Source organism: Eubalaena glacialis, chromosome 7 (genome assembly GCF_028564815.1).
Source record: "Eubalaena glacialis isolate mEubGla1 chromosome 7, mEubGla1.1.hap2.+ XY, whole genome shotgun sequence".
NCBI lineage: Eukaryota > Metazoa > Chordata > Mammalia > Artiodactyla > Balaenidae > Eubalaena > Eubalaena glacialis.
Window position 1 is genome coordinate 29,254,684 of NC_083722.1, and position 144,179 is coordinate 29,398,862.

At 42.3% G+C, this 144,179-nt stretch overlaps 1 protein-coding gene, 1 long non-coding RNA gene and 1 pseudogene across 2 annotated transcripts; 2 read left to right on the forward strand and 1 right to left on the reverse strand.

Moving 5' to 3' along the window:
* Nucleotides 1-5,756: 5,756 nt before the first annotated feature.
* On the reverse strand, nt 5,757-7,053 carry LOC133095162 (CCA tRNA nucleotidyltransferase 1, mitochondrial-like; annotated as a pseudogene).
* Nucleotides 7,054-9,579: 2,526 nt separating this feature from the next.
* TNFRSF21 (TNF receptor superfamily member 21) lies at nt 9,580-74,025 on the forward strand. Its single transcript, XM_061196115.1, has 6 exons — nt 9,580-10,142; nt 28,218-28,869; nt 30,411-30,905; nt 48,795-49,060; nt 71,032-71,260; nt 72,603-74,025. Exons 1-6 carry the CDS (start codon nt 10,056-10,058, stop codon nt 72,830-72,832), a joined length of 1,959 nt encoding a protein of 652 aa, XP_061052098.1. The 5' UTR covers nt 9,580-10,055; the 3' UTR covers nt 72,833-74,025.
* A 15,418-nt stretch (nt 74,026-89,443) lies between these two features.
* LOC133094443 (uncharacterized) lies at nt 89,444-96,143 on the forward strand. Its single transcript, XR_009701465.1, has 3 exons — nt 89,444-89,487; nt 90,558-90,693; nt 96,006-96,143. It is a non-coding gene; the product is annotated as an uncharacterized LOC133094443 (long non-coding RNA).
* Nucleotides 96,144-144,179: the final 48,036 nt, after the last annotated feature.

Consider the following 144,179-nt stretch of genomic DNA (forward strand, 5'->3'; position numbering starts at 1 on the left):
TCTTTCTCTTTCCTTTCTAGCTTTCCCTCCCTCGGTCCCTCCCTTCACCCCTTCTTTCTGATTTTTTAGAGTGGTATGATAGTCTAAAGATATTTAGAAAGTACAGATATACCAAAAAGATTTTAATAAACATGTTGACATGTTTCTAAGAAAAAGTTTCAGTGTGTAACAGGTGTCATACCAAACCAAAAACAATAAGGAGAACGAGATGGAGAAAAAGAAGAGAGGAAAGTAAGAAGGAAGGAAAAAAGGAAGGAAGGAAAAGACTACATAATTCTCTTTCTCCCCTTCCTTTCTCTCTTGGAATATAAATTCCTGGGGGGTAAGTTTCCCAAACATATTCTTGTTCTTATATCAGCTCAAGTCAATGTATCCCAGAAAAAAGTTTGGATTTACTGCTAATCTTGAATTAAGCAGGCAAATGTTTCTCAAGCCCCTGTTTGAAGAGTATTGTTCCAAGTGCTGTGAGATAATACAAACACGAATAAGAAATAAGAACTACCAGCAATCCCACTTCTGGGTATTTATCCAAAGAAAATGATAACACTAATCCAAAAAGATATCTGCACCCCCATGTTCACTGCAGTACTATTTACAATAGCCAAAGTATGGAAACAGCCTAAGTGTCCATCAATGGATGAATGGATAAAGAAATTCTAGTATGTGTGTAAAAACGAAGTAAAGCTTGCCATTTGCAGCAACATGGATGGACCATAAAAAAGAAGGAAATCTTGCCATTTGCAATATAATAACATGGATGGAACTCGAGGGCATTATACTAAGTGAAATAAGTCAGACAGAAAAAGACAAATACCGTATGACTCTCTTATACGTGGAATCTAAATAAACAAAACAGGGACTTCCCTGGTGGTGCAGTGGTTAAGAATCCGTCTGCCAACGCAAGGGACACGGGTTCAAGCCCTGGTCTGGGAAGATCCCACATGCCGCAGAGCAACTAAGCTCCGTGGGCCACAACTACTGAGCCCGCATGCCACAACTACTGAAGCCCACGTGCCTAGAGCCCGTGCTCCGCAATAAGAGAAGCCACTGCAATGAGAAGCCCGCTCACTGCAACAAAGAGTAGCTCCCGCTCACTGCAACTAGAGAAAGCCTGCGCACAGCAAGAAAGACCCAACGCAGCCAAAAATAAATTAAAAAACAAAACAAAACAAAACTCCCAAAAGACAAGCACATAGATACAGAGGACAGATTGGTGATTGCCAGAGGTGGAGGGTAGGGGTGGGAGAAATGGGTGAACGGGGTCAAAAGGTAGAAAAAAGCCAAACAAACAAATTTGAAAAACTTTCAATAGTGTGGATATATAATGGCTGGGGGCAGTGTACATAGTGAATTTAGAGATCTGTCTTCAGCGAGGGTCAGAGGTAAAGGGAGCATGGATCTCAGGTTCTTTCCTGATCTGAGCTGAATAAAGTTGCATTTCTCAAACTGGGTCTTAGTTTCTGCCACCAGCAGGAGTCATCGCCAAGCAGCTGGGTAGGATTCTAGCTTTACTGCTTGGCTGTGTGAGCTTGGACCAGTCGCTTGCCTCTCTGAAAATTTGTCTCTTCATCTGTAAAATATGATTAAGGATTCTTGCCTCATAAGATTAATGTAGGATGATATTTGTGAAAATGTCTGGCATATAGTAATCACTCAAACTAAGAGTTTATGACCTGTGAAATTTCAAGTTATACTTTTCTCTGAGTTCCACAGAGATAACACTCAACCTTCTACCCCTGGCTTCCCCATCCTTAAATTTTGCTCTCTGCCTTGCAAATCCCTCTGTCTTCAGCCCACCTGACAGGAGAATTTGGAAAAAGAAGCAATAGGGAATTCCCTAGTGGTCCAGTGGTTAGGACTTGGTGCTTTCACTGCCAAGGGCTCGGGTTCAATTTCTGGTTGGGGAACTAAGATCCCACAAGCCGTGTGGCACGGCCGAAAAAAAAAGCAATAGGAATTAGGGTGCAGTTATTTTTTAAAATTGCTTGTAAACAGATATACTTATTTTATTAGGGAAACAGGAATTTAATGCCTTAAAATGAAACTCATTTTTACAATTACTTCTAAGAGAAAAATTGCATAAAATACCATTTTAGCAGCCAATCAACTCATTTACAATTCTTAATTTTAAAAGCAGTAAATGTTTCTATATTAAAAACAGGGTCTAACTGATTTGGGAAAAGACATTAAGAGGAGGATGGGTTTTCAAACAACCCTGTTCATAAATCAGTTCTAGAAAAGACTACATTAAGATACAAATATCCATTGTGTTCATCATTATGAATCTTTTATTTAATATTAGTTTTAGTGCTGTGAAGACAGATGGCTGAAAATCTCACAAAGTGACAACCACATTGTTGATTACTCTAAGGCTTTTGAATATTTCAGATATTTCCATAAAATGATTATTTTCCAAGCAAAGTTCATACTGCTTTAAAAGTGACTTCAGATACAAGCAAGTTACTTCAATTGAGCCTAAGGCATAGTGTGTGCAGAATGTCCCCAAAATCTTAAAGTGGTTTCAAGCTTTCATTACTCCAACAGTATATATGTTAAAAACAACAAAAAAATCATTTGAAAGTGTTAGTATTTCAATTTCTTTACCTTTATGCATCTTGGTGTATTTTGAATGACTTTGCTTTTTGTTTGTTTTTTGTTCTTTTGGCTGTACCACGTGGCTTGCAGGTGGCTTGTGGGATCTTAGTTCCCGGACCAGGGGTTGAACCTGGGCCACGGGAGTGAAAGCGCCAAGTCCTAACCACTGGACCGCCAGGGAATTCCCTTGAATGACTAATGTTTTCATTTTTGTTTGTTTGTTTGTTTTGGTCAATGTTTGTTAACTTCAATTAGAGGGACAAAAATTAAAATTAAATATGAATTATTCTAAAACATTAAAAAATGTAGTAATTGCACGAAGAAGTAAAAAAACTGAACTTTCAAATGGTTTTTAAAGTTTGTAACGTATATACTTCTGACAGTATGATCATTTAAAATTGCACTAAGACCTTTGGGACATCTTTTGTCAAATGCTATACATAGTAAGTGCTGTGGAGAATAAAAGTGAAAAAGATCGAATCAGAAGGGAAAATTCCCTCTAAAGAAAAAAAATCCCTTTTTCCTTAGATCAGTTGATGTAGGCAGGGAACCAAAGACCAATCATCCAAAAAAACCCTAAAGGCCCTTGAAGGGGTGAGGCAGGGTGTGTGTGGGATGGTGAGTTGGGGGGTATGTGATTATACTGCCTAAATTTCCATTGCTTTAATGATTCTGGGTCCAATTTTCTCTTGCTAATGAAGTTGTTTCTCTGTCCATTCCCCTGCATGGAAGAGCTTATGGCATAATGAGAACATTACAGGTATGAACTCCTAAGGCACATGGATGATGGGCAATTCAAGGTCAGGGCCACTTTTCACAGCGCTGCAGGTGAAAAAGAAAAAGGAACTAATTTAATCACCTCACTGTTCCTGGGAGCGAGACAAAGATGTCATACCTTCAAATGATCGGCTATTTTATTTTTTCAAATCATCCCTCTTTTACCATCCTAGAAAGAAGGAAGCTTCCAGAACCGTGACTGCCTTGCAATCCTATTCCCATTTGATCTTATCCAAGAATGCCTTCTTTGTAGAATGTCATCATGGAGACTTGATCAAACCATGCCCATGCACTTAATCTTGCAATCTGTTGCAGAATGGCTGATACTCCTCCTTAGGCCAGAGAACGGCAAGTTCTTAAATGAACTAGTTTAAGGAAACAAAGCTGTGGAGAAAACACTTAACCCAAGTCCAGGACACAGCACTTTAGCAAAACACAAGATTAAACCCGTTATTATTTGTATAACACAACTCAGGATGTTTGATTTAAGGCTTGGAAAAGGAAAAGGTACATCAGGTGTGTTAACTGTTCCATGGTTTGTTAAACTTTCCAAGTTTGTTTCGCTCAACAAATATTTATTGAGCCAGGTCAATATCTTGAATCTTGACTATGGAGATAGAAGATTATTAAGACATAAACTTTGGACTCAAAGAGCTCAAGATCTGGCCAGCGACACAGAGAGGTAATGTCATACATGCTATAACAGAGACATGTAGGATAAAACTAGAGGAACAACTGTCTTTCCATATGAGGGTAGAGAAGGTGAGGAGAGGACATTAGGAAAGGCTTCTGAGATGAGGTACCACTTGAGGTTGGTCTTAAAGGGTAGATTCATAGGGATTCAATAAGCAGAGGAGGGGAATTGAAAAGAAAACAACACCTAACAAAGGCTCAGAAGTATGACAAGGACAAGGTAGTTAAGAAACACAATGATCTAATGGGATTAGTGTGTAGAACCTGGGGTTTGTAGGGATTGGCATGTAGTGGGGATGAAACAAAGCCGGATGTAGGAAGTAAAGGCTCTATGTGCCGTATTTGTACACGTTTACTCAACCTTGTAGCAGTGGGGAGGGTTGAACCATAAACAGAGATCAGAATGAACTGTTTTGTTAGGATTTTGAACTTCAAATTGAGAATAATGAGGAAACTTTGTTGGGGTTTTGGCGAGGAAAGAACATGACCAGATTTAGGTTCTAAAATGTTCATTATCCTTAGGGTGTGAAGAAGAGATTTATTGCAGGACTGAGAGGTCCAGGCAAAACTAGAGGCAGGGATGCCAATCATGAAGTCTGTGTAATCGTCTAGACAAGAGGCCTTGACCAGAGCAGAAGGGATCTAGAGGAGGAGCAAGGGGGAAAAAATGACAGAGATAGAATTAGATTAGAATTAATTGAGATAGAATTAGCAGGTCTTCATGACCTTGGATGAGAGGGATGATGAACAACTAAGGTCTAGCCAATGGGAATGCTTCCCAGAAGACACACTTGGCAATTCTACTTGGCCAGAATTTTAGTCACATGGCCATACCTAGGAGCACTGGAGGCTGGGAAAAGTAGTCTTTTATTCTGGGCAGCCACATGATTGGTTGAAATAAGTATACACCTATAATGGGGCACAATAGCCATCTCTAACACCCAGACCTGTTGTACTATTTTAGTCATCTTTTAACCTTTCTCCTCCCTGAGACTGTGAATTCCTCAAAGACAGGATCAGTTCTTAATACTGTTTCTGCTGTACCCAACAGTGTCGGACACATAGGAGTTACTCAGTAAGTGTCGAAATGAAACAATCTTGTTGTTGCTTAGATGAATTTCATGCTCTTTTTCCCTTTGAGCGTGGCTTTAAGCTGATTCTTGTACCTTTTGTATGCTCACACCTCTTCCCATCAAATTCCTATCATTCATTCCTTCATGGATCAGCTCAGGATGTTGACCATAAAGCAGGCACTACTAAGAATGTGAACTGTTATTTTCATTGTAAAAAGTGGGCACTTACATTCTTTTTTTTTTTTCTATTTTAAAGTCTTTTTATACATGACAAAACCAGACCTCAAATAGCTATATCTGCATACTTCCTATGTAGCATAGTAGGAATTCTACAGTGTTGGGTCCAAATATATATCTTAATAGTACTTAAATATTTCAGTGGATTATTTTATAATACACTTAATTACTGACCTGTGTGCAGTTGTTTCTGAGGCTCCCTTTCTTGCAACATAGCCTCTGTTAATATACTGAGGGTTTGTTTGCCACACTTCCTCTTAGCAGGGCTTTAATAGAAATATGCTTTTCAAAATTGTTTTATCAAGGTCCAAAATTGCTATTTGCCCGTAGCACACAAAGATGCTATGACTGGCAAAAATTTTCTGCTTTTTAGTAGCCAGCTCTCATCAATTTTAGGTCTTCTTTATGTAACTTAGCAGTTCATCTTTTTCCATTTGGTAACCACTTTTCTTCCACTGTTCTCGCAACTGCTGTAAGAGAGCTCCAATTTCTTTTCCGGAAGAAATGCCCACTTTTCTGATGTCATGGCCACTTATAGGAAATGGAGGAATGACCACTGCTGCACCTCCTTCAGAAGACCGTGCTCTCCTTGGTACTTGAGGAGTTCACACACACGAGCAGTTGCATCAGATTCTCTAGAATCTATAATGAAGTCTTGATAGGGTTTCAATGGTTCTGAACTATCTGTTGCTTTAATTAAATCTTTCCTGTTTTTAACTATAAATAAACCAAGATTCTTCTCTTTTTTTGAAATCTTCAACCTCCGATCCAATTTTGTGACGTCATCTTGTACTTTGAACAATGGGGTCAAGAGAGTCATTGGCTTTGGTGAAAAACCTTCAACACTTTTACTGACTTTGTTAAATTCTTGTAAACTTGCATTAGCAGATAAGCCTATGTAAGGAGCCACACCAAGATCACAGATGAGGTGAATCAAATGATTTACATGGTTACCAGTAAGAATTTTTTTCAGGTCCACCCAAATCCTCTCTCCTGATATTCCAGCCAAGCCTTTTGCATTTTCTGCAATTGCTTCCAAAGTCTCAGGATCGTGGTCACCAGGTGTGTCTACAATTTTCCCATAAAACCTGAAATATCTTAAATCGAAGATAATCTTTTTTTTATCCTCTAGTTTGTCCAACAAATCTAACTTTCTTATTTTTTAAATCTTCATAACCATTAAAGTAGTCAAATAAAGTACCATCAAAACCTAAAAACACAGAATTTATCGTGAGATCTCTGCGTTCGGCATCTTTCTGCCAGTTGTGAATTCGACCTCAGCACGTCTTCCCTCAGCGGCAACGTCAATCCGTAGTAACTTAAAATTTTCTTCATGAAGCCTGACGGTGATCGTCCCGTGCTCTTTTCCTTTGTTGTTGATCATACGAATGCTGAATGTCAACCGACTGAAACAGCTCCTTCCTTTGAGCAAGGGTTACAAAACCCACATCCTGCGGCTTTACTCCATTTAATAAATCCCTCACTGCTCTTCCTGCTATTCTTAGTTCATGATTTTCTTTGACGAATAATTCTGTCAGACTCTTCAAGCCTTCTGTGACAAGTGACTGGAATTCTGGAGACTGCAACTTCATCGGAAACAGAGAGTGCTTCAGAAGGCACAGTGTAGTCCAGCGCAGCTCAGTAACTGCCTGTGTCATGGATCCAGGCACCTCAGCATCTGGGGAGAAAGTCACCAACCACACATGGGCCCCGCTGCGCCGTCCTCGCCGCGCGCACTTCGTACTTACATTCTTAACAACTGAAATTTTACTAGAATTGTCAAACATGTGCAGGATGAATTAAAAAATAAGGCAAAACTCAAGGCAAGATGTAATTTTGGTGATTTCTCCGGTGTCCAGATAGATAATCAGAGAAATGGAAAGACTGAACATGGAAACAAGAGGATAGAAAAAGCAGATTGACTGGAAATGGACTAAGGGAGAGGAAGGAATTAACAATGACTTTGAGGCTGGGAAACTAGGAGAACTGGGCAGCATTGGCAAAAATAGAAAAATCCCGAAGCCGCTATGTGTGTGAGGAGATGGGAGTTGAAGGGTGATTTTACGGCAAAGATAGGGCAAAGGTAATCCTTACGCGTTATTGAATTTCTATCCTTTCCCAGAAAATACACATGACTAAGTGACCATTCTGAAAATGTGGCAATGAGTTAATCAACAGTTGAAGAATTTTTACAAAGTGAAATGAAAAGCATTTATATATTTTAATTCAAAGTAATAAAAGTTTCACACTCTATTGAGATTCTAACTATTCACAATCTATCACTCATATAGGGGGACAATTATTTAAATGTTAGTAGTAAACAGGATTGAGGGAATTTTTCATCTCTCAAGTGGATGTTCGATTTCAAATTTATGTGAAATGAAGAAATTTGAAAGCACTGGAAGCACAATTCAGATTTCTTTTAGATTTCAGGAAGACAGGCAGTTGAGAAAGGACTTCAACATAGGAACCCAAACTCTAAACTCGAAATTTGCTGGACTTCATGAAGTGAATCAATCAGAATCTACTTTGAGAAATGTAAGTTTGGATGGAAGGAGTTAAATGGACTAACAAACAACTGCTCTCATTTTTTTTTTTACACCTATGCAACTTCTTTTAAATAAGACTATTTTTGGGGGGGGGCACGCCATGGGGTTTATAGATATCTTAGTTCCCTGACCAGGGATCGAACCAGGGAATTCCCTAAACAAGACTTATGATGGTACTGACCAGTCATTTGAAGTTTTGAAGAAATAATTGAAGCTGTTATCTATGGAGGCACAATGCATGTCCCTCCCTCTTTTGAACTTCTGGAACTAGCTAGAGACATTCAAGTCCAAACATAATCCTCTCCCCCAAACTCCATATTTAGTGGTAATGTTTTCTAGAACTTCTTTGACTTTCACCTGCGGTTACATATTATGGCTCCGCCTGCTCCAATATTTATGGACAACCCTTTTCTTTACTGACAGATGTTTGAAAGAACAGATTGGAATTAATCCTCGGGTTAATTTTTAGCATCTTCCAAGTGTGCATAGGACGAAGGCCAAAGCACAATATTTTAATAAGAAAATAAATAGCTGGCACCTCTGCCTTGGTAAGTTACCTTCAGGAGTACTGTATTGAGTCTTGAAGCAGATAATTGAGAAAGTGTGTTATCTTGAAGTAGAAGGGGTCAGGGAAAGCTAGAAGAAGCCCAGCACCATAGGATTCACAAATGAGTGGTATGAGCCAGATGGCCAAAGAGGTAATTTCAATATAGTGTGCCCTGTGCTGGCAGAACCTAGAGGATGGACACTGTACCAGAAATGGTGGCCACTCTCAGGAGACTCTGCCTCCCCTCAGGAGAGACAAAGAAAGGGAGGCCAGGTCCTCTCTCACATTGAGAAACGCAGGAGATGCCAACCAACCAAGGGAATGCTCTGGTTGCTCTTACTTCTGAGGCAGAATATTACCTCCCTCTGTACCCACTCACATCCCACAAAGGCATTTGGAACTCAACTCAAAATTTTTTAACACTTTTTTTGAGGGTAAGGGTGTTTCTTATCTCTGTGATAGTCTGATTCAAAACTTTGGATCCTTTATTTAGGAAAATGCACCGGCCCACGTATTTCAAGGATTTCCAAGATCTCTGGAAGACCATCCACGGACCCAGCTTCCGCGGACTCCGGGTTTGGAATTCTTTAGTCTGGATTTCCTTAACTGCATTCATTAGCCCAGAGGATTTCAAACTTTGCCCCATAATCTCCTCAAATCACCTGGAGAACTGAAAAAAATCCCAATGCCCAGGCCACATCCTGTTCCAAGTAAAGCAGAATCTCTGGGGTAGGACCAGGCATCAACGCGTATGTTTTAAACTCTCCAGCTGATTCTAAAGCGCAGCTACGTTTGAGAACCAAGTTGCTGGTCTCTTTATGGCATACAGTTGATCTAATGCTTTATGGTCGTTTGCTGTCCTTAATCATTGAGCCAGAAGCAACAGAAAGGCGTCTGTCGCAGAAAATAATTTACTGATAATCATCTTAGAAAAAGGAAGTAAATTTGGGTCAAGGGTGTGCATACCTTCGCAAAGTTTTCCCTGGGTCAGTAAGCAGCTGCAATTTCTTCGGCGAACGCCAGGTGGCATCTTCTCCCTCCTCGCTCCTCCTGGACCGCCTTCCCACTTCTGATCGCACAAAGAGCCGGCCTCCTTCGCGGTGACATCACAAAGGGCCGATTCCCCGCCCCTTCAGCACCACCACGTGTGTCCCCGCGCCCGGCGACCACCCGACTCATTCCCTCGCCGGCCGGTCTGGGCAGCGGAGGAGGGTGGTTGGCAGCGGCTGGAGGCTTCGCTATGGGAAGTTGTTCCTTCGCTCTCTCGCGCCCAGCCCTCCTCCCTGGTTCTCCGCAGCCGCTGTCGGAGGAGAGCACGGGGAGGCGCGGGTTGCAGCCGCGGCTGCTTCTCCCCGCCCGGGCAGCCGCGCAGCTGGGCAGGTGCTGAGCGCCCCCGGAGCCTCCCTCGCCGCCTCCCTCCTCTGTCGGGCTGTCCGGCTGCCGCAGTGCACATGGGGTGTTGGAGGTAGATGGGCTCCCGGCTCGGGAGGCGGCGGTGGATGCGGCGCTGGGCAGAAGCAGCCGCTGATTCCAGCTGCCGGGGGGCCACGCGCCCCGGGCGCCCTGCGAGCCCCGGGCTCAGCCATGGGGATCTCCGCGAGCAGCAGCACCGCCCCGGCCTCCTGCAGCCGCATCGCCGGAGCCACGATGATCGCGGGCTCCCTTTTCCTGGTGAGACCTCGGGGTTGCTGGGGGCGGAGGGGGTTGGGGGGAGCCGGGGGCGGCGGCCACGCGGGAGCAGAAGGCACCGCGCTCCGGGAGCCGGGCGGGTCCCCGGGCCGGGGCTGCGGGGGGCTGGGGTCCGGCCGGCTGGGTCGGGAGGTTTGCGACCGAGGGAAGGCAACACAGCGGAGGGCTCGGATCGGGTCATTTGGGGGAGCCGTAGGGCTCAGCCAGGACTCCGGAATGAAGGCGAATTGTTTTCCTTGCAGTCTGGCTGCTCCGGGCGAGGTGCGGGAGGTGGCCACCGGGCTTCCTGCGCATTTCAGGGCTTCTCCCCCTCCTCTGCCCCTCCGGGGGCCTCCACCCCCTCCACGCACCCCCACGGCCACCGGCCGCTGCCCCCGCCGCGTGGAGTGGGGCTGGGGCCGCGGAGTGGGCGCCGAGGCTGGCGGCGGCCGCCGCTTTGTTGCAGCTGCAGTGTCATGTCGGGATGCTACCGCAGTGGGAGAGCGCGGGACCTGTGCGCGCCGGCTCCCGAGACCGCCGCGTGCATCCGCGCGTAGCCTTCGGCGCGGGCGCCTCGCCCCCTCCCCCACCTCACCGCCTTGGCTGGGTGGGTCCCGGTTTCGGCACGCCCAAAGAAGAACCCTGAGACCCGCTCTCAGGCGCCTCCAAAGCGCCGGCTCGCAGCCAGGCAGCCAGCGCGTTGGCACTTGTGTGGGGGGAGGGGGAGAGAGCTCTCCATAAAGGAAGCTGAATTTTCTCCAGTCTTTCTTATCCCTCGCTTACCTGTGGCCGGGCAGGTGAGCCTGCAGGGTGAGGCAGCTTCCTCCTTCTGCACTCGGTCTGCTTTCAGCTCCAGGGCGTGCCCTGTAGGTAGTCCTCTCCGTCAGTTATCTGGTCAGAGCCTGAAAGCACCTTTGACCCAAAACTTATCCCCAACTTCCCCAGAACCCTTCGCCTTCTTTGCAAATGTTAGGGGGGATGGGATGAGTTAGGGGGAAGAAAATTGATTTAAGATCAAACCCGAGCCACCATAAGCTTCCCGTGCATATCTTTTTGTCTCCGCAAGGAGGATGGAGATTCTTAGCTAAAGACCGAACAAAAACAAAAAACAAGAGCCTATTTTCATGGGAGGGCTGTGTCAGGGAAAGGCAGGCTTGCTGTCTCCTTCCCGAAAAGGGCTTAATGCCTGCCCAGCCAAGATCTCTTAGATCCCAGGGCATTGCAGTTGCTATGGCCTGGGAATTCATCCTACAGACACTCTGGTTCCCTGTGTGAGGGTGTGTTTTAAAGGGGAAGAGAGAGACTAAAGAAAAGTTTGGTGCTGTTAGCATTTATAATGAGGCAAGTCCCAGTCTTCCTTCGAAGACCCTTTTCTGCCCATTTTATAGAAATGGCGAAGTCAAGATTTTTATCGTTGACACAAGGGTGGTGGATGATGAGTAGTAGAGGGGGAGGGTCTCTTAAAGCAGTGAACCTGGATTGGACAGTCTTGGTGTGGAGAGAAACCCATCGAAGGCCCAGGGAACATTGACCCTAAGATGAAGTAGGTCCATCCTTCAGCTGCCTCCTTGTCAGCCTTAGATCTACTACTGTACCCCGCTACGTGCCACCCCACTACATGCCTGTCCAATCCTGCCAACACATCTGATCATTATGCTCTCCATAGAGTCCATTTCTGGATTAAGTCTTAAGTCAGTGCAGTATTTCATTGACTTTCCATTTCTGCATGAGATGCTTAAAGTAAGGTCAGAATGTAATCAAAGTGCAGCTTGCTTTAACCTCCAGAGAAAGAGCCCAGCTCCTTTTCCGAAATCATTAAGTCCGGTTGACCTAAAAATTGTGCACTGGATTTGCAACTGAAGACTTGAGAATGTAAGTTTGGCTGTCTTTAAAAAAAAAAAAATGAAATTTACAGTGGAGTTTAGAAGCAATCTTGAGATATTAACTAAAATAAGAGTCTTTATTCTTCTGCTAATTATGATAGAAAGGTTCCACTTCAGTTCATGGAATGGCCTAGAGTTGACCCCTTTGTCCTGAAGGGAAACTGAGAGGGTGGACCAGGGGTCACCAGGGTGGGGAGGCAATGTCTTTTATTTTTCCCATTCCTGCTCTGCAAGCTCCAGTCCTCAGCCCAGGCATTGTTAGTGTATAAAATGATGATCTCATGGGACTTCCCTGGCTGTCTAGTGGTTAAGACTCCACGCTCCCAATACAGGGGGCACGGGTTCAATCCCTGGTCAGGGAACTAAGATCTCGCATGCTGCAAGTCACGGCCAAAAAAAAAAAAAAAAAGATGACCTCATGACATTGTTATAAGGATTCTTTATCCCACTGGGATTCTTGGCCATGTGAAAATGACAGACTCCAGGTACTGGAGCTCAGGTAGACACGGAAGCACGCTCGGAACACTACCGGGGCCTGTGGGGAGATAATGCCCTACCCATTCATTGCTGTTAGCTTCAAAAATAATAAACCCAATAAAATGTCTTTTTATTAGGGCTTTCCATCACTCCTCTTCTTTCAAATATCTCCTTTTTTGGGTGACAGTATTTGTTATTGTCATCATTTTTGACAATTTCTTTCTTGTGATGACAGGCTAACTGAAAGAGAACTCACTATAAGCTTTAAAAAATCTTTATATAATATATAATATGTATATATATAAAATATAATATGATTATTATTATTGTATGTGTCAGGTGCTTTATAGAGAGTATCTCTCTTACTCCCAACATCTCTGAAGCAGGTAGGATGATTTCCATTTTACAGTTGGGAAAATGGAGGCTGCAAAAACTTCATTGATTGTCCTGGGCCACCCAGCTCCCAAGGGATGATGGCACTGGGGCTGGGACCCAGGACAGCCTGACTCCCTCTCCCACCTCATGCCTCCCTCCTGTGCCACTCTGCGGGTTTCACAACTCCAGATTGCCTGATGATGAAATGTAACAAGAGAGAAGGCTCACTGGGGGAGAGTTGAGGCTGGTGGTTTGGTTTGTTGCAGGACATTGATGAGAATTACATGAGTGCCTTTGGAGGAAAGTATTTTCGCTGCTTGCATTGCTGTTTCTGATGCGTTTATTTTTGTTGTTGGTTTTTTTTTTTTTGGCCACACCACGTGGCTTGCAGGATCTTAGTTCCCTGGCCAGGGATTGAACCCAAGCCCCGTGCAGTGGAAGCACGGAGTCTTAACCACTGGACCGCCAGGGAAGTCCCTGTTTCTTTTTCGTTTTTAATTAATTAATTAATTTGTTTATTTTTGGGTGCGTTGGGTCTTTGTTGCTGTGCGTGGGCTTTCTCTAGTTGCAGCGAGTGGGGGCTACTCTTTGTTGCAGTGCTCAGGCTTCTCTTGTTGTCGAGCACGGGCTCTAGGGGCGCAGGCTTCAGTAGTTGTGGCTTGCAGGCTCTAGAGCACAGGCTCAGTAGTTGTGACGCACGGGTTTAGTTGCTCCATGGCATGTGAGATATTCCCGGAGCAGGGCTCGAACCTGTGTCCCCTGCATTGGCAGGCGGATTCTTAACCACTGCGCCATCAGGGAAGTCCGAAAGCCCCTGTTTCTGATGCGTTGAGATGTCTGTGTGATATTGGAAAGTGAACCACACACTGAAAGGCAAAATATTGCATGTTTCAGGGCTTCCCTGGTGGCACAGTGGTTGAGAATCCGCCTGCCAATGCAGGGGACACGGGTTCGAGCCCTGGTCCGGGAAGATCCCACATGCCACGGAGCAACTAAGCCCGTGCGCCACAACTACTGAGCCTGCGTGCCACAACTGCTGAAGCCCGCATGCCTGGAGCCCATGCTCCACAACAGGAGAGGCCACCGCGATGAGGGGCCCCCGCACCTCAGCGAAGAGTGGCTCCTGCTCGCCGCAGCTGGAGAGAGCCCGTGCGCAGCAACGAAGACCCAATGCAGCCAAAAATAAATAAATAAAATATATTTTAAAAAAACCAAAAGACAAAAAAACAATATTGCGTGTTTCAGGCCAAAAGTCTGGAGAGCAGATAAATGAGACCTAAGGTTTGTGCCAGTGTTAGGGAATGCCCTAGAAGGGCTTGCCCAGTATGACACAACACACTCAAAGATGTCTCTTGCCCTCAGGGAGTTGCTTTGACTGGACAGATAGAATATTGGCAGTGGGACAGTCAGAAGAAGGGAGCCGTAATTGATAAGGGAATGAGGTCTGACATTTTAGAAACCACTAATCTGCACAGATTATGAATTCCAGATAGGACAGTTGCTGTAAGATCCTTTGTCTGTGCTAGTCTAGAAAGTTCCAAGTATGGTGTTTGTCACTGTCTTTGAGGCTAGATGTCTAGCTTAATGCCATCTCCTGACCTCTGCTTATCAAAGTTAATTATCTAGTATCTTGGCATTTGACTTTGGCTATTTGACTAGGTCGGTGTGGAGTAGCTGGCTGGAGCTGAAGTCCTGGATGGACTCAGTGACAAGTTCGAGGAGAACTTTAAATTAGAGCTGATGTTATATCCAAAAGATTTTCTCTTTTTTATGTAATTGAACTCCACAATCCTAGAGTGTGAAAACCGGAAGGGAAACTGGAGGGGTAAAAAGAGCCTAGATTGGGGAAGCAGATTATTTTTTCATGTTGACAAACCTACATTGAGCGCTTACTGTGAGAGGCACTGTGGGAGCCCGGGGATGAATTAGGATTTGGATCTTGCCCCTCAGGTGCAATTTATATGGTGTATAAACGTACACGGCTATCAACAGTGCTGGTTGGGTTTCACGCGTTCAGAAAGAATCAGTGGATGAATGTACTATACTCAAAGTAATACACAAAATGTGATAGATGTTAACATCTTTAAACTACTTGAAATAATTTTGGCTTTTACTCTGAAAGTCAGAAGAAGAAACGTCTTCCTACTCTCAGAATAATATCTACTAGCCTTGGTAGGGAAAGTGACTTATGACTCGGAAGAGTAGGGAATGCAGACCTGTCCCGGAAGGCAGGGTTTCTCATGTACCCCATGAATCTCCCATCCCTGTTGTCAAAATGTATAGAATGGGATCGAGTTTTCTCATCTGAATTCTCATCTCAACTGTTTCTAAAGGCATATGGCTGAATCTGTCTCAGGCCCAGTCCAAAACAAATAAACCAACCTACCGTGTAAAGAAAATACACAGGCGCACCAAATCAGCAAGAAAACGATTCCTTGTCATGGAATGCATGCTACCTTAAGTTGAGAAAGTACCCGGGACTAAATAGGCATAGGTCCACCAACCGGCTAGATTACATATTTTAGTGTGGCTAAGTTTGGACAGAGTCTTTCAAGCTGGCTGTGGTTAGCACAGTTAAGGCTGTCTTTTCCAGCACCGTTTGCAGAAGGCCCCTTTCTCCAGGTGGATGGGCTGAGTGGGCGTGGGCTTGAGCTGGCTCCAGCAGGTGCTCTGTGTACCTGTACTGAGCGTAGGCTCGGTCTGCTTGTAGATCAGAAGACATCACATTTCACCTTGCACTTGACTCCATCTGTGAGGATGAGAGGTAACGTCTCTTCGGAGATTCCATAGAGAAGTTGCAAATTGGTTTTGTACTCAGCCGGCCCTTTATAAAGCATTCAGACTATAATTGGCTCAAGTAAACTTTATTAATTGTGTGTGTGTGTGTGTTTGTGTGTGTGTGTGTGATGGGAAATGGTCAGATGCATCATCAGATTATTCAGGGGCCAGTGTGAATTGAGTGACTTTTCTTTCTGTCAACTGCCATGCCTTTTTTTCCAGTAAGCACTAACTCTGCTGGCCCTCTTCCCCCAAGCAGGCCTGGCAAACTCTGGTGATGCCAGGTCACCCGGCAACTTCCTGGAAAACTCAGGTGCTTCTCTTCGGTGACAAGAGTCTCTCATCATCGTCTTTGGGCATGTGCCCGATGACCATTTGGAGCGGATGCAGTCTGGAGCATTAGACGCAGATATGTGTGTTTGTCAGAATGAAAACGGAAGCTGTAATAGGAGTTAACCTGGTCCCCAAATTGAATCCCCATTTAGCGTTAGCGGGACACTGGGCATTATTGTTGCTGGGATAGCAGCTGCTGAGCTTCGATTCTTTAGGAGCGGGGTGAGATCGTGAATAAATACTGGCCTTGCCCCAGTGTTTGTATTTGTCAAATACCAAAAAGTAAACAGGCATCCTAAATTGGCTTGTGTGCTGCCACCTGGCTACTCTGCCACCTCCCATTTCCAGCCTGAGTCCAAGCGGAGAGGAGCCAGGCAGGAATTATAAGTAGAGAGGAACCTGGCAGATGTTTAAGTGTCTGCTGAACGCTCACGAGAGCTGTAGAAACCTGGCGCTCACGGATGTTTAGGCCGTTGCTTGAAAGCAGTGGTGATCTCACTCTTCGTAAGAGCTGCTGAAGGCCTCCAGGAATGGTCCATTCTCCTGGATTCTGGCTCTCTGGAGTTTTTCCACATGTCAGCACTCTGGCCTTGGAGATGATGGATGCTTGCAGTGGTGGGAAAGTTGTGCTCAAGGGGTCCTCAAGCAGGGGTGGGATTGGGCAGGGCATGGGTGGGGAGTCAGGGCAGCGTGCTCTAGCCCCATCTTCTCTTGAGAATATCTGAAAATTTTGTCCAAGGCTTCGTTCTAAATGAAAAAAACAAAACCAAATTTAAAAAAGAGGGGGCTTCTGGGACTTCCCTGGTGGTCCAGTGGTTAAGACTGTGCACTTCCGTTGCAGGGGGCACGGGTTTGATCCCTGGTCAGGGAACTAAGATCCTGCATGCCACACGGCGTGGCCAAAAAGTTAAATAAAAATAAAAAAGAGGGGGCTTCATAAACGAAGTCACAGCAAGGCTCGAGCTGATCTTGATATAATTTTTTTTTAAATTTATTTATTTTATTTATTTATTTTTGGCTGCGTTGGGTCTTCGTTGCTGTGCGTGGGCTTTCTCTAGTTGCGGTGAGTGGGGGCTACTCTTTGTTGTGGTGTGCGGGCTTCTCATTGCGGTGGCTTCTCTTCTTGCAGAGCACGGGCTCTAGGCGCATGGGCTTCAGTAGTTGTGGCATGTGGGCTCAGCAGTTGTGGCTCATGGACTCTAGAATGTAGGCTCAGTAGTTGTGGTGCGCGGGCTTAGTTGCTCCACGGCATGTGGGATTTTCCCGGACCAGGACTCAAACCTGTGTCCCCTGCATTGGCAGGCGGATTCTTAACCACTGCGCCACCAGGGAAGTCCCGATATAATTTTCCATTTGCTCTTTTGCCACCAGGACTGCTTGGTGGCTCTAGTTCTTGGAGCCATTTGCTAATCTGTTTTGGGAGAAGGAGCCTGAGTTGAATGGATTTAGGAGAAAGGAAAGGAGTGAGTTCATGGGTTCTGGAATCAAATGAGCAGCGGTGGCTTCAAGAGGGCTTTGGCCCTGACAGCCCAGACGGAAGGAATATTAATGGCTCTTAATATGAATCATCGATGTTGGTATTGTTAAGCTTCTATTTATTGAGCATGTACCATTGACATTGTGTTGAATATCTTCTACAAATGATCTCAATAAAACCTTCAAGTCCATGAGGTAGTAGCATTAGCCCCATTTTATAGGAAATGAGGCTTAGGAGAAGTTATGGTCAAGCAATTGTCAACTGCCAGAGAGAGAATTCAGATCTAGGCCAACCTGGCTTCCTACACACTGCTCTTTCTGCCAAGATGTGGGTAGGGCACAAGTAGCCTTAATTTACTGGAATTTTGTTTCCCATTAAAGGAATGCTTTTACCTGAGAGTCGAACATTCTCTTTCCACTGGGTGAACAGTTCTGCTCCACGATGGCATTTGGAAGTTTAGCCAAAAGGGCTGATTATAAAGTAAGAGCAACCTGTGTGTGTGTGTATTGAAAGGGGAGGGCATGGAGCCATTGGCAAGCATTTTCCTATGGTGTGATTCTGACGAAGAATGGTGCCATGGTTAAGATGGAAAGATACTCTTGCAAATTGAGATGTTATAAATAGGGAATAGACGCTTTGCTTTCCTGCTCCTTGGGTCATTTTGAAAAATATTTGCTTAGTGAGTAACAGTATGACATGGGTTCTGCTTACCATGGCAGTTTCAACTCATCCTGAGAACTTGAGGACCTCTTGGGGTTTTTTCTTTGCTGCCAGCCTGATTATTTGTATAAGATCAGTGCATGGGTTTGCCTCATCTGTTATTAGTATTTTCTTTGTTAACTTTTCATTTCAGGTCTCTTAGAAACCGGTTGGGCTCCATGATTTGCATGGTCTTGTATGTGATGTGTTTGTGTGTGGTTTATCACGCTTGTAGCGCTCTCCTAAGCAAGGTTTTCATAGATTGTAGGTGATGAGTAGACTAAAGAAAGGCGTAAGGTGAGAAGAAATGTTATCATTGGTTCCAGGAAAGAGGTTAGCATTCTGGTTTCCCAAAGAACCCTTTAGAGACAAGACCATAATCTGTTATCAACTTAGGTATGGCCAGTTCAGCATAACCAGGATTAAGAGAGGCAGGAGGATGGGAAAGGGGAAAAATAACTCAGAGGCAAATGGTGACAGGTTCCCAGAATAATCTAACTCGTCGTTAGTCACTCCTTGCTCTTCCTTTACTTCTGGAAGTCTATGGCTCTTCTCTCTTTGGTTGAAATCTTGTGTACCTGGTCCAGGAGAAATACCAAATCGGATGAGATTTAGGTATGCTTCCCTCCCCATATGGAATGCTCAGGGCCAGCGTTAACTCCATTTCAGCTTCTTACTGACGACAGACAATGTGCTATTCATCTTTGTGTTTCTGGCTCAAGGCCCTGACACATAGTAGTTAAGCAATAAATGATTGTTGAATGAATTCCAGAAGGATTTTGCTGTAAACTAACTGTTCATTCATTCTAGACAAGTTAGAGGGTAGTGGGAGCTTGATCTATCTCTCAATACTTTGAGCTACATCTCAAGGGTATTTGAGTTATTAACAAGGAACATTTTATTTATTTATTTATTTATTTATTTATTTATTTATTTATTTATTTATTTATTTTAGCCGCGTTGCACAGCTTGTGGGATCTTAGTTCTGTGACCAGGGATTGAACCTGGGCCCTCGGCAGTGAAAGTATGGAGTCCTAACCACTGGACCGCCAGGGAATTCCCAACAAAGAACGCTGTAAACATAAGCAAGTTGGCAGACTAGAAGAACCTACTGGGCGTGGACATCTCTTTATGTGTCTTCCCAATTCATTCTTATTCTTGGATGTTACACAACCATTCATGTACAGCTAAAACTAATATGTACATGCTTGTGCTCTGTGTTTCTTTATGTAGCTACTTTTCTGTGATATTACAGGGATATATTTCTCATTCATTTAATAAATATTTATGGTGCATCTGTTAAACATCAGGCATTGCTAGACTCTGGGTATGTGATAGTAAAAGGCTGTTAATGGGTCCTCCCTCTTGAAGTTTGTAGTTTATCAGGGAAGACAGAAGGGTTGATATTTAAGGACTAATCTTCTGAAAGAGCGGAAGGGTGAATATTCCAGTAAGAGGGAACAGCACGTGGAAGGGCCCAGAGGTAGGAAAGGGCCTACATGTTCAGAGACTGGAAAGAAGGCCATTGTGGTTGGTGCTCAGCGAATAGAGGCAGAGGGAGCATCGACTGAGGTCGAAGAGGTGGGCAGAGGCCAGATTGTACAAGATCTTTAAAGATACGAATATGTCAGGGTATCACTCAGAGTACAGTGGGAAGCAGGGTTATCATATGGCTTTAATTAGATTTTTTTTTTTTTTTGATAGATCACTCTGGCAGTTCTGTTAGAAAGGAGAAACATAGATGCAGGAGGCCAGTGGAACCTTTTGCCATAGTTCAGGGAAAAGATGATGGTTCTGGGGTGGTGGCAGTGAAGATGGGGGATTACCAGTTAACATTTGCAAGAGTTTGAAGAGAGTTTCCTGATGGTGAAATACAAGCGGGCAGGTGCAGTGAAAAGAAAGCAGTCATCAAGGCTGGCTCCCTGGCACCATGTGGCTTGTGGGATCTTAGTTCCCCGGGGGGCACAGAGGTCGAAACTGTGCCCCCCGCACCACAGTGGAAGCTCAGAATCCTAACCACTGGACCGCCAGGGAAATCCCATGACTCTCCGGTTCTTGAGTTGAGTCTTTGATGGTCTGATTCCTTTGAAGGGGAGGCTGGGGAAGGAGTGGGTGGGATTGGGGCACCCAAAGTTTGGATGTGAGTTTGAGGTGCTGTGATTTATGTCAGTGCAATCTTCATGCCCGCCAGTTTTTAAGCCCACCTCTTCTCTGGTTGGCAGTGTGCTGAGTCATCCCCCTGTTGTTGGACACTTGGGTTATTGTCATTGTTTTCCTACTGCAAGCGAGCAGCACTGATAGAGTTGTCTCTGTACAGACGAGTTGCTCTTTTTCCTTTTGGGTTGTTCCCAAAAGTGAGGTACGTTTGAAGTGTATTCCCCAAAGTGGAATTGCTGGGTTGCAGGAAATGAATGAACCATTTTATGGCTCGTGCTGCATGTTGCCAGATTGTCTTTAGGAAGACTAAATTCATTAAAAGCATCACCAGCAACCTATAAATGTACCTTCTACCCCACAAGCCTGCCAACATTGAAGTTTCTCATTTTAATTTATTTATGCTGCTTTAATATAGACATGTAAAGGTCCTTGGCTGTGCAAATTTACATTTCAGTAGTTGCTAGGGATATCATCAATTTATCCATGGGATAATTTCCCTTGTAATTATTCTGTCTCAACTATTGAGTGGAATTTGTGTTAACCTCCTTTGCATTAATTCTTTACATTTTCAGTTATAAGCTTTTATTAGCTGTGTATGGCATATATTTTTCCAGTCTACTTTTAATGTTTTTATATTTCATAATGCAAACATTTCTGTTAATTTCTTTTTTTTTTTCTTTTTCTTTCTTTTTTTTTTTTCAGCCGTGCCATGCGGCTTGCAGGATCTTAGTTCCCTGACCAGGGATTGAACCCAGGCCACGGCATTGTAAGTGTGCAGTGCTAACCACTGGACTGCCAGGGAGTTCCCTCGGTTAATTTCTTAAACCTGTTTTCTGAGAGTATCAGAAAATGAGAGTATCATCTTTTGTGTCTGAGAGTATCTTCTTTTTTGTTGTTGATTTTTGTTTTCACAGTCAGACATTGATCTCTTTTTTTTTTTTTAAACATCTTTATTGGAATATAATTGCTTTACAATGGTGTGTTAGTTTCTGCTTTATAACAAAGTGAATCAGCTATACATAAACATATATCCCCATATCTCCTCCCTCTTGCGTCTCCCTCCCACCCTCCCTATCCCACACCTCTAGGTGGTCACAAAGCACCGAGCTGATCTCCCTGTGCTATTTGGCTGCTTCCCACTAGCTATCTATTTTACATTCGGTAGTATACATAAATCCATGCCACTCTCTCACTTGGTCCCAGCTTACCCTTCCCCATCCCCGTGTCCTCAAGTCCATTCTCTACGTCTGCATCTTTGTTCCTAGACATCGATCTCTTTACAGATGGGCTAAATCAACTATTGCTATTACTTTAAATTTTATATTTGATCTTTTTAATGTTGGGTTTATTAACCTTTCTGGAATTCAGCATCATGTTGGTGGTGAGAACTACATCAGTGTGTTCTGCAGAATGTTTATACTCCTAGAGTGAGTAAAGGATTTCATGGTCAAATAAGTTTCACCATTTTCTGCAGCCCTCCCGCTGGGCCTCCTGGAGCCATCATCAGGCTGCCATTAATTGTGCCTCTGCAAGAGAGGGCTCCAATCAGGAGCATTTCCTAAACTTTTAGACCAGGGGTTGGTGAACTTTTTATCTATAAAGAGCTAGATAGTATTTTCGGCCATGTAGACCCTGTGACCTCTGTGGAAACTACTCAACTCTGCCTCTGTACTTTGAAAGCGGACCTAGGCAATGCCCAGAAGAATGGGTGTGGCTGGGTTCCAAGTAAACTTGATTTGTGGACACTGAAATTTGAATTTCAAATCATTTTTTTCATGTGTCACAAAATTTTATTCTTCTTTTTATAGTTTTTCCCCAACTATTGAAAATGTAAAATCCGGAGTTTGTTCACCGGTGTTGTAGACCCTAGAATCGTGAACATCTTGTGGGACAAAATCAGGGAATTTCACTCTGGAAAGTGCTGACTTAACTTCTTCTCCCTTTGTCTCCAGTGTACCTACTAGTAACAAATCCTTTCTCCTCTTGTGTTTTCTCATTTGCTGTATAGTAAGTTTATATTCTAAATCTAGCCTAGTAGGGTGTGTTTTAGGATTACAGTTGTTTTTTTTTTAATCTGGAGTCTTTGACACACTTATCAAGAATCGGATATTTTCGTGTTTTTTTTTTTTTGGCCGCACCTCACGGCTTGTGGGATCTTAGTGCCCCACCTAGGGATGATGGAGCCCGTGCCCTCTGCAGTGAAAGCACGTAGTCCTAACCACTGGACCTCCAGGGAACTCCCTGGAGTGTTTTGTTTTGTTTTTTTTATAAAAAGGAGGCTACACGTTTATTCTTTAGGTATTATTCATTATTATTTTTTTTTATTGAATGAAAGATTCTTTAAATTCTGTAGTGCTTTACAATTTTCAAGAGTTTCATACACATGATTCGTATTCGTATAATCCCATAATAACCCTTTTTCCCCCATCTCCATATTGCTTCTCCCCCTTCCCTCTTTCCACTGGTAACCACTAGTTTGTTCTCTATTGGATATTTGTGTTTTAATTGGGGTGTTTTAAAAAGTTGTCTAATCCCAAGGGACTGAAGCTCAACTAGAGTAAAATGATAGTAGAAGGAGTGATGATTAAAATAACTAACATTCATGGAGAACTTCCTTGGGTCATGCGTGTTCTACCTGCTTTATGTGTAGTAACAATTAATTGTGAAAACAACCCTAGGATTGTTACCCTATGTATTATTTTTATTGCATTATTATTAAAATTATTTAGTTGTATTATTATTATCTCCATTATGTTAATGAGGAAATGGAGACACAGGTCAAACCACTTCCATACCCTCCCCCCCTCCCCCCTCCCCCCCCCAGCTCCAAATCAGGATCTGGTAGAGCTGGGCTTGCTCAGATGCTTCAGGCTAAAATAGGTTTTGTTTATACTTTCAGGCTGGAGTTGCTGGCCTGGCTGGTGGTGTTAGTTTTGCCTTGGTTTATATGAGGATTCCATAAATTCTTAGTGAGCCCAGAGGCATGTTCCCCCTACACCTTTACCACTGTCTTATTTATAACTTGGCTTCTCCATGTAGGTGGGGTCTTAGCCTATAGAACTAGCCATCGTGATGGATGGAGGGAGATGTGTTTCTGTGGTCCAAGGCCTGAAGGCTGAGTACACACTCTTCTGCATTGTAGGTTCCAGGGAAGACAGCATCTGGGTTAGTTCAGTCTTGCCCGTTTTTTTCCCTTTTCCCCTGTGTCCCCTGAGCTTGCCTCCTTCCGGTCCTGTTGTCAGCACATTCTAGCCTCAGCATTCTCTAGATTTGCCAGCTTTAACATCAGTCCCTGCTTTTGCCCTAGCAACAGAAGGCTTTTTTATATCAGAGAGGATAGTAGGCAGTGCCAGAGCCAACCAAATTTATATAACACAACTGAGAACAGGTCTGTCCGTGCTTTGTAGAAGCTTTATCCCTGCTGCCTTTCTCTTTGTACATTCTTTTTCTTTCTTCAAGTCTAGAGAATTCCCAGCAGTCAGTGTCTTGCGATTACAAATTTAATGTGATGCTGAAAATAAAATGGTCAGAACTTCTGGGGGTGTCTCTACACTGCCTGGCTTTTGCTGTTTGAGCATCTATTCGTATGTCTTATAGTCACCATCTCAGGAATAACTTGGTTCCCTTTTCTTTGTTATCGTATCCACAGTAGCTGAGATTCCTTCTGATGTACTAGTTTTAGGCAGCATTAAACAATTGCTCATTTTCCATGAAAAGTGATTGGAATTTGATAGGGAACAAGAATGACATAAACACGCTGTACTTATAAAGTGCATGAAATTTTTTCCCCATTTGTTTGAAGGACGACGTCATGCGATAAGAATTGTTAAAGAGAAATAGGCATCAGTATTCTGACATGTATCAGCACATCTGGTGCTTCTTGGGTCCATCTCTGTGCCCTAGAGTAGCAGTGATATAACAGGACAGGTGTGATGTGTATCACCAACGTGAGTGTGGAGGCCTCTATAGCTGGTCATTTTAGAGCTACCTCTTCCCTCCTTTGAAATTTGCTTTGTCTTGGGTTTTCCCTTTTAATCACTTCTTAAGTATTTATAGTGCTCCCGTATCCTGTACAGTTTGGGGTGGTACGCTGATATTTGCTCATTTAACCATGATTGGTGGTGAAATAAGTGTCCTAAGTACATGAAATTTTTCAAATAACTAAAGTTGAAACTAAGATGGGACATAGGTGACTTCTGGAGAATAATCTCATTATACTGCTTATAATTCCAAGCACCAAGTTCGTGTAATCTTTTTATGAAATGAAGGGGAGATATTTGAAATTCTTCATTACATTTGCTTGTCCTCTTAAGCACCACACAGAGCATAATTCTTATAAACCAGTTTTGGTTCTGTTAAAACAGAGTGATATCCTCAGGGGCTTTGGAGGTGAAACTAACTATTTGCCCTTCCACCAAAGGGTGCCAGCCTGCTTTATCTCTTGAGTGATGACGGCTACGTGGTGGAGGCATTTTGGTTTTCTCTCACTTGCCTTTATATCCGTGCTCAGGCCCAGCAACCTCTTCCATCCCCACCCTTTACTTTGCTGCTTCTAATTACTTACGGTCTACAAAGCCATTCATTCATTTAGCCAACAAACCCTTGCCAGTTATACCACACCTTGGGTACTGTCCTCAAGGACTTGGAGAGCATCAGAATGTAACAGAGAGTCTATTCTTATCCTCATGGAGCTTGTGGTCCAGAGGGGAAGACACACTAAGCAGATGAATGTGTAACTACAAAATGATGGTAGTTGTATAGGAAAAACAGGAATGAGGGGATGGATAAACAACAAGGTCTTACTGCATAGCACAGGGAACTGTATTCAATATCTTGTGATAAACCATACTGGAAAAGAATATGAAAAAGGATGTATATATATGTATAACTGAGTCACTTTGCTGGACAGCAGAAATTAACACAACACTGTAAGTCAACTATACTTCAATAAAATAAATTAAAAAAAATAAAACATTTATTAGCCTAAAAAAATGTATATGAGGGGAGAATATGAGACCAGTTTTAAGTTGGGGAGGGGAGGGCAGGGACGGCATCTCGGAGGAAGTCCTAACTCTGGTAAAGATTTTGCATTCCATCGTAAGTCATGTGGGGAGCCATTGAGAATTTTAAGCAGGGGATGGAAGGATCAGATTTGGCGTGTCAGTTGGAATGGGTGTCAAGAAAGGAAGCCACGAACTCCATACTCTTTGCTAGACTCTCCGAGGAGGTATGAGTGTTTCTGTGAGTGAGCTCCCGGTCCCTGAATTTTTTGACATTTCTTTTGACTGCTGAGCGCAGGTATTGGCAGGTTTTTTTTTTTTTTCTTTCCTGTAAAGAGCCAGATAGTAAATACTTTAAGTTTGCAGCCATATGGTCTCTTTTGCAACTATCCAACTCTGCCGTTATAGCATGAAAGCAGCCATAGACAATAGCTGAACGAATGCCTAGGTTCCCATAACACTTATTTATAGGAACAGGGGGCATGTAGTTTGCTGACCCTTGGCTCAGAGGATGCTTTGTTTATCATTTCCATGATCTTCATCACTGAGGTGGTTGAGCAAGGGAGGAAATGCAATCTACGTGGTTGACCCTGGCCTCGAGCTGCTTATAATCATTATGGGAAGATAAATATATACACTGAGGAAGCCATCAACTAACATTACAAGGCAATATGTCATTTGGCACCAACATGATGAACAGAAGAAACAGGAAATGCGATGAAGAGTTTGATCGTCGGCTTGGAATCTGGGTGTCTAGGAATGGTTGTAAAGGCTTCATAGAGAAGGTGGAACTTGATAAACAATCACAGACACTTTGAAGGTTAGGGCTGAATACAACCTAGTCCAACCTGATAATTTTACAAGCATGTAAAACCAGGTCCAACTGATCTCAAGGCAGAGTCCGGACAAGAACACAAGTCCTCTGTTCTTTAAATCTTTGCCCAGGTATTCTTTGTATTTCAGGTCTGATGCTCTCGTAGGCTGAAAATACGTATCTTGTAGATTCATGGTAATAAAGAGGAGAAGGAGTGAGAGGTTCCTAGTTATGGGTTGTATGGAGACTTCTTTGGTCCTTGAAGAAAGGGGTTCTCAAAAGACTGAGAGCAGCATGGTTGTAGCTGTCATTTGGGATGAGAAGGAAAGAAAAGGGAAACTGGGGTGTGGGTTATAGAAAGACACATACGTACACTGACACATGGACAGAGAAGCAATCTACATGTCCTCAGTAGGAAAAATCTCTAAATTCTTTACCATACGCATGTTCAAAGGCATATCCATACTGTTGAAGAGAACTTGACCATTGTAAAGAAGGAAGTACCTATGTGTTCAGACATGGAAAGATTTCAGTGATGCAGTATTAGAAGGTGAACAAAAGCAAGTCACAGAATGGTGGGTATGACCTGTCCCCTTTATATATGTAAACCAAAACCAAACCCAAAGTAGCTGAACTGGCCAGCTGAAAGCGTGCATGTGTGTTTTATGTGTAAATGCTCAGAAAATGGTCTGGAACGGTGCACACCAAAATGGACAGTGCGTTTCTCTGGGGATGGGTGGATTTGAGCAGAGACTTAAACATTTCACTCTATTTCATAATTATTAAAATTGTTACAAGAATATTTATTTTTGTTATAAAAATAATAATTAAAAGAGAGCAATATTAAAACAATAAAAAGTGCCAGGTTGGGTGAGAGGCAGAGGGAAGGGCTCTGACCGTGGAACTGGGCTGTCTCAGAATCATAGGTGATAGAGCCCGAGGAGGCCCGTCGTGGTTCAGGGGGTCTAAAACTTAGTTGGGGATGAGAATCACTTGGAAAGCTTAACAAGCAAACCAAACCAAACCGAAACAGATTCCTGGCCACACTGCAGAGCCACATGATCTCAGGTGATGGGCTGGGGATGTGGATTTTTAAGAAACTTCTCAGGTAATTTTGATGCTGCGTTTGAGGCCCAAGTTTTTGTTTGAAGCTCTGATTTAGTTTCCCTGCCTCTGTATCAAGGAGAGAAGTAAGGATCTTGATCAGGGAGAACCAGCCTCAGGTTTTCTGGCTCCTGTTCTCCTGAACTTTTCTCAGTGACTGTGTCTCTCGATTCAGGTGTTTTCCCTAACATCAGATTTTCGGTATCATCTAAATTTGTCTTTACATTTTATAGGGAACATTCTTAAATACTGTTTTTGAACTTGACTGCCCTCATCCCCAAGCTTTGTGCTTGGGCTCCTAGGTGGCTGCAGGTTGACTGTGGCCTTCGGAGGCTCAACAAACAGGATGTGCATCTAAAAGCATTAATTCTATTATTTAAAGCTCGTTAAGAATGCCAAGGGCCTGCCTCTGTTTTACAAAATACAAGCAAAAACCATTTACCTTTGTCTATTGGTTAACTCCAACCGGGTCACCTGTTATGGAAGTAGCAGCTCAAATATTTGCCATCCTGCTTCTCAGCTGACTTGTCCTGGTATCAAGAAATGGCCACACAACATTTGGGTCATAGAAGGAGGACACTATTCAAGTTATTTTCCTCGTGCATTAGGATTTTGACTTCTGTGTAGCATTTTTAATACGAGTCCCAAAGTGCTTTCACATTCATATTCTCCATTGATTTTACAATCAGTTCGAGAGGTACTGTCAGCTTCATTTTACAGATGGAAAAAAAAGGAAGCTGAGGCAAAGGTCAGGCAACAAAACCAAAGCTTCACAGCCAGGAGATCAGGCCCCCATACGGAACTGGGGTCTGTTTCTCTCTCTGTTATGTTGCAGCCGCAGTGTTAAAAGGGTACAGAACGGCTCAGACCTTTCATGGGAATGATGATGGTGGGGTTGGGATTCTTCCATCCTTTCTCCTCCTCTTCCTGTGTAACACCTTCTTGGTTTTTGTCCCCCCACCTGCTTTTTCTTCCTTTCAGCTTGGATTCCTCAGTACCACCAGGGCTCAGCCAGAACAGAAGGCCCCAAGTCTCATTGGCAAATACCACCATGTCGACCGTGTCACCGGCCAGGTGCTTACCTGTGACAAGTGTCCGGCAGGAACCTATGTGTCTGAGCACTGTACCAACACAAGCCTGCGTGTCTGCAGCAGCTGCCCCATGGGGACCTTTACCAGACACGAGAATGGCATTGAGAAATGCCACGGGTGTAGTCAGCCGTGCCCCTGGCCGATGATTGAGAAATTACCTTGTGCTGCCTTGACTGACCGAGAATGCACTTGCCCACCTGGCATGTTCCAGTCAAATGGTACCTGCGCCCCCCACACGGTGTGCCCTGTGGGTTGGGGGGTGCGGAAGAAGGGGACAGAGATGGAGGACGTACGGTGTAAGCAGTGTGCTCGGGGGACCTTCTCTGATGTGCCTTCCAGTGTGAGGAGATGCAGAGCATACACAGACTGTCTGAGTCAGAACCTGGCGGTGATCAGGCTGGGGACCAAGGAGGCAGACAACGTCTGTGGCACGCTCCCGCCCCTCTCCAGCACCACCCCTCCTTCCCCTGGCACAATCAGCCTTTCCCGCCCTGAGCATGTGGAACCCCACGAAGTCCCTTCCTCCACTTATGTTCCCAAAGGTAACTTAACCTCATGAGTTATGTATGTGAGGAAGGCTTTGTGCCCTGTGGAGGTACCGAGAATGGGCTTGGACCCAGGATGTTCTCTCCATCTGGTCTATTCCAAAGTCACCCCTTGAAGAAAGGGCTTGCGTTTTGTGGCTATTTAAAGTCTAGCTTCTTTGGACCTATTAGAAACATTGAGACTCAGAAGTTATCTATCGGGGGGAGCAAGTATCTGAGAACTAGGTGACATCAAGCTAGAAAATAAAAACTGAGAGAAACAAGGTCAGCGTGTGGCTTTATGGAAGTCACTGAACTTCTCCAGGCCTTGGTTGCAAACTTGTCAATCATATGACACCATAAATGATTTAGCTGTTTTAAGGTCCCTTCTAGATTAAAAGTTTTCCAACACCCAGTCAATCCTGGGGAGACACAGCCTGAAGGTCAGAAGGAGAAGGGGAGAAAAATACCATGACATCTGGAAGGGAGGGATGAATGTTGGATCTGAGGTGGGCCAGAAAAGGAAAGTAAGGCAGAAGCTTCAGGAAACAAGTACATCCGTGTCACATTGAAGGTAACTAGCATTCACATCTAGAAAAGAATTTCTTTTTTTCAAAGGACTTTATGTCCTCCATTAAGTATATCCCAGTTTTCCTCAGAATTCATTTTGAACCTCAGGCAAGAATAATATTGTTTTTATTTTCAAATCCTTTTTGATTAAATTTAATTTTCATGAGATGATAGCCAATGTGAGCTGCGCCTTCCAGCAGACTCTCACGTGTGGTTACGTTTGACCTTCCTGATGACTCCATAAGGAGGGGTTTCTCACAACCGCCAGTTGAAATGAAGAAACAGCCTCAGAGAGATCCCGTGACCTGCACAGGTTTCCTCAGGGGTTGATTCAGGCCAGGTCCTGTCTCTTGGGACTCAAATTCCCTGGCTTTCACTCCTTTATAGAGAATGCTTGTGGAAGCTTCTCCGAAAGCATTCCACTAAGCTGCCTGCCCAAATCTTGTTCATCTTATCACTAGCACATACTAAGCAAGTCCTGCCTCATTTTATTCACTGACCTGTCTCTCCAAACCTTTCACTAGTCAAACTTAGATTGGAGTTCGAGCTCTTTTCTTTATTTTAGTCATATTCTCCATTTTACCACTGCATCATGAAGTAGCCAACTGGTGGGAGAGTAGCACTAAAGAAACTAAAGGACAAAGGAATCCAATTGGAACTAGTTTTCTGAATAATCAAAACAATTAAGGGTTGACCCAGTATGTGCAGCACAGGAGAAGCTGCTGTGAAGCTCAGACACTGGATCCCTGAGGATGCCCTTGGTTTTGACATGAGGAAGTGAGTTTAGCTGTTAAGCTGAGTTTTTACCTTCTACATAAAGGTGCTGTCAGGGTCTTTATGAAAATGTACAATGCCATTTATTCTTAAGCTCCAAAGGTCATCTTTTCTTGGATTATCTGGCCTGGTTTGGAGATGACTAGGAAGAGGAGGGAATGTATAGAGCCCCACATATAGAAAAGCTCTTCCCCCCTCCTTACTTTTTTTTCTAGGCATGAACTCAACAGAATCCAACTCTTCTGCCTCTGTTAGACCAAAGGTGCCGAGTGGCATCCAGGAAGGGACAGTCCCTGAGAACACAAGCTCAGCGAAGGGGGAGGAAGGCATGAACAAGACCCTCCCAAACCTCCAGGTAGTCAACCACCAGCAAGGCCCCCACCACAGACACATCCTGAAGCTGCTGCCATCCATGGAGGCCACTGGGGGCGAGAAGTCCAGCACGCCCATCAAAGGCCTCAAGAGGGGCCATCCCAGGCAGAACCCGCACAAGCATTTTGACATCAATGAGCATCTGCCGTGGATGATCGTGCTTTTCCTGCTGCTGGTGCTTGTGGTGATAGTGGTGTGCAGTATCCGGAAAAGCTCGAGGACTCTGAAGAAGGGGCCCCGGCAGGATCCCAGCACCATTGTGGAAAAGGCGGGGCTCAAGAAATCCATGACCCCCACCCAGAACCGGGAGAAGTGGATCTACTACTGCAATGGCCACGGTGAGCCTCCCATCTTTTCCCCTTGCTTCCAGATCCCCCGCCTCTCCCTCCCTAGTCCCTGTGGGTGGAAGGAATGGGAAATGCAAAGTTTCTGGAATCTCCTTTGAATACCAAGTGCTGTTTGATCTCCTTGTGTTACGAAAAAGGAGGTGGTCAGCATTCGACATAATATGTTCAGAGAGAATAACTCCTCTGCCACCTGTTGCCATGGCACATTTAGAGGACAGTGTTTTGGCATCAGAGACGTGAGAGTGACCTTTAGGGACTTTGTTCGACCTTGTCATTTGACAAGTGAGGGAATCAAGTTCAGAGAGGTTTGGCTGCGTTGACCCAGGGGAGTCTTTTGTTTGGGACAGATGGGACTGAATCCATGTCTCCTGACTTTGGAGCCCTTGCTTCTTCACTGGAGACTGCTCAGAAAATTGAGGGAGGAAAAAAACAACTTGTCTTAAATTTGCCTTTTTGAATTTGAACCTTGCTTTTAGGTTCCTATCACTTTTCTCACATGTACTTTTTCCCCCTTATATTTTTAGGATCCCATTTCTATCAGGAAGATAGAAAGGTCTTTTGGGTTTCAGACACTCAAAGCTTAGTATATCGGTTATCATCTGAGGCTGGGCCCTATATCTTTTACCTAGTTGTCAGTGTGTGTGGATACAGGCTGGAATATTTCAGTTCTTCCTCTTTTGAGGGCAAAAAGTAGCTTAAGAACTTGTCCTAGCAGCTAAGTGTGATCTGAAGACTACAGTTTTCAGACTATGGCAGTAACTTCCCTTTCTTTAATATTAAATGATATTTCAGCTCAAAGTTTTGATAATCCCATTTGGGATCTTTTTCCTTAAAGATAAAGGGGTAAGCTTAACTTCCTGAAAGGTGGTTTGACCTTTTGTATTGAGTCTTAAAAATGTTTATACTCTTTGGCGCAGCAATTCTATTTTTGTGAATCTATCATAAAGATATAAACCAGAAATACTAAAAAAAAATTTAAGCACAAAGATCTTGAGCTTTTAATTCAGCATTATTTATAATAAATAAAAACTGGAAATACTCAAAGGGCTGGTTTTAGGGAAATGGCTATGTAAATTATGGCATATCTATATAGTAGAATATTATGTTGACATTGAAGATTTTATTATGAAGTTTTTTATTTTTTTACCCATGACATAGGAAAATGTTTATACTAGGCTAAAGAATGGGGGGGAAAAAAGCTCCACACTACACACTTTATAGAATATTATCCTAGTTCTCTTAAAATTTGGGAATAAAGACTGAAGGAAATATGCCAAAATGACAATGATGTTTCTTCCAGTTTGGTGGGATTTGGTGAGATTTATGTGGATTTTTTTCCTTCTTTATTAGTTTTCTGTCTTTTTCCCAAATTTTCTATAATAAGTACATGCTACTTTTATAATCAGAAATGTAGAGAAAGTTTAAAAAAACAACTCATTTTGCTTCTTTTTGCTAATTTATATGAATGATCAAACCAAGTGAAAGTCAGACTGGGGTGAACCCCCGACTTGGGATGAATCTATACAGACTTGAATAAAACAACCCTTTGCAGGCAACCAGCCGGGCAAGGGAGGCTCCAATTCTTCCTCCTTTTTAATAAAAAATTTTAATTTGGATATAATCTCAAACGTATGGAAAAATTACAAAAATAGTACAAAGAATATCTATATACCTGTGCCCAGATTGACCTATTGTTAACATTTTGCCCTTTTACATTATCATTTGCTCTCTTTCTATAAAAATGTAAATTTTATATTATAAAATGTGCCATGTAGAATAATCTATGTTATATATAATGTTATATAATATAATGTTACATAGTACACAATATATAGCATGTATATGCACATATATACAGACATAAAATAATTTTTCTGAGCCATTTTATGACCATTTATGCCTAGATTCTTCAGTATGTATTTCCTAACAGTAAGGATATTCTCTTAAAAAACTAGCACAGTTTTCAACTTCAGTAAATTTAACATGGATACAATATTTTAATTTGCTGTCCATATTCCATAGTTGTCAGTTGACCCAGTAAGGCCCTTGATAGACAGCATACTTTTTCCTCTGGTATAGGGTCCTGCCTAGGATCCGATATTTCATTAAATTGTCCTTTAAGGTGGCCAGGCAGAACACTTGTTCTAATGTATCTAATTAGCAGAAAACAGTGTTCACATCGTGCTTAATTATGTAAATATTTGGAATTCTCCTCTTATTTCATTTTATTTTTTAATAAATTTATTTATTTATTTTTGGCTGCGTGAGTCTTCGTTGCTGCGCGTGGGCTTTCTCTAGTTGTGGCGAGCGGAGGCTACTCTTCGTTGCGGTGCGCGGGCTTCTCACTGTGGTGTCTTCTCCTGTTGCGGAGCATGGGCTCTAGGCACGCAGGCTTCAGTATTTGCAGCACGCGGGCTCAGTAGTTGTAGCTCGAGGGCTCTAGACCGCAGGCTCAGTAGCTGTGGCCCACGGGCTTAGTTGCCTCGGGGCACGTGGGATCTTCCCGGACCAGGGATCGAACCCGTGTCCCCTGCATTGGCAGGCGGATTCTTAACCACTGCGCCACCAGGGAAGCCCTCACTTTATTAAAGAAGCGACTCCATTCCTTTAGTAGCTGGATTTATAGATTATATTATGGTGAGCTATAGTTCTAAACTCTCTTGCAGTGCAGTTTTCAGAATTCTTGAGAACACAGGGAGTTGTAGAAGTAAATCTGGTCCAGCAGCAGAAAGCAATTTAATACAATGATCTTAGGCATTCTTATGGCCACTGTAACCTTGTAAACTACTATGTCTGTGTCCTTGGAACAATCCGATTTTGTAGAAAGAATGGAAGTGCCAAATCAAACAAAACCTGACCCTACCTTCCGAGAAAGCAGTATTTCAGCAATACACTTTTCCAACTAAATCACAGTCTTCTCACTCAGATGTTATTATCTCTTCCAGTAGTTTAACATTTTTTCCCGGGATTTTGCATTGGGAAGTTTATGTTTAAGGTGTTTTTTTAAGGAAGGTCTGTTTCCAAATTGCTATTCTCAAAGGTACACCCAGGTAAAATCCCATAACAAAGAGAGGTTCTGTTTCAGAAAAACCATTCCAGGTGCTCAGAGAGGCCTCTGGAAACAATACCTTGTTGATCTGATTGCAGTGAGTTCTGGGCAGCAGATAATCCTGTATAATAAGATCGTTTTCTGGTCCTTGTCCATTTCACGCTGAATTGTTCAAGAGGATGAGGGTGGGGATAAAATCGCCTAGTCCTGTGTATTCTGTGTAAGAGGTCGTGTAGGACCTCACTTAACCCTTACCCACCTTAAGCAGGTGGTGCCGTGCTCCTGAATGCCATGTAGACCCCCAGCACTGTGAAGCCAGGCCGGTGGTTCCCATCTTTCTCACCAACAAGAGCCTCTTCTTTTGGTTCCTCTCACCCCTCTCTGCCTTCCATGGGTTTACGGTTTTAAAGTTGAACTCCATAAAACTGCTACCCTACTTCCATGGAATCCTAGTGTTGGAAACACAGGACGAGACCTTATGTGGCCAGGAGGATGGGAGACTGAGGGGCTGTGGCATTTTGTATGTTTCCTTCCTTTCTGGAGTCATAGCAGTTTTCTGTTGGTAGATTGGGACGGTATTGTGGTTTCCTGTAATATGTCCTTTTCAGCAGCAGGAATTGAATGTCCATTCAGAATTTATTTAAGAGTTTATTACCAGGTCCATGTATCATCAAGATGTAACTCTATTGTTAATGCTTAATGTGCCATGTTTTTGTCTTTTTTTTTTTTTTTGGTTGCGTTGGGTCTTTGTTGCTGCGTGCAGGCTTTCTCTAGTTGCAGCGAGCGGGGGCTACTCTTTGTTGCAGTGCGCGGGCTTCGGCTTCTCATTGCGGTGGCTTCTCTTGTTGGAAGCACGGGCTGTAGGCATGCGGGCTTCAGTAGTTGTGGCCCGCGGGCTCAGTAGTTGTGGCTCGTGGGCTCTGTAGTTGTGGCTTGCAGGCTCTAGAGCGCAGGCTCAGTAGTTGTGGCACACAGGCTTAGTTGCTCCGCAGCATGTGAGATCTTCCCAGACCAGGGCTCGAACCCATGTCCCCTGCATTGGCAGGAGGGCTCCTAACCATTTTGCCACCAGGGAAGTCCCTTTTTGTCATTTTTAAAAACTTTAGTTCTTTTGATAACATAACCCAAGCATACTGGGGCAAGTGGGGGTCCAAAGTGTTCAACTTAAAGATTAATGTGGGTTCATGTTATTTGGGAAGTTACACGAAAACAGTATTTCTTGTCTGATCGGTTTGGAAACAAAAAGCACCATAGTAAGGAGAGTGACACTTAGCGTGTACACACTGGCCATCCATTGCACTGAGAAAGTCTCAAATGATCTTAAAACAGTCACCTCATTCACTTCGTTAGGATTATGGATCATACAGAACAGTGGTCCTGTCCCAGTTAAGGACAGAGATGGCTTGAGAACGGGAGCCAGTGCCATTCTCTCGTTGCCGTTTCTAATATGGGTCCTTGCTGTTGACTTTCCTTCCTTTGCTCCTCTCCTCCCTTCTGCCTTCCCCACTTCTCTCTCTTCCTATTTGTGACCTGTAACTATTTGTGTTAAGTATGAAGCTGGGTTCCCAGCAGCCCCGTTGCCCTTGGGATTTTGAGGGGAAGTTTGGAAAGCAGGTGAGGCGTGGAAATTGCCCTGAAATACTTGTGGAGGAGGTCCTGGATAGTGAGAAAGGGAGCAAAAAACGGACAGTGTCTCTCGGTCAATCGCATTCCCTTTTTCTTTCAGACTTCAGGCTATGAAGAAACATGAGGGGAAAACAGGGTGAGAGACAAAGGAATTGGATTTACGTTGTTTAAACTGCACTTAGTTCCGATGAGCACATTCATAGTCCTGGATCTTAGGGAGATCGGAAGCATTTGACAGGGACAGTAATCCTTCCCTGTGTAGTTTCTTAAAGCACGTGTTATATAAAGACAGCATCTCCTTTCAATGGACTGCAAAAGGGATTGTGAAGGCAGCTGGCGGATGTTTTCTCAAGCAGACCGTTTTGTACCTGCAGCAGCAAAAAGGCAAAGGGCTCATTCTGTAGAACGAGATACTAAGATGCTATTTCTTTTTTTTTTAATTTTTAAATTTAAAAAAATTTTAAGTTGGAGTATAGTTGATTTACAATGTTGTGCTAGTTTCTGGTACAGCAAAGTGATTCGGTTATATCTATCTATCTATCTATCTATCTATATTCTTTCTTAGATTCTTTTCCATTATAGGTTGTTATAAGGTATTGAATATAGTTCCCCGTGCTATACATTAGGTCCTGTAGTAGTCTGTATCTGTTAAACCCAAAATCCTAGTTTATCCCTCCCTCACCCTTTCCCCTTTGGTAACCATAACTTTGTTTCCTATGTCTGTGAGTCTGTTTCTGTTTCGTAAATAAGTTCATTAGTTCATTTGTATCATTTTTTTAGATTTCACATATAAGTGATATTATACGGTATTTGTCTTTCTCTGTGTGACTTGCTTCACTTAGTATGATCATCTCTAGGTCCATCCATGTTTTTGCATAACTTTGACGTCCCAATCTGTACCTAAAGACTGTTCTTAGGGAAAACAATGCCGCTTAAGGAACAGGACAGAATTGGCTTAGCGCACTTACTTAAAAGGTTCAGATATTGTCCTGGCACTGAGCTCTATTTTAGATCTTGAGTTTCTGGTAATATATTTTTTAATTTCTTCCATCCTTTCCCCCATCCACAACTCACTGCTCAAGCAAAGCAAAACCGGACATCATCCTGCCTTACCCAGCAAACGAGCAGAAACACATCCCCTCCCATCTCTGTTGTCTTGAGGTTTTACTCAGTAACGACCACGTTCTCAGTTCTGGGTCCTTACAAATTCCAACAATAGGCTGCGAATAAATGCTTCCTTCTTTAGGATTGGCCCAGTGTGGGAGAAGTGGTTTCTATTGGGGCTTATGAAGCAAAACCATCCCCCAGTTTCGCAACTCTGCAGACTTCATCCTCTTCCGAGGGGAAGCAGTAAGATGCAATTGAATTGTAAGAGTGGAATCGTGATTGTGTTTCTCTTATAAATATTTCCCTGAAGTTGCAGGGGTTGGTTAGGGACAGATGCTGAGTAACTGAAATCTGTGCCTTGGATGTATTTGAACAACATCAATATACTCTTCAATCAGGTTTCAGGAATGACATAACATTTCGCCTGAATTATTAAAACCACCATAAGCAGTGTTGAGAAATGAAGAACGAATGAAGCGCATTAGGAATTCAATAATAAGTACTTTTCCACTTTACATTTTTCTAAAGTGAGATTAGGGAGTGTTTGCTACCACCCACATAGGCAAGATCTTGAGGTGATTTTGGGGTGCAAAAGATGGAATAAACTGTGACTTACTAATATAATTTTCTAACCTTATGAGAAAGGTTTCTGCTACCATTAAGTTTTGTTTTTTTTTTTAAAGATTTATTGATTGATTGATTGATTGCTATGTTGGGTCTTCGTTTCTGTGCTAGGGCTTTCTCTAGTTGCGGCAAGCGGGGGCCACTCCTCATCACGGTGCGCGGGCCTCTCACTATCGCGGCCTCTCTTGTTGCGGAGCACAGGCTCCAGACGCGCAGGCTCAGTAATTGTGGCTCACGGGCCTAGTTGCTCCGCGGCATGTGGGATCTTCCCACACCAGGGCTCGAACCCGTGTCCCCTGCATTAGCAGGCAGGTTCTCAACCACTGCGCCACCAGGGAAGCCCAACCATTAAGTTTTCATTGTCTACTTTTCTGTAACACAGACTTGTATCATGCTTACTGAATGCCATATCCTGTTCTAAGCATTTTTTATAAATATTAACTTAATTTTCTTAACCTTATGAGGTAGGCCACTATCATCACCATTTTGCAGATGGGAAAACTGAGGTACAGAAAATCACTTGCCCGAGGTCACACAGCTACAAAGGGGCAGTGCTAGGCTTTAAGCTCAGGCACTGATCTGACTCTGGACACTGCCCCTTGATTCTTAGAATCTGGATTTATTTTTCTGGTTCTTGGAATCTGGATTTTAATTTTTCCAATGTTAGAAATTTCTAGTTTCTATGGTTGATTTTTTAAAATTGTGCTCAATCAAGAAAAATTTATTTCCCTTAGCAAAACCCAGCTTGTTCTGAAATAAAACAACTGAAAAATTGTCACCAATAATGAGTTTTCCTCCATAGAAGTCACCCCGATTTCCTCCTTTTCACTGTTTTCTTGGATTGCTTGAAATGGAAAAATTCTAAAGCCAGATACCCAATGGCTGAAGGCTCTGAGGGCTGTTTGAAAACATAAAGGCTGTTTCAGATAAGTCAGAGGTGATGGAGTCGTGCTAATCGTGCTAATCGGAACTCACATCTGTTGAACTTGGGGGTAGTTTTCTCAGCCCCAGACAGCAGCAGCTGCAACCAAAGAAACTCTCCTTCCTTTGCCAAAAGGCTCCTGGACTCCAAATTCCAGACAGTCATCCTGTCTGTCAGCCCAAATTTCCTACGGGAAGTAGACTTGAAGTATAAACACCGGGAAGCCGGGCTGAAGGGAGCAGATTATTCCATTTAAGAGGTTGCTGTGCCCTTGCTCTGCCCCCAGGGCCGTAGTCATCTTCGGGGAGCAGGCAGGAACAGGCAGGCTGTTCTCCATCCCCCGCTCCCCAACCCCGGTCTTTGCCACCTTTGCTTCCCGTAATGCTACTTCCAGCCGGATGGCACCTTTCGGTTGAACCTCTAGGATGTTTGAGAATTATAAAGCACACACAACCACTGCAGGAGAAAAGCCTCTTACTGTGACAGCCTCAAAAGCATTATCTCATGCACAGAGTCAAGGAAGGTGTGGCCTTTGCCCTTGGAAGGCTGTTGTCCTCCCCAGGCCCACCCACCAGTGGCTTCTTCCTCTAGGCTTTAGAGGACAGGTATTTTATGTTTTAAATGTATATTCTATTCTCTAATTTATTGAACAGCTTTTGAATTTAAGCTGTTTGGGACACTGAAAAACACATAAGCATTTTCCCCACGTAGGGCTAAAATACAAGTAGAAAAGAAAATCCTTACAAATGAGTGTCCTTGAATCAAAACCTGGTCAGGTATTATGTAAGCAGATTTTGCAGAGAAGGAGGAATTTCTCTAATTCTGTTGATTGTTCTTCACGAGTAATTGGTCAGTTACCCTTGCAGCGTATGAACAGAATTTGACGTATTAAGTTGTTGATGGTATGTCAGATTGTAAAAATTAGGTGGGCTCAGGTTTATAAATTTAAAAAATAATAGTTCTTACTATATTTCGTCAAATCTAAGACACCACTGATTGTGAGACACACCATTATTTTATATACCACTAAGGAAAAAAGCACACTGCCACCAAGCTACGGAAAGGCATTGGTTAAAAACATATATATCACTTATACGTGGAATCTAAAACACTGATACAAATGAACTTATCTACAAAATAGAATTAGACTCACAGATTTGGAGAACAAACTTGTGGTTACCAAAGGGGGAAGGAGTTGGGGAGGGATGAACTGGGAATTTGGGATTAACAGGTACACACTACTGTATATAAAATAGATAACCAACAAGGACCTACTACTGTATAGCACAGGGAACTATATTCAATATCTTGTAATAACCTATAAGGGAAAAGAATCTGAAAAAGAATACCTATGTATCTATCTATCCATCTATCTATATCTGAATCACTTTGCTGTATACCTGGAACACTGTACATCAACTATACTTCAGTTTTTAAAAAGTGCATTTAGATGTTTTAGCACCTCTAAAATATGGTAGCAATGTTTTAGCCCCAGTCTTGCCTCTTTTCCACGTAGTCTGACAGCACGATTCTAACTGCATTGTTCAGTTCTGAGTTTTCCTCTACGGCCTATTGGGTCCCCTGGTTCCCTTCTTCCTGAAACACTTCCTTCCTTTGGCTTCCTGGACTCCACCCTCTCTTGCTCTCCTCCCACCTCTCCGGCTGTTCCTTCTCCAGCTCCTTGGCTAGTTCCTCCTCTTGGACCCCACCTCTGAATAATGGAGAGCCCCAGGGCTCAGGACTCACCCCTCTTTTCTACCCGCACACACCCCTTCCCTGGGTGACCGATGGCTTTAAATGCCATCTATCTGCTGCTGATTCCCAAGTGCATCTACCCAGCCTGGATCTTGTACCTGAACTCAACATACAGATAGCCTCCCACCTGCTTGATGGACCCAGATGTCCAACAGGCACCTCCCACTTAAGATGTGAAAACCTGAATCCCGAACTGTGCTGTCCGCATCAGTTACCCAGCGCAGAAAATGGCTCCTCTGGCCTTCCCGCTGCTCCAAGCAAAACCTTAGCATCATCCTTAACTCCTTTCCTGCTTTCTCACCCCATATTCAAGCCATTAGCCAATCCAATCAGCAGTACCTTCAAAACAGATGCAGAAGGCGACCATTTGCCCTCATTTCCACAGCCACCACCCTGGCCCAAGGCACTGTCACCTCCCTCCTGGATCATTGCCATGGCCTCTGGACTGGTTGCTCCACTTCTGCCTGTGCCCCTTTGAGTTTATTCTTTTCACAACGGCCAGAGTGATCCTGTTCAATGTAAGTCACATCGCCGCGGTCCTGTCCTTGAAAAGTCAAAATCCCCAGTGACTTTTCACTGCACGCGGAGCGGCAGCCTGAAGGCCCAGTGCAACCTGTACTCCCCTCCTGGCCATTCGTATCCAGCCTCTGACGCCCACCACCCTCCCCATCGCTCATTGTTGCAGCCACACTGGCCTTCCTGCCCTCCTTGTACATGCCACCACCCTCCCTCCCTTTGTACCCGCTGTTCCCTCCACAGGACTTGCTCCCTCACCTCCATTAGGGCGTGATTCCAACGTTAGCTCAGTGGAGCCTTCTTTGAGATATCAGGGAGAAGGCCCCATATCTAAAATTGCAGCCCTGCCCCCTCGGTCCCCTTCCCCTGCTGTCTTTTACTCCTTCGCACTCCTGGCTGTGCAACGTATGGAATATTTTATTACTTCCCGCATTCCCCAACAGAATGCAGACTTCACCAGGAAAAAGGATTTTGTTTTGCCTCGTTCTCTGCCACGTCCCCAATGCCCAGAATCGTGTCTGGTGCTCAGTAAGGGCTCAGTACATTTTCATTACGTGAATAAACGAACAGCTTCATACAGAGGCTAAGACAGGGAGGAAGAGGGCATTTTTTGTTTTGTGTTGTTTTGTTTTCCTCCTGGAATGAAAGAAAAGGTTATTAGTTTTGTCCTCACAGCCTCAGTGAAATTTATATCTTCCATCTGGAAATGGAAATTTGTATCTTCCATTCCTACTGCTTTGATAGAGTTTGCCCTTGGTAAACAGTTCTTCCATTAACCACGAGACCTTTGCACAGTGGTTTTTAGCAGCTCCCGAGATTCATCTGAGCTTGTAATGATTGCCCATTGAACCTTCAACAAGATACTGATGAATTCAGCTTTGGAAATCACTTTTGGGGTTGCAAATGAAATCTAAACAGTTCCTCCAACTTTTTACCCCAATAGGGAAGGAGTATTTTTAACCTGGGGCAAACCAAGTTCCTGGTGTGGATGAAGCAGTTTCCTGTGTGATGCTTTGGGAGTGATCACTTTAGATATAGTGTGTTTTTTGTCTTTTGTTTTTGTTTTTGGTCACGCGGGATCTTAGTTCCTTGACCAGGGATCGAACCCGTGCCCCCTACAGTGGAATTGCAGAGTCTTAAACACTGGACCGCCAGGGAAGTCCTGATATAGCATGTTTTAACCATCCTACGACATGCTGGTTACTGCAAAAAAAACCATGCACATGTGGGGTTGTTGCTTTTAGGAGCATTTACTATGTTATCAGGCCATACAGACCGTGGCCTGGATAGCTTATCTCTGGAGGAGGTTTCCGCCATGGTGGGACCTCTTTGCCTCGTGAGCTCTGGGCCCTGACTTGGATTCAGTGGACCGCCCTCAATGGGAAGAGGGCGCCAGCAGAGGGAGAGGTTATTGCACAACAGCTGGGTTCCTGTGCCAGGAAGCCCGCGTTTCCCCCATTGGCAGCCACACGTGGGCCTTCCTTCTTGTCATCATAGAGACTGTAGATCTGGCAGGGCTACACAGCAAGGATGTGATAGCATTTGGTCCCTCTCATTCTCAGGGACTTAAGTTACAGGGCTAATGGGATAACAAATGGTGGGGAGGAGTTTCAGGCAAGAGGGGAGGGATGTAAAAAGGCTCTCATTCATTCATTCATTCACTCATTCAGTCAGAGATATTCATTGTACTTTTGTTATGTGCTAGGCTCCGGGAGTAGCTGGGGATAATGGTGATCGAAGCAGACATGGGGCTCGGGCAGAAGGTGGCCAGAAAAGGCATCTCTGAGGACATGACCATTGTACAGGGAAGACCATCATGGCATGCTAAAGCCAGACTTTTATTCACATTTCTGAACTTGACTTACAAGTTGTTGTTCTGTACAAATGTTTTATGTGTCGTGTCCATCTTTGCCCTTGTGTCCGCAGTTGGCAAGCCTGGGGTCACAGCACTTGCTGATGAAGGGCATGTTTGGGGTCAGGCTGTTGGTAGCAGGGAAGTCGTTTTGAGCTCATATGGCCTGTTTTCGACATGTGTGTCTCAGGAGACTGTGTGTGTGTGTGTGTGTGTGTGTGTGTGTGTGTGTGTGTGTGTAAACCAGCAAACCAGCACAGGGATAACTGTGGAGTCATCTGTCGCGGGAGGAGTTTGTGTACTAATTGCCTCCATGGGAGTTTTCTCATTATTTGTTCCCACCCCGCCCAACCCTGCCATTTCTTTTCCTAGCAGAATAATAACTGCCATGACATTTAACACAATGGGAGATGCAGTGGGAATACCTGAATCTTTTAAATGATGAGAATGTGGTACCAGCAAAAAGCTTATAAACACATTCGCCTCTTCGATGTACCCATTCTGTACGAAGTATGGTTGAAATCCAGAGGGCTGTGCCATGGGGTCCAGACGGCCTTTGTTTCCTCCAGCTCTGTCGTCACTGTCCTTCATGCCTCTTCCAGGGAAGGCTTTACCGTGGCTTCTTAATGATGCACTCATTTCAGATATTTATCTCCAAAAGGAAGGAGCGTTAATACCTTCTCTTGTAAAGGTCAATTCAGGTTCGTATTAAAAGAGGAGGAACTTTTTTTGCATACTGACGTTGACATTGAGCCTCCGATGAGGGTCGTCACCCAGATTATATCTGATTCAGGGTTTTATAACGCATGGGAAAATGCCATGTCTTCCACGATAACCCAACTGTTCACCTCGTGCCTCTTCCTTGAGCTCCCTCACATCAGAGCTGGGCAGAGTCCGCTCATTCGGAAGAACCCCCCGAGTCCTGTTGTGATGCCCTGTGTGTGGCAGGGGAGGCAGCGTTGACCTCTCACATGTGCCTTTCTGTGGGTGGTGCCCCTCTTGCGCAGTGGTGCCCCTTCGGACACATACTGGTGAGGTTCTGAAAAACCCAGGAGGCGAGGATGCTGGTGCCCGGCTTCATTGTTCAGCGCCTGTGGTCCTGGTGCTAAAACCGATGTCTATGCAGAACTCCTCCCGCCTGTCAGCTTCGTTGCCCCAGTGACTCTTGTCCAGAAATGGAGGGGACAGAGGAAGGAGAACCAAGGTGCTTTACGGGTTTAATACTTGACCCCGTACATCTCCTTACCCAGCCTATGAGATAAGAGGTGGTATTTTCATTTTACTGATGAGGACACTGAAATCTTAGAGGTCATTTGCCCAAGGTCACACAACTAACAAGTCATGGAGTTTGAAACTGTATCTTGGGATTAGCAAGTTTATGATCTTTCTACTACCTGCACCTTAAAAGTCACAAGCCATTTCCCTGGTGCCAGGACCACCTTCTCAGACACAGCCCCTGGCAAGTACAGCCCCTGGTTTATAGGGCTTGGCTGCTTCATGACTTCTTTGGAAACTTCAGCCATTCTGCAGAGCTCCAGGACCTGCCATCACAAGAAAAGCGAAGTTAAGCTCGTTGCCTATCAATCAGCACTTCCGTGGGTTGACGGTTGTATTGCTTTTCAACCTAAGAAAAAAGAGATTTGGTATCATGCTAAACAAGTTAGATTAATTCAACACGTGGTGACTATCTCCATTCTAGATGAAAATTATCGGAACGCTGATGGACAGTTGACCAGGGCACCCAGCCACGCAGAGATTTGGTCTCTATTTTACTATCATTTCACATTGAGATTAATCATTGGGGTAGGAACTTTCATTTTGGGAGCTTTGTGTGTGTTTGTGTTTCTTTTAACAGAATGCTTTTCTAAATCTTTTTGCCATTTGACAGTCTAGCTATGGTCTCTTTAAATTGCTACAGTTTCAGGGGTTGGAGAACTATAGCACGTGGGCTCATTTGTACTGCTTATGGCTGCTGTCACCTAACAACAGAGTTGAGAACTTGCAACAGAGACTGTATGGTTCTCAAAGCCTAAAATATTTATTCTTGCCCTGTACAGAAAAAGCTTGCTGAAACTTCCTTTTTTTAAAAAAAAGGGTACCATAGTTTTAAAAGAAAGAACTACACTTGCTAGCCCTAAAGAAAAACTTTCCAAGCATATGCTTGGTCAGTAATAACAGGCCAGGAAGAAGCACACACACCATGGTCTACGCCGAGTGCATTCATATGTGGACTATGCCCTAGGAGCATAATTCCAGCGAATAACAATGTTCCTCTGCGATACCATATTCCCTATTAACCACAACAGAGGTACCACTAACTAGCTGGGCAACCTTGAACTAGTCACTAACCTTTCTACATGAGATTCCTCACCAATAAAATTAAACATTTAAAAAATTATGTATCCCACATCATAGTATGTATAGGTATAAAGTATATGTAAATATATGTCTATATATGTGTGTTATATATATGTATATAACTTTAAAAGGAATAATAACATAAATATCAAATACAATAATAAAATAAAAAGAAGACCCATTTCCCCACCATCCAGCTTAGGAAATTGAACCTCGGGAATACCTTTGAAGTCCCCTCTGTGCCCCTGCCCAGTAGTGGACAGCTAACGTACCCCCCTCCCTCCCCAACGGTAGCTATCTCAATTTAGTTTAATCATTCTACTGCTTTTCCCTATAGTTGTATTGTTTAGTTTTGCCTGAAACTTGTTTTCTAAACGAAGAGCACTTTCAGATCCCATCAAATTTTGTGCTTCATCAGTGTGACTTCATTTTCTTCGTGCTAAACTCTTTGTCTGAAAATCTCCCAAGGGCTTTCAGTCCAGCAAAACAAAGTTAACACACAGTGGCTGCCCAACAAATACTCTTGAAATATTCCGCAGGTTTTTCTTTTCCCTTTGGTGGCGATAGTGGGGTCGGGGCAGGGTACACCAAAGTCGTGGGCTAGTTCAGACTGGTCTTCCCTCCTGCTGCTGTGGTTTGTGATCCTGTGCTAGGCTGAGAGGCTGGGATCTCCGGAGGTAGTGGTTGTCTCTGACATCTTTGTATTTATCAGCTCCGAAGTGGGAGGGGCCCGTGGTGAGGAACCTTGTTGATCCAGGCTGGCTCACATAAGTTGACTCCATGTTTACATAGTAAAAGAATAAGGTGAAACCTGATTCGTGGACCTGAAATTTAGCTTCCAGTCAATTTTAGTTGAAGGAAAATCTCATTGCACCCATTCTTCATGTTTTCCTTTTTTTAAAAAAATTTTGTGGCAGAAAAAAAGTATAAATACTGGCTTTTGGAAGAAGGAGCTATTGTTAAGCGTAAGCCTTTTAAACTCTGTAATTACTCTATAAAGCCTGTGTGTTTCCATCAGAAATGCATTTAGTCTTAAGTTGTAGTGCCCAGTGTATGGAACATTTATAATGATGGGGTACTTCCAAAAATAAATCCACTCTATAGAAAATGTTAATCAGCTCATTCCCAGGGACCATACTGAGTATCTCCATTGTACAAATGAGGAAATGAACATGACAGTTAGTGGTCTGCCCAAAGCCACACTGTCACTGGCACTACGAAGATTTAAGCAAAGGGCCCACATACAAGAAAACACAGTCATGTTTCCATGTAAGACACTGTGGGCCTTCGTTAACTTGACCTAAATTAAGATTCAGGGGCTAAGAAGCCTTTTGGTGTTTGGAAGAATCGACCACACCAACCACAAAGAGCTGGCTTGCTCCTGAAAGTTACCTGCGGGGTTTTAAATAAGACATGTTTTTTTTTTTTGAGGTGTCTGTTTGCTTGAAATCAGAAGCTCTGTATCTGGCTAAACATTGCTATGAAAACTGAAAAGCAGCGGGTTCAAGTGTATTTCACACTGCCAGGGAAAATAGTGTGGGAAGTACAGTCGGGTCTCAATCCGTGGCATTCTACTTTTACAGTTGACAAGAAAGCAGCCTGCTACCAGGAACTTACTTTCCGAAACCATTTTCAGGGGGTTGGTTCAGGATGTACACGCAAGTCTTCCAAGTCATCTGCTTCAATGGGATTGCGTGGCAGAGGAAGGGTTTCCATGGAGGAACCACAAATTCCTCCACTTACGAGGAAACTTCGGGAGTTCTTATTGCTCTTTTCTCAGGCAAAAGTTGATAGCTCATTTTATAAATATTTTCCCCAACAGCTGAGTGGAGCAAAAAAGGTTTTTTTCTTTCCCTCCCGACTAACCTCTAGTTAATTGAAAAATTCAATTAACCATCACCGTAAGCTCCTCTTCTCTTCTTTTGCTTTCTTCCCCAAGTTTCACTTGGGAACTTGACTTCATTTTTTTTTTTTTTTTGGCCTCGCCCCGTGGCCTGTGGGATCTTAGTTCCCCGACCAGGGATTGAACCCGTACCCCTTGCAGTGGAAGCACAGAGTCCTAACCACTGGACCACCAGGGAATTCCGCCCCCCCCCCTTTTTTTTTGAGTAGTAAATGTTTTAAAGACTTTTTTTCAACTTTCCTTTTAAATTGAAGTGTAGTTGATTTACAGTGTTGTGTTAGTTTCTGGTGTATAGCAAAGTGATTCAGTTATACCCATATATATTCTTTTTCAGATTGTTTTCCATTTAATTTATTATAAGATATTGAATATAGTTCCCTGTGCTATACAGTAGGACCTTGTTGTTTATCTATTTTATATATAGTAGTTTGTGTCTGCTAATCCAAAACTCCTAATTTATTCCTCCCTCACTCCCTTTCCCCTTTGGTAACCATAAGTTTGTTTTCCACATCTGTGAGTCTGTTTCTGTTTTGTAAATAAGTTCATTTGTGTCATATTTTAGATTCCACATATAAGTGGTATCACATGGTATTTGTCTTTCTCTGTCTCACTTCACTTAGTATGATAATCTCTAGGCCCACCCATGTTGCTCAAATAACACTATTTCATTCTTTTTTTTTTTTTATTCGGCTGCACCGGGTCTTAGTTGCGGCAGATGGGCTCCTTAGTTGCAGCTCTCGGGCTCCTTAGTCACGGCTCACCAGCTCCTTAGTTGTGGCGTGCGAACTCTTAGTTGCGGCATGCATGGGGGATCTAGTTCCTTAACCAGGGATCAAACCCGGGCCCCCTCCACTGGGAGCTCGGAGTCTTATCCACTGCACCACCAGGGAAGTCCCTATTTCATTCTTTTTTATGGCTGAGTAGTATTCCATTGTGTATCCTCTTTGTTAGCTGTAGTTAGCCAAGACATTGTTAACTATAATAACTCTGGTACCTGGTACCTGGGTTTGTGAGTATGGCCTCATTCAAAGATACAGTATTGATTCAGAAGACTCATTCACCTGTTGTGATACCTACCAGAGCCCTTACTGTGGGGTTATATATACACTCCATGGATAAATTTGGGAAAAGCCAATGCGTAATTGCAGAGAGAAGGTGCCTTAAAGAGGAAGACACCAAAGTGTGCCACTCAGGGAAAACCCCACCTCACAGAGGGTCGGTGCCAGGTGCTTATCCTGAGTTGTCAAATCCCAAGATTTGATTTTGGCATTTTCACCCTCTGTTCATCAGATCTGGGAATTGCACACCCATGCTGATTGAGTTTATAAGTAACTGATGAGCCAGAATGACTCCATTTATAACGTTATCCAGTGAGTTGGGTTGAAAACCCAACCCACCTACCTTTGTGATATTGGGCAAGTTGCCTGACTTTTCTGTTTTGTTTTGTTTTGTTTTTCTTACCCGGGCAATTGGAATGTTAATGAGCGAATGCCTTTACATAATACCTGGAAGATAATAGCTATTGTTAGTATATTGTCATTTTGCTGTTGTCTTCATTATAACTGTTCAAGTCAACTGTTTAGTCAACTTTTGACTAATAGATCAGAAAGTTGCCTTCTGAGCATAGAATTTTAGAGCATAGGAAGTTAGAGGTTCTGAAGGAATGCCCCCATTGGGCTGGATCAGTTGGGAATTTCATCAGTTGATATACTGGACACCATAGCCAGACTCTCACCACCCATTACCTAGACACTACTGGATAAACTCCACTGCAGTTTGAACCTGTGGCTTACCTTTTCTATCTTTTATAAAGTCGCCACTTTTTTCATCTGAGAGTCTCTAATTTATTTGGTTCCAGTTTTTAGCAGCAATAAAGGAATCACTCTGAGTACTTTGTTTGGGTTTGACTTTCAAAATATTGTTTAGGGGCGATTTATTTTTCTTCCAGATTGCTCCTTCTGGTTCCATGTTCTGGAAGTGACATCTGCAGGAGGGCACCTAGCTAGTCTCCAGGATGGCCTGCGTGTGCAGTAGGAGGCACTGCATCCCTTTGACGGTCGAGAGCCATGGGAAAGCATGCTTCTTTAAGTTCATTAAAACAGATTGGCCTTCTGTAAAGACCTCACATATCTGTATTTGTGTTTTATTTTATTTTGTGTCTGGTATAGGTATTGACATCCTGAAGCTTGTAGCAGCCCAAGTGGGAAGCCAGTGGAAGGATATCTATCAGCTTCTGTGCAATGCCAGCGAGAGGGAGGTGGCCGCTTTCTCCAACGGGTACACGGCGGACCACGAGCGGGCCTACGCAGCGCTGCAGCACTGGACCATCCGGGGCCCCGAGGCCAGCCTGGCCCAGTTAATTAGCGCCCTGCGCCAGCACCGGCGCAACGATGTCGTGGAGAAGATCCGTGGCCTGATGGAAGATACAGCCCAGGTAATGCAGCCCGGATTGTCTGTCTTTCCCACTAACCTTTACGTCCCTGTGCTCCAGATTTTACCAGGTATATGTAATAAGGAGAAAGAACTGATAGTAGGTGTCTAGGTTCTCTCTCTCCGTCTCACTCACACACATACACCCCTCTTCTAGGGCAGTACTTCTCAATGGTTTTCCATTAATCATCTAGAGAACTTTTCAACAATTTTGGTATTTGGACCCCACTGTAGACCAGTCACTGTAGAATCTCTAGGGACAGGACTAGGAACAAGTATTTTTAGGAATCAGTATTTTTAAAAGCTCTCCAAGTGATTCTAATGTGCAAAGTTGAGAATCTTTGCCTTTGGAGTGGATTCTGGCATCAGACTGTATGGCTAGATCTATTCCTTGTTACCCAATTTACAGTTTCATTTTGCGTAACACGCTTTGAACAAAAGCAAGAAGGAAGACTTTTTTCTATTCCCTTCCCCTTCCAGATGATATTTTCTGTGATGTGGTTTAAGAAGGCTCTGTCTTACCCCTGAGTACCCCCAAGGATGCAGGTGGTGCTGGCAGTATTTAGTAACAGGATTGATATTTCTCCTTGGGCTTGTCCAATCAGTGCCTCAGATGAAACTGAGGGGACCCCGGAGTGTGATTTATTTATAATCATTGGTCCATGAGCCCTGGCTTTGGAGTCAGACACCCCTGGATAGGAGTCCTGGCTCTGACACTTACTAGCTGGGTGACCAAGGGTACGTTACTTCAACTTTCTCTGCCTCTGTTCCCTCCCTTGTAAGCCAAGTTTATAGGGTTCATGAAGACTGGAAATAAAGTATATAAAATGCCTGACACATTGAAGGTGTTCTGCAAATCGTAGTTATGGTCATGATGTAACTCATTTTACTTAGCCTTTCCTTAATCATAAGGTGCTTCCCTGAAAGGCCATGAATTAAATACAAATTTGGCTATTGAATCATATTTCTTAGACTTCAATTGAAGTTTTGTAACATGTTCCCAAAGGAAAAACGCTGCCCCTGAGACTTGATAAAACCCACTTAAAATTTAAAAGGCGATTCTGCCTGTGTTCTTTTCTAGTGGTCCGAACTCATTACCTAAAAGTGTAAGGGAGACATTTTCCCCCTGTCCACTCTAATCTACTATCATTCTGTACCACATTTGTATATCAAGGGACTCAGTTTTATACATTTAAGAAGTCCAGGTGGCTTTATCTTTCTATACTAACAGTGTAATGTTTCTTCATTATTGAAATAAACATTCATCAGGTAGTTCTTTTATCTAAGTGACTAGATAAAAGTTCATCGGTGCTAATTGACTCTGAAGGTAGTCTTTAAAGCCCCTGGTGTATTTTTAACTTTTTTGAAATGTGGAATTTCAGAAAAAAGATTTAATAGTAGACTCGGGGGTAAATATTCAAAGGCACACACCAGTGTCTTGTGACTTTCTACGAAACGATCTCAATTAAGTATGGTTCACAACTAAAACAAGGCTTTGAGTAGCTGGATTTGGGGAAAGGAGAGGGAGATGCTTGGCCCCCAATTGAGTAAAATGGCTGCAGTTCAAACAAAGGGACTCAAGAGGCAAAACATTATTGTGCTAACTTGGAGTGCTGGCTTTAAGGAAAGAACTGCTAGGGCGAGCAGTAGATTTGAAGAAGGATTTAGATGTTTGAGAATAAGCCACTGGATCGCCTTGATAACGCTTCCAAAAAAGAGAAAATGTAATTGATGCGATGTTCCTCAAAAAAGAGAAAATGTAATTGATGTCGCTTCAATGGAATATTTAATAAGGTGGAAGGATGATCATGATGTATTGTTAAGGGTTCAAAAGAAGGTTTCTCATTAGAAAAAACAAATATAAACATAGGAAAATGCATAAATGTTAATATTATCTTATTCAATCTAGGTGGTTGAATTAGAAGTGATTTTTAAAAATTATTTTCTGTAATGAAAACATTACTTTTGTGGTTTAAAACATTTTTTTAAATGACAGCTGAAAGGGCCCGCGAGGAAAGATAGGTAGGGCTTTGTTTTACCGTGCTGAGTTGAAAGACGGAACCATCCTCATTTTAATTGAGGAAGAGCAGACAGTGGTTTATGTGCCATCCATTCTTCCTTGGGAGGACTGGCTGAGGTTTGCTATGTTGGGTCATATTTGCCTAAAACTTACTTTACTTTCGGGTTCTGCAGATCTGTCACCTCTCTCTGTGTACACTCAGCCATCACTTAGAATTTGGGCCTAGTCTTTAAGGTACTTCTTAATGATGGTAATGATGGTGGTAGAGTATTGTCTATACCAAATGACGTTGGTATGTTTCTCTTATAGTTCCATTGAGTTTCATCAATGTTTATGGAGCACCTACTTTATTCCAGGCACTGTCCTAGGTGCTGGAAAAAGTGGGTCGAAGGTGCAGACTCCATGGAGGAGACTACATGTCAGGGAGAGTGATTATAGCAAAAATCACTGGGTCAATGAATAAGAAACCAAAACCCTTAGTCCCCAAGTGCCAAGCTCTTGTTGCTTTTAGTTTTTTCCTTCCTCTTATCTCCTCCATATACAAAAGATTCTAGTATCTATTTTTTGTTGTTTATTTTGTAAGAAACAGTGACATCAAGACATCTTGTAGCTTTCTCCTTGGTTCTAGTGTAGCCTGCATGTTAGGATGGAGGCTGAGAAGGCAGTATTAAGCTTCTTGTTCCATGTTTTAATCATGTCCATCATTGTCTGGCAGTGTTGTGGACCCAGCTCTTACTCTAATTTTAACAGCCAATGAGCATGGATTTCTGGCTGCCAGCTATTATTGATTGCACAGTTTGTTCATAGTTTATCTCTGAGATTTGTGGAGTCAAACAAGAGAATCAAAACGCAGGGGACATAATTGAGACCTAGTTTCCATTTTCTAGTGGATCTGTATTCTGTGTGTACGGTGGTACTGCTGACAATTTGAGACTTTGCCCCAGGAGTTAATGGGCTCTTAATATGCAAAAATGACTCCGTGTGTGTGTTTAAAATGGTTAATGTTTTTTCCTATTCATGAGCCTGAGAACACCTATGTTATGTTCCACTCAAAGGATTAGCCCTGGTGTTCCTTTTAGTTATCTCTGTCAGGAACAGCTGGTCCATTATTAACCATGGTGGGCTATTAGCCATTTTTGAGTTAAACACATCCAGAGTCTTACTTTAAAAAAAAATTTATGCATAACAAATTATACAGTAAAATTTACTTTTTGGTGTACTGTTCTTTGCATTTTTTTTTTAAACAAGTTTTTAGAGCAGGTTTAGGTTTAAAACAAAATTGAGAGGGAGGTTACAGAGTTTCCTGTATACTCCCTCCCCTCACACATGCACAGGCTCACCCATTATCAATCTCACTCACCAGAAGAGTACAGTTTTACCAAGAGTGAACCTGCATTGACACATCATAATTACCCAAAGTCCATAGTTTACCTTAGGGTTCACTCTTGGTGTCGTACATGTGCTATGGATTTGGACAAATGTATAATGACATACGTCCATCACTATACTATCATACAGAATACTTTCACTGCTCAAAAAATCCTCTATGCTTTCCCTATTTCTCTCTTCTCCAGTACCCACCTCTCTCCCACATCAACCACTAACCTTTTCCTTGTCTCTTACAGTTTTGCCTTTTTCAGAATGTCATATAGTTGGAATCATAGAGTGTGTAGCCTTTTCAGGTTGGCTTTTTTCACTCAGTCATATGCATTTAAGCTTCCTCTGTGTCTGTTTATGACTTGAATGCTCATTTGTTTTAAGCACCAAATAATATTCAGTTGTCTGGATTTATCACAGTTTATGTATTCATTCACTTGCCTGACTCTTTCCTTCTCTGAGGTATGAGCTGGGTTTTTCAGTTCGCTCTTCTTTCAAGTTCAACATCAAAACTGAACCCAGCCTTCCAGAATCATCTGAATTCTTCCTTCCTGGTCATGAGCTTTTGGGAGAAACAGTAAAGCAGTGGGACAATAGTTTGGAAGTTACTGGGACTTTGCTGAAACTCTTTAAAAAACAAAACAAAACAAAAACCTAACACAGCCTTCCAAATTTCATGTTAACGCTTTTTTTCCGTCCTTTTACTTTGATTCTTTTCTGTGGCTTTATTTCAAGAAAGTCTTTTGTAAGGAGCATATATTTAAGGTTTTAAAAAATCTATTCTGACAGTTTTTGTCATTTAACTAGAGAATTTCAGTGTGGTTACATTTTTAACGTAATTACCTGTGTATTTGGCCATCTTATTATTTGTTTTGTATTTGTCCTATCTGTTCTCTTCCTCCCTTTCCTTTCTTGTTCATAAAGCATTTTTTTATTATTCTACTTTTCCTCTTAACTTCTTAGTTACACATTTTTTCTTTACTTTTAATGGATACCCCAGAGGTGACAACACGCCTACTTAAATTATGAGCCATTTTATAAATGTGTACTTTCTACTATTTTTCAGACCACACAGCAGCCTTAAAAGACTTTAATCCTGTTTATCCTTCTCTTGTATTGTGTTTTTGTTGTCATACGTTTTAACACTACACATTTCTTAAACCTCCCAAAGGCATAATTATTACGGTTTTACACAGTCACGACCCACATAGATTTACCTGCTTACTGATATTTTCTGTTGTTCTTCATTACCCATCTCTGCCTGAGATCATTTTTCTTTGGCCTAAGGAATACTTAGTGTAGGTTTCCGACAATAAACTCTTGTTTTTCTTCATCTGGAAAATGCCCACTGACTAAAATAAATTGCATTATTTGCCCTTTGTTTTTGAAGGTGAGCTGGAAAATAGAACTTCAGCTCGATAGTTATTTTTCTTTCAGTACTTTCTTGCGTGGATTTAAGTTTCCCCTGCTAAATAAATAGCAAAGGAGGGGATGTGATTTTATTTTTAAATCTATATTGCATAACGAATTACGTGTGCAATATTACACCAGGGACTTTCGGCAATGCAAAGACAAGGAAGACAGAGTCATTGCTGTCAGGGAAGCTTACCATTGAAGGGAAGAAACGTATTCATATCAATGTTTAATCTAAGGGAGTAAACCCAGGAGGGAGGGAGGAGGGAATTGGTGGATGTACAGTTTATCAACATTAAGGCTCCAAATCGGGACGTCAGTGTGGAGATGTGTGCCGGGTTAAATTCCTGTCCAGGCAGCATATCACACTGGGGATTCAATGGTCAATTACTTGACCTCTCTGCCTCAGGTTTTTCCTGAGAAAATGGGAGCACCCTTAGTGCCTGTCCTTTGAGTTGTTGTGAAATTAGGTGAGTGTGACCCACAGAAAGCTCTTGGTGAATGTTTACCATGAATCACTGCAATTATTCCCAGGCTCTAGAGGCAAGAGAGGTGGAAGAATGTTCCTGACTAGCTCCAACTCACATGATGGATCCTTTAAATCCTGAACGCCAAGGGTTACTCAGTGTCGGGTGGGAAGGGACAGCCAAGTCCAAGACTGCTTGACGGGTAGATGGTTGAGCATGAGGGTTGCCATCTGCATTCAGTGCCCAAGAACTGGAAATTCCAGTAGTTGTAGATATTTATTCCTTACTGCCTGAGTGAGCGTTCCTAGGCTGGCAGGGATGTTTTCTCTACTGAAGAAACAAAGGTGATGGTGTGTGTGTAGACAAGTCTACTCTCAAGGGCTGTCAGAAAAAGGACATGAAATTGAGCAACTGAATTTCTAGGTTTCCTTTCATTTTTTTTTTTGTATATTCAAATAGGCTTACCCAGTGCTATCATTTTCTTTTCTTTTTCCCCTCACCTTGAACTTGTTTTTTTCTCTCTAGGAAACCCTGGGCAAATGATTTCTCGGACTCAGAGTTTTCTATTTAAAATGGGAATTCAAGTGCTTTTCAGAATTAAATCAGATAATGGCTTGTTGAACTGTGGGATGTAAAAAAAATGAGGTAATGAAAGTGATGCTTACTGGCTAGGTTCGGAAGTCGTGGTGATTTGAATTTTCCAGCATTCCTTTATAGTTTCATTTTGAGAAAGGGAGGAAAAAGGAATTTTAGGTACATTTAAAAATGATAAACAACAAGGTCCTACTGTATAGCACAGGGAACTATATTGTAATAAGCCATAATGGAAAAGAATAGGAGAAAGAATATATCTATGTATAACTGAATCACTTTGCTGTACACCAGAAACTAACACAACATTGTAAATCAACTACACTTCCATAAAAAGAAATGATCATATTAAAAAACAACCACAATCATTTAAAATAATATAAAGTGTTACTTTAGCTGCCTGCTTTGACCAGAGATTCATAAATGAAAAGAGTTGGTGTTGATCAGGCAGGGGGTTTGGGTAGCTCAACCCCCCCTGCCCTCCTTCCATAGGATTAACTAGATTAAAACTACACTGTAATGTACCGACCAGTGGCTCTGAAGCCAGTATTGTTGTGGTTAACTTCTATGTAGTAGAATGATTCTTTGTTAGAGATTCTTAATCCTTTCCAGAAACCACATAGGAAACCTACATCCCAGGGACAGAGTTTTTTCTCTCTCTCCCTCTCTCTCTCTCTCTCTGTCTCTCAACTATAGTGGACTCTGTGTTGGAGACTGAGTGGTTTTGCTCTGTATAATCAACAGGGAGAATCTACCAGTGAGGCGAGCACTGGGCATTCTATTTGCGAGGACGGTACCACTGCTTTTGCTGCAAAGGGAACTACGTGATTTTTTTTTTTTTTTTTTCGCTTACCAGCTGCAGGATGCAGCTGTCTTTATCTACAGTGTGACTGAGACCAGCTCTTTTCAGAATTTAATACAGCGAGGGTGAGTGGAGGCAAATACCAGCTGTACCTTTAGCTGTTGACTTTTTGGCTTTTCAGATCTGTCTTTAACTTGCCAGTTGATCATCTCTTAGAAAACAGGGATTATTATCCTAAGGCCTTAAGATGTTAGCTAAACTCACGTGTGTCGAGCCCCCCTGACTTCTGCTGTGTGACCACTGCGTGGAAGGTCATTTCAGGTCAAGTTACTTAATTTGCAGGGTGTGACTGGGGGCTCTGGGGAACTTGTGAGGTGGTGAGAAGGGGACATTGTAAAGGCATTGCTGACACACAGTAGGCCCAAGCACATTGAGTGATGCTTGTGTTTAAGGTGGTCATTGTGTACAAAGGAGCCATGTCTATGAATAAGCCTTTAGACTTTTAATGACATTTCAGGCCATTCTACTTGTTATCATACTCCAAGGTTTCATTCAGTTGGTCAACAATCTTTTGTCGAGCACCAGCTGTGTTCCTGGTACTGTGTAAAGAAGAAAGGTGTGTGCCTTTCAATAGCTCACTCACTGAGATGGAGACACGTGCAAATAATGACAATTCAGTGGGATAAGCAAATGTATAATAGAAGTGTGCACAAGGAATTGTAAGATAGCATCAGAAGGCAGGGGTATGCGACCCACCAAAATATACCTAGAAAATAAGAATAGATATATATATATTTCCTTTTTTTTTTGGACACAATATGCGACATGCAGAATCTTAGTTCCCTGACCAGGGATCGAACCTGGGCCCACAGCAGTGAAAGCACCGAGTCCTAACCGCTGGACCGCCAGGGGATTCCCTACTTCTTGAATTCGTAGCCGTCTTGTAAGCATCTGGTGAGATAGAGTGTACATAGTAGAGGTAATGATTGTAGATGTCCAGTCCTGCACTTGACATCTACTAGGGGGGTGCTCAGTAAATCTTAGCTACTGTTTTCCATGTTGGAATTTGAGTTCTACACTCTCCTTTTTTGACTCAAGAGCAATACTACTTTCTGTAAAAGGAGATTAAGGAGAAAGGGGACCAGTGTTTGCTGAGTATCTATTGTGTCCCAAACACTGTCTTGGGTGCTTTGCATTTGCTTTTATCTAGCAAGCTTCATGGCCCTGTGAGATATAGGTCAGTATTAGAATTAAGATATATTTCTGTATTTCATTGCATGCCATGGCAACCATGTATGTACCGTTATTATAGGTACCACTAAGAAAGCAATAAAAACATTGCTAATTATAGTTGTGAGATACATCCCTATTTCACAGATGTTAAAATGTGAAAAGAAATATCCACCATAGAATTAATGAAATATGGTAGTTGAGCTTGAAGAGTACAGGTTATAGGGGGAAAAGTCTGGGAAGCAGATTCTTGGGATGTTGGGATTGATATACCCTCCCTCCCCAACACACACAGACTTACACATGCTTTTTGGTTTTTTTAGTAGCCTTTAAAGATGAGATAGTTTAACACAAGCAATTTATTTAGCATTCGTTAATGGAACACCCATTTTGTTTCAAGCCCTGTACCAGGCACCGGATATACTAAATGAAAACACACACTATATACATTGGAATACTACTCAGCCATAAAAAAGAACAAATTTTTGCCATTTGCAGCAACATGGATAGACTTGGAGAGTATTATGCTTAGTGAAATAAGTTAGACAGAGAAAGACAAATACTGTATGATATCGCTTATATGTGGAATCTAAAAAATATAACAAACTAGTGAATATAACAAAAAAGAAGCGACTCACAGATATAGAGAACAAACTAGTCGTTACCCACATGAAAGGATGCTTAACATCACTAATCACTAGAGAAATACAAATCAAAACTACAATGAGGTATCACCTCACACCAGTCAGAATGGCCATCATCAAAAAATCTACAAACAGTAAATGCTGGAGAGGGTGTGGAGAAAAGGGAACCCTCTTGCACTGTTGGTGGGAATGTAAATTGATACAGCCACTATGGAGAACAGTATGGAGGTTCCTTAAAAAACCAAAAATAGAACCACCATATGACCCAGCAATCCCACTACTGGGCATACACCCTGAGAAAACCATAATTCAAAAAGAGTCATGTACCACAATGTTCATTGCAGCTCTATTTACAATAGCCAAGACATGGAAGAAACATAAGTGTCCATTGACAGGTGAATGGAAAAGAAGATGTGGCACATATATACAATGGAATATTACTCAGCCATAAAAAGAAATGAAATTGAGTTTTTTGTAGTGAGGTGGATGGACCTACAGACTGTCATACAGAGTGAAGTAAGTCAAAAAGAGAAAAACAAATATCGTATGCTAATATACATGGAATCTAAAAAAAAAAACGGTTCTGAAGAACCTAGGGGCAGGACAGGAATAAAGACGCAGACGTAGAGAATGGACTTGAGGACATGGGGAGGGGAAAGGGTAAGCTGGGACGAAGTGAGAGAGTGGCATGGACATATATACACTACCAAATGTAAAATAGATAGCTAGTGGGAAGCAACCACATAGTACAGTGAGGTCAGCTCGGTGCTTTGTGACCACCTAGAGGGGTGGGTTAGGGAGGGTGGGAGGAAGATGCAAGAGGGAGGGGATATGGGGATATACATATATGATAGCTGATTCACTTTGTTACACAGCAGAAACTAACACAATATTGTAAAGCAATTATACTCCAATAAAGATGTTAAAAAATAAAAAAAACAACTAGTCGTTACCAATGGGGGGGGCAATATAAGGGTGTGAAATGGGAGGTACAAACTATTGGGTATAAGATAGGCTCAAGGATTCATTGTACAATATGGAGAATATAGCCAATATTTTGTAATAACAGTAAATGGAAAGTAACCTTTCAAAATAGTATAAAAAAGAAAACATACACACACACCCCCCAAAACACAAAAACAGGGAATCATTCCTCAAGATGCTGGCAGTTTTATAGGAGGGATGCGTATGTGAGCCAAACTCTAGAATACATTCTGTGAGACTGCCTCATAGAGGACTTGCAGTGGGCTTTTCTTTTTTTCCTGAGACACAGTGTCTCAACATTCAGAAAAGTGCGTCTATCAGTTGACGACATTTTCTACCCCTTTAATCCACACCCTTATTGGCTTTCTCAAAATGTGCATTGGAGGGAAATCAGAATCAATATTGTGAAAAGAAACTTATTTTCTCAATTACCAGTGCTGGATATCATATTTTCTTTTTATTTTAAAGCCAAAACTTATATTCAGACAAAGCTTAATACCTTTCAGTTTTGGCCTAGCTTCTCCATCCTATGTTTGTGAGACTATCTGTTCATCTGTTATAACCCAAGTTCCAAAAGTGCGTACACTTACTGATAAGGAATTGTATCTCAGTCAGCAGTAGGTTTTATTGTACACTACTTAATTTCAACGTTTTAATCGCTTATTCCTCACCATTTCCTTAGGAGAGACAGCTGTCACTACTGAATTCTTCATTATTATTATTTTTTTTTTACAGAGGAACTTTGATTTATCCACAGTTGGGCTGAGTCAGGGGGCAGGCTGGAATGACCAACCATTAAAATGGCTTAGGGAAAAAAGTACTAGGGAAAAAGATGGAGGAAATTTTTTATTTTTATAATCACAACAATAAGTAAGGCTCTTCTGAGAATGATATAAAACACAGAAGCCATACAAGAAAGATTCAACTACTTAACAATATATATACAAGCCAGAAAACACCATTGTGTAAATCAAAGACAAAATAATAACTGGGAAAGTTGTTTGCAATATAGGATTAATTTCCTTTAATAAAGAAGAGTGTTTGCAAATTAATTAAGAAACCAACCATCCAAAAGCAAAATGGGCAGTCTGTGAACAAGACAGTGCACAGAAAAAAAATACTGAAGGTTCCTAAAGGTATACAGATTTTTTTTTTTTTTTTTTTTTTACCTTGCTCAAATAAGAAAAATTCAAATTGAAACCTACACTGAGATACAACTTTAACCTTTTAGACTGGCAAAGAGGGAAAGGTATGACACCATTCTTGTACTGTGAAGGGAATAAGGAAAGAGGAACAGCATCCATTGCCAATGGGTGTGTACATCAGCCCTGCCCCTTCAGAGGACCATCTGGCATCATCTACCTAAGGACATGTCCATTGACCACGGACATTCCACTCTTAGGAATACGTCCTACATATATTCTTTTTTTTTAATTAATTAATTTATTTTTATTTTTGGCTGCGTTGGGTCTTCGTTGCTGCACGCGGGCTTTCTCTAGTTGTGGTGAGTGGGGGCAACTCTCCGTTGCGGTGCGCGGGCTTCTCATTGTGGTGGCTTCTCTTGTTGTGGAGCACGGGCTCTAGGCACGCGGGCTTCAGGAGTTGTGGCTCCCAGGCTCGAGAGTGCAGGCTCAGTAGTTGTGGCGCACGGGCTTAGTTGCTCCACGGCGTGTGGGATCTTCCCGGACCAAGGATCGAACCCGTTCACCCTGCATTGGCAGGCGGATTCTTAACCACTGCACCACCAGGGAAGCCCTACATATATTCTTTTTAAAAAAAATTAATTTTATTGAAGTATAGCTGATTTACAATGTTGTGTTAATTTCTACTGTACAGCAAAGTAATTCAATTATACATATATATATATATATATACACATTATTTTTCATATTCTTTTCCATTATGGTTTATCACAGGATATTGAATACAGTTCTCTGTGCTATACAGTAGAACCTTGTTGTTTATCCATTCTCTGTATAATAGTTTGCATCTGTTAATCCCGAACTCCCAATTCATCCCTTCCTGACCCCATCCTACATATATCCTTATATACATCCCACATATGTGCAGAATGATGCAAGTATAAGTATTCATTGTAGTATCCCTCATTAATAACAAAAGAGTGGAGGCAACAAAAATGCCCTTCAATAGAAAACTGGTTATGTAAGCTATGGAACATCTACACAGTGTAACAATATGCACTTATCAAAAACAGTGAGTCAGCTCTTTATGTGCTAACCTCAAGAAGGGTTTTTAAACAAAAACGGGCAAGGTACAGGACAGTGTGTATGTATACCTTGCCACCATATTGTAAAAAAAAATTGTAAAAAATGAAAGAGAAGGTCTGGAGTGGGGTGGAGAATATATGTACCTACCAATTGGTATAAGTATAGACTATTTCTGGAAGAATACACGGGGAATTGGTAACAGTTAACACTGGGGGGTGGTTACTGAGAAGCTAAAGTCAGGGTTTAGTGAGGGGGAAGTATTTTCAGGGTCCCCTTTTGTACCTGTGGCATTGTGTACCACGTATAGTCTAATCCTAATGGCATGAATCCAATTAACGGTTTTATTAAACAACACTAATTTAAACTAATTTGGGACGTTCAGAAAACTTGAGTCACAAAGATCGGCTTGAGCCTTCTTATTTCAAGGTCATGCATTTCCTGCATGAAATGATTTTCTGTCCTCCACACTTTTTAAAAGAACATTCTAAAGGCTTTATTTAGCACCAGGTAGACTATTTCATTATAACAGTTGTTAACTTCAAGACAGCCATTAAAATAACTTACTGGCAGCTACTGAAGGCCCCTTGGAGCAGTATCTCAGTCTGGGGTTGGGTGGATAAATACTGTAAGATTAATGTAGCCCAAATAAAGGGTCAAAGCTACTGTACAGTAAGTGTCTGTACATAGCTTAAGTACACAGGTGCCTTGCAAACTTGAAATGCACAAGACCTCCTTTTATATAGTTGGATACTTCTATCTTGTCTTAAGGCAAGCTTATGATTCTTGCAACCTTTTTGCATGATCAGAATTGTCCAAAGGCTTTTTTGTGGGAAAGGCTTCCTAACAGGTCTCATTGAGTGAAGTTTACGAAAACCCGAGGCATTTCCAACAGCCGGATCTCCTCCTATAATGATGGGGCTGCGCTCTTTTAAAGCTGGGCGGTATATTTGAGTGTGAGCGGACTCGGGCTCTGAACCCAGGGAGCCCCCTGACTTACTCTCCTCACTTCCTTTTTTGAGAAAGCTAGTCGGTGAGTCAGCTCAGGGCTGCAACATTACGGTTGATGTCAGCAGCCTGGACTGCTTGCAGACACATGTGCCAGCAGCTGGTGGCCACGCCCTCCTCTCCTCCCTCCGGAGCCAGCTGGTTCTTACCAGTTTTGGCAGCTTTGCACAGCACTGCTTGTGGCTTCCTGTGGCTGCCGCCCCCCGCCCCCCCCAAACCCAGCCGTGCACCTAGTTCTCTTAAGCTCTCTTGCTAGGCAAGGATTGGCCACCAACCACACCTTGGCTTAAAAGTGGGTGGATTTGAAATGAACTGTTAGACATGATCAGAATTAGCAGATGACATGTATACACAGGACTCGGACAACTGCCTTGATTGGGGCTTGACGTACTTAAAGGAGAAACCAGCCATGGCCAGCTCGCCTGGGCTAATGTTTAAATGGAATCTTAAGTAAGGTTGCAGTTGAAACAAAATTCTTTAATTATCCTGCGCTTGGACAGATGTAGGGGGCGTGCAGGGTGTCTTTTAAAATAATTCCCCAGTGGTTTGGGCAGTTTTTGGTCACGTTAATCCTGTGAGCTTCCTGAGGGTGGGTGAGTTCGTACTGCAGGTTCTGCTGTTGGCTTGCAGCTTACCTGGGCAGTGCATATAACTCAGTGTTCACTCAGCTCTGTTGCCTCTGTGGTCTAGCGCAGGGGTTCCCAGGGAAGCTGAACAGGGCATCTTGGCATTGTACTCCTTTTCCTGCTTGCATTCCGTGACCTCCAGTGAACCCAGGGAGATCTAGACAGCATAACGCTGCAGTGTCCGCTTGCCCGCTGATGATTTACGTTTAAGTGTTAGCACTGTTCCCTACTTATGCAATGGAAGCCCCTCGGTGCTTCCCTTTCCTATGGTCTGGGCTGGGCTGGAGAAGAAAGAAGGAAGGTCAACAAAAGACTAAATAATCAGAAGCCTAGGAAAAGTTTGGGGAATTTCTGTCTTCGGGTTATTTGGCCCTTAGCCCTTCTTTTTTATTTATTTATTGTCCTAACTTTTAAAAATAAGACTTAGGAAACAAAGAAAAGTTAAAACACAGTACAACAATCACTCAGAACCTACCACCTAGATTCAACTATGATATTTTGACATCTTTGCTTTATCGATATATGTGTGTATATATTTCCAGCCCATATTCCTCTTTCTAAGACTTCCCTCCAAATTTCTTTTAACTGATAACCCTTCTTTTAAAGGTTTAGGAATCGGCGTCTTCTCAATTTCCTCTTAATTTTTTTCTTTTTGCTTGCAAAAAATTTTGCTGAGTAAATTTGGGTTATTCTTCTTAAGACCCCTTTCTCTGGGTTGGATTGAACAAGAATTCACCCTCGGAAGAATAATTAAAGTCATCGTCCCCTATCAGCTGGAACTTTAAAGAAACCAACCTATTTTCCCCCTTTTCTGTTGGAGGCGGTGTATTTGTTTTATTTTTTTTAGGGAGAAATCATCGTATACAGGTATTCTTTAGCATCTGAACTTAGGAATTGAATAGATTCAGGTACATGTTTTGTGATAGGGCTGGTAACCGTCATTATCTGAACCCTCATGTAGATCTGAAGTCCCGGAACCACATAGCTTTGGATGACAAAGCGTTTCTTATCATCCGAATTCCTGTTCTCTCAAGGTAGGAACCACATAGATTCAGATATCAAGAGATATTTGTATAGCAAGGAGGAAAGTGCTCGTTTTTATCAGAGCCCAATCTTACATACCTACATGGACCTATGGGGAGGTCATGAAATCTAATTTGATCTTGATTACATGGGCAGCTGGGAGAATGGGGGAAACAAGCTTCAGATAATATCATCATCCTTAAATAGCTGTAGTCATGTCTTTATTTGTGACTGTAATTCCTTTGAGATAAACCTTTAGTGGAAATTGAATTTGTCTTTTTTAGATAGTCACTGGTCTGTTGGGATTGGAAATATTTTCTAATAGAAAACAGTTATTGGCCACAGTTGAAGTGTCTGGTTATTTACATAATCTCTCATCTTTATTTATTTTTTTAATTTTAATATCTTTATTGGAGTATAATTGCTTTACAATATTGTGTTAGTTTCTGTTGTACAACAAAGTGAATCAGCTATATGTATACATATATCCCCATATCCCCTCCCTCTTGAGCCTCCCTCCCACCCTCCCTATCCCGACACCTAGGTGGTCACAAAGCATCGAGCTGATCTCCCTGTGCTATGCAGCAGCTTCCCACTAGCCATCCATTTTATATTTGGTAGTGTATGTATGTCAATGCTACCTTCTCACTTCGTCCCAGCTTCCTCTTCCCCCCACCCGTGTCCTCAAGTCCATTCTCTACATCTGCGTCTTTATTCCTGCCCTGCCACTAGGTTCATCAGTACCGTTTTTTTAGATTCCATGTATGTGCGTTAGCATACGGTATTTGTTTTTCTCTTTCTGACTTACTTCACTCTGTATGACAGACTCTAGGTCCATCTACCTCATTACAAATATCTCAATTTTGTTCCATTTTATGGCTGAGTAATATTCCATTGTATATATGTGCCCCATATTCTTTATCCATTCATCTGTCGATGGACATTTAGGTTGCTTCCATGTCCTGGCTATTGTAAATAGTGCTGCAGTGAACACTGTGGTACATGAGTCTTTCTGTATTACGGTTTTCTCAGGGTTTATGCCCAGTAGTGGGATTGCTGGGTCATATGGTAGTTCTATTTTTAGTTTTTTAAGGAACCTCCATACTGTTCTCCATAGTGGCTGTATCAATTTACATTCCCACCAACAGTGCAAGAGCGTTCCCTTTTCTCCACACCCTTTCCAGCATCTATTGTTTGTAGATTTTTTGATGATGGCCATTCTGACCAGTGTGAGGTGATACCTCATTGTGGTTTTGATTTGCATTTCTCTAATGATTAGTGATGTTGAGCATCTTTTCATGTGTTTGTTGGCAATCTGTATGTCTTAGAAATGTCTATTTAGGTCTTCCACCCATTTTTGGATTGGGTTGTTTGTTTTTTTGATATTGAGCTGCCTGAGCTGCTTGTATATTTTGGAGACTAATCCTTTGTCAGTTGCTTCGTTTTCAAATGTTTTTTCCCATTCTGAGGGTTGTCCTTTCGTCTGGTTTATGGTTTCCTTTGCTGTGCAAAAGCTTTTACGTTTCATTACATAATCTCTCATCTTTATCTCAGGGCAGTCATCCAGCTGGGTTGCAAGATCTGCCATTGAGTTACAGGTCCTTGCAGACCCTGGCTCTGGCCCCTTCACCCTGGCTGATGGGCCAGGGCAGCCCCTTGTGGTCATGTGATGTCTTTGTACTGAGTTTACAGGGTTTGTCAATTTCTGTAAATGCAGTGGGTCCAGACAGGGAAGTGACATGACTCAGCAAAGAGGATTACTTGGAAACTAGACCAGACCTGATCTTGAGTCCTGGCCTCTGTGATCTTGGGCAGGTTACTTAAACCTCTTAAAGCCACAGTTTTCTTATCTGTAAAATGGAGCTAATAAGAGCTACCTTAACATCAAATGGATTCCATATATTTCATGCTGAGTTGTTTAGCAGAGTATTGATGATGGCTTATTTTTTAAAGTCCCTTTTTGTTTACTGGATCTGAGTAACAAGCTGGTCAACTCAGATGGAATAGCAATTAGTTTCCATTGAATTTAGCAAATGGATTTTTGAAAACCATCATTAAAGTGACAGAAGTTTTCACAAATGTAACATAAGAATTCTTCCTTCTTTCTAAGTGTTGGATGAGGTCTGGAGGGAAAGTTCAGTAGGAAGGTGATTTTTAATTGTAAGGAGCTTTCTTCTTGAGTCTATCAGACATATCTGGCTACAGAGGGGAGAGAAAAGGATCTTGTGGAATCTGATTGGGTGATGCCAGGAACCAAGGGGTTAAGTTGAACCATTTTAGCAGATTGGCAAGGGGCATCAGGGCTGGGTAATTAAGGCTTCATTTCAGGGGATCACTGATGCATCCAAGTTGTTAATTAGTTTTATGAAAACAAATTGTACAACCACAGGGAGATTGTAATTAGGTAGTAATTGAAAATAACTCAGTGGTAAACCTTAGTTGAGGAACCAGTGGAAGTAACTTGGAAGGAGAAAGGGAGTTGGGGTCTGTAGGTTGGGAGGGGGGGAGAATGAAAGAGCCATAGTGAGACAAACCATAAGACCATTTGAAGAGAGATGACCTAGAGTAACCTTTTTCTTTTAGAAATGAGGAAACAGATCTGAAAAGGGGTGCGGTTTTTCTAAGACCACACAGCTAGTTAGTGGTAGATTTCCTTTCTTCCTTTGCCATGATGTTCCAGGATTGTCATGACTTTGATTTTTAGGAGTTGACTATGAAGATCATGAAACACGCTGAAAAGAAGGCTTCTGGGGCTGGAGTCTTCCACCCCTTCCTGTTTGCAGAGTATCCTCAGGAATGCTGCTCCATCATAGGAGAGAAGCAAAGTAGTCTCAAACTCTTGTTTCACTTATATACCACCCTCGCCATGACAATGGCTTCAGCATCCATGGCTCCACCATCCCAAGGGCTGGAGAAACATTTCAGCCTTCCACAGTATGTCATCCTCGGAAAGGCCAGTCAACAGGAAAGTGCATTTTGTTTGATGTTAAAAGAGGAGAGTTATTTATTTTATTTTAATTTTTATTTTATATTGGAGTATAGTTGATTTATGATGTTGTGTTAGTTTCAAGTATACAGCAAAGTCATTCAGTTATACATATACATACATCCATTGTTTTTCAGATTCTTTTCCCATATAGGTTATTACAGAATATTGAGTAGAGTTTCCTGTGCTATATGGTAGGTCCTTGTTGATTATCTATTTTATCTATAGTAGTGTATATTTGTTAAGAGGAGAGTTATTTTTGAGGTTCAGTTTCAGGTTGTGATTTGATTACGCACCCAAAGCGGGCATGTCAGTTTGGGGAGCTGGTTGAGGGAGGAGTGGACGGTTGCAAGGACACAGCTGGAAATGGCTCTTTCCAGGGCAACCCAGGACAAGTTATATCATTGGTCTCACCGATACTGCTCAAACCTCTGTAGCCCAGAGGCATTCAAGCCCACGAATTTTAATCAATAGCTTGTTTACCTAATCCGTTTGGATGGTTCCTCATACTCAGTGGTTCTGGGAATCCGAAAGGAAAATAGTCAGGTCAGCAATGGAGTTTTAGGTATGACTCAGCTGCCCAGTAAGGTGAACCACTTATCTCTCTTTTCTTATCAGTTTAGACCAATAAATACAGTATCTGGAAGGACAGAGTGTATTTGTATGGAAACTAATCAGGAGGACATTTGGGGCTCATTTGGCCAAAATAAATTTCATGGTCTTGAGGTTCATGCAATAGACTCGTACTGATTTGGGTTACTTAGAGAGCTCTCCCCTCATGATCCCTGCCTTCTCCCCCTTTTTGGTCTGTCTTACTGTCTCACCCTGATTTCTCAAATGAGTCTTCTAAATTAGCACGGTTACAACATGGCTATAGAGCAAAAAGAACTCTACTTTTCAAGTTTCTCCAAAGGGACTTCAAATATCTGGTGGATCCATTGCCTTCACTGGCCAATTTTCCCAGAGGCCTTTCTTTTAAGTCTTAATATTTGCTTCACCACAATAAGTTGGGAGGAGTGTTGTCCTTTTGTGCCTGTGAATGCTTAAAAAAGTAAAGAGAGGAGCTCAGCCAAGTAGATGATTTTCCAACTGTCCTCTTCCTTGGCTACCAATATAAATAAGAGCTGTTGCAGCCACATTTTCCAGTTAACAGAGGGAAAATATACTTATCAGTGGTGACTGCTTTTAAAAATAACATTTATTGTTTTTCTAATTATAAAAGTTAATATGGCCCTGTAGAGAATTTGGGAAGCTTAAAGGAGAAAAAGGAATAAATTAATTTACTCAGGATCTCTTTTGTGACTATTTTGATAAGTTTATGTTCAAATCTTTTCCAAGAGGATACAACCCACTTCTGTGGACATCTAGCTTTCTTGTTTAGAGCATTTGTCTTCTTTTTTAGTATCTGAATCTTATTATAAGTGCTCTTTATTTGCTATAAACTCAATACTGAACCATGAACTTTCTGAACTAAGAAAATAAAGAATTAATTTATTCCACACATCCTGAGGCTTCAATTTCTTATTAGAGAAATCACAGGTAACACAATGCTTGAGTTGCAGTGCTGCAAAACAATTTTGATGGATATTGTCAATAGTAAGGTAAAGGGAGGAAAGAAGTAAGTTTCTAGGGGCAAATTTTTTTTTTCCTGCTAGGAAAAAAATGCAAGTAACTTTAGAGAAATCTGGAATGCAACCAGCTACTGTGTATCCTGGACATAGTGACAGATATCTATACTTGGTAGAGGAATAGATTTTCTAGAAAGATGCTTGTCAGATGGTCTCTGGCTTTAGCTGTGGTTGTGAGCTCCATTGTGGAGATGCTAAAACCATTCCTAGTGGCATTTTCCCATTCACTTGACTCACTGTTAATGATTGGACAGCATCAATTCAGCATTCTGCCTTCCAAATTATGTTAGAAGTCATGTACTTAATTTCCACTGATAATATCCTTTGGCAAAATTGGGGGGAATATTAAATATTGAAAGTTTTGAACTGAGTTCAGGAAATAGGTGGGTGGACTTCTCAGGCTGTTGGCATGTGATTTGTGGGCAGGAATTTCTTTTTTAAGCAAGAACAGTGCACTATATTGACTGGCCGGGTCATCCGATGTACTGTCCCTGAGAACCAGAGTGTAGACAAGTGTTCTTTGTCTAATTGAGTGAATAAAAAACATGTTTTGGCATGAATGGCCATGTGCATTTTCAGGGAGGAGGGGCACATGCATGCCAGGGCCTAATGAATTCAAATCTTAAAAGCGTATCCATAAATCTTGTCTGTGGATCAGAAGGGGGCTGGTGGGAATGCGTGATATCCAAGCCTTAAGATTGCAGAAGCAGGATATGGGTGGTTGTACGGGGAAAATGCTGTCGGAACATTAGATTTGCCATGTCAGAGGCCTTCAGAATCTGCACAGTTGCAAGAATTTCTCAGGCCGTAAAGCTTGTAAAAGAGGCAGTTGTGCTTTGCTTTGTGCGTTTTACAACTGGTGAACGTCATCCTTTGAAACAAGGGTCAATGTCTTCCTGATTGAGGAACTTGAAAATGTTTCCCTTGACAAGTGGGAGTCAAGTCATGAGGTTTCTAATGAGCGGTGATTAACAGCTCCGGGAAGAGCGCACGTCACTGTCTGCAACCTGCCCCGTGTCATCTGGCCCTGGCTCCCAGATTTCCCTCTGTGCTGGAAGAACCAATAAAAATATAAGTCAGCCGACTAGGAGATGCCACCAGTGTCTCCAGATTTCTAGGGTATGGTGTCAAATGACAGGGACAACTAGAGACGTCCAGCTGGCCTGAGTTGAGCACTGACTCTCTCCCCGGGTCTGTGTGCCCTCTCTGGGCCATAGTCATTTCACCTGCAAAATGGGGTGATACCACTCATCACTTACGCCCATCTCCACTGTGCACCCTGGTACAAGCCATGATTACACCTCACCTGCCCACTCACTGTGGCAGTGTCTTCCTGTGTTGATTCTTACCTCCCTAAAATCCAGCCTCCATGCACCAGCCAGAGTGGTCATGATGCTCACTGTCTCCATCTGAAACCATCTTGTTTGCTTGCCTTCTTGTTATTTTCTCTCTGATCCCTGCCCTGGAATGCAAGCTTCACGGTCTCCCCTACATCCTGAAGAGCCTATCCACTGGCTCCAGCGGAGGTGGTTCTCCCTCTCTCCTTCCAGCTGCTTTTGCTCTGGTGTTCTCCTGTTCTCATTTTTTTTCAAGCAGTTTTATTTACTTCCTGAGCTAGTTTGAAATGGGAATCAGGAAACGGAGGGTTTAGTTTTAGCTCTGCCACTTCCTGGCTGGGTGCCCTAAAGACAGTCACTTGTCTTCTCTGGGCCTGTTTCCTTACTTGTAAAGAGAGGGTGTGTTCGTTTGCAAGGGCTGCCATAATAAACTACCACAGACTGGGAAGCTTAAACATCAGAAGTGTATTTTCTCACAATTCTGGAGACTAGAAGTTTGAGATAAAGGTGTCAGCAGGGTTGATTCTCCTAGGCGTGTCGAAGATGGCCATCTTCTCCCTGTGTCTTCAACATGGCTTCCCCTCTGTGTGTCTGTGTCCTGATCTATTCTTATAAGGACATCAGTCATATTGGATGAGGGCCCAGGTGTACCTTAATTACATCTTTAAAGGCCCTATCTCCAAATATAGTCATGTTCTGAGGTACAAGGAGTTATGAGTTCAACATACAAATTTTGGGGGCACATACATAATTCATCCCGAAACAGAGGGGAATATGCTGGAGAACATCTAAGACCATTTCCAGCAGTACGAAATTGTATTTTTGTTGGAGATCTTCCTCCTCACTTTCTTGCCCAGTTTCACTCCTGTGAGGTAACAGCTTGGTGCATATGCTTCCTAATTTTTAATGTTCATACATATCCTCTTGCGCATTTTGAAGGGGGGGTGTGTGTGTGTGTATCTAGCAATAATGTAAGTTATGGACTCTCAAAATGGGAGAATTTATCCACAAAATACTAAATGGAACCAAAAAAAAGCATCCAAGGGCTTTTAATTTCATTTTTTTTCTATAATTTTTTTAATTTAAAAATTATTTCTATCTTTATTTTTTATTTTATTTTTTTAAAAATTGAAGTATAGTTGATTTAGAATCTTGTGTTAGTTTCTGATGTACAGCAAAGTGATACAGTTATCCACATATATGTATATTCTTTTTCAGATGCTTTTCCATTTAGTTTCTATATTTTTATTTTTATTTTTTTGGCTGCATTGGGTCTTCGTTGCTGCGCGCGGGCTTTCTCTAGTTGTGGCGAGCCGGGGCTACTCTTCGTTGCAGTGCACGGGCTTCTCATTGCGGTGGCTTCTCTTGTTGCGGAGCACGGGCTCTAGGCACGCGGGCTCAGTAGTTGTGGCTTACGGGCTCTAGAACTCAGGTTCAGTAGTTGTGGCGCGCGGGCTTAGTTGCTCCTCGGCATGTGGGATCTTCCTGGACCAGGGCTCGAACCCGTGTCCCCTGCATTGGCAGGCGGATTCTTAACCACTGCGCCACCAGGGAAGTCCCAGTTTCTATAATTTTTGAAGTACATAATTCAAAATTGTTTGTTTCTTTCCACAGATGGAAACTGACAAGCTGGCTCTCCCGAGGAGCCCCAGCCCGCTTAGCACGAGCCCGGTTGCCAGCCCCAACCCGAAACTTGAGAATTCCACACTCCTGACGGTGGAGCCCTCCCCGCTGGATAAGAACAAGGGCTTCTTCGTGGACGAGTCCGAGCCCCTCCTTCGATGTGACTCCACGTCCAGCGGCTCCTCGGCGCTGAGCAGGACCGGATCCTTTATAACCAAAGGTACGGATGGCTTGGACCCACATTCATTCTTCAGCCTCCCCTCAAAGAGCCCGTGGGATCTCTCCCTCCATCAGTTCCCCATTCCAGTAGGGGCTGGGTCATCTAAATGACCTGCCCTGGACTCCGAGGTGAGGCTGACCTGCGAGAAACCATGTCATTAGCCAGTCGGGACCTGTCTAGAAAATCTTTACAGCCCGGACTGTCTGGCCGGGAGCCTGCGTCCAGGAGTATCGGTCACCCTTGAGCCTCATGATGCTATCGAGTGTGTGTTTCGGGGAAGGTCCGATAACATGTAGTCTGGCAGGTTTTTTTGTGTGTGTGTGCAAATTATTTACTAGGCTTGCAGAATCCAGGGATTTAAAGTATAACTTATCTTGAGAGTCTGGAGTAGAGGATTTAGTGACTCAAGTTAAAATTCGCTCTGCTAAGCTTGGTTGCAAATAACACTGTTTTAAACATCATTGGTTGGTACTTTTGGTAAATAATTTGCCACTTGCAGTTTTGAATAGCAGGGTAGGGAATTAGCATGTACACTATACTGATGACAGGTTTTTGTTAGAAATTTCCTAGTTTGGGTGACACCGGTTATATTTTACCGAAAGGGTTATATTTTATGTTGTTTTTTATATATTTATAAAATAATTCTATTTTACATAATTCTATTTTATACTTTATATAGTCATTTATCTCTATACTTATATAAAGATTTATATTTTAGTCTATAATTTATGTTACATATTATATTTTAGAGAATACATTTTATAAATTGTAATAGAAGTTATAGTTCCTCACTCCATTGTAAGATATGACCCAAGAAGCAATATTTTCTTATTTGTGTGCTTTTGCTCTTAGCAGTTTAATTTTAAAATATAGCAATGTAATTAGGAAGTCAGATAAGCCGATTATTGACTTGGAATGTTTGAGGGGAAAGGCTGGGCTTATATCTTTGCTTACTAACATGTTACAGATGGGGAAAGTAGTGAAGTTTTGTTTTTGTTTTTGTTTTTTTTAAGTTTCTTTAAGTATTTCAGCATTCTCCTGAGTTTTAGGAGAATTTCGGAGACGTCATTTGAGTCTAGGCAAATGTCATGTTCCATCAACAACGCATTCAAGCAGATAAGCAGATCCTTGTCTGATCTCTGTCAGGCACATCTTGTTTGTTATCTTACGTGCAACGTCAGTAAAAACCACTGTGGTGTTTAAAAATGTGCCTGAGCTTCACTCCCTCACCTTGCGGGGTGGGATGGGGACAGCCTGGGGAGAGGGTCGCTGTCACCTTAGCTCTTCTCCGTCCCCCAATACAGTCCCGTTACAGCTGTCCCCTCTCCTCTCTTCCCTGCAGAAAAGAAGGACACAGTGCTGCGACAGGTGCGCCTGGACCCCTGCGACTTGCAGCCGATTTTTGATGACATGCTCCACATCCTGAATCCCGAGGAGCTGCGGGTGATTGAAGAGATTCCTCAGGCCGAGGACAAGCTGGACCGGCTGTTTGAGATCATTGGAGTCAAGAGCCAGGAAGCCAGCCAGACCCTCCTGGACTCTGTTTATAGCCATCTTCCCGACCTGTTGTAGAACACGAGGAATACTGCACTCTGGAAATTACTCAATTTAGTGGCAGGGTGGCGTTTTTATTCTTATTTTTTTTTTAATTTTTGTTTTTTGGTGTGTGTGTGTGTGTGTGTGTGCGCGCGCGTGTGTGTGTTTAACAGAGTATATGGCCAGTGTTTTGAGTCCATTCTTCTTTTTAAAAACCCTCCTGGGAAGTTAGCATATAAACCTTTTCAACTGTTTCAGAATATCCACCACTGAAGTTTTTTTAGGTTCCATATTTTCTCTGTTTTCCCTTCGTATGTATTCTCAGAATTGTTCTGTGCACTTTAAATTCACTTAATGTATCACAAATACAGTGTGGCGTTTCCCACACACTGGATTATGAGGCTCTTAACTTCTTAAAAGTGTCATAGCATCTTGTGAATGCTATAAGCTGTCTTCATGTCTCAACATTCACATCGGCTTTATTATTATTATTATTATTATTACTATTTTATTATTTGTCATTTACGAATTTTCTTAAGGGTTCAAGAAACATAAGACCCCACTGAGTTACTGTAATGCAATTAGATCTTGAGGTATCTTTTTAACATGCCTTGTTGGATAGTTCATATTTATGGCTGAAACTTGACCACATTGTTGCTGATTGTATGGTTTTCACCTGGACACCGTGTTGAATGCTTGATTACTTGTGCTCCCCTTATGCTAATCTGCTCTGGGCTGGAGACATGAAATCCTCACAAGCCATCATGACTTGCTATTTGAGTGGCTTGACAACTGGGCCACCAAGGAACTTGAACTTCAACTTTTAGAGATTGAGCTGTTCTGGAACATATTGCTGCACTTTGGAAAGTCACAATTGAAGTGCTGGTGACAAATGGCACCTTTTCCAAAGGGAATTTGTCCAGCTTTGCTTTACAAGATGTCTTGTTTTTTATACACACATAGTCAATAGGTCCGGTCTGCCCTCAAGGCCTTGGTCTTGGTGGGTTTCCTTCATTCAATCACTTTAGTTAAAAATGGCTGCAGCTGTAAGAACTCTTGTCTGATATATTTGCAACTCTGCTCCCATTTATAAACGTGCTCTTTGATGCTTAGTTGCTGAATTCTAATGCAAAGGTGGTGTGGACTCCCTTTGTGTGGGTGGGGTTTGTGGGTAGTGGTGAGGGACTGATATCAGAAAAATGCCTTCAAGTGTACTAATTTATTAATAAATATTAGGTGTTTGTTACTTGAGTAGTTGAGTATATTTAATCCTCGCCTTGTTCGTGTGCTCATGTTATAACTCTTTGATTAGTCTCTTGGAAAAGTGTATTCTAAAAACCTGAGCGTTTCTAAACTGTGAATCATGCGCATTAGCGAAGGTTTGTGTTTGGAAAAGTACCTAGAGATTCATAGAGAAAGACTTCCAAGCATTGAGGATGAACAAGCATTTCCTAGTTTATTGGGGGTAAATCTGAGGCTCCTGCTTTTGAGATTGTCTCTGCTTTAAGAAATGAGGATTTGGAGGTGGAGAGGTATAAATACTGACTAGGCTTTGGATTGTATTCTTCTTAACTCATTTCCATCTTGGAAATTAATACTCATGGGCGGGTCTATATAAGTTCATGGGCCTATCTACACAAGCTCATAGGCTTCTATATGAAACCTTATTGCCCCTGATTAACTTCAGGGGGCTTTCTTGGCAGTATGGCAGGGTAACATCTTATGTTGGTGGGATATATTACATTATACTTTATCTATTATGTTATATTTTATATTTCATTGCTTATCTCCCTTAGCTTGGGAACCCTGGCTCTACAGAATTCCCACAGCCAGAGCCCTCAGCAACTTTGAGTTCCTCTTTCAGTGAGAAATTGGAAGTAGATGCCCTGTCTGAACACTTTGACACCCATGTCAGTGACATGAAAGGGGTTTTCTGGTTTTGTCCACTTCCATGTGACTGGTTTCTAGAGCGCCATCCTGGGATTTGGTTTCATGGTTCTCGGGCCAAGTTTCCTTTCCTCTTTGTCAACAGAAGACAGAAACTCTTCACAAAAGGAAAACAAACCAGAATGGGTCCTGGATGGTAGTAGAGGAGACAGATTTTTTGTTTTTCAGAGGATTTCAGCACTGCCACTTATTTTACGTGGGGTTGAGAACATCATGAATGAATCAGCGTTAACAGTAATTTGTAAATTATTCATAGCTTGGAGATGCTTTTATTAATCTTTTACACAGCTTTATACTTTACAAAGTACTTTTCATATTATGTTATTGAATCCTCACAACTATCCTATAAGACAGGGACTATAATTGTGCCCATTTTATAGATGAAAAATAGGCTTATTTTAAAGGCTAAGGAACTTGCTTAAGGGCCAACAGCAGAGTTGTAGAGATCAGACTTGAATCTGAATCCAAGACTGTTTATTCAGGACTGTTTATCCAGAACTCTTTTGTCAGGCTGAAACAGTGGACACAGAGATCATGGTGATAAAATTTATCTGGGTTATAAGGAAAGCCCTATACTTAAGTTCAATAAATAATTGTGGAAATATAGGGAAGGGGTGGCATCTCTTGATGACCCAGGGGAAACGGACATAGGAGTTGTGGTTAAACAGAAGCTGAATATTGAATTAACATGATATATAGCTTTTCTTTTAAAAAAAAAAAAAGGCAACCTTTAACTGCAGTATTAAAAAATAGAATGTTCTGATTGGAGCTGATGATAATCTCATTTGTATACTATCTTGCTCACTTTGGAGGTTTTCTCTGATTGGAGCTGCCCTGCTTTGAGGGGTCTGCTGAACTGGAAGGTCTCCACTGTGGGTTTGGGGGGAAGAGTAAGAAACAATTGGGAGCAATGGCTGAGAAATCTACACTTGATGAGGAAGATCCATGGAGGCAAGGGAAAGACTACCTTCAGTGATTTGAAAGGCTAAGCAAGAGACTATTTTTCTTTAGAGAGTCATACTGTCTTCTCTAGGCCAACTTAGGCTAAATACAGAGGAGCTTTGACACAACTAGGAGAGGCTGGTTTTCAAAGAGAATGATTCCTCCTCTGAAGAGAACTTGGACGTGCTTCAGTGCTTCTGAACCTTTCATGTAAGTAAGCCTCGTCTGGGAATGAGCAGGCTGCTAAATAGGCAGATTCCCGGAAAGTTCGATTCAGGAGATTTGTGGTGACGTGGAGATCGAGCTTCCCACACAATTTTTCTGGAAACCCTCATCGGGTCACATTGAGAAAAGTGCTTTAGATCCTTGCCACTGTGGACTGGGGACCAGCCGAACTACATCTGGGAGCTTTTAGAAATGCATAGTTAGAGGCCACTTTGCTGTGCTTCTTAAACTTTAATAAGCAATGAAACACTTGGGGATCTTTTTACAGCACAGATTCTTTTTCAGTTGTTGGCCGGGGAGAGGAGGGGGTGCCTGGGTGGCATGGGTGCTGCTGACCCCCAGATCACATTGAGGAGCCTGAGATTAAGCTTCGGTTTCAAAGAGGCTTACAAAGAGTAGCACTGATATGGGAAAAGCTTACACCAGTTCCACAGGAGAGAAGGAAAAAATCTCTGATGATCTAAAGAGATTTCCACCGTCAGGCAATCCGATCCTGGTCAGAATCTACAGCAACTGGAATCAGCCAGAGGAGCTTTGAGAAATCCAATGCCCAAGCTAAACTCCAGACCAGTTATGTCAGCCTCTCAGGGATGGGACCCCGACATGAGCATTTTTTAAAGCTCCCCAGGAGATGCCAATGTGTAGTCAGCTTGCACAACTGCTGATTTAAGAGCTCGTGAAGAGAGTGCCTCACCCCAGAGCTGATGGATAAATCTTACAGGGAGGTAACCTGGGGATCTGCAACTGTCATTTTGCTATAGCCAGTCCCACTCAACCCTGCAGACTTGCTTTAGGACACATAACCCTCCTGTAAAATGTTATGTAACTGTCAGCGGGCTTCCTTGGTGGTGCAGTGGTTAAGAATCCGCCTGCCAATGCAGGGGACTCGGGTTCGAGCCCTGGTCCGGGAAGATCCCACATGCCGCGGAACAACTAAGTCCGTGCGCCACACCTACTGAGCCTGCGCTCTGGAGCCCACGCGTCTAGAGCCCGTGCTCCGCACCAAGAGAAGCCACCGCAATGAGAAGCCCGTGCACCGCAGCAAAAAGTAGCCTCTGCTTGCCTCAACTAGAGAAAAACCCAGTGCAGCAACAAAGACCCAGTGCAGACAAATTAATTAATTAATTAATTAATTAAATTTTAAAAATGTTATGTAACTGCTAGGAATCGATACACTACCAAGCACAGTTGGGGCAACATCTTATGGCTTAATTACACTGATGAACCCACCTGCAACTAATCCGTTCTTCATGGCTTTGAGCATAATATAAGGTATGATTAATCAAGAATATTTGGGAAGTGATGTTATGAACATATGATTAAACAAGAACACTTGGGAAGTGATGTTATCCTGATTTATGTTTCTATCTGTATATTTGATTGAAGGTTTGCCAACTTCAAAGAAATGAAATAAGATATCATGAGTCATAAACCTGCACTGACTATATCATAGAATCTCAGACTTTTGCAACACCTGGGCCACTGGGGCTTCCATCTCATTGTACAGTCCTGTAGATGCAGCAAGGTCCCATCTTGACCTTTGACTTGAGAAAAGTAAATGTGATCTTTTGTTTAGCCGGAATTGTAGCCCTTACCTTTGTAGGGAACACTGGACATCATCCAGGGAGCCTGTGGTTTTCAGGTGGGAAGTTAGGGCACTGGTATAAATCATAACATTGTGGCATCCTAGAAAGAACACTGGATTTGGGGTCAGAAGTCCTTAGCCCACAGCTGCTGTTGGTTAAGACTAGGGAGGTTTGAGCACATCTGAGCCATCTATCAGAGTAAGGTAATATCCCAGTGGCTAAAGAGGCCCTGAGAGTTCCAAGGAAGCAAGAAGCATAAGACAAACACTGTTACCATGATCATCAGGTCAAGCTCTGGGTCAGAGACCAGCATTTGGACATATAAGAAATAAAATCGATACAGGGAAAAGCAATTAGAAAGTGATAATGTGGAGCTGATAACTGAGGCAAGGCTTTGGCAGAGCCAGAGATTTCACCTTCACTTTCTCCTTGGCCTGAAACCAAGTCCAGGGTCATAGGCCTGGCAGGGGCTGGGAAAAACTAGGGAATTATGGATTATGGATTATGAGCTTAGCTTGAGTCGAGACAGAACCTGAAGGTCCACATGGGAGCCCAGCTGGGAGACAGATGGAGGAGGGTTCCAGAGGGTGTGTGTCCCAGGGATCTAGAACTTGTAGGTCACAAGGACAATTTTCAAGGCCTCCCAGTTTAAAATCAGTGGTGGCCCCAAGCAAGAGTAGAGTGGGAGATGAGCCAAAGCCCAGAGAGTAGGATGTTAGTACTTAGAAGGCCAGCAACATGGGTTCGGCAAGCAGCCCCTCAAAGATGGAAATAGGGGCGGAAACCCACTCATGATGGTTTGAGAGTGGGGGATTTAAAGACAGGGATTTTAGGCTCCAAGTTCTCCCCAAAGAGCCCTTCCTCCCCTAAGATCAGATCTATTCCTGGAGTTGGGGGCACAATTGCCGTTATAGATGAGGATGAGAGGTGGGTGGATGGCAATCAAGCAAGACAATACAATCAGGGCATAAAAAACCATGGGAATTGAGGAAGACAGGTGAGTGAGCCCCTGATTCAAAGGGGGAGCAAGTGAGTGGAAACGAAGTCACTTCTGGATGCAGGGGAACTGGAATTGTCCTGGAACAAGATTCTTTGTGGTCCCTGAATGTAAATATCATAAAATATGAAACTAGATCTCAACATGGTCAAACTCTTACCTCCACCATCCAAACTCGTCGTTGAGTCATGCTCCTGAAATTTAGTTTCATTCTAACTCCAGCCCACTTCTGGCTCTGCCCCCCATCCCTGGAGGGGAGGGGTCCATCAGAAAGGAGCCTGTCCCATGGTACACGGTCTCTTCCTGATCACACTAGGGCTCAGGTAGAAAATAGCCTTTCCCTTTTTATAGAACATTAAAAGTGATAATACTAATATATAGATATAGATATAGATATAGTTATAGACAGTTAAATTTAGTAGCTCCAGATCTCTGTGGTCCAGGAACTAGAATATTATGTAAATGGAAGGAACCTTAGAGGTCATTTAATCACACTTCTCACTCCAAGGTGCTCTATTGCATACTTCACTGCAATTCAAATTCATGACCCATGAAACTTAAAAACAACCCTCCAGCCCTTGAGCTCTAAAAGTAGTCAAGTGCAACAACTCAAGTGCAAAGTGTGGAATTTTCAACTGCCAAGCAAATTGGGGAAGCGACGAAAGAATAGATAATTCCATGGCAATGATTATCTACGCACTCCAATTCAGTGGTCAATTGATTTCATTTTGAGTTTTACACATCTAACTCAAAGCCTCAGCTATGTGATTAAACAGCTCAAGGGCTATGAAGTGAACATTTCCAAATATATTTCCACAGGTGCATTACAGATACAGTCAACCTAATAAAAACAACCACCACCATAAAAATGATTTGTCTACATCACCACCTTTCCACCCTAATTAGCACTTTGCTGCACCAAGTAAAAGAAATAGATAAAAATAATAAGGTCTGGGACTTCCCTGATGGCGCAGTGGCTAAGAATCCGCCTGCCAATGCAGGGGACACAGGTTCGAGCCCTGGTCTGGGAAGATCCCACATGCCACGGAGCAACTAAGCCCGTGTGCCACAGCTACTGAGCCTGAGCTCTAGAGCCCGCAAGCCACAACTACTGAAGCCCGCGCGCCTAGAGCCCATGCTCCGCAACAAGAGAAGCCACCGCAATGAGAAGCCCGTGCACCGCAACGAAAAGTAGCCGCCTCTCGCCGCAACTAGAGAAAGACCACGCGCAGCAATGAAGGCCCAACGCAACCAAAAATAAATAAATAAATTTTAAAAATGTATTTAATAATAATAATAAGGTCTGGTCTAGTTTCTGTTTTGAAAATATTTTCAGGGAAAACAAATGTTTGCAAACAAAATAAATGTATCTGCTTTCGATATTATGCCTATTTTGACATGTAGGTTCTATATCAAGAAAAAAAATATTTGGGGGAGGAACCAGTTTTTAGTAAACTAGCAAACAGATATGCTAGTCTTGGGAAGTTATGCTTTCCCAGGAGATGCTGTAGGACTTGAAAAGACTTCCAGGTACTTGGAGAGTGCATCCTAGCTGTGTCTCCATCATATCAGGGCTCCTCACTCCCACCAGCCCTACTCCAACAAGCCCCCACCCTAACCAACCACTACTGTTCTCCAAGGACTGGACTATGTTTAATTCTACCTTTTCAACCCTTATTATTCTCCCCCCTTTAGCCACTCAAATTTATTGGTCCAGCTACATGGTACATTTTGCAGTTCCCCAAAGAGACCCCAAATTTTCTTCCTAGACCCTTGTCAGGGCTGCTTCCTCTGCCTAAAATGATCTTGCTGCACCCTCACTGCCTTCCACCTCCTCCTTTATTGGCTAATTCTTTCTTATCCTTTAAGACTCAACTGCATGCACCACCTTCCTGCCAGCTTTCAACCTCCAGTGGTCTGCTAGGTGTTCCCATCTCATTTTCATTTCGTCTACTGTACGCCAGGATCTGTGCCCAGTCAATGTTGATGGGATTAATAGAAGGAAGTTAGGAAGCTATTAGGAGGTTAGGAGATTAGTGAGGGTGGAAGGCAGGATGTTAAGAGGAAAGGGACGTGGAAAGGTAGACCAGATGTCATACAGAACATTAGAACGTACATTAAATTCAGTGAGAGGAAAACATGGTTCTTGCTAGCCATGTGTTTTCGATTCCATTGGAGTTGATGAAACAAATCCAAGTGAGACGATTAAAGCTACACATTACAGGGCAACATACATAACAGCAATGATAAAGAATAAATGGTGTAAATATAAAGTGGAGAAGCAATTAAAAAGGACTAAAATTAGTCACTTTCTGCTCATCCTGCCTCTTTGCCATGCATGCCTTGTTTCAGGAAAAGTAAAACTTATGTAAAAGGTATGTGTCCCTTCTCCCTTTCCTTTACAAAAAATATATCCTCATCATGAAATACTATGGTATTTTGGATTTGCCTCAAAATAATTTGGCTTTGGGCAGGGAGAGAGTGGGATGCCTGTGAAACAAGCCTGGCCATGAGTTGACTGTTGTTGCATCTGGGTGATGAATACGCTGAGGTTTATGAAATTTTCTACTTTTGTATAAATTATTCATAATAAAAAATACAAAATAAATCCTCATCAGGATTATGAATTCTTCTCTGGTTAAGTAATATTCCAGGCTAAATTATATACTAACTGCTTGTTTATGCATGCCTTCAACAAAAGTTAATGTGTCGGATACTTGACAAGGCATCACGTATTTACTGTGATAAATGCAACTGTCCCTATGTTTCCTGCTTCCTCCTCAACGTGAATCCTGGTTGTCCTGAACCCTGACTCAGTCCAGGGATGATTTATTCTGGAGGAGATGGTAAGGGTTATTAATGGTCCCATGGCTGAAAAATGGGCAGAGCTTTCTCCTCTCCGTGGATGCCACAGAGGGCCTCTTACATATTAAATATCTATCAAATATGGGGACACTCAGCATGCTATCTCCCTTAATTGGTTCCACTCACCTACTATCCCTAGAAAGGAAATTTAAGGCACAGAGGGGTCAAGCAACTTGTCCAATATCACACTGCTAGTAAGGAGCAAATTGAAGATTTGAACCCTATGGTGTTAAACTCCAAAGTCAATTCATTTAATCATTAAGAACTGCCCAAGTCAGCCCTATAATGCTTCGGCTTCCACATCCATTTCATTTGTGCTCATACCTGCCCACTCTCGAATACTGGCTTTAAGGACAATGTTCTCACTCCCTTTCTCCCATTTTAGAGGTTAGTTTTTTCTCTCTCTTGTATTCCTGATGCCTGGATTGTCTTAGGCTAAATCTGATTCCTCTTACTCCTCAGATGTAATTTTTCCCCACAGCTATATTATTTTTGGTTCCAGGGTCTTTGAAATTGCCAATTATGGGATGTGGTGATACGATGGCAAAGAAAAAAGAATAGAAGGAGACAGAGGCATCAGTTGCTGTCTTTAAAAATTACTGAAGACCTTTCCTTTTTCTAGATACATCTCATCAAAGAGATAGTGAAGGCTCATGACAGTAATAGCTAACATTTAGTGACTGCTCCATGGATTCAAATGCTGAGCACTTTATATCAGCTTTCATACTTAACTCTTAGAATAACCCAGTGGGGTAGGCACTATTACCTCCATTTTACAGATGAGGAACTGAGGCTAATAGAAATTAAGGACTTGTCTCAGGGCACACAGCTAGTGGGCAGCAGATGAGGGATTGGCACCAGGGCTGTTGTGTACCGCTGTGCAGGTGGGTCACCTCTTTCTAATGGGCACAAAGATGTCATACGGACTATCAGATGCCCTGTGTGAACCTGCCCAGCAGACTCGGGAGTCAGACCATTGACTCTTCATCTTGCTGCCTGGGAGCTCTCTTTCCCCAGAGCTCAGAGTCTACATTCCCGGGTGTGCTCTGGATTGTTACAATGACATTTTGAGAAGGAAGTGATCCATGTGAATTCGTAAAGAAGCAGGATTCACGGGAGAAGTCAGCCCAAGCCACGCTTGAATGGATAAGCAGATTATTTTTAGGCAGAGGGAGAAGACAGGATTTCCTGGGTAAGAGAGGTGAGAGAAAGGCAAGGGAGTTAGGAATGAGCGGACAGAGTGAGTGTGCAGCGAGGGGAGGGATCTGAAGATGGGGAAGGAGGCAGGGCTGAACTAGGGGCGCCTGGAAGGGGGCAGAGAAGTTGAGACTTGAAGCAGGAGGCACTCTGGAGCCAGGAGAGTGATCTAATCCGGGGAGGGGTGAGATGAAAGCATTTTTTAGGAGGATTAGGCTGGCTGAGGCATAGGACGTCTTGGTCTTAGGCAAGTTCAGACCAAAGGTTGACGAGAAGTCCTGAAGGAGGTATCCTATTCTGAGGTCTGGCCCAGCGTTGGTGCCCCAGGTACAGTGACGGCAGCCTGCTTAGGAAGGATGGACTCACTCAGGGGCACTGACTGTGTGTGTCTCGGACTCATCCCACTACCAGCTTTGCCTCCATGCCATCCCCTCACGCACCATTTCCAGGTCACAGAAACCAAAGGACTCAGCAGGCTGGGGTGTTCAGAGACAACTCCCAGAACTTGCCTGGTCTGGCTCTCCTCCCCTGCAGAGAGGAGGAAAGCATTGCTCAACTTGGTCTTTGCCGTCATGTGTCCAGGGCTGACCTTGGCTTCCCTTTGGCTCATCTTATACCCCCTCTCCTCTGTGCAGCCCTTTCTCCCACCTGTTCATTCATTGCCCTTCTTGAAACTTTCTCTAACTTTCTCTGGCTCCTTCTCATGGAGCCGTGGAGGAGAAATTCCACTGCCAGTCCCAGGGGCAAGGTTTGGAAAGACACTGTATACGGCCCAGCCTGGGAGGGTGACATAATGAGAGCATGAGCCTCATGATTCCTCCTCTCGGTCATTGGCGGTGTTTTATAGGTGACAAAGAAGGCTCCCGGTGGGCATTTGTGTCTCACCCCACTCAGGTCAGGAACAGAGTCTGAGCTGACATTCTCCCTCACCCAGAGTCTGGTCCAAGCTCAGCATCATCTCCAGGTCCTACCTCTCCATTGTGCAATGGTGGGGCCTGGGCTTCTTGCTAAGTCCTTTCCAGCTGCAGCCTTCAGGATTCCCTGAGGACCTTCCCATCCTCAGCCCTGGCCGGGGTGGAATCCTGGCTCCAACCAGGGCTGTGGCTGCCCAGGGAGGGCACATGAATGCCACCTCCATGTAGGAACCACTCTTGCAAACAGCAGTCACACACATGCTCACGCACATAGACACACGCACATCTTTGCTTCTTGTGACTCTGACCGCTCTCTCTCTAAGAGGATGCATTTGAACTACACTTCTCCCAAGAAGCTTCAGTGAACGTATCACCTGTGCCCTTGTCTCTAGAATCCTCCTGCACCGTGTAATGGCCCTTGATTAAGACAAAGCTAAGGGAAATTCTATATGTTTCATGGACTCATGTGGTCCCTAAGTCATAGCATCTCTGGATCCTCGGATCTGCCCCATATCCTTGAATTGCCAGACCCTCTTTCCTGCTATTCTCATCCCACAGCAGCAATAGTCAACAGGGGATGGGTAAGTCGAGTACTGGTGACTCTGGCATGGCCCACCGTGCTGTTCCAGACCAGGGCAAGCCAGGGTTTCAGCTTGAAGGAAGATTTCAGTCTGGTTAAGGGAGACAGGTGAGCAGTCCTGCAGAGAGGCTTATGTAGTAACTACCCAGAGAGGGGAGAGGCTGTCAATGTCACAAGGGTCCTCCTTTCAGCTGAGGAGCTGATAGGTCCAGGGCAGTTTTCTAGAGGTTATGCCTGCAGTGGAGATGTGATGACTGGGAGGATTTGTTGTGTGGGGTGGATACAGGGAGATTTCCCAGGAGAACATGAACCGAGATGCATGCGAGAAAGAAGAGGTCCAAGATGAGCCTGGACTTGCCTGTTTGAGGCAGGGTTTCATGGGTAGTGGGAGATGATGTTGGAGAGAAGAAGGAGGCATCAGTCAAGGACGCTGGGGATGAGCCGAACAGCTGGCACCCAGAAAGGTGGCCTCAGGTTGTGTGCATCGCTGCTGAGGAAAGTCAGCTGATTGTAGCGACTTAGTTATGAGTTAGCACTGCTAAGGAATCCTAAGACAGCCTCGAGGAAATGAGCACTGGCAAGAGCTCAGTTTGTTTTTTCAGCCAATATCTTTCCTTAGAGTTGAGGTTGACCTTCCTTGGCTCATTCAACTCCCTACAGCTGCTTAAAGGGATGCCTCATAGACTTTGAACATGGGTTTCTTGTAGGCAGAACAAATTGCTAGCAATATTGGGAATGTGTGTGTGTGTGTGTGTGTGTGTGTCTGTGTGTGTGTGTGTGTGAGAGAGAGAGAGAGAGATTGGGATTGATTGAGAAGGATTGATAGAGAGATAACACATTGAGAAGGTGAGGGAGAAAAGACAGTGTACCATGAGCCACAACTACTGAGCCTGCGCGTCTGGAGCCTGTGCTCTGCGACAAGAGAGGCCGCGATAGTGAGAGGCCCGCGCACCGCGATGAAGAGTGGGCCCCGCTCGCCGCAACTAGAGAAAGCCCTCGCACAGAAACGAAGACCCAACACAGCCAAAAATAAATATAAATAAATAAAAAATAAAAAAAATATATATATATATATTAAAAAAATAATAAAGAGCTGGACTGGGACCACCAGGCATTCTCTCTCTTGTTTGGTGGACTCTTCCACCAACCAAATCAGCACCATCTAGTCACCTCTTCGGCGACAGAAATGCTGCAAAATGAGGGAGATTGGATGTTAATTTCCTTGGGGATATTTTTGCTCTTTCTTGTCCTTAGGTTCTGTAGTTCTTCCTATCACTGGCTTTATTAACTTTGCTCCACACGGAGGCTATTAACAGTACCCATAACCCCAGGTAAGTCACCTGATAAATGCACGGCCCCTTGAGAGTGTGATTGCTTCCACATTAAACTCTCACCACTCCTGAAGTCACACAAAGGTCGCCTGAGTCTGGTCCAGCACTGCCATGGTCAGTGATGAATGAGAGGTGACATCTGCCATCTTTCTCAAAGCGCTCAGCTCTTGCTCCTGTTAAACAAGCAACCAGTTAATCAAATCAGTGCTAATTGAATGTCTATTATCCTTTCAGTATTTGGAGGCAGCCTCTTGTCCTTTGATACTCCAGGAATTTTAACTCTGACTTGAACTTGCACCTACCCTTACTCCAGAATCATTTGGTTTCTCTTAACTACTTTTGTTTCTTCCTCTGGAAACTGAAGAAATAGCTCTGCCCTAAGTGCTCATGGGGCAAGTACAGAAATTGGGTAACTAAGAATCAATACAAGAAATTCTTTGTTATTGAGTTCTCCAGTAATTTTGGATGACATGGATTATTTTCCCTCTCATTTTAAAGGTATGAAACATTTCACACCAAGAGAAAAGAACAGAGCGTAATATCACAATTGCCTGGGTCCCCACTACCCAGTTTTGTCAGATATTAACATTTAACCATAGTTGCTTCCAAATTTTGTTTTCTAAAGAAATGGAGTTTTGGACTTTAATCCCAATTCTACTGAGTGACCCAGAGATGAGTTGGCTACTTCTGTGCTTTTTCTTTAAAATGTGGTGAAAGGTGGGGCTTTGAAAGGGGGGAGGTGACAAAAGTTCCAGATTCCATTGCAGAAGAATTATGTAACATGCTAATAGAAATTCTAAAATATTTTAAAACTGGAGTTTATCAATTGTGTGAATTTAACAGAGTCTAAGTTGCTCTTAATTTCCCCAACTACTAAATTTTTGAATGTTTTTGGAAGTCTTTCAGTCTACAACATAATAAATCCATCGAACATTGTATGGTCCTTGCCCTCTTCAAATCAATCAAATCCAAATAATCATCAGGTACTTAGAATTTAAGAATATGACTTATTCTTTTGGTTTTAGTCCTTAGAAACCCAAAAGTTCAATGTCATTTTTCTATTTTGGCTTGGTTTAACATTTCCTAGGTTGTTCTTTGGAAAGAGAGATATGTGTGAATATTAACTTAACTTCATTAATGAGTTGCTACTTGAGTCTTCTGAGCTTAAAAGTTGAGTGGGTTGTTTTCCTTCAATCAGAAAGTTGGCTTGTAGAGTATTCATTCATACAGAGATCCAATCTGATAACATTTTATAGAATTTAGAATATGTAAAGCATGTGAATAATAGTGGAAAGATTTTGAGAGGTTAAAGATGACTCTAGAAAATCCTAGGATTATAGATACCATTTAAAAACCATTGTCTCCAAGGACAAAGATCATGGCATACATAGCATGTGCTTACATCAATGCAAGCTAAAGAACAGTCAGTAGAGTTCAATTTGGATGATGCCACTGCCCAACACACTTAGAAACTATGAGAGGTTTAAAGATGACTAATACATAGCTAGTTCGTCATCAAGTTGTATAGTCAGGGAGACAGGTGTGTATGACTAAATAGATTACAAGGTAATAAGAAGTCAGTACTATAACAGACATACAAAGGATATTTCATATGATCAGTGCGATGAGAACAGTTTGCTAATTCAGCAAAGATTTATGTAGCCAGTAATGAGTAATCCGTTTTAACTGCCAGGAGTGCAAGGAAGCTCAAAATAAGATTGTATCTGGGGACTTCCCTGGTGGCACAGTTAAGAATCCGCCTGCCAATGCAGGGGACACGGGTTCGAGCCCTGGTCTGGGAAGATCCCACATGCTGCGGAGCAACTAAGCCCGTGCACCACAACTACTGAGCCTGTTCTCTAGAGCCCATGAGCCACAACTACTGAGCCCTCGAGCCACAACTACTGAAGCCCGCACACCCAGAGCCTGTGCTCCTCAACAAGAGAAGCCCGTGCACCGCAGCAGAGAGTAGCCCCCGCTCGCCGCAACTAGAGAAAGCCCGCACGCAGTGACGAAAACCCAAAGTAGCCAAAAATAAATAAATTAATTAATTAATTTAAAAAATAAAGTGTGTTCTGTTATTTAAAAAATAAATAAATAAAATAAAATAAGACAATAGATGGAAAAAATTTTCAAAAAAGATTGTATTTGATTTGATCTTTAAAAAAATGGCTAGGCTTTCAATAGGAAGAGAATTGGGGATGACAGTATAGGTAAAATAGGGAAAGAAGCAGGAGAGGAGGAAAGTGGTGTAAATGAGGATACAGCATAAAGATGTAGTGGTTTTTGAATTTCCTCAGATTTGTCTGTAATTCCAATGCCTCACTTTTAATTCATTCCTCTCTCCACTGTGATCTAGCCTTTGTCTACATCACTTGCTCAGAGGGCTTCTGGTCAGGTCATCAATGATTTCTCCATTCCAGATCCAATGGACACTCTTTAATCCTCATCTTATTTGACCTCTTGGCAACATGGATGCTGTGGTCTGCTCCTGTCTTCTCACTCCTCCTTTGGTTTCTACAACATCTTGTGTTTCCTTCTTCTTCTCTAATCTCTATTCTCAGTTCCCTTTCTCTGGCCATCCCTTCTTGCCCCAATTCTTTATGCATACATTTTCTTCTCTTGTAATAGACACTCCCTTCCCATATTATATCTGAATAATTCTTATTTACGTTTCAGGTCTCAGCTCAGGAAGTCTTCCGTATCTTCCTGCTCCCCAGATCTTGCCCCTGTGTAGTCAGGAGCCTCTAGATGAATGCCCATAGTACCCAGCTATCTTCCTAGATCGGTGCTTACAACACTGTATTTTCATTGCTTGTATCATCTAAATCTAAACGCAGAGGTCATGTTCACCATTATATTGCCAACACTTAGGACAGAGGTGGGCTAATACCAAGTACTTAATAAATACTTCTTGAAAGAATGAATGGTTTCTTCAGGTGATGTCAGGAACTCTGGGTTGGTTACAATAGGGTGTATACAGAAAGAGAGGAGGGGACAAATAGGTTGGGAGAGATTGTTGGCTTTCAAATAAAAAAATTTTAACTCCATGCTATAGACAAAATAGACACTTGGAAGAGACCTAAGAGAGAGTATGCCATGTTCTAGCATTAGTCTAGTAGTCTGTTATGTTAACTGGTGCAGTATGACCTGAGAAGTAAGGCACACAGGATAGTCTCGTTGAGCAGCTGTAAGAACAGAAAGACGATGATCCACTGAAGAGGCATAGTGACCAAAGGTATGTTGAGGGATGATGAAAGAGAGGATTTATTCTCTTCTATACCACTACCATTCACTGGGACAAGGGGCACAGAGGGAAAGCCAGGATTAGAAGGAAGAGAGTGAACTCATTCTTTTTTTTTTTATATATACAGTTTGAACTGCCAGGATATCTTGGAGATATTGCAAAGAGACATTTGGAAATTCCAGTCTGTAGCTCAGAGGAAGTTTGAGCAAGAGATGTGGATTTGAGAGCCATTTGACAAGAAGTAATGGTTGAAGACATGAAGGTCACCAGGGAGAGAGGAGAAAGGAAAAAGAGGGGGACCTTGAAGAAATCTCTCCTTTTCAGTGGAGAAACACAAAGTCAGCAAAGAAAAAATGAAGAGATTTTTCAAGAAGGGGAGTCACACTCAAATATTGTTGGGGTCAGAGTCTTCAGAGTGTGGAAAAGTAACTTGAAAGTTGGTGGACAGCAGGGCAAAGATGGAGAGAAAGTGATAATCTGACATGAGTTTCAAGAGAGGAGAGATTGTTGAGTTTAAAAGGTAGAAAGTTATGCAGAGATGATCCAGAAGCAACAGTGGAGTAGAGGGTAATGAGAATGTGCCCTTCCTTGACTGAGATATAGGAGAAATTAGGAAGCAAACTTTACCTGAGAGTGTGAAAAGCTAGGTTAAAGAGAAAGGTAGGTGTTCAGTAGTGCAGAGAAATGAAAGGGGAGGAAAAGGTGAAAGTGTTTAAGGCCAGGTCCAAAGTGTAAAGGAATTTACTGACAGTGGAATGAGAGGTCCTAAGGTTACAGTAACAAGGTTTAACCAGTCAATACATTTTCACTGAGTCAAGTCAACCTGAAGATAGAGCACACCTCATCAGCTATCTGCGCAGGTATGTAAACTACAGGTCTGTTACCTTTTAGCATAGTTAATTATGTGTTTTATAAAAATAATCATTAATTAGTCATTAGCATTCCACCTTCCTGATTTTTGTCCTTTCAGACAACCACTCTCCTTCTGTTATTTTCTTTAAATGGACTCATTGCTTTCTTATCCTCATTCTAAACAAGAATATCCATGAAATCACTGGCTCATATTTGTATTTTTATATTCTGTAAATTAAATACATAACAGCTAAAATACAAAAGGTTTATACAGGTAGAGCCTGGGGTCTGACAACTTGATTCAAATCTTACCTCTACTACTTACTAGTTGTGTGACCTTGGGCAACATACTTAACCTCCCTGTTTCTCGGTTTTCTCTCACGTAAAATGAGGATGTTGTTGGATGCTCTGGCCCACTGTGATCTCCTCCTTCTCTCAAACTCTTCAGTCACTCTTCTTATCTTGTTTTCTGTACAACCTACTTGTCACCTGTCATATACTACCCTCACTCTTTTTCATTCCAGGAAAATTACTGAGCACTTACTATGTGCCAGTCACTGAGAGGTTGAAGTCTGGGCTGAGTCCTCAGTAAGGTCGCCGAATAAAACTTAACTCACAACTTTTAGGTTGTGCGTTTTTCTTTAGCTGAAGTTTTCAACATCGAAGTGCTCATGACATTCTTATTTTGATTTGCTATCTCACTCATAGGACCTGGGACTATACTGCCTTGTTAGAACTCCAAGGCTTACCTGATTCAGAGACAAGTGAGAAGCCACTTAGATTTGGGCTGGGGAAGGGTGAGGAACAGGACAGAAGTTCTAGTGCCCAGAGAAATGATGATTCAGTAAATAGCAGGAATGTCCCCATCTGTAGATAAGGTGACAGACTAGTCTTTTAGCAGACCTTTCCTCCCTGCCTGGGACTTATTGGCGCAGTGAAATCTTGGTTCACATTTCAAATCTCTACCTGAAGAGTTTCAAGACAAACACTCTTTAGTAGCTCTGGTGGATAAACAAAAAGCAGACACAATGCTTCATATCAACAGATTGATTGTTGCTATCTTTCTCCCCACGTGTAGAAAGTTTTCAGGCTCTGAGTGAGCCCTCTTCATCGAAGAAGCTGTGGACTTCAAAGGCAGTCCATCACGGTCTTTGATATTTGTCGAATTGAATTTTGGAAACTGCAGGGAACCTCATTTCCAGTTCAAGCTCTGGGTAGGTTCTGGATTTTAAACAAAAGGGGTGAAACTCTTCTGGAATCTGCCATCTGTCTGGTTAATCAGAAGTCCTTTTGGATAAACACCAGCTAGTTCTCTGACACCTCTGAAGTACAAAGTTTCTTCTGAGGGTCTTAATTGCCTGAATTCTAGAAAAAAGAAAGTGAAAGTGATGACACTTTTTATAACTTTCAGGAGCTAGATTTCAACGTATCATGAATTGATCTATTTTTCCTCTACTTTGTATATCAATAATATACACCATAAAGCCAAATCAATGCTCATCAACGATACTTAGTTATAAACTACATTCAAATTGAGATGTAACTGATTATTACTGGGCATCTGTAACCAACTATGTCATTTCATACATGTCATCACATTTTATCATATTAATCTTCACAACAAATTAGTGAGATATTATTAATCCTGTTCTAGAATTGAAGAAACTGAGATTCAAGGTCACTTAGCTAACATCTTCCTCAAATTGTAACTACAAGAAAATACTTTTTAAAAGAAAGATATTGTTTTCTTATAGTGAACCTCAAGTATCCATGGACAAATACAGAAAACTGTACAAATAACGATTTTAAACGTATAAATTGTCATGAGATGAACTGTAAACTACTTCGGGCCTTAGGCTATGTCTTGTTTTTCTTTTTATCCCCAGGTCCCAGTATAAAGAGAGATTTAATAAATGTTTGTGGAACAACATGGGTGAATAATAATGATTTCCTTGGGCCTTGGATAGATGTATACACTTGAAGGAAATAATAGAATTCTAGAACTGGAAGGGATCTTAGAACCATCTACACCCGTGGTTCTTCAAACGTTAACATGTGGCATCAGAATCCTCTGGAAGGTTTGTTAAAACACAGACTGCTGTGTTCCAGACCCCTAGAGCTTCTGGTACACAATGTCTAGGATGGGTTTGAGCACTGGCATTTCTAACAAGTTCCCAGCTGAGGCTGATGTTGCTTGTTTAGGGACCACACTTTGAGAATCACTAACCTGTAACAACAATAACTAACACTTATTAAGTGCTAATTATGTGACAGGCACTGTGCTAAGGGCATAATTCATATTATGTCATTTAATCCTTACAATGTCTAAGAATGATGACATTATTAGCATCCTTATTTTATTTATAAGAAAAAATGAGACCCAGAGAAGCTAAGTATTTTGCCCAGATTCATCTCTCTAACAATTGGTGGAACTAGCGTTATGCATTCAGGCTGTGTGATGCCAGATCCGGCACTCTCACCTGATGTTATAGAACTTCACAGAGTGAGCTGCCTCATACATTGGTCCAGATGAGGAGACAAAGGCTCACCAGAAGTGACTCACCCAAGGTCATACAATGAATTGGAAGAGGAGTGTGAATGAGGATTCCTAATTCAGCATCTGCCTTCTCTTGCCATAGAGCGCTAGGAGCGGGCAAGGGCTCCACGCTTTCTTTCAATTTGGATTTCCCAGGCCATCACCTTCTAATCAGTTTGAGCGGTACAGATGTCCCTATGGTGTTCTGATATCTTAGTTGTTTTCCTTATTTACTCACTATTTCATAACTAAGGGAGGTGATGGTTTCCACAGAGGAGAGAGTTGAGGTTGATGGATGAGTCATGAGGCTGGAGGCTAAACCTCAGAAAGGAAAGGGGTTAATCAGACTGATGAATGGCTAAAGAGTGGGTGGAAGAAATGTCTCCATGTGTCTTGACAAGTCCTCTGTAATATCTCAACCCACACTTAGAAAATCCAGCTCTCAGGGACTTTAGGTCACTGTACCTCAACCTCCTGAGTCTCCCAGGGATGCTGGGAAGGAGAATTAAGAATGTTTGGTTTGCAGAAGATTAGGCCTGGGAGGGCTCTAAAAATCCTAAATTCAGTCCCCAGAGGCTCTGTCCTTAGATGTGCTGTACCTAAGTCTCAGAGTGTGCCCTCTCCTGGGCCAGCTGTTAGACAAACCGTTATAACGAGAGGCAGCACAGTGGACAGAGCCCTGGCCTTAGCTCACTTTCCTCCTCCCCAACAACAGCTTCAGGAACTTGAGCAGAACTATTATCTTTCAGAGTTGGCTTCCTCATCTCTAAAAGGGGTATGGGAAGCAGGATAATGTCTGCATCTCAATCCCTAGAACAATTGGGTGAAAAGATGCATTTTTTGTAGCCAAGATAAGGTTAGAATGACTGTTGTCATGACCCAGCTACTCATCAGAAAAGCATTTTCAGAGTCAGCACAATCATGGACGAGCTTGTTAAACTGCTTTTTTCTTTTTCTCTGACTTACAACGGAGAGCCCACTGTTGTAGCTTTTCTGGTAAAAATGAGTGCAAAATGGAGGCGGCGCCTGGAATACTGATATTTAGTTGAAGCCAAATGCATCTTTGGCCAATAAAATGCCATGGGACTGCTTGGTCTTCAGTCACACCAAGTTACAGGTCCTGAGGATGTCCATGCAGTGTATGAGCTTGGGGTGGTGGGGACAGACAGCTTTGTGACCCTGCCTCTCTCCTGACCCTCAGTCCCAAAGGTCCTGGAATCCCTCTGTTAGCTATGGCTTGGGTACGTAGTGGCCTTGGATGGTTGCATCTTTCCTCATACTGAGTTATTCTTAATTAAGCCCACAGGATTCAGCCTGGCGTTCTAATCCCTGGGCAGTCTGTTCCCAGCCAACCGTTGTCCCTGGCTTCTACCTCGTGTGACCTGGGTCTCCTCTCAGTGGTAGAATGTTATAGGCATGGGCTCTGGAAACAGAAAAACTTGGCTCCTAATCCAGCTCAATTCACTGTTCTTAACTCGACGGAGCTATAACTTGACTTTTCCCCACTTCCGTGCCCTCGCTCACACCATTACCTTGGCCTGAAATGCCATCTCTGCTCCTTCCCATAAAGGCAAACTCTATTCACCTCTAAGGTCAAGTGCAAATACCGCCTGTGAGCCCTTCCTTTTTTTTTTTTTTTGGCCGTTCCACGCGGCTTGTGGGATCTTAGTTCCCTGACCAGGGATTGAACCCGGGCCCTCAGCAGCGAGAGTGTGGAGTCCTAACCACTCGACTGCCAGGGAATTCCCAATTCTTCCTTAACTGCACAACTAGGTGGGATCTTTCTTCAGAGTTATCTCAGTGTTCTATCTCTTCACCATTTTTTATATCTTGGCTTTAATTGTTCCCAGAGCTCTCTCTCTTCTGAATTTCTACTTTGAATCTCTGCCATGAAACCTATCACACAGCAGGGTTGCCAGATAAAATACAGGACACTCAGTGAAGTTTGAATTTCAGATGAACAGTGAGTACATTGGTTTAGTATAATTATGGCCCAGATATAATAGGGGGAATACTTACGCTAAAATTTTTCTGTCGGTTAGCTGAAATTAAAATTTAACTGAGCACCCTGTATTGTGTGTGTGCGTGTGTGTGTGTGTGTTTTAACTTTTTAACAGATAGCTGTGCACTTTTCTGGATCCTTCACTGAAAGGTACAAGATGTGACGATAGCAAGCTTGTCACATTTGCATACCCCAGTGTTTCTTCCTCAAAGAAGTTGCTTGGTAAATTCTTGTTGATTAGTAAAGGGACTGTCACACCAGCCGGTATGAGCACAGATCCTAAGAGCCTTAGCTTTGGAATCAGAGGACCAGACCGTGTTGTGTTCCCATCACTAGCCTAACCACGTGTACCTTAGCAAACCACCCACTCTCAAATCATGCTTAGCTGTAAAATGGTAAGAAGACAAGGGTATCTATTCTGTAGTCACTATCTACCTTCTGTCCTCTGAACGCACATTAAGGGCTTAGCAGAGTGTCTGCTCCATAGAAAATGTTCAGTAATTGTTAGCTGTTACTACTGGAAACACTGAAATACATTCAGACTAGATAGCTTGAGTTTAGCAGCAACCACTTTGCTACAGACAATAAGGACTCTATAAAGGAATCAGCTATATATCATTTGGAAACATAAAAATGCAGGATGGATCCCCATCTTCCTTTGGAGAAATGTCTTAACTCATTTGGTTTTTCTTTCCAGTGTCCCAAGCCAAAGGTATGTCCTACTCTCAGGCTAAAGTATTGTCTGGCTTTCTAAGATGTCAGTTCTTCATCTCTTGTTCTAAGCCTGCCTTGTCAGCACCTTGAGATGTTGTAGCGCCTCATCCAGCCCTTCACGACCATAGTTTACTTCCCTCTTCTCCCTTTCCCCTGGTCCTGGGTGCTTTGTTCCCCAACTAGAAATTATTTGCAGCTTCCTTTGGATACTTTTGCCTTGTGTGTGTGTGTGTGTAATGTGTTGAGTGTGTGTGTGTGTGTGTGATGGGAGAAGAAATAAGTCATTCTGGCATCTCCTAATTATCCAGGCACAGTTGAATGGGTGGCCATTAGCAAAATCACTCAAATCTGACATGTATTTATTGTTACTGGGCTATGTGCAAAACCCACTCTCCCCGACTTTAATGGCCCCTCCACCAGGCACCATGAGATACTTGGCTTACAAAGTCCCATCGAATACTCACAAGAGCTCATAAGGTAGATGTGCTCAACTTTGTGGATGAGGAAACAGAATGAACGAGGTGAGGAACTCGCTCTAAGGCCTCAAGGCTGGTACCTTCTAGCTGCGATTCAAACCCAGTTTCTTGACTCCAACCCTCCGGCTCTTTCACCAAAGCCAAGAGTTCTTCACCCTGGCTGCACATTTAGAATCAACCCAGTACGTCCAACGTATTGATGTCCGGACCCCGTCATCAGAGATTCTGATTTAGTTATTTTTGACAATCATCGCAATTATATTGCTGTCCTCTTGTCCAGTTTACTAGGATATAAGACTAAAAGATCAAACACAGTCTACTTTGATCCCCCATAGTCCCCACTTGTGGAACTCGGGCCCTAAAACTTTCCTATGATTTGTAGTCAAGGATTATTTGTCTCAGTTGCTGAGATTAACCCTAGATATAAACGCGTTCTGTGTAACTGTGGAAATATGGACACAACTGCTCAGAAGTGCTGAGGTGGAAGCAACCGCATGCTCTGCTCTTCTGCTGTGTGAAAAGAGTTCTTAAGAAGGTATTTCGGTGACTTTTCCCCCCCAAGTTTATTTTACACTGCTTTCTTTGGAAATCTTTTGCAGCAAGTTACCCAGTTTTCAGAGACTTGTTTCTTCTGTTGATCTTCACTCTACGTCATCTTTCTCCAGGCCAGGATGGGAGCAGGCCGAGGCTGTGCAATTCATTTTATGTGCTCAATTGACTTCGTCTTCTTTTTTGTTTCCATTTCTTTTTAAGGATTTTGCTGATTGTATTCCCTTTTCCCTATTCTCTCATCTTCAGGATACCTTAGAAAGTCTTCCCAGCCAAGAAAATTGTCATGTGCCATTAATGATCTACATTTGAAGTTGATCTTTGTTTCAATACCATTGGCCTACTTCTTTGGACTGTGATCTTTGACCAATTTCATTTTGGGGAATTTCAGGGGTTTATTTTTTATTGCTGAATGAGGTGTAACAAAATCTAGCACTCATGATTTCCATGAAAAATTCATTCACTAAACAAAATTGACAGAGTGGTGGCGCAGTGGTTAAGAATCCGCCTGCCAATGCAGGGGACAAGGGTTTGAGCCCTGGTCCGGGGAAGATCCCACGTGCCACGGAGCAACAAAGCCCATGCGCCACAATTACTGAGCCTGCGCTCTAGAGCCCGCGAGCCACAACTACTGAGCCTGCGTGCCACAACTACTGAAGCCTGCGTGCCTAGATCCCGTGCTCCATAACAAGAGAAGCCACCGCAATGAGAAGCCCGTGCACCGCAATGAGAAGCCCGTGCACCGCAATGAAGAGTAGCCCCTGCTCGCCGCAACTAGAGAAAGCCCGCGCGCAGCAATGAAGACCCACTGCAGCCAAAAATAAATAAATACATTTATTAAAAAAAAAATTGGCCTGTTTATTTGTTTACTATGTCTCCTCCGCTCAACTGTAAGCTCTTCTAGGCACCGAGTCTGTTTTGATTACCGCTGTGTACTGGTGCCTAGAATCATGGTGGGGTTTAGCAGGTGCTCTGTAAATATTGCTGGAATGTTGACTATTGAGTGGGCTTGGGAGTCTGACATGCTGGGTTCTGAGTTTCTGCTGCACCACTTACAAGCTGTGTGTTTATGACCTTGAGCAAGTTAACTTCTCTGAACCTTTATTTCTACATTTGTAAAATAATAAAAATAGTAGTAGTAGTGATAAATCTCATATGGTGGTTGTAAAGATTAAATGATCTGTGCATATAAAGAAATCAGTTCAGTGCCTGGCACAGAATATCCTTGTAAGTGCTAATGAAGATGATGATGTTACTTAGAAATATTGATTTTCATGATAATGTTATTGGGGAACAGAAATATATTCCAAAATTTAAGAGCTACTAACTTCAAAAAATAATAGCTATTCAGCTCCAGTGAGGCAAATAATTGAAGTAGAAGTTTGTCCACTTGCCTCTCCCTATATATTTTCATCCTGTAATGGGCTTCTACTCAAGAAGAAGAAAACAAAAAAGTTGATTCAATTCATTTACATGTAAATAACCAAGAACTTACTCTGATAATTTAAGGGAATATGAGTATCTTCTCTTGGCCATAGGAGGCTGCTGATGGGGTGCAGGAAGACTTTAAAAAGAAGGAGGAAAGGAGCACGCATGCTATGGAACCAAAGGGCCCTGGGATCATAGGCAGCTCATTCAAGTGGCAGTTGTGAGGCCCATTTATTTGACTTTCTTCTGTTTGCACAGATAGAAACATCCTGCGGGGTTTATTAAGAGCAGATGTATTAAATATCAACACTGAAAACTGGTTTAACCGGGAAACAAATGAGCATTTAAAAACAGAAAAAAGAGAGAATGAACAGGAGTCGAGAGAGAAATGTGACAACTTACAGGAATCCTAGCCAGCAAAATAGTACCCAACTCAAGGTCATAGCCAGATACAGTCAGTCACATAGGGAAGAGAGAAAATACCACTCACTTCTTTACCATTTGGGCAAGACACAGAACCAGCTTCCTGCCTGGGTACTTTGATGCCTCCTTGACCATCCAGGACTTCTAAGGGTAGAGCCCATGGGCTTGTGCTTTAGGGTAGGTTGTAGTTGGCAAGACCATGCCACTCTATACTGTGAAGTGCTCAGAGCCCTGTTAGCCAGTGAACATCCTGTGTATGTTACAAAAGGCACCTTCAGAGTGGATGAATTACAAAAATGTGCCCCTTCCTCTGGGCTGGCACAAGATTTGGGTGGGGGGGGAGTAGCTGCTGGATTTCAACCTCCAGCTCCCCCTCAGCTTTGTAGAGGTACACACTCTGTAACTGTTCATAGTGCCCATGGGAACTTCTTAACTACTTCTCTCTCATTGTATCCCTCTTTCACCAGTGAGGAAGCTAGGAGAATAAAACATCTTATTAAAGGCTACCAACTAAATGATCATAGACCTTTCTTGGGAGGTAAACCACTCCCAGAGTGGCCTTCATCAGCATCATTGGATAGAGCACCTACTACATGCAAAGTACTCTGCCAGGTTCTAGGGTATGGGCTACATAGATGCCTAGATGTTTCGAATCTAGCTTTGAAGGTAGGCAGTGCAGACTCTGTGCTGCCTGAGTGCTGTGGACCATGAAAGTGACAGGAGCTCCCTAGAGAATGGACCATCACCGTTTTTTGGTACAGTGACAGAAGGTTACACGAGGTAAGACTTGAGTTGAGTGAAGAATGGGCAGGGCTTGGAAAACCAGAGAAGCCCAGGTAGGATTGCAAGTAGAGAACACAGCTGGAGCGATGCTGTGGGGAAAGGCTGCACCTCAGTGACCCCAGTCACTCCATAGCATCACCCACGCTCCTTCCCCAAACACAACAGTCCCCTCTGAAGCGCAGTCTTCACTCCAGGACACAAGGCTCCCTTCTACAGAACTGCCGCATCCCACATCTCACACATGTCACGTCTGAAGAGTGGTAGTTACGTAAGAGAAGCTGTGGTTAGGTATTAATGTATAAACCCACCCACAGAACTGAGCTACATTGTAATGAAGCATTTCTGGACATATTGCTATAAAACATTTCTAAACTTTTGGAATCACAGGCAGGACAGAGCTTCTGTTTGGTATCTATTACTATGCAGTAAACTCTCCCCAAACTTAGCAGCTTTAAACAATAAACATGTAACTCACAGAGTTCCTCAGGGTCAGGAATTCAGGGGCTGCTTTAGCTGGGTAGGTCTGGCTGGAGGTCTCTCATGAGGTTGCCATCAAGATATTGGCCAGGGTGGTGTCCTCTGAAGCCTTGACTGGGGCCGTGGTTGTTGGCAGGAGGCCTCAGTTTCACGGGTCTCTCCACACATGGGTGTTCTCACAACACAGCAGCTGGCTTTCCCCAGAATAAGCGATGGAAGAAAGAAGGAGTGAACAGGAAGCTCGGTGCCTTTTGTGGCCTTTTATGAGTCTCCGAAAGCATCACTTCTGCAGTATATTTTATCAGTCACACAGACCATCCTTGATACAACGTGGAAGGGAATTACACCAGAAGGTGGGACTGCTAGGGAGCATCTGGAATGCTGGTACCACTGAATTCATATTCTGGGGAGATTAGAGCTTTCCAAAAATATACAAGAGGTCATAGGGGGACCTGGATATCCTAAAAGTTTTCTTCTTTAAAATACCTACAATTTCTGAATTAAAATATTTTTTTTTAATCTTATACTTCAGTAAAAAATTTGTTTAAAAAAATTCTTTTTTTAAATCTTTCAAAATGTATCACTAAGCTGATTGCAAAGTAAGAGGCAAAATAAATGAACAGATGAGGAAGCAGAGACATAAGTGAATGTTGAAGCTGACGGCTCCCCTGTGGGTATCTTTCTACCCTCAAGTGACCCAGAGACTTGGTTTTAATATCTGCACAGCCTACGTGAGACAAAGTCCAGAGAACATGAGAAGTCAGATCAGAGACCCTCTTATAAAGTACTTTAACCCCAAAGGATATCTCCTCGGTGACAGTTGAAACCAGGAATTCCTGCAACTCCATTTCCCCACTGAAGAGGATAGAAAGGAAACTTGTCTGCCTTAACAGGCTCTGGATAACAGGAGGAAGAAGCTGAGAATTTATGACGACCGGTTAACCTTTCGCAGGCTTGCAGCCAACTTCACACTTTCCCTGTAGTTTGAAAAACCCTAGTCGATAGTTTGTTTTAATGGGGCCAAGTTTCTCAATCTAGAAACAAATCAAATCCACACTGAAGGAATCACCTTTATCATAGACCTTACCGATGCCCAGATGTAAAATTCCACGGAACTGGAGTTCACAACTGAAAAAAGGATCACAGGGCACTTGAGGAAACAAGGCCTCTTGAGAGAGAACCAGCAAAAAGAACAGACAACAGGTACGGCCTGCCAGACACTTCAGCTATTCGGTTATGATTATGGAATAAATTGAAGTATATTTAATATGCTTATCAAAGAAAAGATGCTATCAAATGGATGAGTAAAGAATAAGAGATTATTGAAAATGACTGGGCCAACTGGACAATCAAATAGAACCTTCAGGAACAAAAATTGAAATTAATAAAAGTAAAAAGTTATTACGTTTGAAAGGGTTGCATAAGTACCTACATGATTTCTTTGATTTTGTCTCTTGGTTCCTAAAGCCTAAAATATTCGCTATCTGGCCCTTTACAGAAAAGCTTTGCCGACCCGCATGGTAGAGGCCCATGGTCAGCCTGAGGGGTCAGCTGAGTACCACACAGGCTGGGCTGACCACAGCAGACGAGGGACACAAGGGGATTGAATGAGGGAGGCCAAGGAAGACTCAGTTGGACACAGTGTTGGGCCTCACAACAGAAGGCAGGCTGGTTTCCTGTGTCCATGAATATAACCGGATGAACAGCTTGAATAACCCCAGAGGCATGATGGAACCCGGAGGGCTTGCCTTCTTAACTTTGATGTATGGGGTGGGGACATAAATCTTTGTTGCTCAGGAATATCAAAAGTTGAAAGCATGAGTGTGGGGAGGTCTGGGGCAGGAAGAGATTGGTCCATGAATATAATTATTAAGCAATTATGGATGGCATTCTGCAAATAGAACAAATTAAAAAGGAAAGGGAGAAAGGGGATTTCTTTCCCTGAATCGCATGTCTCTGCAGCATACCCTCTGATGCTCCCTGATTGCCAAATGTGGATCCAGGCCAAGTGAGTTTTATGGCCATTGGCTGCACCTGGATGGGCCTCAAAGCTTTGTTTCTGAACACCAAGTGCTGACATGTTTGCCCTGGGAGGACTCAGGGAGGGGCGAGGATGCTGGCAGGAAGCTTTGCGGTGGCCCCAGAGTCGTGTGAGCTGTAGGAAGCCGGTGGGGGTAGTGATTTGGGGGAAGGAAAGCAAGAGGCTTGCCACACCCCAGGGTGTTTCTCTGAATGTGGACACCGCACCCAGTCTGTCCAAGGCCCTCCCAAACATGTGTGCTCACTTCTCCCCCATGCTTCAGAAGGGGGCAGCAAGGATGGAGTCTTAGAACAAGGAGGCTGGTCGTGAGTAACCATTTTCTGAGCCTCTATTATATGCCAGGTGCTTTAGACAACAATCTCATGGAGTAGATATTCACTTCCCCATTTTGCAGATGAGGAAACCGAGGCCCAAGTAGATGCATTAAGAACTGGGTCCAGGGCCACCGAGTGAGTTAGCAATGAATTCAGGTCTCCCTCCAGATTCAACTCTTTCTTCCCTACCAAGCAGGTGTAACCAAGAGCCACATGGAGTGAGCAATCCCACTCCTCTGGCAAGAACATGGAGGAAAACAGAAAATTAAGTCCTGCTGCCCTCATGCCCCCTCCCCCATGCCCTGGTCTGACATCCAGGGTTACTCTGCTAAACAGAGTAATTTGCCCCTAAATGTCTCTAGTGACTTATCATGGCTGTTTTTGTCTGACATGTTAACATGAGCCTCAGTGTAACAAATGATGAAAGGACAACAACAGCAAAAGTACTGTTATCAGGAAGTTGTCACGGAAATGCTCACGGGTTGGAGTGGAGAGGTGCAGAATGGTGTACTGAGATTTCCCACTGGGAAAGATGTATGAAATACGTGGGATTGGGGAAAGTTAAGAGAGTCTAACCCTGATGCTGGAGGAGTTGACGGGTAACACAGAACAGAAGGAAGGTTCTGGTGGGGAATAGAGGGTGGATCACCATGACAACACCTGAGTAAGGAGGGCAACCTGGGGTCAGTGTGTGGAGACAGACTCCATTCACAGGCTTGATGGCTGTCTTGAAAGCTGGGGTTAGAGCTCACCTTCAGCTGGATGGATCAAAAGGACAATGGGAATTCTAGCAACAGGTAGAGGGAAGGGAGAGGAAGGGCATCGTGATGGTTGTTGCCCTTGAGAGCATCGTGCTAAGTGAAATAAGTCGGACAGAGGAGGACCAATACCATATGATCTCACTTGTATGTGGCATCTAAAAAAAACGAACTCGTGGAAACAGAGAACAGGTTGGTGGTTGCCAGAGTTGGGGGGTGAGTGGTGGGGGAAATGGGTGAAGGTGGCCAGAAGTTACAAACTTCTTTACAAGATAAGTAAGTCCTGGAGATGTTATGTACAGCATAGTGTGTACAGTTGACAATACTGTACTGCATACTTGAAAGTTGTTACGTGTCAATATCACAATTAAACTAGAAAAATGTATTATATATAATTCTATGTATTATATACTATATTATATAGACTATATTTTGTTACAGGTGCACCTCGTTTTCTTATTGTGCTTCACAGATATTGCGTTTTATACAAATTGGACATTTGTGGCAACCCTGCCTCAAGCAAGTCTACTGGTGTTGTTTTTCCAAAAGCATTTGCTCACTTCATGTCTCTGTGTCACATTTTGGTAATTCTCTCAATATTTCAGACTCTTTCATTATTATTATACTTGCGATGGTGATCTGAGATCAGTGATCTCTGATGTTACTATTGCAAAAAGATTATGACTTGCTGAAGGCGCACATGATGGTTAGTGTTTTTTATCAATAAAGTATTTTTGAATTAAGCTATGTACTTTGTTTAGACATAATGCTATTGTACACTTAATAGACTACAGTATAGTATAAACATAACTTTTTTATATGCTCTGGGAGACCAAAACATTCATGTAACTCGCTCTGTTGGGGTGGTCTGGAACTGAACACACCATTTTTCTAGAATCCTCCTAGGTTTGTGTCTTTTAAAACATTTTTTAAACTGAAGTATAGTTGATTTACAATGTTGTGTTAGTTTCAGGTGTATAGCAAAGTGATTCAGTTATACATATGCATATAAAAACTCTTTTTCAGATTCTCTTCCATTATAGGTTATTACAAGATATTGAATATAGTTCCCCATACTATCCTTGTTTATCTATTTTACATACAGTAGTGTGTATCTGTTAATCCCAAATTCCCAATTTATCCCTCCCCTCCAGGTCTGTGTTTTTGACATGACTGACATACAGAGGAATTTTTTCCCATGGGAATTTGTTCTGTCTCCTAGATTACTGTGTATTAGTGCTTTGGAAACTGGAGAGCAGAACAGGTATCTGAGAATCTTTGTGAAACAAAATGTTAAAATGGTACCTTCCTAAGAATAGCAACCAAAAGAAATTTGCCAAGTTTCCCATATCGTAAAATGAGATGTTAGACTATCTAATTTACTGTTCCCTTCTGAACAACCCGATGGGGACCAATAACTCTAAATCAAATGGGTAAAACATTTTTTTAATGACTGTGAAAGGAATATGTGATTATAATGAAAATACAGAAGAGTAGAAGGAAAAAAATACCTTTAATTCCTTGTACCAGAGAAAACTGCCACTAATGATTAAAGCCTACCTATAATAATCATGGGATCTTGATCAAGGGAACGACATTAACTCTTGGTTAATTTAATTTAATTTTATTATGATCTTATCATAGTACATTATCATATTATTTTAACTTTCAATATAGGAAGCATTTTTGTATCTTATGATAAACTTCTTGATATAAACAAAAAATTTGATTTCCCACAACTGGATTTTCCATCCAGCTGACAGCTCTAAGACCTTGGACAAATCCATTCACCCCTATGAGCTAAATTTTCCTAACTGTAAAGTGAGCTGGTTAAAGTAGACAAGTTCTAAGGTCGCTTTCAGTTCTGAAATTCAATAATTCTAAGGCATGCATGGTCTAGCGTGTGACCCCTTTCCAACCCTTGTCATCTGATTCTTGTTTTCCACTCTTCTTACTCATCCACCTTTCTTTCTGTTCTCTTTTTACCAGTTTATGCTATAGTTCCTGACTGAGCAAGCTGTCTCCTGGCAATGTTATGAGACCCCCACCCCCACCCCCGTATCCCATTCCAAACCTTTTCCCAGAAGCCTGTAAACAATATATCCAGGCTGCTTGGGGCACAGTCCTCTCACAGACCCTGGAAGTTGACTTGTTTTGATGACCTCTGCCTGGTGGAGATAAAAATGAAAGACTGTGCTTGATGGCTCACATAATCAGTATGGAAGCCACTTCATCTAAATCTTCGCTATGCTCTCCAAGTCCTTCCTGGCTTAGAGAGAATCTAGTTGGTAAACTCCAGGGCCAATTACACATGCTTTCAATCCCAAAATAGCAACGCCTAACACATGTTTGATCTTGACAAAGGAGGAAAGTTTCCAGCAGTTCTCTTAAAGCTATAGAAAGGGAATCAATAGTAAATTCAATAGTGGAACTTGCCTTTGATGACTGGGACAGCTATACAAGCCGGTAGAGAAATTTCGGATGGTTGGAGGAAGAAAAGAACAAGATCAGAGTAAGCTGTTCTGAGCATTGGTCAGTAAGTTTCAAGGTGGCAGTATGATTGAAGGGGAGAATGTAGAAATGACTGATACACCTGGACAATTTATAAAGTCAGAACTCTAAGGGGAGATGAAGTTCACTAAAGGAGGTACAGGCATGGCTCCAAGGAGTGAAGTCCAGATCTTCGTTAGGTGTTGTGATGACCATGAGCAGGTAACATCAGAGTGGAACTATCCTTCCAAAGGAATGGAAAAAGAGGTGTGACTTATTTGAATAATGGATGATTTGGGCAGACCCAGAACTCATGGACATTTGATCTTTCACTCTGGGGGACTTCCACTAGAAAATCTGGAAAAGTATGCTGGGAAAACAAATATCTTGGCCCCAAATAAAAATGAAATGGAAATGGGTATACAAATATATTTGGCCAAGGAACCAAGAACACCTAAATTATATACCATTGTCATATTTTTCTGGAAGAGCGCTGAAGGAAATACAATAATGAACATTTATGTAACACTCTGTGCTAGGCACTGTTCTAAGTACTTTGGACTTATTAGCTTGTTTAGTCCTCATAACTGATGTCATGTAAAGAGAAGGCTAGCGTGTTGGATGGGTCATCCATACGGGAATTGAAGTAACCTAAATGGTGCAGGACATGAGGCAGAGAGGAAAATGGTAGGCCAGGGATCAAAATCCATGATGATGGAAAAGTCACTAGGAGACTGAAAAGGGACAAACATGAAAAAGAGGTTGAAAGTATCTTAACTAACTCTCTGAGTGATGACTTACCCATTCAGGTATTCACTCAACATTTATTGAGATGTGCTACAGGGTATGCCAATGTTCAGCTTTAACAATAATGCGGAGTTATTTTAAATGGTGTTGGTACTTATACTCCTATCCACAATGTAAACAAGATCTTAATTGCTGCTCATCACTCCAAACCTTGATCTTGATAGACCTTTTCATTTTTGACATTTCAAATAATTTTATACCTAATATCTTATTGTTTTCATTCTTACTTCTCTCATCATTCTTGCAAATGTATGCTAGTAGACCTGTGCAAGAATGACTATAGCAGCATAATTCATAGTAGCAAAAAACCTGAACTCAACTCAAATGTCAATTACAGGAGAATGGATAAAATATTGAGATGTTTATACAGTACAATATTATACAGTAATTAAATAATCACTGCTATAAATAAGAACATAGGTGAACTAGATTGAAAAAAAGCAAGTTCCAGGAGAAGGTATACAGTATGATATACCTTTTTTTTTTTTTTTAATGTATTTATTTTTGGCTGCGTTGGGTCTTCCTTGCTGTGCGCGGGCTTTCTCTAGTTGCTGCGAGCTGGGGCTACTCTTCGTTGTTGCGGTGGCTTCTCTTGTTGTGGAGCACGGGCACGAGGCACGCGGGCTCAGTAGTTATGGCTCGTGGGCTCTAGCGCACAGGCTCAGTAGTTGTGGCGCACGGGCCTAGTTGCTCTGCGGCATGTGGGATCTTTCCGGGCCAGGGCTCGAACCCGTGTTCCCTGCATTGGCAGGTGGATTCTTAACCACTGCGCCACAAGGGAAGCCCTTTTTTTTTCTTTTTTTTGATATACTTTTTATAAAGTTCAAAAGCCAAAACAATATACTGCCTAGGTCTATATATGTATGATAAAATGGATTAATTTTTTCAAAGCAAGAAAATGACCCTCAACAGAGGGTCTTTGCTCAGGGACCCAGGTTGATAGAACAATAAACATCCTAAATGCTGGTGATTACTATATGTTTTGATCTCATTACCGTTCTACAGCTTCTCAGCTTTTTCTCCTTTAATTTCTAGCCTTGGATTCAATGAATGGAAAAAAAAGGAGTTAAGAAGGGGCAGTGATGAAGAATCTTAAATACCAAATAAGACATTAGAGTGGAAGACTTAGGTTGAAATACTACTAGATATGGAATTTTCAATTTCCAACAATATTCATATACATATACATGTCCTTTCCTATGCATTGTGGTCATGATTTCCATAGTTTATTCAGCATTTCTAGCTCTGGTCATATTCAATTAAAGGATTCTTAACTGGTAGTTCCCATTAAATGCATTCAAACCAATCTCTTTTACACGAGATCTGAGCTTATGCAGGAGTCTCTGCTAGTTTGTTTAACTTTTCATTGACAATCCCATCAAATAAATTAGTAACTGGCTCAAGCCAGAATATACTTGAGTTTTCAGGGGTTCAAGCCAATTTAGAGATATCTCAATACAGTTAATTAGAGGATTATTGCCCTTTTTTTTTTTTCAGCCAGATTTATTCTCTGATAAATGTGCACAATCAGGGTTTTGTTTTTTTTTTTAACTTAGTAGGACCCTCTTTCACTCATCCCCTAGCTGATCCATTCATATAGTTTGTCAGTTTCCAGTTACCTAAGGGTGACTACCAATTATTGTTTAATCACTCATTCAATAAACATTTGCAGTAAAACTTTTCTAAAAAGTACATGTATAAAACATAAAATTTATAGTAGCATGGCACTTAATATGTTGTCAATAGACGTTCATGTCATTACTAAGCACAAATGGAATTAGAAAGTACTTCGAATGATCACCATGGACCTGTTAGTTACCATGGATTTTACAAGCTTCCCTACTCCAGCATTGAAGCTATTCATCCTTAAGTAGCAGAAATTGTGAAATAAAATAAAAGGAGTCACAGAGTTTAGTTTGAGATTAGGGAGACTGGATAGAGAAAGGAAAAAGTTCTCTGAGAATCTGTTGAAAATTAAGACCATCTACTTTCCTATTTCCCTTTCTCACAAGTTGCCCACCTTGGGGACAGGCTGTGCTCCAGGAAAATAATCATCCATTGATGTGGATGGAGGAGTCTCTGAAAAAGTCATTGCAGATGTTTGGAGGAGCAGTTCTTCTGGCTGTCATAATCATTCCTACCCTTTTGAAATATTGTCCTATTAACCTGCATCTTAGCGAGCCCAAGATACAACAGGAAAATGCTCCTATATCCCTTCAGAATAGATTTTCAGCTTGTGACAAAAGGAGCAAAGTGTCTACCCTTCCTTTCCCACTTTGAAGACTCCAATCTCAGGGACAAGAGCCTGAAATCTTTGCTTTGTCCACCCTTCCCGCCCCAACTCTGACCTAATTTGCAGCCCCCTGGCACTCTCTTCTGTAACTTTCCCACGTGAAGTTATTTATTTTCCTTAACTGTCAACTCAATTTATTCTGGGAGAATGTTCCCCCAAGCTCTGTTGATAATCCATTCCATTGCTGAATTACTACTGTAATTGCAAATTTCCTAAAATAGCTTAGATTTCTCGTGCAGCTTCAATCACCTCTTACTCTGCTTGAAACCCTTCCACATCTTCCCGTTGCTCTTGAGTTAAAGTCCTTAATATGCCTTGGAAGCTTATATGATCCAGCTACTATATGCCCCTCCAACCTAAATATGAGCCCTTGCACATTACCCCTGCTCCACCCTGACACTCTCAAGGCTCCAGGCTATTTCCTCCTAAGTAATTCCTGTTCTTATTTGGTTTCACCTTGTTTAATTACCAAGGAGGATGATTATTGGACTGTATAGTAGGAATATGTTTAGTTTTGTAAAAAATCACCAAACTGTCTTTCAAAGTGATTGATTGTACCATTTTGCATTCCCACCAGCAATGAATGAGAGTTCCTGTTGCTCCACATCCTCCAAACCAAAATTTGGTGTCATCAGTGGTTTGAATTCATACCCTTCTAATAAGTGTGCGATCGTATCTCATTGTTGGATCATGCTTTTGGTGTTGTATCTAAAAGGTCATCGCCATACCCAAGGTCATTTAGGTTTTCTCCTGTATTACCCTCTAGGTACCTTTTTCATTTTCTGATGAGGAAAGTGAGGGACAGAGAAGTGGAGTGACTTTCCTGGTCACTTAGTAGCTGAGGAAGGAAAGGTCAAAATCTTTGTCTCCTGAATCTTCAGGCAGTGCCTTTACCTTGCTGACTCAGCAACCTTTCTTCAATTTAATCCACACAACTTTTCTGGACAAAACAGTCCTTTTCTGGGCACATGGCCCTCCAGGGCCAGCTGTTCAAAGTTGGTCCTCTGAAGCTTCTTAGCCCTCATTAGTTATCCCATCTCCTTACACAATGGAGAGAGTGGCTGGAGTAGATGCTGCAATGTGTCACCTAGGTCCCTTGGTAACACTGAAGGACCCTCTTCCCCCAGCTGCAGGGAGCATTGTTCACAGAGCCCTCAGCTGTCCATCCTCTTCAGAAATATTTAAAAAGGGTCACCTTACTCAAATTGAAGACCCTCTTCCTGAGTCAACCTGTATCTAATGCCTAGTTGCTGTGGATGCAATGCCTGGCCCCTTGCCCCAACTCCGCACAACCCTCCAGGTCATCCCAGATTCTGAGCTGCCTGATGAGTCAACTGATGCTTTGTCAAAACTGCCTTCTAACCCAGCTTCTCCCTCTGCACAGTCCTGCTTCTGAACCCTTTTTCTTCCACAGGTATCACGCTCAGGAGCGATCTGGAATAGATTTCCTACATGCTGCCCTGTGTCTCAGCGTCTGCTTTCTGGGAACTCAGCCCATGACAGCTGGTGCCAGGAGTGGTTTGAGAAACCAGATGCTAGGATGAGATTTTGGAGCTGGGTCACTTGCCCCTCAGTTGGCAATGGGGACCTCCACCCACCACCAGACAGTGCCTGGCACAAGACAGCTGTGCACTTGTGAACACGTAGACTGGAGGTGAACTGGAAAAGTATTCTTGTGGGAGAGAATGTTCTCGAAAGTGCCATGTCTGGGAAATATGGGAAATGTAACTCTAAGGATAGTGAAATAGGGTAGCTCTTGCTAAGCACAATGTCCACTAGCTGCATGGACTCAGCCGGGAGTCCTTCTTCCAGTCCCTGGTATATAATTGAAGAAGACATATTTGGTAATAGGCACAATCTTGACATTGGTTCCTTGGCCCGTGCAGTAAGAGCTATTGTAATGGGGAAGACTGGGTGGAAGGAAGCCTCTGAAATTGCACCCTGCTCCCCTAGCAGGGTAGTAAGTGAAAAAGAATACTACATCCTTGGGGAACAAAAGAAATGAGTGTCATCCTTGAAATTCTTGCCCATCCTATCTCCATTACATTCACCAGTATGAGCCTGAAAAAACCAGATGGCTCCTGTGGGATGCTTGTAGATACCACAAGCTCAAGCAAGGACTGGTGCTAATTGCAGCTGATTCTTGACAGTATTTTTTTAGATCAGGTCAGCATAGCCTCAGATTCATGAAATGTGGTCCTTGATCTGGACAATCCATTCTTTTGTATCTCTATCAGAAAAACGTATCTGGAATACTATAAATTTACTTGGACAACTGTATAAATTTATAGTCTGGCTCTAAGGCTGTGTTAACTTTCAGAGATCTGGACCGGCTGGACATTCCATAGAACATCCACTGGTCCACTATATGGATGGAATCATGCTAATTGGACCAGATGAAAAAAATAATGGCTAGTTCACTGGAAGCCCATACACTTCAGAGGATAGAAAAAAACCCCTGAAAATTTTTGGGGCCCCCGTATTAGCAAAGCTTTTAGGTGTCCAGTTATTTGGGGGTATATCAGAACAGGGTAAATTATTTCATCTTGTGCCTCCTGGCACAAAGAAGGATGCTCAACACCTGGTGGGCCTCTTGCTGTTCTAGAAGCTGCACATTCCACACCTTGGAATATTGCTCCAGCTGATATACCTAGTGACATGGAAGTTCACTAATTTTGATTGGGGGCTGGGGCAGGAAAGAGCCCTGAAGCAGGTCAAGGCTGCTATGCATTATTTGGCCTTATGACCTAGTAGACCTATAAGATTAGAAGTATCCCCAGTGGTGGGAAAAGACTCCTCATAGAAGTTATACTAAGTGCCAAAGAAGAATCACAACACAGACCATAGGATTCTAGAGCAAGACCATACCAATTCTAACAAATAATTTTATACCTGTAGAAAAACAGCCTCTGGCGTGCTACTGAGCCATGGAAGTGACGGAATGACTGATCAGGAGACACCAATGATCATGGAGTCAAAAGTGTCCATCACGGGCAGAGTTCTGTTGGATCCACCTAGTCACAAAGTTGGACAGGTCCAGCAACCATCCATTGCAAGATAGAAGCAGCATGTGAAGGATGAAGCATGAGCAGGGCCAGTGCTATAGAAAATAGAGATTATTTTTTGAGTAATAAAAATAGTCAAGATTTCTGGACAAGCAAGATTTCTGGACAAGCAAGATTTCTGAGCAAGTAGCCCAGATAGGAGATAAAGAGGATCACTGTTGCAACAGAACCTCTCCCTCAGCTCACACCTATGACCATATGGCGGATCCCTAACAACCAGCTGAAGGATGAGGCAAAAGCCTCAGCTTGATTCAAGGGTAGATGGCTGTATATGTGAGCTCATGTCACAATCCAACAGGGGTAATTAACCCTGATTATCAGGATCAAGTATGGTTTCTGTTATACAATGGAGACACAAGTAATTCACCTGGGCGCCTCTCGAAATTCCCTTGTTTGATGATAAAAGAGGGCAGCAGCCACAGTCTGATACAGGCAGGATGACCAGGGCTGAGATTCCTCAGGGATGAGGACATGGGTGGTGCCACGAAGTAAGCCACCAAGACCCCGGAAGTGCTGGCCAGGAGGTAGAAGAATCTACAATGGTTGAAGAGGAAGGAAATAATGACCGTTGGTTTTGACCCTGAAACCAGCGGTAGTGCCCAGGGCTAACCTTCCTCTTTTAAGTTTCCCTCAGAAGAATCTCCCCACCCCTCACAACCCACCCTGGGATTCTAGAGGAGATGTTTCCAGAACTTAAAGTAGTGGATTTAAACGGTATAAAGGAAAGACTAGTGTATGCAGTGATGTCCTGCCTAGCTTCCCCATCAGCACTTGAAGGGCTTATTCCTCTACCTGCTGGGAGTGCTATGTGCAGATGCCCTCAGCTGTCAGCGCTTCCCAATATTTACCTTGGCTAAAGAGAGTTGCTTTGCCCAAGGCCACACGCCTCTTTTCTGCAGCAGCCCACATCCAAAGACTGAAGGTGAGTGTCGAAGAATGCTGGTTTCTTAGTGATCACTGTGTCCTCAAAAGACAGGAAGCACTTTGCACGTGGTCGTTTATTAATACATGTCTGTTTATTTGAACTGGAAGCTAGTAAGGGATGAATGTCTGAAGTCTTTATGATTAATACCAAAGCAAGGTGCCAACTGACCTGGCAGGGAAGCCTCCAGGCTCGGAGCTGGCCTTGTGGAAGGGGTAGGTTGAGGCTAAGGAGTTTAACGAACCTGATTCTGCCTACCCACAGCCTTCAAATCAATTCCCCTTCCTTGTGAAACCTTACAGCACTTGTAGTATATGCCAGAAAGTGTAATAATTTAATATTTTAATTGACTCACTCTTGTTTCATTTGTGATTATCTTTTTCCGTAAAAGTATATACACCCTTTCAGCATAAGGACCAGTTTGTAAACAACTCTATATTCTCGAGCACTTGGCGTAGTACTGAGGACTTAGAAGAAGAATATTTGCCCATCAGCTGACCTCAAACCCACCTAGTGGGTACAGTTTATACCCCCAAATTTCCAGGTATGGTGGCAAAGCAGTTTTCACTGTAATTTGCTGAGTATCTGTCATACGGAAGGATAGTGGGGAAGAAAGAAAGAAAAAAACAACACTGTGATTCCAAAGGTGGAATACTTCTCTGTCCCTTTCAATCTCTCTCTTTGAATTTCATCACCAGGAGTAAAAGATTCCTTTGTTGCTTTTCTAGATCTGGAGTGAATCAGCATTAATGTTTCTGGTTGTTTGTTTAGCAGAACCATCGTCCATATTCCTCGAACCCTGAGGTCCAGGCAGCACACGCTCAATTGAAAAGAAAAAAAGAAGAAAAAAGTAAAAAGGGATGTGATGAATTGGGAGATTGGGATTGACATATATACACTAATATGTATAAAATGGATAACTAATAAGAACCTGCTGTATAAAAAAATAAATTAAATTAAAAAAAAATGTAAAAAGGAAGGCTTCTTTCTCTCTTTGTTTCCCAGACCTTTGAAATTGATTCAGTGCATAATATTGGGTTGTTGTGGTAGTTTAAAAAAATCCCTGGTTTATGCAAATAGGGATAACACTTGGAATTTTGGAGGCAGAACTCTAGAATTCCCAGTGTTTTCTGGCTGTAGGCTTTTCATTTATAGTCCATTAAAAATTTGCCTCAAAGACAGGCCTGACAGTGTGAAGACTGTGCTAGCTTCATTTTCCTCCACATTTTAAGGCCAGCTGGGGCTTAATGTCATTTTCCTGTTGCATTTTGCTAGTGGTGTCACTGTGAGATATATTAAGATGAATGAGATATGTCTGTGCCTGAATCTCTAGACTTGTCAGCTAAGGAAATAATTTTTATGAGCTATTGCACGAAATAACCTGGTTTAAGGAAGAAGCAACCAGCATCTACATTTCTCAAAATACCCCAAAGCAAAAACAGTCTGGACTTTAAAAGACAAAATATTTGTTTATCTGCATTTTATTATGCTGTGTGTGCTCTAAGAAGGGAGGTCTTGTTCAAAAGTTTCATTTTACTCTGGTAGAAATTCGGGGATCAAAAGTTCTAAGTTCAATAAAAAAGATGTCATACATATATACAATGGAATACTACTTAGCCATAAAAAAGAATGAAATAATGCCATTTGCAGCAACATGGATGCAACTAGAGATTATCATACTAAGTGAAGTAAGTCAGAAAGAGAAAGACAAATACCGTATGATATCACTTATATGTGGAATCTAAAATATTGCACAAATGAACTTATCTATGAAGCGGAAACTTACTCACAGACATAGAGAACAGACTTGTGCTTACCAAGGGGGAGGGGGGTGGGGGAGGGATGGAGTGGGAGGTTGGGGTTAGTAGATTCAAACTATTACATATAGAACAGATAAACAACAGAGTCCTACTGCAGAGCACATGGAATTATTTTCAATATCCTGGGATAAACCATAATGGAAAAGAATATAAGAAAGAATGTATATATGTTTATAAATGAGTCACTTTGCTGTACGGCAGAAATTAACACAAATTGTAAATCAACTATACTTCAATAAAAAAATAAATTTAAACAAGTTCTGAGTTCAAATTGTAGTTCTGGTAGATATTACCTGTATAACTTTGATTACTTGTTCTCTTATTGGCTCAATTTTCTTATTTCTAAAACTGAAACCAAAGAGATGATATTGTGGTGGTGTTGTGAAAATTAAGGAAAAAACTTAAATCATCTGGCATAGAGCATAGCACATACAGGAAACTTGGGAAATATTAGTTGCTTATTTTCCACTCCTCTTTTTATTGTTTCTATGAAGAATGAATCAATAATGGCCACAATGGGATAACATCTGCTTGTCTGCTTCATCTGTTGTAACAAAATACCATAGACTGAGCAGCTTAAACAGACACTCATTTCTCACAGTTCTGACAGTTTTGGAGGTTGGGAGGGTGCAAGATCAAGGTGTTGGGAGATTGGGGTCTTGGTGAGAAGCCCTCTTCCTGGCTTCTCACTGTGTCCTCATATGCAGGGGGGAGAGGGAATCTCGTCTTTCTTCCTCTTCTTCCAAGGTCATTAATTCCATCATGGGGACCCCACTGTCTTGACCTCATCTGAACCTAATTACCTCCTCAAAGCCCCACCTCTAAATACCATCACAGTGGGAGTCAGGGCTTTAAGACGTAAGTTTTGAGGGGCACAAACCTTCAGTCCATAACAACGTCTGCATGACAGGCAATGATTTCAAAGACTACAACTTTCTCTGTCTCCATTCCATACTTCCTTTCTCTGGTCTCATTTGTAGTGCCCACCTCGTGCTCACTAGTAGGGAAGATTCCAGAGAGAGAATCCTAAGCCCCAAAGGACCCTGTGAGGTTGTTGAACTTTGAGGAGCATGAATCCCCCAAATCTCCCTAGAGGTAAGAGAGAAGAAGGAAAATGGAGGAGGTGGGAGAGATGGAGCCTAGTGTGGCTTCCACATGATCAAAGACCTCATTTGCTGCAAGGTGGGCGGTGATGGGGGGGTCCCAGTGGCTTGTGACTGGTGACACTGAAGCTAGAACACAGGCTTCATGTTAGGCAATTAACAACTGCTGCCAATTCCACTTGGAACGCCAGGCTGGGCAGATCTTGTTTGCTACACCGCTATGAAGCTTAGGACAGCCTTGGTCCAATTGCCCCAGAGCTGACAGCAAGGGGAGGTTAAAGGAGATGAACTCATGAAGAGTTCGGAGGGAAAGTTTTGAGTTTCTTTGGAGGCAAGAAGATTTGAATGACTCAGAGAGGCTGCGGCAGGTATGCATGAAGGGGCGGGCGTAGCTGGCAGCAGACCACAGCTGCAAAAGGAGAAATGATGCTCTTCTGCACTCCACCAGCAGGCAAGATGGAGACGGGGTACCTGGCAACAATATCCCCCTCCTTCCTTCCTTCCATGGATTTCCATAGGCTGCGTGCTGATTTTAAGACGTACACACTGAAATGTTATCTATAATATTTTCATTTGAATTAGATTTTAGTTGTATAAGAATGATAAGTAAGAAGAGGGGGAAGAGAAAAGAGCTAGCTGTGATATAACATAGGTATTAGATAGGGTCCCAGCAGCTGAAAGTTCACATTGAGAGATAAGACCTAAGTGTCTAGAGCAATGAGAAAGAATAATGGTTGCGTTTGGGGTAGAATACCAGAGGCAGAAAAATCAAATAAAGTATTACTCCAAGTTCACTGGAAGATAGGGAGTCCATGAAATCGGAAAAAGAAAACATCTCAGCTTTCCCATTTATTAGGCTTAGTGACTGCTAAGATTCTCTGTTTTCCCCTCTGTAAAATGAGGTTAACCCTGTTCTACAGGGCTGTTATGGGGGGTTGAATGAGATGGAACATGTTGTATAAGTTAGGATTCTTAGTTGCAGGCAACAGAATCCAATTTGGACAAGTTTAGGCTGAAAAATAATTTATTGGAGAATGGGTAACCTACAGAATCTCCGTCAGGACTAGCGAACTGGGCTTAAGGGCTATGTAGTCAGAGATGGCTAAGATTTGGTAGAGGATCTAGTCTGGGGGGGGGACCCAGAGGACTGGCCCCCCTCTTAGTGCTGGGACACTGGGAGCTACTGCTAGAATCCCCCATCACTGTTGCCCTAGGAAACTGGATCTGCCTGCCAACATGCTCACCAAAACGGCATCTGCACGGTACCCACTCCTTTATGCTACAGGCTTCAAAGCAAAGTCTGAAGCAGGTGGTTCTGATGTCAACATCTAAGTCATATGCCAGGGCCCAGCTGCAAAGCAGTCCAGAAGAGAATGTCTGGTGTCTATATTGAGGAATTGCCCAGTCACGAGAAGGGTGTTGAAGATGCTGGGAGACTGAAGGAAAATGACAGATGTTTACTACCTACATATAAGTCTGCAGTTCATATTCATTTGAGAGCAAGGCATTTGATTTGGCAGTGAGGAGGGCACAGGAGGAGGCTGAAGGGGCCCCTGTCAGAGCTGTGGGCTGGGAGAACCACTAAAAATAGAGCAGCGTCTCTGGACCCCACTGATTGAGGGATGTTGCGTTGGATTCATGCTGATGAAATTCTTTAACCTCAGCGTTAATTTCCTCCTCCTGTGAGAGGCTGGTGAACTCGCTTTTAAGGGTAAACAGAAGCAGCCATATGATGAAGTCCACTAAATAATTCGGCTCACTCTTTAGCGTCCGCTTAGTCCCCACTTCCATTCTTCATGCGAACATCGGAGTAGAGTTCATAAATGGTGCATCGCTGCACAAGCCTTGCTATAGCAAAATACTCATTGAGAATCCAGGCCCTTCCCCTGTAACCAGAACCTGGTAAAAACAAGCAAACCAAACAAATAAACAAACAGAAAACCTATTCTCCAGGAAAAGAAAGAGACACACCTGACACCCACCAGGGGAGTCTGCTTAGTGAAAACAAAATATTTTTCTTCTCACTGTTTCTTTTGTTACCATATAAAGAGGCTACTGAGATTTCACAAGCTGGCCGGGCTCTGTCATGGGCAGAGTGACAAGCACGATTCCTGTGGGCATAACTGAGTGAGTTTTCCTTTTTTCGTCATTGTTGACTGAAGCAATCGATGGTTTTTGGTTCCTACTTAACATCCTTTTTTTCCCTCTACCAACCCTCTGAACTGCCCAGCGCCCTGATTGAAAATTCGTGGGTCAGCATAATTCTGCTTGAGGACTTGAACCCGAAGTAAAGTTTGTGTGGTTGTTGTCGCCACCATACCCTCGGATCTGGGCTCTGTCTTGGCACCAAGCTGACATCTGACACAAGTCTTGAGCAAATGAAGAGGCAGTGTGACCTGACACAGCAATTCCCAGATGCCAGGCCCTCTCAGGGGACAGGAAACTGGGTCACTCTTCCTGAGATGGATGCTCTGGGGAAACCTTGAACTTGTTTGGGGCCCTGGCAGGTGAGGGTGATGGCTGAAGTTGGGGAGGGGGACAGAGGAGAGGAAGCTCTTCCAGCGGTGTGAAAAAGGCAGCATCTCATGGGTAAACCGCAAACCCCCAAATCCCTCCGTCAGGCAGACCCAGATGGGCTGACGGGCAATCCTGTCTCCTGCTCCCTCCAGGTGCCCTGCAGACGGCATCTCACTTCCTTGATTTCCCTGCCCACTCCACTACCACCACGCTTTTTTTAAAAAACATTTTTATTGGAGTATAGTTGATTTACAATGTTGTGTTAGTTTCAGGTGTACAGCAAAGTGAATCAGTTATACATATACATATATCCACTCCTTTATTTTTAAGATTCCTTTCCCATATAGGCCATTACAGAGCACTGAGTAGAGTTCCTCGTGCTATACGGTAGGTTCTTATTACTTATCTATTTTATATATAGTAGTGTGTATATGTCAATCCCAATCACCCAATTTATCCCTCCCCTGCCTTATCCCCTGGTGACCATAAGTTTGTTTTCTACGTTCGTGACTCTACTTCCGTTTTGTGAATAAGTTCATTTGTACCCCCCCCCTTTTTTTAGATTCCACATGTAAGTGATATCATATGATATTTGTCTTTCTGTGTCTGACTTACTTCACTCAATATGACAATCTCTAGGTCCATCCATGTTGCTGCAAATGGCATTATTTTGTTCTTTTTACCATGCTCTTTTAAACAAGATTTCAGCTGCTAAGATCATTAAAAAATGCACGAGCAAGTGATGGATTCCTGCTTCCCTGGGGTAACTCTGCCCAGTTAGGGCCCCTCTTGCTGGATTTCCTTTATGAAAGATGGTGAGAGTTCTTTCTGGAGCACTAAGGCCACTCCCCCCGTTCTTCTATATTCTTACAAGTACAAAGGGGCAGGAAGTCTCTCTTTCTCTTCCTCCTATGCTCTCTATTCTCCAGGGGAGGGGAGAAAGCACATGCTGTGTTACTCACAGGCCCTTGGAACAGGCTCCGTTGGACTACTTTTAGAGGAGGGCAACAGCATCTGTGAACACACCAGTTCTGTATGGACTGGTGTGAACTCACTGGGCTGCTGCCTGACAGCAGAATCATGGCAGCAATGCGAGATCCTTCCTAGAAAGCCCTGCTAAGACGGCTGTTCTGGTTTGAAGGAGAATAGAGGCAAGGAAAGTAGTAGATGCAAGTTTAGGGGCCCTTCATCAAATACCCTTGAGAAGGACTGGCCTTGTGCACCGGTTCTCAAAATTTGGTGTGTTTCAGACTCACCTGCACGGCGGGCTAAGACTCAGGTCATTCTCTGGGGCCACCCGCAGAGGGTCTGATTCAGTAGGTCTGGGGTGAGGTCTGAGAATCTGAATTTCTTTCTTTCTTTTTTTCAAATTTTATTGAAGTAGAGTTGATTCACCATGTTGTGTTAATTTCTGCTGTACAGCAAAGTGATTCAGTTATACATACATACATTCTTTTTCATATTCTTTACCATTATGGTCTATCACAGGATATTGAATACAGTTCCTTGTACTATACAGCAGGACCTTGTTGTTTATCCATCCTATATGTAATAGAATCTGCATTTCTAACAAGTTCCTGTTTTTATTTAAATTTTTATTTTATACTGGAGTATAGTTGATTCACAATGTTGTGTTAGTTTCAGGTGTACAGCAAAGGGATTCAGTTATACATATATACGTATCCTTTTTCAAATTCTTTTCCCATTTAGGTTGTCACAACAAGTTTCTGTTAAACCCGCTGATGTGGCTGGTTTGAGGACCACACTTGGGGAACCACTGGCCTGGAGCCTCATTCCCCCAACCTGCTGTTGGTTACACAGTATGATGGAAAGACTTTGGAGTTTGGAACCAGAGAGCTACGAGCACAAAGCTTGTTCCTATTCCTCATTACCTGCATGACCTTGAGCAAGTTACTTAACCTTGCTGGGAATTAATTCCCTCATTGCTGTAAATACACCCACTGATGAGGTCATCTCTGTAAAGCCCATAAGCACAGTGCTTGGCAAATGGTAGGTATTTAAAGAACAATCACTCCTTTTCTTTCGCTGCCCTTACTGATACCTTTGGAAAAGTCACTTGAAGGGGGAGTGCTAGGCCAGACTGATGCTTCCAAATCCTGACCTTGCACGAGAGCCCCTGGGGAAAGTTTACAATTATACACGTCCCTGTTTCCTTGTTCACTACCTGACTCACAAGGGGTGGGGATGCCGCCCCCTCCCCAGGCAAGGAGAGAGTCTCAGAGCCCTGAGGGGGACTCCGAGAGGCAGCCCTGCCCACCTCTCCAGTGTATTTCCACCTGCCTGACTTGAGGACTTCTCATTCAGTCCCTCATGAGGTTCCCAGCTCCTTCCTAAAAGGAGCCTTTGCCCAAATCCTTCCCTCTGCCTCTTGTGCTTTTTCCTCACCTTCAGTCTGATAAACCCCTATCTTGCATTTTCTTCCACTCTCAACTCAATTACCATTTCCTCAGGGAAACTTTGACTATCTATCTAGGCCTGAACATGCTAAGCTCTCATAGAACTGTGTACAATTCCTTATATGTTTATATTTGATTAAATTCTAATTAATATCAGTATCTCTGTTGAACTATATAGCTCCACAAGGGTGAGAGCCTTTGTCCATATACCTTTATCCTCATACTGGATGGTAGACGTTTATCATGCATGTGGTCATCTGGTAATTACAAATGGTAATTGAGATATGATTTGAATCCAGGCATTTTTACCTGGGAGCCCATTATATCTTAACCATATGCTAACCCTGACCCAGCTTAATGAAGAAGACAAAAGTAAAAACCAACACCAATCATCGATATAATTATAAATGAGAAATTAGAAATAACCACACATTCTGAGGATGTTTAAAGCACTATTAAACAGCACCTTACAAGACAATATGCAAATATATTTGGAGACTTGGATGAGAGGATAATTTTCTACGGAACAAAATTAACCTCAGAAGATAAAAAGACATGAAACAGAATGACCACCACAATAGAAATGGAAAAGATTATTAAAGATCTACTACCCACCTCCCTGACTCCTACACCTGCTGGCCACTGCTGAAAATATAGCTTAGATTCCTTCATGGATGAATTGTTTCAAATCTTTAAGTAACAGGTAATTCCAGTGCTATTTAATCTGTTCCAGAGCACTGAGAAATATACAAAGCTTTCAACTTATTTTTAGAAAGCCAAAGTAACATTGTACCAAAACCTACAAAGATAGCACTAAAGAAGAAACCTAACATCCAATCTCACTTAAGAATAGGGCTATTTAGGTCTTCTGCCCATTTTTGGATTGGGTTGTTTGTCTTTTTGTTATTGAGCTGCAGGAGCTGCTTGTAAATTTTGGAGATTGATCCTTTGTCAGTTGCTTCACTTGCAAATATTTTCTCCCATTCTGAGGGTTGTCTTTTGGTCTTGTTTATGGTTTCCTTTGCTGTGCAAAAGCTTTTAAGTTTCATTAGGTCCCATTTGTTTATTTTTGTATTTATTTCCATTTCTCTAGGAGCTGGGTCAAAAAGGATCTTGCTGTGATTTATGTCATAGAGTGTTCTGCCTATGTTTTCCTCTAAGAGTTTTAGAGTGTCTGGCCTTACATTTAGGTCTTTAATCCATTTGGAGTTTATTTTTGTGTATGGTGTTAGGGAGTGTTCTAATTTCATACTTTTACATGTAGCTGTCCAGTTTTCCCAGCACCACTTATTGAAGAGACTGTCTCTTCTCCACTGTATGTTCTAGCACCCTTTATCAAAGATAAGGTGACCATTTCTCCAGAGAAGATATGCAGATTGCCAACAAACACATGAAAGAATGCTCAACATCATTAATCATTAGAGAAATGCAAATCAAAACTACAATGAGATATCATCTCGCACAGGTCAGAATGGCCATCATCAAAAAATCTAGAAACAATAAATGCTGGAGAGGGTGTAGAGAAAAGGGAACACTCTTGCACTGTTGGTGGGAATGTAAATTGATACAGCCACTATGGAGAACGGTATGGAGTTTCCTTAAAAAACTAAAAATAGAACTACCATACGACCCAGCAATCCCACTACTGGGCATATACCCTGAGAAAACCATAATTCAAAAAGAGTCATGTACCAAAATGTTCATTGCAGCTCTATTTACAATAGCCAGGACATGGAAGCAACCTAAGTGTCTATCATTGGATGAATGGATAAAGAAGATGTGGCACATATATACAATGGAATATTACTCAGCCATAAATAGAAACGAAATTGAGTTATTTGTAGTGAGGTGGATGGAGTTAGAGTCTGTCATACAGAGTGAAGTAAGTCAGAAAGAGAAAAACAAATACAGTATGCTAACACATATATATGGAATCTAAGGGAAAAAAAAAAAAAAAGGTCATGAAGAACCTAGTGGTAAGACAGGAATAAAGACACAGACCTACTAGAGAATGGACTTGAGGATATGGGGAGGGGGAAGGGTAAGCTGTGACAAAGTGAGAGAGTGGCATGGACATATATACACTACCAAATGTAAAATAGATAGCTAGCGGGAAGCAGCCGCATAGCACAGGGAGATTAGCTCGGTGCTTTGTGATCACCTAGAGGGGTGGGATAGGGAGGGTGGGAGGGAGGGAGATGCAAGAGGGAAGAGATATGGGAACATATGTATATGTATAACTGATTCACTTTGTTATAAAGCAGAAACTAACACACCATTGTAAAGCAATTATACTCAAAAAAAAAAAAATAGAATAGGGCTGACAAATCTTAAATTAAATATTAAAAATACATAACTCAACAAAACATTAAAATACAGCAAATGAAATTCATTTCCCAAGCTAAGTACTTGACATATATTATGATAATGCACTCTACTAATATAGATCAAAGGAAAAAAATGTTCATCTCAATCAATGGCCAGAAGACATTTAATGAGGTTCAATAATTAGTTCTGATTTAGAAACACAAACATGCAAACACATAGGAACACTATAATAGAAGAACACTTTCTTCACCAAACAACAATAAAAAAATGTATTTCAAGCCCTAAGTCAGCACATTATGTGACTTTGAAAGACACTAGAAACTTTAAAACAAGGCTTCCCACTCTCAGGACTATTTTGAGACATTGTTTGCTATGCACAGTCTACTATGGTTAGGTAGGAGTAAGTGACAGAAATACTATATCAAGAAAACTAAGAAAATAAATTGAAAAAACTATGAGAACAATGAGATCTCAAAAGTGTAACTGTTTTTACAAAAGTAATAAGTACACATACACAGAACTTTTGTTTCTTCTTAAAATAGAATAAGAGGGACTAAATTTACCTTCCTAATGAAAACAACCCAAAACCTGATGAAATATGTAAAACAACAGTTTTTGAAACAATGGTCATCAGGCAATGAAGCACACTGATTCCTGAAACAGGGAAAGCAAACGATGTGAGTCTTCTCATTTCTCCAGTTTACTGCCTTTAGACAGTTTCCAGCCCGTGGTTCAGGGAGAGGAAACCAGGTGGAACTCAGCTGATTCCCTGAGTTGAGGAAATTGTTTTAGGAAAGGGCAATAATTCAGTGAATAGAAGAAAAAAATTTAAATCTATAATTAAAATCTTCAGAGGATCAAGAGAAGTTACTGCATCCATAGAATAAGACTAACATCTTAGTGAAAGGAGCAGTTCAAGACCAGAAGAATTCTTGGAAGTTTGAAATATGAGAGAAGGAAAATAAAGGAAGGTTGGAAAATAAAGTTAGAGAAATTTTCTTGGATATAGAGCAAAAAATAAAAATAAAACAAACAATAAAGAAAACCCACACAAAAAAACCCCTGAAAAGTAAAGAGAAAAATTGAGAAACTTGGAGAATCAACCTAGTAAATAATAAGAATTCCAGAAATAGAAATTAAAAAAAAAAAAACAAAAAACTGAGAGGAGGAAGAAGAGTATTAAAATAATACAAGTAAACATTTCACAAGAGAAGAATTTGAGTTTTCTGATAGAAAGAATACACCAAGGACACAGTACAATGAAAGAAAAAAATGACTCATATCAATGTGACTCATCATGAAATACCCATAAACTGGGAATAAAGAGAAAAAAACATAAATGTTTCTAAGAGGAAAATTAGATCATTGCTGGAAAAATAAGAATGGTATTTGTCTTCTCAATATACACACGGGAAGCAAAAAAGACAATGAAGAAACATATTCACAATTCTAAAGAAATGATTATTACTATTATTTTTGTGTGTGTAGAGGGGAAGCTGAATTCTATACCCAGCCAAACAAAACAGGAGTAAGGGACTTCCCTGGTGGCGCAGTGGTTAAGAATCCGCCTGCCAGGGCAGGGGACACAGGTTCGAGCCCTGGTCCGGGAAGATCCCACATGCCACGGAGCAACTAAGCCCGTGCGCCACAACGACTGAGCCTGTGCTCTAGAGCCCACAAGCCACAACTTCTGAGCCCACGTGCTGCAACTACTGAAGCCCAAGCACCTAGAGCCCGTGCTCCGCAACAAGAGAAGCCACTGCAATGAGAAGCCCAAGCACCGCAACGAAGAGTAGCCCCTGCTCGCCGCAACTAGAGAAAGCCCACGCACAGCAACAAAGACCCAAAGTAGCCAAAAATAAATAAATAAAATTTAAAAAAAAACCAAAACAGGAGTAAGAGTAGAATACGACTATATTTTAAGATTGGCAATGTCTCAAAAATGTATTCCTCGTAAACTCTTTCTCAAATGATACTGTAGGATGTGCCTCTCAAAAACAAGGGGTTAAAAAAAGAAAGAGGAAAACATGGGACCAGAAATTCAGAGAGGGAAGGGAAAGTCCCAGGACTACAGTGGAGCAAATCATCCTCAGTGGGAGAGGAGGAAGGATGGCTCAGGTGAGATTTCTTTAGGAAAAAAATTGAACTGATAGATTTTTCTGAGGGAAATGAAAAAAATTGAACTGATAGATTTTTCTGAGGGAAATGACTGCAAGGAAATAGACTCAGGCGGGTTTTACAATTCTTTGGGAGGGCTTGCTGGGAATTATCATCAGTAAATTTATCTACTTACATGTATTAGATAAGTCTTGCTCTAAATTTTTTTCATTCTTTTAAGTACAGAATTAGTTATCAATAATTTTTATACCTTTCCAATGTTAAAAGAAAAAATTTCAAAATGGTAAAATTATGACTCTCCTACAACTATAAAGTGAACACGTGTCAAAGATTTTATTTAAGCCATCAATTAATGAGGAAACCAGTAAGATGTTACAACCAGTTCAAAGGAGAATCCATAGAACAGATGTTTAAACAGGCAATCGGTAATACTGAAGAGGATTTCCTAATAAATGCAAAACCAGTCTCTTCCACCTGGGAGAAATCAATTGAATTTCTGCTGGGCACAATTCATTTGCATCTTTATTGACAAGATTCGTTTGCATTACTATCAGTTTTCTGTAATTTATAAAGCTGTAAAATGGCTCAAAGACAATGAAAGGCACCTATCCTATGGCATCAGATAACTCTGAAAGGTCCACTAGATAATGTATACTATTTCATTGAAAGACTATTCAGGGTTTTTTTTTGCCCATTTCAAAGTTTTTGACATTTTTTTCCTAACAAACACACTATTTAAATTTTAAATTCTATTTTTATTTGAAAGTATAATGGAGGAAAACACGTGTACTATTAGCCATATGAAAGGGATACATACCTTTTGGATAGTTTACCCATACTGAGCTAGTAAATCTTAGAGCAGTTTATCAAAACTGCAGGCAGAATTCTAAGAGGGGCAAATTTTTGAGCTACTTTAGCATTCCTAAGTCTTTGTGACATGAAGCCTATTGTAATTAATCCTTATTGCATATTCTAAATGTATGTGCTAGAATCTTAAAGTCAAACATTTTAGTCTGTATTGACACTGATCTTTTCCAGCGCAGCTAAATGGTAATAGAAGTGGTCATAAAAGGAGGGAGAAGACAGGCACCAAACAGCTCAGGGAGCAGAAACCAGTTCTTAGTCCAAAAATCTCGTGTGCGAGACACAAAACCTAAGTACAGTGCTCAGTACTTTCAGATGGGTGTATAGCCAAATATTTGACTTTTACCGTGAAATTTTCTTCTTCTTCCATCACCATCTCTCTTTCATCTGGCCTTTAGGATTTGTTCTTGGAGACAAATAAGAATGCAGAGTTGGTGGAGAATCCTAACCCTATGGAGGAGAATGTGCCTTAAAACTGTCACTATTTTCGAGTAATAATGATCAAGAATGAGAGGAAATTGTAAGACTTGGAGGAGGAGTTACTATAGCTCACCTCCAAGAAAAGACAAAAGCTGATGCAGTTATGAGATGAAATAGAATATTGGGGGTTAAGGAAGGGGAGTGACCACAGCTATACGAATCTTGATTTCCTAACGACATTCCTATTTGTAGAGTGCTAACTTCAACCAGAGATGTTCTCCATTCCAGGTACATATACAATATCTATTTTCTTTGTTACTCCCAATGGTGGTTTTTCTTAAGAGATACAACCTAAAAGATGTTCTACCCCTATACATTCAGAATCATTTTACATCTCCTCTAGTCTACTCTCCTAAAGACAGTTTACAGCACTGACTTATGGATCAAGTTAAACAGGAACATATGATGACTGTCCTTTCTCTTCCTAGCTTCTTGGAAGCTAGGGGTGTGTGTGTGTGTGTGTGTGTGTGTGTGTGTAAGGATCTGGAGGTCAGGGGAAGGGACTGAGCTTGTGTGACAATCTCACCATGCGTCAGGCTCACTGTTATGTCTTTTATCCTGTGAGATAGGGGATTTTATCCCAATTTTACAAACAAGGACACCATGGCGCTACATTGAGCCCAACACAAGACAGCTAGTCATCTGACTCAAGGCTGTTCTGATGGCAAACCCGCTGTTTCTGCTTTACCAAACTGCCTTGATAGGTATGGTGGTTGGGCTTGTGGGAGTCTGGTTCCCAGCTGTGAATCCTCTTTTGGAGCTCTCCTCCTCACTGCAAGTTTCATTTTCCTGTGTTGTGCATCCTCATCTTCTAGCTACCCACCTTTGGAGCCCCTTATTGGCCCCAGTCTCACCACCCCTTTTGCATTGTCTGTGCCTCTTGCAATATCCTATTCAGGACCCTCTCCTGGGGTAGCTTTGAACCTCTTCAAAGGTCTTCTCTCTCCTCTGACTTCTTGCATCACTTAGAATTGACTCTACTTTTCATTGGGCGCCATGTCCTGCCTTCTGTTAAGCATTCCCTTTCCTACAGTTCAGGGCTTACTTAGATCCTGAGCTGTACTATCAGATTCCGAGGGCAGTCATGTTGTCCTAAGCCTTTTTGAAAGTCCCCACTACACTTCAAGTCTAGGACTTCGCCCAGAGAGGGTTCTCAGTAAACATTTGTTTTGGGGTTTTAAAAAAATTTTTATTTTATATTGGAGTACAGTTGATTTACAAGGTTGTGTTAGTTTCAAGTGTACAGCAAAGTGATTCAGCTATACATCTATCTATCTATCTATCTATCTATCTATCTATCTATCTATCTATCTATTCCTTTTCAGATTTTTTCCCATATAGGTTATTACAGAATACTGAGTAGAGTTCCCTGTGCTATACAGTAGGTTCTTGTTGGTTATCTATTTCATATATAGTAGTGTGTATCTGTTAATCACCAACTCCTAATTTATCCCTCCCCACCACCTTACCCCTTTGGTACCATAAGTTTGTTTTCTGTGAGTCTGTTTCTGTTTTGTAAATAAGTTCCTTTGTATCATTTTTTTTAGGTTCACATATAAGTGATATCATATGATATTTGTCTTTCTCTGTCTGACTTACTTCACTCAGTATGATAATCTCTAGGTCCATCCACGTTGCTGCAGTAAACACTTGTTAAACACATTCATTAATGAAAACCTTTGCAAGCGTTTTCCTATCTCCTTCTCTCCACTGTTAATACAGAAATAACTGTACCTATTTTGTCAGAATTCCTGCAAAAGGGATAACTTCTGGTAAATACAAATTTTCCAAGACACTCATGAGTAATCAAGGTTTAATTTATTCCAACATTCCCAAGAACTGCTTATTTGCTTTTGCACCGGGGTCTACATTTTTACTCTTAGGGAAATAGGTGGGGATTTCAGAGCAGGCTGAAGGGGAAATTGTTTTATTCAGAGGTGTGTACACTCCGCTTGCTGGGGAGGTTGACAGGGACCCCGGGCTCAATCCTGCACAGAACAGGACTGTCACAACTGATGCCACCACACTTACTATGCTACTCCTTCCTTTGTCCCCTTCCTCTTGAATTCTCAGGACCACTCTGCTTTTCCTACCTACCATCCTTTTTTCCCTCTATTCCTGCAAACTGAGGCCATGCGGGGCTGGCCTGATCCCAGCACCCTGACTACCCCTTTCCAGAGTGTTCCCAGAAGAGATTCACAGCCAATCCTGACTTTCTTCTACATGCCTCCAATAATGACAGGCTTGGCCCAGTCACTTCCTGGGTATTTTCCCACAACAGAAAACTTCAGGGTAACCCCTAAAACCTGGGTCAGCCTCTGTAACCGAGACCATCCACTTCAGTAACTTTCATTCCTTTCCCATCATTTCCAATAAATTTCTTTCCAAACTACCACTTACAAGACACGTAGCCACCTATCAGTTTAAAAAATTTTTTTCATCTGTTTGGTTCCAGGAATTGGATTTCTTCACAGAAGTCATTGCCCAACTTCTTGTTTAAATGATTTAAGACAAAGCTTTCTAATCTAACATGGGGGGCTTTAAGAGAATAGGTTCCAGTTTTCTGTGCAAAGAATCTGAGATACCCGGGCTGAACCCCTTTTTTTGGCTCCCACAGAATGGGGAAACCAGTGTCTGAACCTCAGGACCCACTCTTCTGGGCTCAGCTCCCCTCCCTGGACTAACAGCTTTGTAAATTTGCGTTTGCATTTTTACTGTCTCAAGCCATTCATAGGAACATCCCATTTTGCCTTTTAAAAGCCAGGTTAAAAATGTTAGAATAATTTGGCAGTGAAACGACATTCAGCTTTCAGATTTAAATAAGGTAGGGAAGGAAAGCCATTAGTTTCCTATCCATCCTTGGGGAGGGGGGCGGGAAGTGCATCTTTAAGAAATTAAGGGAGAGAATAGTTCTATTTAGAAATCATTCAAGTTTCTTTCTGACATGTCACGCTTAATATCAATTATCCATTTTCCTTCTCTTTGTGCTTGCCTCTGAATACTTCCTGACTCAGAAGCTAACTTTAATTTTCTGCTTTGTTTCAAGGCCTGTATTAGATTAACCACTTTTTCTTTCCTTTGGGAATGACTGATTAGCAAGCAGACATTAAATTTAAAAATTCAACTCTGTACAGTGGATTTTCTCAAGCTCGCTAGACCTTGCTAGCGATAGCGATGGGATCCTCTGTAAAACCATCACTTCATGCTGGGTGTGGTTGCCAGAAAGACAAAATACGTTTTGGACCACATCTGGAATAACAGATACAGGGCGCTATTAATCTATTCTTCTGTCCCTGCAGGGTGAGATTTCAGATTTCTTAAAGTCCAGGGTCTTGGAAAGAGGATAAGAAATTTTCAAAGTCCCAAGGACAAAGGAATTTGATAAGAAATACTTCCAATAATTGTAGAATTCAGGACTAAATGAGTCCAAGTATATAATTTAACTCCTTCATTTTAAAGATTAAGAAAATGAGATGCAAAGTTAATTATGGGTGTGGCTCGCAGATTTTTGCAGGTCTGGCTAGGTTTCCCGTGAGTACTTTCTCTAATGCACTACGCACTGAATACAGGCACTAGAATGTATAATCCGGTTTCATTCAGCCTGTTCTGAATTTCAATTAATTGCTCCTTCTTACAGGGTGTTCCCTCAAATGTCCCCCAATCCCACAGTCCATTCCGTTCTGACCTCTGTTTTTTTCTATCTTCCTTTCCCTCCGATCTTTATTTTTCCTCTTTCTGATTGCTTTTACTTATTAAAAAGGCTAAGGCCTGAATAAAGTACCAGGTAATAGATTTAAGGGTCGTGATAAAGATGAAGATGTTGGTACTGATAACACTACCTCGCATTCCATTGTTCTTTCCAGCCTGCAAAGTTCCTTCAATTCCATTTTCTCCTCTCATTGCAACCTAGGAGATGAGTTAGGCCAACATTATTTTTGTCATCTTATATGGAAACCAAAGCTGGGGTAAGTGCACTGATATGCCTGAGGACGCCACTTCAGGAAAAGAGATGAACTCAGGGGTCAAGCCTGTGTTTTAGGACTCTGAACCCAGGACCACGCTGCGTCTCTGGAGTGTGGTTCACTTAGAGAGCGAGTCAAAAGACACCTTGCTGCCAGGAAGTGTAAGGTGATTAAACTATCACAAAGGTTTTGGGTAAATGTAAGGGGAAAACAAATTTTGATGGGTCAATAAAACATGCGAATCGTTCACTAAAGGAGATTGTATACCGTCTCCCTTAGTAAAGGGTTTACCTGATGAAGCAGGTTCCTAGTTATTCCCTGAAGCATTCCAAAGTGTGTTTCCGGAAGACAATTTGGCAATGCGTATCCAAAACAGTAAAGACATGACTCACGGTAGTCTCGGGCAAATTACTCAGTATCTTCTAGGTCATTTCTTCATCTGGTAAAAATAGGGTTTGGGAGAGGATTAACTACAGTAACGTTAAATATCCCGACATATCTAGTGCATTCAATAAATATTGCCGGTGTTTAATCATGATATTTTCACTTGTATGAGGAAATAAGCACAAAGATTTAGCGATAAAGACATTCTTAGCTGTGTTTTTGTAAATAATAGTGAAAAGTTGGAAACAACCTGTCCAACAATAGGGAATTGGTAAAACAGGGCCTTCTGGTACCGCAAGGTGCTAGACTGTTAGACAGTCATTTAAATGATTATAAAATATGTTACTACATGGTAAGATGTTTGTGGTTTATTATATTTTAAAAAAGCAAATCATAAAGCATTAAGGACGCTGATTTTTTTTTTTAAAGTGTATATATACAAGAGAGATATAGACATAGATAAAAATCTGAATGGGGTTACGTCACTATGTTAACAATAATTGACTGGGGACAGGATTATGAATGCTTTTAACTTTCTTACTTTTGCTTATCTGTTTAAAACGTTTCTTCCAACAATGAACATGTAGTTTATGTGAAAAAATGTTATATTTATTTGAAAAATTTCAGGCTTTCTTGCCTCCCATTCTCTTCGTCAGTTTTGCTGCCAGGCACTAGAAACAGACAACATTCCCTAAACCCTCACTTAACAAATAACCCTCACTTATCCATTCTAGGCCAGGCACTGTTCTACGCACCAGTTGTAGAGGTACACAAGATGGGCAAAGCTGCCCCCAAAGAGCTTACACTTGAGTGGAGGGAAGCCCTAAAATAAGCCCATAAAGAAGGGGGAGTAGACCCCGCATCCGTATGAGGTGCGTATTGCTGGGGGAGCTGCCCCTCCTAGCAATTCTAGCAATTCTCTCCCTCCTCCTCCAAGCGCCAGGCAGCCTGAGGCCCAACGTCATTTACGCGGATAAAGGTGGCTTATCTCTTGTTAAAGTGCCGGATCTCCTTGCAGGGGAATGTGCTGTGTCACTACTGGTAACTTACACCCAAGTATGAGTCATTTCCTGAGAGCAGATTATCAGACCTTGTTGGGGAAAAAGGGAAAATGTGAAAGTACACTGAAGACCAGGTGGGGGTGAAGGGGTCTGACTTTACAGCCCCTCCGCCTTCAGAAGAGTAAGGGGCATGAAAATGGGGTGGGGCTGGCCTGGGTATGCAGTAGGCAAGAAAGCGGGCAGGTGAGCGGGGTCCAGCTTCATGCCATTTTTAGTTTGCCATGGACTGACCTTGGTTCCGGCAGCTTCCTTTCAGATCTGAAAGCCAGTGTCACCTTCTCTTCTCTTTCCCTGTTGTTCTGAAGTGAATTCATGTTTTAAGTGTACTTTAGATGTTATCTCTGCCATAAGGCTTGATCCTCTGGATTCCCTGACCCCACTTCATCACATGACATTTGTACACGTTTCTCCTACTCAAGGATTAATTTTTACATTGTGTTGTAGTTACAAATAGAGGAACTCCACTTCTCTTCTAAAAATAGATGATCATTACGGACAGGGTTTGTATCTATGGATCTTTGTAAGGTTCAATAACGTCTTTCAGCAGACACAAAAATAAATACTCTCCTCACGGTGGCACAGTTTGGGGTACATATCAGGTGTTGGATAAGTATTTGTTGGATGAGTTGAGTGAAGGAACAGATGAATGCAAAACTTGCTACACATGGCTACCACTCAACCATCCACACTGGGATTTCACGCAACAGCAAGTTGCCATGGCAACGGCCAGACTGGATCCTCTGCCACTGTGTTCCATTCCCACCCTCTCCTCTGGGCCACAACATGTGGAAAAAGGCAAAGCCTGGATCTGAAAATATTTGAGCCACGGGGCTCGTACTTAGCTACATGGTAAAACAGAGGATCTAGCTGCAAATATGACTGGCTCCGTAGGGCCAATACTGTGGTAACTGGGTGGTAATCTTGCAAAGATCAAAGGGAGCTTTGATTTTTCTGAGGGAAGGGAAGAGCCAGGAGGAAGAGAAATATGCTTGGATGGGAAGAAATTTCAAATACCAGCTAGGTGTTTAACAATTCAGTTGAACTTCATACGGCTCAGTTGAATGCCTGCCAGTTTTTCCCCACTAGCCAGACCCAACGGTCTTGTCAGGCTCGTGAACTCCAGCAAGCAGAAAGAGGCTTGAACCTCTGGCATGTATATTTACAGACCATTAGAGACATGAGAGCAATCACAATAATTCCTGGAGTGTATATCCTCCCCTCCCGTCACCTAAACAAACTGCACCCAGCCTGGGCATTATAATTCCTCCTCACCCTAACCATATCCCTGCCCTTTACTGTTTCCCTAGCAACTTGACAGCATGGGGAAAGGGATGGGGAGGCTATAAAAGGAGCCATAGTACACAAAATGAATTATAGCAAAGGTGTATGGCTGGGAGACTTGGTGTAGTAGAGGGTGGAGGGGTTGACCTTCCGTGGACTTTATCTGTGTTTCTCATCTTCATCTCCCCCAATCCCCTTGGCTGTGTTCGTTCTCACATCTGCACCAGGCAGACAGAGCTGAGCATTGATAACTTCCAATTTTCAGAAAGGTGGCTCAAAGGAGAACAAAGAGTGAAGGGTGACTTTTCCTAAATCATGAGGTTTGACCAAGATTATTTTTAGAAACTTTGCATTTTTATTCTGTTATTGTTTTTCGGTTCCAGTATGCAGATGACACCCGTGAGACTACTGGTACCAGGCAACACTCCAGAGAAAGTGCCGTTTATTATGTTTTAAAAGGTCCAGCCTTTTATTATTATCATTATTATTGGAATATAGTTGATTTACAACGTTGTGTTGGTTTCAGGTGTACAGCAAAGTGATTCAGTTATACATATATATATATTCTTTTTCAGATTCTTTTCTATTATAGGTTATTACAAGATATTGAATAGAGTTCCCTGTGCTATACAGCAGGACCTTGTTCTTTATCTATTTTATAAAAAAGTCCAGTCTTAATATATGACATGGTTGAGGCATCCGGTCCCACTTTTTCACAATTTCCTTGTTCTACTCCACGGGTTACACTTTATTTCTTTGTCAAGATCCTTTTGTTGTTGTCCTTGTTTAGTTCCTCATAAAGAGTGTATCACTGATAGAACACACCCCTATGGAGTGTCACGCAATGATTTCCAACAATTATGCAAAAGTAATTTTCCTTGATGGTTCATCATTGATTGTTCCAGGCACTGATCTAGGCCTTTGGAAAACCAAGCAAACAGATGGAAACCTCTGCAGACATTCTAGTTGGGGAAGAAACGGTAACTACTAGACACTATAAATTACGAAAATTTTGTTAGAAGGTGACACATGCTGTGAACAAAATAAAGTGGTGGTAAGGGGGAGGTAGAGTGGGGCATAGCGTTTTAACTTTAAGATAGGGTTTGCAGAGCGGTCTGCACCGAGAAGGTGACACTCTTCCAGAGGGTTGGAAGAAATGAGGGACAGAGCCATTGTGAAATCTGAGCAAGGACATTCGGAACAGGGGAAGCCCGCAGGTTGGGGGGCATGTAGCTGGTGCGTTTGAAGGGGGCTGGGGCTCAGGATGGGGCACAGAAGGTACTGGAAAAGGAGTAGGAGGTCGGGGCTCAGATGAAGGAGTGGGGCAGGGCTTGTCGTGGACAGATAAGCCCCTTAGCTTTGACTTTGAGGAGAATGGGAATGTTTAGAGAATTTAGGTCCAGAAGGGACATGCATCTTTTGTTTTAACAAATTCTAAAGGGAACAGGAAGGCCACTTAGGAGGCTACGACAGTAACCCAGGCCAGAGATGGCGCTGCTCAGACTGGGGTGCTGACCGTGGAGGGGGTGAGTGGTCAGATTCTAGATGCTTTGTGAAAATATTTCTGATAGGATTTCCTGATGGGCTGGAGTAAAAAAAAAAAAAAAAAATCTCACTATGATACGCACATGTATGCTTGCTTGGTTATACTGAAGAGTGGTGGATGGAATGCATACTAAACTTTTTTTTTTTTTATTTATTAATTAATTAATTTATTTAGTTTTGGCTGTGTTGGGTCTTCGTTTCTGTGCGAGGGCTTTCTCTAGTTGTGGCAAGCGCGGGCCACTCTTCATCGTGGTGCGCGGGCCTCTCACTGTCGCGGCCTCTCCCGTTGCAGAGCACGGGCTCCAGACGCGCAGGCTCAGTAGTCGTGGCGCACGGGCTTAGTTGCTCCGCGGCATGTGGGATCTTCCCAGACTAGGGTTTGAACCCGTGTCCCCTGCATTGGCAGGCAGATTCTCAACCACTGAGCCACCAGGGAAGCCCCAAACTGTTAATAATAGTTACCTGGAGGGCAGGGAAGGATGGGAGGGGAGCAGGATCTTGGCTTTAGATGTGTACATTTCAGTGTTGTTTGGCCAGTTGTAAATCACGCTGTTGCTTTTTGCGGTTTAAAAGCAAAAACCAATAACTTATTTATCAAAAGGTAACCCTGACACTCCTTTGACTTGCTCTCACCTGCCTTTCAATATTGGTGGGGCTCACAGCGATGTGTCCCTGGCCCATTTCCCAATCTTAAAAGCAGGGCTTTGGCTGTCCGCATTGGTTTTTTTCACCATCTGCCAGGTGCTCTGGCACTGCAGGGAATAATGTGTACCCTTTGGCTCCACGTATATTAAACGCAAATGAAAAAAAATATCATCTCTGAACACTCCTGCTGTCTCTGGTGCCACTGGGCACCCCAGAAGAACACCTCAGGCAATTTGGGTGGCTTTATGCCTCTGGATGCAAGTTGCTTCTCAATATCTGGTGTCATTAACACAGAGAAAAAAAGGAAGCTTGATGTACCCCAGCCTCTAAACCAAGAGATGGGGGGGCAGGCTGCCGACATTTCCTTTCCTTGAAATTTCTTTCTTTTCTTTTCTCTCCCTTTCTTTTTAGCTATTGCAGGTCTCAGGAGGCAGAGATGACAGTCACAGGAGACAGCGGAGGCTTTGTCCTGGATCTGCCCTCCACCCATATCCCTGCTCGGCTCACAGAAATATTATCATGGTGAAAGGAAGGAATGCTTTCTCCCGTGCAAGGAGTTCTGTAGCCTTTGTTTACCCTAGTCCATGGGTGGGGGTGGCGGGTGCGCTCCGCATGCTGCCTAAAAATATCTCCAATGTGCTTCAAAATATTTGTCACCCACACAGAGAAGCCTGCAAATCCTCACCGCAGCGGCCTGGAAAGGAGAACATAGAAAGGTCTGCTGAGAAGGACTTCCTCTCACCTGTGTCTCGCAACAGCAATTCTAGAGATCAAAGGTCTTTGTCTTCTAGGCTAAGATCTTGGCTTTCTGCCTGTTTGTATCCGATTTTGCTCTGTGTTTTGCTCTCTGTGCTAATTGCAAACTTGAATGAAACGTTCAATATCACTTACCCACGAACCCAAGATTCTTCGGGGCATGGGGGCACATAAGACCCGGGTACAGTTTCGACCATCCTGGTCAGGTGCTTCCTGGCCTCCATCAAATTGGCCAAAGTGTCCCAGGTAGCATTCTGTCGACATCCTCTGTCAGGTCTCTGCCAAGGGGTTCCTCCTCCAGGCCCCGTTTGGCACCCTGGTGCTCTGCGCCCCTGATCCTTTTCTCAAGGAGGAGAAGCTCAGTTTGTGATGAGTTAAAAACACTCCTTCTATGAGTGTAAATGGCTTCTATTTATACTTGGGTGCCTTTTCCAAAGACAGTCCTAGTACTGGGTCTGACATCCTCAGAGCTGGGGGGTCTTCAGACTTGACGGTACAGAGTGCTTGGTTGTCCGTGAGACCCACAGCAAAGCACTGGTTTTCTCTTTTTTCCTTTCAGCACGTACAAATGCAACTGTTGCCAAATCCCTAAAAGCAACTTTTCCCCAAATTCTCTTATGCGTGATGAGACATCCCTCAGCTCTCTTTGGATGTTACTTCCGTTTTTATTTATTTTTCTTGTTCTTTGTAAACATTAAGAGAAACCAACCGGCTGGTTCCTTCTCCCATCCATTCTGAGGGCATGTTTCTCCTGTATTAAACTAAAATTAAACTCTGTCCCTAAAGAGTAAGGTGGTTTGAGAACTCAGAACACTTTCACACTGCCTCCGTTTATCCAATGATAAATGTTGAACTACACTCTTGGGCATAATTGAGTTTGACTCCAACCTTTGCTCATTAAAGAGTTTATTTGTTAATAACCCAACTCTTAGACCGCATATGCCTCTGCTTCCCCCAACTTACTGCTTTTAACCTTAACTCTACAATTAATCCTTTCAGTACCCCAGGAAGTAAAATGGGAATTATCCCTTATTTAGTTGGTATGTATTGAATAGAAGGTAGGTATGAATTGTGACCCTTGGAACAAAGGGCCTGGTGAAGTGAAATCACTACTATGGTTATTATAATGAATAATAACAGAAAATTGCATCACCGACATGCAGATATACGGCTTCTCCCCTGCCAGTCGTTTAACTTTGCTTGTAATATTTTATGGCACAGTCTTTCTGAGCAGCAACCAAATGCAATACTTATTTTGCAACCTGTAGGATCCACAAGCCAGAACCCGAAATAAGGGAGTTATTAGTGATATGGATAGCCAGGGCCAAAGAGAGAGAGAGAGAGAGAGAATTTTATCTGTAGAGAAATGTCTTTTTTTTTTTTTTTGCCATGCCATGCCACTTGTGGGATCTTATTTCCCCCACCAGGGATTGAACCTGGGCCCTCGGCAGTAAAAGCACAGAGTCCTAACCACTGGACCGCCAGGGAATTCCCCAAGAAATGTCATCTTTTGAAAGATCTGGGGGCAATTATCCATATATCTTCTATAATATTAGGTAATTGTCAACTCATTACTCCTTTTTTTTTTTTACAGTATTGATAAGATCAGCACTAAGTATAACTGTAAGTTTATTTATAATTGCTTCTGAAAAACCATGCAAAGGAATTTAAATGGAAGAAGATTATTTAGCCATTTGTAGAGACCACTAGGAGTCTAAAATAAAATTTTGAAAAAGTCTGTCTTACTTGAAACTTTCATAAATTTCTAGCAAATAAGAGTCATAAGTATAGGGGTTAAGAATATGGGCTCCAGGGACTTCCCTGGTGGCGCAGTGGTTAAGAATCCGCCTGCCATTGCAGGGGACACAGGTTTGAGCCCTGGTCTGGGAAGATCCCACATGCCGAGGAGCAACTAAGCCCGTGCGCCACAACTACTGAGCCTGCGCTCTAGAGCCCACGAGCCACAACTACTGAGCCCATGCGCCTACAGCCCGTGCTCCTCAACAAGAGGATCCACTGCTCACCACAACTAGAGAAAGTCCGCTCTCAGCAACGAAGACCCAATGCAGCCAAAAATAAAAATAAATTAATTTTTAAAAAAAAGAGAGAGAACATGGGCTCCAAAGAAAGAGTGTCTGGGTTCCAAGCCTGGCAGAGCTGCCAGGGTGACCTTGGAGGAGCTGCTTAATGTCTGTTTTCTCATCTGCAAAATGGGTATGATAACAATAAGTAACTCACAAGGCAGTAGAGAGGCTTTTATAACAATCATCATCATTTCCTGAGCATGTCCTGTTTATTGGACACTTTCTGTTTCTAAGCCCTTAATTTCCACAACAACCCCAGAGGATCGTCCATAGAAGTCAATTAGGCTACATGCACGCAACGCCCTTTAGACTGTGCCCAGCCATGCTAAGACTTAATCAAGGCTACTTGTTTTTTGTGTCCCCAAAGAGAGCGCAAAGTGAAATCATCACGCCTTTGGAACGAAATAAAATTTAACAGGAGGGAGGCGATTTCAATAGGAGGCAATCTCTGTGAATCTCGCATATGAAGTGAGTTCATTTGAATTTGCCAACAAGCTCCTGCTAAATGAAATCAGTTGGAGAGCTATAACTTAAGGCTACAATTAAAGGGCGAATTAAAAACAGTGCCAGCAGGTTAGGTAGGGGGACAGGCCTCGCAGCGTGCCATGCACGCTAGCTTTCGGCTTCCCGTTTTTCTTAAAGCAACCGAGAGGGCTGTGGATTAAATGGTGGAAAAGCAGTGACGGGGCTTTGGGGCCAATGTGTGAAGCAAGCTGAATAAAAAGCAAAATGACGGGCTTCTCTAGTGGCGCAGTGGTTGAGAATCTGCCTGCCAATGCAGGGGACACAGGTTCGAGCCCTGGTCTGGGAAGATCCCACATGCCGCGGAGCAACTGGGCCCGTGAGCCACAATTACTGAGCCTGCGCGTCTGGAGCCTGTGCTCCGCAACAAGAGAGGCCGCGATAGTGAGAGGCCCGCGCACCGCGATGAAGGGTGGCCCCTGCTTGCCACAACTAGAGAAAGCCCTCGCACAGAAACGAAGACCCAACACAGCCATAAATAAATAAATTTAAAAAAAAAAAAGTTCCCACTGGATTTCTACAGTTTGGGTTACTTTAAAAAAAAAAAAAAAGCAAAATGACGAAGGGGGATGAAACACACTAGAGCAGCGATTTCCACACTTTTAAGTTTCAGGATCCCTCTACTCTTAAAAAAATTATTGCAGACTTCAAAGAGCTTTTGTGAACATGGGCTGTTTCTATCTTATTTTTACCTTATTGGATGTTAAAGACATTAAAAAATATTTATTAACTTAAAAATAATAAAACTTATGTATTGATAGCATAAATAACATCATTTTTATGAAAAATAGCTATATTTTCCAAAACAAAAAAGTATTATTGCTTTACAGTTTTTGCAAACCTCTTTAATGTTTGGCTTCTTAATAAATAGCTTGATTGTTATATCTACTTTTTCATTCAGTCTGTTGTGATATATCATTTTGTTGAAAATCTAGCTTGTCACATATTTAGTTAGAAAAGGGAGAAGTATTTTTTTTTTTTTTTTTTAGGGAGAAGTATTTTTAATAGCCTTTCAGGAAATTATGGATTTTCTTCTTTGATAATACACTAAAATTTGACAGGCGTTTGATTCTTTTTTTTTTTTTTTTCATTTGTCTTTACTACTGTTTCCAAGGAAATCTCTTCTTTTTTTATTGCAGTATAGTTGGCTTACAATATTGCATTAGTTTTAAGGAGTACAACATAGTAATTGTATATTTTTATAGAATATACTCCATACAAAGTTACTATAAAGTATTGACATTCCCTCTGCTGTACATTACACTCTTGTAACCTATTCACTTTATACCTAGTACTTTGTACCTCTTAATCCCCTTCACCTATGATTCTTAAAGATGAGTTGCAATGTGACATTTCAAGCTATATCAATGAACTTTTCATACTCTATACAAATGCAACAGAATGAGAGTAAAAAGGGAAAATCATGCCTCCTCCCCTTCCTCCTCCCCCTCCCCTTCTTCCTCTTCTCCTTCTCCTTTTCCTTCTTCTCCCTCTTCCTCTTCCTTTCCTTCCTCCCACTTCTTCATTGAATAGTTTTGACCTCCAAGACACCCTGAAAAGTTCTGAGGGGCTCCTAGGGCTTCCTAGAACACATTCTGAGAACCACTGTCCTAGGTAAATAATCTCCCTCTCTCTCTCTTTTCCCCCTTAGGCTCTTTTAGTCGCATTGCATAAAGATTCGCTCCAGGTTATCTCAGAAGAGGTGGCTTTATTATATGGCTAGAGATGACTTGGATCCCTACAGGTACATTCTCGCAGGCTCGCTTTCATGAACTACATATTCTTTTTCCCAGGACACCTTACCAGCTCCATTCTTTCCTCTCCTTTCTCATACTTTCTGCTCCATCAACTTTAGCCTCCCTCTCAATAGCAAGACGTTTTACCTTAAACTCTGGTAGATAACTGCACATTCCCTGGATGTTTTCAAGCCCAGAGTTATAAGGGAAGAACTCGAATTGGTTATATTGCAGTGCCAGTCATAGCATATTCACGGGTGACACTAAGACCAGCTGCCCTTGGGCCAGGTGTCCCTCAGAGCCCATTAGCTGTGGGTGGTAGAGTGGGGCACCCAGTACAAAGTGTATTTCTTCTGTGCTCTTTTTACAGTGGCTGAGAATTTACCCCATTATGATCAAATCTGCACTTTCTTTTGAAACTTGCAGGTTTTCTCAGTGTTCTTCAGGGGCTCCCCTGAGACGCCAACCTACTAGGACGTGTAATGTAGCAGTGAAACAAATAGGTACAGAGACACGTGCTTGGATTTGGATCCACTTGTTTACCTGTGTGACTTTGGGTAAATAATTTAACTTCTTCGTCCTAGAATGTAAAGTGAGGATGATAATGGCCCTTAGGGTCATTGTAGGATTAAGTGGGAGCATCCATGTAAAGTACTCATGGTATAGTAAGTACCCAGAAGAGTTAGTACTCATCATTAAGTTTTACTTCAGCATTGGACAGGTGGAGGAAGCTCTGCCCAAGAAGATGGAAACCAGCCCTTGGACCGGCTCACTAATAGACCTCTTTTTCTCTTGCCTGATTCAGGTCCCCTTTCCCTCAATCACCAGGTTTGCCTAGTCGGAAATAGTAATACCCTCAGTCACTTAAGCACTAGGAAGCTTAACCAGCTTTTCTGTTTTCTTCTCAGTTCTATTCTTCTCCCCCAGCTTTCTCACGTCTTCTTTCCTCTTTCTTATTCTCCCTCTCCCCTTCCCCTTCCAGTGTTGTCCCTCTTCTTCCCCTGTCTTTCTCTTAGTTACAGCACATGATAAGCTGCTATAACAAAAAGACCCCCAAGATCTTGTGGCTTAAAAAAGGGCAAAGAGGGCTTCCCTGGTGGCGCAGCGGTTGAGAATCTGCCTGCCAATGCAGGGAACACGGGTTCGAGCCCTGGTCTGGGAAGATCCCACATGCCGCGGAGCAACTAGGCCCGTGAGCCACAATTACTGAGCCTGCGCGTCTGGAGCCTGTGCTCTGCAACAAGAGAGACCGCGATAGTGAGAGGCCCGTGCACCGCGATGAAGAGTGGCCCCCGCTCGCCGCAACTAGAGAAAGCCCTTGCACAGAAACGAAGACCCAACACAGCCAAAAATAAATAAATAAATAAAATTTTTTTTAAAAAAAGAACTTTAAAAAAAAAAAAAAAAAAGGGCAAAGAGTTTATTTGTTTCCCTTTTTGAACTGGTCCAGAAGCAGTGGCTCAAGGAGGCTGTTCTCCATCAGGCCATTTGAAGGTCCAGATTCCCTCCTTCATGTGGTTCTTCCGTCTCCTAGGATACAGGGTTCATCTGCGTGGTTGAAGCTGGCTCGTTCGACATCCACACAGTCCAGCCCACAGGAAGCGGGTCAGAGGAAGTGGAGGGCAAGCAGATTGCTTTTTTGAAAAATGTATTCTGGAAGTTGGGACATTGGCTAACACTTAGGTTCAAGGCGGGGGGGGCTGGGGGGCTACGTGCTCAGCTAAAACCCAAAGAGATCAGAGTCCTTCTCCTAAAAGGAAGAAGTGGAGAATGGGGACAACTCTTAGTCTTTGCCATGACCCTCAGTCTATCAGTGGGACTCCCAGGGCATGGAATTTAAGGTTTTAGCAGCACGTTTCCCAAACTTTATAGCAGTTGAAAATGCTGTCTGTTCCCTCTGCCTGAAATGCTCCCACCACTCACCTCCCCACCTTTGTCGGTGTGAGGTTTCTGCACCTGAATCTGAAACACTCCTGCCACATTCAGTTCCACGTGGACCCAAGAAGGGAGAAGAGTCACTGACCTTCAGTGGGTTCCTCACCCAGCTCTAGGCCCTCTTTCAGTGGCTGTTTCCAGCTTTCTCACTTCCCTTTTCAGGGCACGTGGCCTCTGATGCCCTGGCAGTAAGAGGACCTTCCCATAAGGCCACTGGCCTGGGAAGATCATAGCAGAGCTAGGATAACATCAGTTTCAACAATCAAAACTTCTGATTGCGAACAAACCCACTTCTTCTATGGACACCAGAGGAGATAAGAGTGTGGGCTAGGCTGGAGATTGTTTCACTGAGGAACTGTGATTACCCTTTAGGGATTCATAGCTGGCAAGAAACTCGATTCAATTCACTTACAAAATTTTTATTAGGTGAATATCAACATACTCGCAAAGGTTTCCCTCTGCCCTTTTTATAACCATGTCAAATCTGCCACTCAATTATGCTAATTCTTTAGCTTACACTCAATGGGAAACATCATTTAAGAGGGAAGTGGTATTTTAAATGGCCTTTCTAAAAAAAAAAAATGGTTCTGAAGAACCTAGGGGCAGGACAGGAATAAAGACACAGACGTATAGAATGGACTTGAGGACACAGGAGGTGGGAAGGGTAAGCTGGGACGAAGTGAGAGAATGTCATGGACATATATATACACTACCAAATGTAAAATAGATAGCTAGTGGGAAGCAGTCACATAGCGCAGGGAGATCAGCTCGGCGCTTTGTGACCACCTAGAGGGGTGGGAGGGAGACGCAAGAGGGAGGAGATATGGAGATATATGTTTATGTATAGCTGATTCACTTTGTTATAAAGCAGAAACTAACACACCATTGTAAAGCAATTATACTCCAATAAAGATGTTAAAAAAATAAATAAATGGCCTTTCTTTATTACTCTATTTGTGTCAAACCTAAGTGATTCACATGCCTGTGCAACCAAAAAGTAATTGTGACGTCACCACACTGCTGAGGTCTGGGGAGTGACCTCTTCTAGCGCATTGTCAACATCTGTTTTATAGATTCTCAACTCTCCCTTTAGCCTTAATCTTTGATCTCGGGCTAGAAAGTTATTATGTCATGAAATCAAATGGGAGTCTCAAGTTGAATACCTTATCATTTTTTTATTCTAAGTTAATAACATAGACATACTTTTTTCTTATAATGAAATAGCTACTTATACGTTTCTTCAGTCCAATGAAGTTCACGACACAGGCATTGCAAAAAGAGTTTTTAAAATTTCCCATTACTTATGTAATGGCTTACTTTCCAAGTAAATGAAGCTTACATTAACAATGTCTTGATGGATGGACCTAGAGATTATCATACCAAGTGAAGTAAGTCAGACTAAGACAAATATCATGTGATATCACTTATATGTGGAATCTAAAAAATGATACACATAAACTTATTAACAAAACAGAAACAGATTCACAGACATAGAAAAAAAACTTATGGTTACTGAAGGGGAAGTGGGGGGGTGGGGGGAGGAGAGATAAATTAGGAGGATGGAATTAGCAGATACATGCTATTATATATCAAATAGATAAACAACAAGGACTTACTGTATAGCACAGGGAACAATATTCAATATCTTATAATAAACTATAATGGAAAAGAATCTGAAAAAGAACATATATATTTTATATATATATATATACACACACACACACACACACACATATATATATATAACAGAATCACTTTGCTGTATACCCGAAACTAACACAATATTGTAAATCAACTATACTTCAATTACAAAAAAAAACCAATATGATCCTGAAAAACCCAGTTAAGAAGAAGGAAAATTATATCACCTGCCAAGTGTTCTTGGTTTCCTTCCTCCCCAGTTCAATATTTTAATCAAACATTTGAAAGAAGTCTTAAGTAGCCTGATTATTGATCTGGGAATAACACAAAGTTGGGAAGGATGGTTAATAAGTCAGAATCCAAATTCGAAGAGGTCTCAATAAATGAGATTGGTAGGCATCTACCATCTCTGCAATATAGTTTAACATGGGTAAATGTTTGCCTTTAGACAGACAGAAACAAAACAAAACAACCCAAACAGCTAAATACGTATAAAAAAACCCAATTTGTTTGAAAAAGATAAACTGAAATTAACTGACCAAAAGGCAATACAAAGTCAACTGTGGCTGCCACATTGCTGCTAAAAATCCAATGTGGTCTTAGGCTGCACGAAGGGGAAAACGCGGCCAGCATAAGGTGGGTGATAGGTCTGTTAATTTTTTTTTTCTTTTTTTTTTGCGATCATACTGCATTTAGAGACTTTTTGAAAATTCTGGATGCTACATCTTCAGAGGCACAGTGACAAACTAGAACGTATTCAGAGGAGAGTAAGTGTCAAGGGTTTTGGAAGCTGTCATGTATGAACTGGGGACTGTTGTACTAAAAAGAGATAGCTTTGGGGAGACTTGAGAACTATTCTTAAATCTTGAGATGAGCTGAGAACTCAGGGTTGACTTTGCAAGAGGGAACATTATTTGCTCCCCTATGCTTTCCCCTATAATTTCCCTTTTCCCTGGAAATTTTACTGGAAATGGAAGAATGCTATTATTTTATGTATAAATGTCAAGTAATTTCTGGTGTTATATTGTAGTATCTTCTTCCTATTCTTCTAGCTATCTCCTGTGACAAATAATAGCACAATCTCCCCCACTTTAAATCTTCAGAAATAGTTTCATTTTTCTAATGAGATTCATCCTTTCTGGATTCAGAATGAAGGTCTAAACACCCTCTAAAATGACTCCATGAATCTGCTCTCTTGTCATCCCCACACCCTCACCGTTCTTCCACTTCTTGATTTGATTATTCCATCAGAGACTACACCTCTGTCATTCAGGCTCAAAACCACGGGGTCGCCTTTAGCTCATCTTTAGTCCTGAGATGCAACCCGATTTTGTCCATCACACAGTGGCCTGGCCCAACCCAGGGACACTGACCAGAAATATGTGGTTTCTATCTCATGTGGCAATGGTACATATGTCATCAA

Excerpts from the sequence above, each read along its gene's own strand:
- TNFRSF21 (XM_061196115.1), top strand. The coding sequence starts at position 10,056 with ATGGGGATCTCCGCGAGCAGCAGCACCGCCCCGGCCTCCTGCAGCCGC. Across the intron at positions 28,870-30,410 it reads CTCCACTTATGTTCCCAAAG|GCATGAACTCAACAGAATCC; the intron begins GTAACTTAACCT and ends TTTTTTTTCTAG. Across the intron at positions 71,261-72,602 it reads CGGATCCTTTATAACCAAAG|AAAAGAAGGACACAGTGCTG; the intron begins GTACGGATGGCT and ends TCTTCCCTGCAG.